This window comes from Dryobates pubescens, chromosome 30 (genome assembly GCF_014839835.1).
Source record: "Dryobates pubescens isolate bDryPub1 chromosome 30, bDryPub1.pri, whole genome shotgun sequence".
NCBI lineage: Eukaryota > Metazoa > Chordata > Aves > Piciformes > Picidae > Dryobates > Dryobates pubescens.
The window spans coordinates 1,890,008-2,034,186 of NC_071641.1; the positions used below are offsets into that span (position 1 = coordinate 1,890,008).

At 41.6% G+C, this 144,179-nt stretch overlaps 2 protein-coding genes across 2 annotated transcripts; both read left to right on the top strand.

Moving 5' to 3' along the window:
- Window positions 1-4,798: 4,798 nt before the first annotated feature.
- REEP3 (receptor accessory protein 3) lies at window positions 4,799-40,081 on the top strand. Its single transcript, XM_054174761.1, has 8 exons — window positions 4,799-4,888; window positions 20,333-20,405; window positions 24,555-24,631; window positions 25,120-25,240; window positions 26,961-27,074; window positions 33,981-34,128; window positions 36,379-36,530; window positions 38,044-40,081. Exons 1-8 carry the CDS (start codon window positions 4,857-4,859, stop codon window positions 38,098-38,100), a joined length of 774 nt encoding a protein of 257 aa, XP_054030736.1. The 5' UTR covers window positions 4,799-4,856; the 3' UTR covers window positions 38,101-40,081.
- A 3,055-nt stretch (window positions 40,082-43,136) lies between these two features.
- On the top strand, window positions 43,137-66,410 carry LOC104306207 (solute carrier family 22 member 15-like). Its single transcript, XM_054174741.1, has 12 exons — window positions 43,137-43,255; window positions 45,743-45,889; window positions 49,163-49,295; window positions 49,959-50,123; window positions 51,729-51,858; window positions 53,541-53,762; window positions 55,509-55,649; window positions 56,472-56,548; window positions 60,304-60,412; window positions 64,756-64,828; window positions 65,310-65,468; window positions 65,636-66,410. Exons 1-12 carry the CDS (start codon window positions 43,166-43,168, stop codon window positions 65,720-65,722), a joined length of 1,533 nt encoding a protein of 510 aa, XP_054030716.1. The 5' UTR covers window positions 43,137-43,165; the 3' UTR covers window positions 65,723-66,410.
- The last annotated feature ends 77,769 nt before the right edge of the window (window positions 66,411-144,179 follow it).

Here is a 144,179-nt window from a genome sequence, read left to right on the forward strand (position 1 = left end):
TACCCTCTTAATATTTGTACTTTAAATCAGATTAATCAATTCTATCTGAACTACCTGGTTCTCAAGCTGTGCCAGGGGAGGTTTAGGCTGGAGGTTAGGAGGAAGTTCTACACAGAGAGAGTGATTGGGAGGAGGTAGTGGGGTCACCATCACTGGAGACTTGATGGGGTGCTTGGTTGCATGGCTTAGTTGATTAGGTGGTGTTGGATGACAGGTTGGACATGATGATCTTGAAGGTCTCTTCCAACCTGGTCTGGTCTATTCTATTCTATTCTATTCTATTCTATTCTATTCTATTCTATTCTATTCTATTCTATTCTATTCTATCATGCCAAAATAGGCTATTGCTAAACTGATGAAAATCCTTCAGCTTTATATTGACAGGGCTCTTCTGGTTTTCCTTCAATGGTCAGTCTTAGCCTTATCTGCTTTCCCTGACCTATAACATATTTCAACATCATTCTTTGTAGTCTTGGGAGAAAAAAATACCAAAATGCTGGCCAGAGCTTACATTTGCTACCTTCTTTGCTTGCAAAGATTTCCCTTTACTATGCAGTTCTGTTACAACTCCATCTAGATCACAGAAACATAGGATCATAGATGCCTTTTTTTAGCTCCAAATTCTGTAATACTTAAAATTTAATATTAACTGAAGTTGTCAGGGCCCCCAAAATAAGGAAACTGACTTCAAGAAACCCTGCCAAACCATGAATTTAACATCATGATCCTGTTTGAGTTTTCAGGTTTTGCATTTGCAGGTAAATCTGCTTATGTCAGGGGAAGAAATTATGCAAAACCTAAGGATTTGACTTACTAACATAGAAGCAAGAGCTTTAAAGGAACACCAGACTACATCTGATAAAACTGTGAGAACAAGAGTGGTAAAAGCTACCAGATTAGAAGCAACAAACAAACACCAAAAAAACCAACCAAAACCTGAAAACCCCAAACCAAACTAACCAACCAAAACCCAGAAATACCCATTTTCCTTTTTTTCATTAATTTTCATGTTTCACCATCCTGATTTGGAATGTTAATAAATTTCATACAAACATATTTCTGAAAAAAATAAACTTAGGGCCTCTTGGTTTGCTGTCTGTACTGAGGGAAAAAATCACTTAGGACACAGCTGCGATAGACACCAACTGGCTTTGTATCACAGCATCACTAAGGTTGGAAGAGACCTCGAGGATCATCGAGTCCAACCTGTCACCACAGACCTCATGACCAGACCATGGCACCAAGTGCCACATCCAATCCCCTCTTGAACATCTCCAGGGATGGTGACTCCACCACCTCCCTGGGCAGCACATCCCAATGATGAATGACTCACTCGGTGAAGAACTTTCTCCTCACCTCGAGTCTAAACCTCCCCTGGTGCAGCTTGAGACTGTGTCCCCTTGTTCTGGTGCTGGTTGCCTGGGAGAAGAGACCAACCCCTTCCTGGCTACAACCTCCTTTCAGGGAGTTGTAGAGGGCAATGAGGTCACCCCTGAGCCTCCTCTTCTCCAGGCTAAACAATCCCAGCTCCCTCAGCCTCTCCTCATAGGGCTTGTGCTCAAGGCCTCTCACCAGCCTTGTTGCCCTTCTGTGGTCATGTTCCCCAGCAAGATACTGCACTGAGAGGCTGCAGCACACCTGTGAGCAAGAAGTGACATGTCAAAAATTTTGTGCAAAAGCTTCAACTGACTTGATTTCACAAATTGTCCACAGTATTGCCTAACAATCACCCTCAGATAAAATTCCATTAAGACAGCAGGGCTATGGGGCTGTTTATCTAGTGACCAGAGCCTACCCTTTGTTGTCACTTCATGCATAGGAGAGAGACTGTCAAAAAACTATCTAGACCCTTCCTATATGTTCCTGAATTGCCATTTTCACAGCTGTGAAGTAGGAAAAATGTTTCTTTACCTGTAAATGAAGTGAAAGACAACTGAAACAGTTCTATGACAGTATATTATACCAAAAAAGTTCAAAGAAAATGGAGGGCAGGTGACCTTCACAAGTGATTACACTCTTGAAACTATTTAAAGTAACTTTCAGGTATATTAAGTGGCTTTTGGGGGTGGCTTAAAAATATCCTATAATGAGACAGCTGCCTCTTCCTTACATAAAAATAGACAGACGTATGAGTAAGACACCCCAGGTTTGAGTAAGTACATGGCATGGATTTAATTGTCACATGTCTCCCTGTTTCTGCTCTGCAGGAGCATGGACTATCATTCTCTCTGAAATGGAATACAGGGAAGTCCATGGGGCATGCTTGGGCCCAGTAAACAACACCCAGTTTCTTGCACTGAATTAAGTCTCCAAATATTCTATGAAATAAAGTATAATCTTCCTAGCAAGATAAAGTACTCTTCTGAGCCATCTGCCTTTACCTTTTTAAAAATGCCTCTTTAAATGTAAATTTAGCTTTCCACCAGAGACAGTATTGTCATGGCAACAAATGCAAGAAAAATTAATGTCTTTATACAAAATAGTGGGGTTTTTCCTTCTCTTAAACATGCTCCATATGAAATAAAACACACAGCTATGGAGTTAATGTATATACTATCTCAGATGGTAAAAAAGAGTATCAGTCTTTTGCTGGAATGGTTCTCTGAGACAGTATTGAACAATTTTTTGCAGTAAAGAAATCTACTGTCTACCTATTTAATATACTATAAACTAGAACTCTCATCTTGCAGTTTGCTCTAGATGGAGTAGAATGCCATAAACTTCATCAGAGTGTTATGCAGGCAGCAGGAGTTTACAGAATGGAGTCTAAAATGTAATCTCTCCCAAGTAATTTATATTTCAAATGCCCTGCTGCACAAGTTTGCTTTGCACTGTCTGTCACTGGAGAAGTTTGTTATGCAAGCTGTATGTAAGTGGTGGTTTGGGTTTCTCCTTTCATTGAATGCAATGAAGAATGCATTCAGGTTAGGCCTGCTTCAAAAATAAGATTGTCAGGTGGTGTACTTTAAATTGCCCACAAATAAATTCCTCTCTACCTCTTTCTGCATGTTACCCCTTTCAGTGTTCAAGGTAAGGAGAGATGCAAGATCACCAAGATCATTATTTTCAAGACACAGATCCCCGTGTGGTAGAAATAGATTTGGTTTTTATGTTGTTGCATAATTTCCCATTTCCAGCTTCAAATTTCATATATATAACTATAGCAACAGTTTTCAAACCCCATAATTCTTAAAATGGTCTCTATCTGTTTATTTATCACTTAGGCATCACTTTTTGCCTTTTTACTGCATGAGTTGTTTAAAGGTTGCAGAAGAGGGAAGATGCCTGTGGCTGGGTATTACTGGTTCAAGGAGGTGAGGAGTTCTGGTTCTTGCCTGTAGAACAGAAACCAGACTGCACTTACCTTGTACCTCTCATCTGAATAAAACAATAGTTACAAAGATAAAGCCATTTCTTCTTCCTGTATGTCAGGCAGGAAGACCATGCATTATCTTCACTAAAAGACATGCTAAATTCCTGCCAAAGACTATGATGTTGACCTTGGTGTGTAATTCACCAGGGGAGTCAGTGGCCCTGTGAGTGTTGAAAACAGTAACCTCTTCATTCTCTACCTTATTTCCTCCGTGGCACATTCAGTAGCATTGGCATCTATTGCTTCAGGTATCTCTCTATTGTGCTTGTTGGTATCAGAAGAGTAACATAGGTTACATATTTCCAGCAATGGCATGGACTGAACTTCTGAGAAAAGACAAAGCAGTGTCTTTTAGCAAAATATTGTCCTTTTATGTGTACAATGGGTTCTGCAAGAAGTGTAAAGCTGGTGGTATGCGGAGATGAATTGCAACAGATTAGCTAAACTATCAGGGAGTAGTCAGCTTCTGCATGTCTCAATCTGTCCAATGAAGAGCTTGCCAAGAGTCTCTCTCTGTACTGTGTTATGCTGTGGACGGTCTTGCTCAGTGGCTTGCCTTGGGCAGTAGCCAGTGAGAAGGTGTCTGTGGAAGGAAAAAAAAATAATAGGGTACACAGTCACTAATCCCATCCCACACACACATCCTGCCTTTCTGGTCACCTGAAGTTTTGGATTAACTGCAGTCTATGTGGCCCATGTAAGGATGTGTCGTTAGACAGCCTTTGCGACCAAGTACTTGCAAACAAGTACGATGAAGAAGCACCCTCCCATTGCGGTTCAGATAGTGCTGGAGCACACGTCCGCTCTAAGGGGCCTTCAGCCTCTGTGAGCTGGGTAAAGCACCGTGCCCTCACCCTTCCCGCAATCACCAACACCTTGGCCTGATCTGTCCCACAGTAAGTCAGCTACCTCTGGGTTTGCAAGGCCAACGTGAGGTAACTTGGTGTGTGAAATGAATGCTTTGACAGGTCCTACAGCAAACAGGATGTAAGCACACAGAGACCATTTGGAAAAGACATAGGTACGGGGCAATGATCCCAACACACCTTCCTTGCTGGAGCTGGTCACCGCCCTTCGAAAGGAGAGGGCAGAAGGCAGAAAGGATTCTTTATTGCCTTCTTAATGATCTCTATTCCTGTTTCTTCCGTGCCGCGCCCCGATGGGTGCTGCGCAGGGGCCTTCTGCTGGTCAGCCTCAAAGTAGATGGCGGCGGACAGAAAGTGCGGTCCGTTCCTTAGGGCGGGGCCCTTGTCGGCGGGGCCCCTGCCCCCGCGGCAAGCCCTGCGGGTACCAGGCCGCGCCGCCCGTACGCACACACAACCTCCCTTCCCCTCCCTCACCGCCGCCCGCCAGCACTCTCGCCCGAGCCCGCGCCGCCAGCCGCACGCATGCGCGCAGCTGCCGAGCCAATGGGGCGGGCAGGGGCGGAGCCGCAGCCATTCGGGCCGGGCTGGCTGCGGCTGGGTGCTGCTCAGCCGCCGCGATGGTCTCCTGGATGATTTCGCGGGCAGTGGTGTGAGTGCCGGGCTGGGAGTGGGCAGCAGTGGCTCTTGGTGGGACGAAAGCGGCCCCGGGGCTTCTCCCGGCGGGGCTGCCCAGGGAAGAGTATGGCGAGGGGGAGGCGTGTCCCTTTTCTTATGTTCTCCTTCTCCTGTGTTCTCCTTCTCCCATGTCTCCTTAGCTGGGTGCCTTACGCGGCCGTTGGGCTGCGGGCGGCAGGGCGGCCGGGCGGCCGGCCTCGCCTCTCCCTGCGCAGGTGAGGCGGGGTGGGCTGCTTCTTCGGGTGTGGCGAGTGCTGTGCCGTGCGGGGCTGGCTGGGCTGCTGGGGTGGAGAGGGGGTGGGTGTTTGGGCCACGGTGCCGCCGTGGTGCATCGACCGACGGCTAAGAAGTGCAGTGTTAAACCAAGCAAATAATCTTTTAGAGCGCTTTGCTTCTCGCTTGAAAGGAGTAGAGGTAGTGGGAGCTATGGCTCTGCCCTAGAGGGACGCTTGTCTGTACCTCCAGAAGCGCCCGCAAAAACAGCGGGCTCCTGGTCTCTCGTAGTCACATCGTGTGTATCCCCCTCTAAGTGCCTATTTCCTAAAGGGCCAAAAAAGCTCGGGCCGCTGGTGCCGATCACGCACGAGTCCTGAGTGTTGCTTGTAAATCAATCCAAATTTAGTTATCAAATCTGCGTGGTAACCATTTTCCTTTTGAAATTGTGTCAGAACTGAAAGGGCTGGGAGAAAGCTTGGCAGCGTGAAATGGGGGGCTCTCTGGTGAGTAGGAGTTATTAGCTGATGAAGAGGCGGACTGGCAGCATTATTGGGTAGTGGTCTTTGTAAACCTGAGGTTTTGGCAGCCTAAGGGCCAAACTTTCTTAGGTAAAAAGTATCATTTTATGCATTATCCAAGTTCTATTTGAGAAAATAAGCTCCAGTGCAACCGTTGTCCACTTTCTTAGGCATTGTGCTCTTCTATTATGAAACTGATGGGTTATTTTGAATATTACATAATAAATGGTGTGTAATGGGCAACTGAGTCTTCGTTGTGCTCTTAGCTTAGTAGCTCTGTGGCTCTGGGGGCCTCAGTGTTTATTGGGTTGCCCAAGCTGAGATTTGCTATGTATGACTTTGCCAGGCAAATGGAGTGACTGCTCGCAAAACAGTCCAGCAAACTTCTGAGCTAGTGCTAAGTATACAGCAGGAGTGTATGACCTTCTTGCAGTAGATTTTCCCATTTTGTTGGTGACAAACATCTCCCTTAAACTGTCTAGTGTAATTTTATCTGAAAACTTTATTTGTTGTGAAGAAATCTTCTCATGCTGCTACATACATTTTCCTGCTGCCATCTAGTCACCTACATAAGTAGCAATCTTCCTGCTTCAGACTTGTCAGATAATTGAAACTTGGAAAGTAGAGCAGAGAGTTCCAGGTCTGGCAAAGGGTAACATTGGCTCAGAAGAGAAAGGCTGTGGGAAGAGTTGCTGTCTGTGCATTTTATCAGTGTGGGCTTCCCATGGGCAATACACAGCCCTAGAGGCAAGAGGCAAATTATTACTTTCTGTGAATCGAATTACTTTGCTGAACCTGTTTCCACTTCCTTGCTTAAAAGCACCGACTAGATTTTTTTTCCCCCAACAACTTAGATTACATTGTTTGTAACAGTACTACCAGCACCTCAATTTGTAATGATTGGGGTCTTGTGAAGTTATTTCCACCCCCCACCCCCCACACCCCCCCCGAAAGGAATTGCTAAGTGTTTGCCTTTTAAGGATTATGTCTGCTGTCGGCCTAACCAACAGCACAGGGGATGAGAATAGCTACTGCTATCCACAGATTTATTGAAAGAGGTACTAAAGGGCTATGTATTGTGTAGTTCTGTGCAGTCTCATCTTCTGGTTGACGTTGGCCACTCATTTGTGTGCCCTAATTATGTTTGCTAAAAAGGGAGTCCTTCATATTATTTATAAATCCTCTCCTTCTTCTGCCCCTGTTTCCTAACAGTGGGATTTTGCTAGCTTGTCAGTGTTCAGCTTCCCAGGAAGGGAGAAGTGTTCAATGAGAACTTGGACAGCTTTGAGACTATTGTTTAGTTTTGCTTCATAGAGAAAAGTTCACATAGAAAAGGAAGGTGGGAAGTAGAACAAAAGTTGATGTGATGTGGCATAAGAGGTCTTCATTTCAATAGTCTTGAGGCTGTCCTCCTTGTGCTCTTGTCCACATCTTCATAACGTATCCATTACACTGTTTTCCTCAATTCGATCTGTTTTCCTTCCTGGTCTCTTTCCAGACATACTTGTTCCAGTGGCTTTTTTTTCTGTCTTGTGTGTCATGAGTTTGGAAGGTGTATACTACCTTTTGCTTAAATGCCATAAGAAAGGTGGAAATACTTTTTAACCACTACTTAGTTGCTAAGACCTGATGTTTGCTGTTACTTAGGTAGTGTTTTAATTTAGGTGTGGTGACTTTGTGTATGTGAGCTATGGCACTGTCCATAGCAAGTCTAAGAAGTCCTGTTGTCGTGTGCCACAATCAGGAATGCTTGTTGTATTGTGTTGATTGGAAGGAGCAGCAGTTTTGGCTTCAGCAGAATTCTCTTGTGGCTGACCTACTATTTTGGAGGGCCAAAAGAGCAGCAAAATGTAAATTTGTAGGTGTGTTGCAGTGTCCTCTGCTGACTTTTGACATGGAGAACTTGTTTTGACACACTTGTCCCAAGCAAAATGACTTCTGATTCAGTTAGAGTTTGCAATTTGAGGTTAATCAATTCTGCTACAATAATTTGGTTAAAGCTTTAAGGAACTAGGCGGTGGAGCTAGTGGGGAATTAGAATTCTTAATTGAATGTGAATTGTCTCAGAGTCATGCACAGGAAACAGGGAGTGGCTCAAATTTGCTGTTCCACATAAGAATCTTCAATAAAACTTAGTTTTAATGAAGCCTTTCCCCTTTGCTCTGTAAGTGTTGTTATAGCTGGACATCTAAACATGAAATACCTTGTACAATTTGTGTGTCTTCTCCTTTCTGTCAAGAAGCAGAAGACTTGAAGCATGTGATTAAAACATCTCTAAAATGAAAAGTCTTGTGTCTGTGGGGTGCTGCTCTAATAGCACACCTAAAACACACCTACTAGTGCAACAAGCTAAAACACACAGTGCAACAATCTTTTTTTTTTCCCCGCTTCCAAAACCAACCAGAAAATAGTAACTTCTTTGAGTCCTAGGAAACCTCTCAAAGTGATACACCTTGTCAGGTTCTTAGTTTTTAATAGTGGGAATGGCTTTTTAATTTTGTAGCTGCCCATCTTGTTAACTTAATATAGAACCTGTGTCTGACTTTCAGTCTGCTTTGATTGCTCATGCATCTCATCTGTAAGGTCTGAGCAATTGTGTACACATCAGTTGCTGAGACAGTATTTAATAGTAAACATGTTGAGTACTTGTCAGTCACAGGCTGGTATGGATGAGATCAGACTCTCCTCTTGTGCCAAGTGAAGATGTGAAGCATCCTCAATACAAAGTAGATGGCCATTTTGTTCTTGCAATCTGTTAAAGCAGACTGTCTGCTGTATTCTGTTAACTTTTTTCCCCCTTCTCACTTAGAAATGGAAGTTCCCCCATCTGTGTTGCTTTGCAACACTCTCTCATCCTGTTTGAGTGCATAGTTTCTTTTTTGGTAAAGTTGGTCAACAGTCATGACTGTTGGAAGAGAGAATAGTTGCAGTCCAGGGGAAGATGTCTCTATCTTGGTTAATAGTATTTAGTTATTGTTCTGTCTGTTTTTACCTGCCTTCTCCACTCTCCTTTTAGAGCCTTGCATGGAGCAAAAGATGTACATATAAAGATTCAGGAAGCATTCGTTTGTTCTGATATTGGATTATAAGTGTAACTATATTAAGCTGGAAAAAGCCTGGGGCATTCAGGAGGTGACCTGAAAGTAGGTAGTAGTATTAGCTTTTCCTCCTTTGTGTTGGTTGTTTTGTGGGTGGTTGGTTGTGTAGGTGGTGGTTTGTTTTGGGGTTCTGGTGGGGTTTTTTTGTTTGTTTGGTGATGTGTTGTTGTTTTTTTAATAATTGGAGTTGTTTCTTTTGTGGTAGTCTCCAAAACATTATCTTACTCTACTTTTAATACTGTAGTAGTTGTTGGACATTTCCAGGTACTTAGCTGCCCCTAGAGTTTTACTACACATCTGAGGAGGACTGATTGAAGCTGTAGCTTCTGTATTGATTGAATTGTAAGGAATATTTCTCTCAGCTTAGTGGTGATGTTTCATGTAACTCTCTCTGTTTTGGTTGCAAGTCTCTTGTTTGTTTTTTGGGTTTGTTTTGTTTTTTCCCTAATCAACATGCTGTCAAACAGGTGGTCTTAAACAACCTTAATTCATCAGATGGAATTAAGTAATGATACCACCACATGCTGTGAAAGGAATAGTTGTATGCAGCCTGATCTTCCAAGTCAGCAGGCCTGTTTGTGGGCAATTTCCTCCAACTGTAGCATGCTCTTCTTGCAGGATGCTTCCAGCTGACTTATGAAGGGTATTCACTGTTGATGGTTGCTAAATGCCTTCCAGTAGTCTTCAGTTTGCAGATTTTTGAACTGGCTGCTGCATCTGTGGGGAAAAAGGAATTTCACAGTGAAGGGCTGAGATGGTGAAATGTGCTGAAATGCCCGTCCCACCACAGATCTGCAGAGTTGATCACTTTGCATCAGTTATCTTCGGCAGTTTGTGCTAGGCTTAAACAGATGTCACCGATTTGTTTGCTGTGAAGGGCCACCCTGCCCTTCATGCTCTACTTGCCACAAGGTCCAAAAGTTGTGATGGCACAGGGTGATTTTGGTTCCTCTGTCAAACCAAATGAAAATTAGCATGCGTGAAAGGTCAATGTTTTAGTTGCAGTGAACTGCACCAGCTCGTGTTGCTGTTGGTTAGTTGCTAGGTAAGTGCTATGTGGAGAATGAAAAGTTGCAGGACTGAACTGGTATTGTTTTTGGCATCAGCATTGTCTGTGTGAAAGTCTAAAATAATTTACGTTATTGAGCAATGAAATCATCAGAGTGCATCTCTGCAATAGTTGAGCTTACTGAGGTAAGGCAATTCTAGTATGTACAGCAAAAAGTACCTGCTCATTACACCCGACTTGTAGTACCTATTCTGTAAGTTAGGACAATGCAAAATGACTCATTAGCTCTGACAGTTTGTTAGAAATAAGTGTCCCTGCTGCCTGCCTGGCACACCTCTACTTAAATCAATGCTTGCTATGCAGTCTGGTTGCTCTTTTCTCTCCTGTGTTTATGGGACTGTGTAGATGGAGAGCATGCGTGGTCAGTGTTCACAGCCTACAGGAGGCGGGTGGACTAAGAGAGCTCAAAAACAGATGGAGCTCAACTAGAGGCACAATGTGGAGTCTGACATTATTACTTAATGATCTTGGCATGGACTCTGTTACAAAACGTGCTGAAATCCACATCTGCGTCCTATGTGCAGTAGATGAAGAAATACCAAGAACTGCGTGGTCTGGCACAGAAGGGTGTTTCTAATTAAAACAAACAACCTCCATTCTTGCATGTTCTACAGACCAATGTCTGCTTCAGCTGAACATATTTTATGTTCTTGAGCATTTAATTAACCTACATGGAACAGCTTGTCTTTCCTGGTTACTTGGTATGTAGAGCCAACTCATTATATGCTCATATAAGGCTGAGGAAGATCTCAAGCCAAATTCTGCTATTTAAAAGACCCCCAGAATGTTGCTTTGGAACAGTACCTATAATCCTTGATAAGAACTTATTTAAAATTATGTATGTCTAAACCCCTGTCCTGGTGCTTCATGGGTAAAGAAGCTTTCTCTAAGCTTTTTTGATCCTTTTTGCATTTTTGAAACCTGTACTATTATGTGGAAGTATTTGCTTTTTAGAGAAGAAAATCATAGAATCAGTAAGGTTGGAAAAGACCTCAGAGATCATCAAGTCCAGCCTATCACCCAACTCCTCATGACTAACTAAACTGTGGCTTCAAGTGCCACTTCCAATCCTGCTTTGAACACCTCCAGGGACGGTGACTCCACCACCTCCCTGGGCAGCCCATTCCAAAATGTTACAGCTGAAAACAATACAATCTATCTGTTCAGAATATTTCAAAATGTAAAGGCCTGCCAAAGTAGATGGTAACATGGTCAAATGAGATGAGGAAAGCAAAAAGGAAAGACTTTTACGCTGACCCACCTGACTTAACCACAACTGACCTCAGTGGCACCAAATAACCACTGTGATGACATGCTTTCAGACATGGGGGGGGAAATAAAACACCCTACAGTGGCTAACTCTGTTTTGAGCTTTTTGTCAGCCATCACTCTTACTTACGCAGTTCAGTTTATCACTGAAAATAATAGGGCATTTCTTCTGGTTCTATCATGTTTTATAGTTAGTCTGCAAGCGTCAACACGGAAGTGGGTTTAAGTAGCCTAGTATTTTCTGTTTATCGTATTTGAAGTATTGCTCACACATCCTGAAGAGAGTTGGGACTTGCATTTGATGTTAAAACCCCATGCAATTTCTTTTGAAAGCCTTTGACACAGCATTTAAATGCAGTGGTTCAGAAAGCAGGATTTTTCCTGAAGTGAGAAGTCTGACGTAATGCTTTGCTTTACATCTGCTAATAAAGCTGTTGGAACTTGCAGTGCTCAGGGGGAAAAAAGTAAAAAACCACTTTGTGCTTGTGTCTCCCTGCCACTGTCCAGTGGTGTTATTTCTTCCCTCCCACCCCATTTTTTGTAACTTACTGATCAAAAGCATGGAAAGGAGAGCGAGGAAAATGGTCACTAGTTTAGAGATATTGAATTAGTTTTGATATGATGATACAGTAACATGACATGAAACTGTAATTAGTTTTAAAGTTAATTCTTTGACTTTGTGCTCTTATTATTCACTTTTATTTGCTGATCTTTTTTTTCCAGATTAGGACCTTGTTCTAGAAGATGTTGCTTCCCTTATGTCTAAAAGCAGGCCTGGTGTTACTCACTTGAAGTGTATTTACTATTAGACTGTTTTGGGAGGCAGAGAATAAGCTGGCTTACTCACATTTTTCAGCAGCAAACAGCTTAAAGTTGACTTGGAAGACAGCATATTCACAGGAGCATAAAATACCTGTTTTAAATGACTACTGTGGCAGTCATAAGTTTGCCACAGATGCATTATAAGCAGGGTTTTACTGTTGTACATATGGAGATTGGAATGGTGATTTTTCTGGAATAAATACAGAACTCAAATCCTAGAGACAAAATGATATTTACTCTTTTATAAAGAGGACCTGTCAGTCAGGTAAATTTGGCAAGTGACATTTCAGGAACGGTGCACTTACTCCCTCTGTCTTATGGGTTCTTAGTTGGTTTGTGTAGCCAGTTGGACATACTTGTGTTAACAGAATTCTTCTCTCAAAAATGAACCTTTGGTTAATTAGCATAGTGTGCATGCCCCCAATCCACTCCGCAAACTACTGTATTGACGCATGAGTTTCTAAAGCAAAGAAACCGTTTGGGTTCAGCAGGGAGAAAATTAAGGCATCTTTTAGCATCATACTTTTGACATCAAGGTTAAGTTACTAATACAACTATGTGGTTAAGTTTGGTAGAGATTCTGCGTGTTGTAAGTTCTTGACTTGGTGTCTCAGAGTTCTCTTAAGTAGCAGTTACAATTAAGGAAGCACGTATACTTCGAAACGATGTGTCCAGATGTTATCTCAATGTTATCTGCCAAATACAAATTTCATCGAAGAAACCTTTTCCTGTGCACAGTTCTTTTTTTGAATGCTCTAGGACGTTTCAGAAATCCTTTACTGGTTATAAGATAACATCACTTCAGATGATCAAAAGCAAGTAAGTCCTAACTGTCTGTGGAAGAGATGAGTCAGGATAATTTTTGCTTCAAGACTTGGTGTTGTGTGGCTGCACTTTGTTCAAATGCTTGTCTTCTGTTAAGTTTTCTTAGAGGCATGACCTTGATGCTGGTTGTAGGATGTGTAATGATTAAATAGGAGCTTTCTGAGCCTTTGGGTTATGAACTTTTCTCTCTAAAAACAGCAAGCCATGTTAATATTCCTCGTATTGTGGCCTGTAGCACTGTTGGATACTTAATTACAAAGAAGAAAAAAAGGCAGCCCATGTAATGACTGTATAGTTACATGCAGTGTGGTTTGTCTTTCACTTAAAAATGGCTCAAGAATAAAATGTGGTTTTCCTTGGAACAAGCAGAAGCAATTTTTAGCTGGGACCACTCCTACTTTAAATGTTAGTTTCCGGTAACCAGTTATTTTGATGCTCTAAAAAAGTTGAGGCAAGATACTCTTAGAGCACCAAGCAATGGCATGATTGTGCATTTTAGCTTGTGAGATTCACCCAGGTCTCTAGGAGACCAGTGTATGGTGAAAAACCAAAACTGACCAAGTGAAAATCCAAGTGGAAATCCTTTTTTTTTTTTTTTTTAAATATGCCATTTTGAAGTATTGGAGAAATAGTCTTCAGGCTGTGATGGCTGAGGCCATCACATGGGGAAACTAACTTTACAGCCACTTTCCAAAGCTGAAGAAAGATTTAGATTCCAAAAATGGCTGAGAATGAGCACGACTTTAGTCTTAATTTGAGAGAATATAAACTGTTTTTCCACTGATAGTGAAGAGAAAAAAAAATACTAGGTTACTGAGATTCTGTACTTCAAGTGTTGTATTTGCTTCCAGTGGTAAACAGTCATAGCAACAGGTGAAATCAGGGACTATTGAAAGCAGATTTGACGGAAGATAACTTGTTTGAGGTTTAAGTATGGGTAAGCAGCTTTGAGAATTAATACTTCTGTGGCAGGGATGAGATTGTACTATTGAGCTTGAGGTAACAACTAAGTAAAAGACTGAAGTTCTCTAATAAGGGTTACTTTGTGTTGGAGGCCTTCAGCATGGCTCTTTGTCACATGGAAGCATTATAGATGCATCTTGTTTCAGTTCCTTTGTGTGGGTGCTTGGAGGCTATGATCTCACCTGCTGACTGTTCTGCACACGTGGTGGAGCTCAGTAAGTGTGTCAACAGGAAATAGTACTGGGACAGTCAGAACGCTGTTGCAGTAAGTGGTCAAACATGTATGTTACAATCAAGTGATGAATGTAGGCACGTGGAGAAGTGACTGAGTTTTATAACAATTCTTAGTCCTAATTAATTTTCTATTTTGCTTTCTAGTACTAGTTTTTTTGCTGTTTCTGTCCTACTGGGTTGTTTGTGCCTTTTGTTTTGCATAGGATTTGTGGGCTGATTTTGTTCATGACATGGTGATGGTCTCTCTGGGTTTATACCCATCTGTTAAAATGTGCTTGGGCTATTGAGCAGCACAAGATAAGTTGGTCAGTCCTGGACACAAGTTGTGGACGCTATTTCAAGACACATGCAGATCTTGTAGTGAGATTGATAAGACATTGTTGCGACTTGTCCATGAGAAATAGCCTTGTTAGAGACGGTAGCCTGGATTTTGCTTTGGGAATTTTTATTTAGCCATAGGCCCCTGGGAAAGGGCTGTTAGGACACACATGCAGTTGATAGGTTGCTGGGAGGATGGGACAGGATAGACTAATGTTTGAGGTATATTGTTGGCTGACTGAAGTGGCCTAATAGGCTGCAGGCTGTGAGTTGGAAATTCAAGGTTAATTCTCATTGAAGGAGGTAGCCTGTGTTCACTTATCCAGTTAATTAAGATAATTCTCGTATCTTTACTGTGTTTAGTGTATTCTAGTAGCAAAAAGAATGAGAAAATGCCATGAAAGCTTCCAGTGCTTTTGACTTGTTGGCTATGTGGAGGAGGCACACTGGAATTCGTAGGAGGATGCAGGTTTAGGTGATTTTTGCTTGGGGTAATGGAAGGAAAGGAAAATCCTTATTTTTGACTCAAAGGTATTTCTCTGCAGAGAAAATGGGTGGAAGTTTCACATGTTTTCTTGGCATCTAAATGGTGTTTTCTCTGAGAGCCTACATAAATAAGGAATCAGTACTTCTGCAGATTCTAACACAGAGCATCCCTTACAGAAGATACTTGTATTTTCATTTATCCGTTTCGGGGTGGGGGCTGTATACTCTTTCTAGACTTCTCTCAATACAGAAACAGTCCTTCCTGAACCTTGAAAGAAGTTGAAGAGTTCTGGCAGCAGATTCTTTATTTTTGAGGTAGGTCAGTGATGTAGTATTCCACGAGTGGGTAGGATATACATAATGGAGCATGGAGTTCTGCATTGGAAGAAAGGCTTAATTGTGTCTTATCAGACGTCTTGAAATGATTATATTTAGGACTTGTTTAATAAATGTTCCTGGCATAGGAAAGTCTCACTTCCCCCTGAAATTGCTAGGGAGGTAACTTCTTCCCTTAAACATTTTCAGGTGGTTTTCAGCTGCTTGAATAATTGCATTATTTTTGGTTATATTGTGCTTTGGAAGAATCTGGCAGTGGATTTGGGGAGTTGCAGTTTCCTAAGCTGGAAGGTTAGTAGCTGCCTTTGTCTGCTCAAGAATGTGCTTTATTTAGATTGGGCAGTGCTTCTGGGTACATTCTTCAACTTTAGAGAGCTTCAGCTTTGCTTTTGTTTTTTATGGCTTTTGAGGATATTCTCTATGTAAGAATGCTATGAAGATTTTAACATACCTGTTTCTGATCACATTCCTGCCGTTTGATAGCTAATCTGCTAAAGTAGTTGCTGAGTTTAAGGTTTGCTACTGTTCCCAGGCCTATGCTTTTAATAGGGTTTGTGTGATTTCTCCTGCCCTTGCCTAAGGCAGGGGGTAAAAGAGAAAGATACCTTTTGGTGTGAGTTTCAGTAGCTTATCCTCATGCTCCCTTGTCCCTCTGACAGACTAGCATTTTGGTCCAAGTGTATTCTTTGTCATTACTCAAGTGTGTAGACTTTTGATGTAGATAATGGCTGGTGTTGTGTAACTGAATGTCGTCTGGTAACAAAACGGAACTAAATTCTGTCGGGGTCTAGAGAGAGGCTTTGAGTGTAGTGCCTTTTGAAAACATTCAGGACAAAAATGCCACGGTGAGCTTTTTTTTGTCTGGACATGGAAAAACCTAGGAGATAGTAAGTTCTAGATGAAGCCAGCTACCCAGTTGCACATCACCCCCCCGAGGGTTACATGAGGGAGTTACTTTTTTGATTTAATCACTGGCTGTTGTGTGTATTCCCGTTCCCTCCCACCCCCCTTGAGTGGGATTCTTATTCCTTATGCCTTATTTTGAGCATGAGTAGCAGCACACAGATACACAGCAGTTAACTTTGTGTATAACTGATGAGCTTTACTGCTTCATAGCAAAAAAAAAAGTATGTATTATCTGTACTGGGAGTGGCTTGTAACTACACAAGCAGCATACAGTGTAAGCAAAAATGTTCATGCTTTTCCAGTGTCTACTGGGTGAAACCTCTGTAGACACATTGTTTAGGAGTATGGCTGTGTGTGCCTTTTTGAAACCAAGAACAGCCACCCAAGGATTCCAGCATTGTTCTTCAGACTAGATTTCATTCTGCTATTTAGTTTCCATTAGCAACCTTCCCTTCAAATGTAAACTTGCTTAAACTGAACTCAGTAACTGTAACATGGAATAGTAATTGTAGTTTATATAAAAGCAATATATTAACAACATCAGACCTAGTTTCTGCATAGGTACTGAAGTACAGTTAAGGCTTTCTTAGTGCACAGGGAGCTGGGAGTCATCTGTGTTACTTCTGGTATTTTCCTGGTCTGACCAGGTCTTAGAGGAACTTGCCTATGTCTGCGACAGGAATTGTTCTTAAAACTTGCAGGTAAAGACTAGTGTTGGGAAGGCAAATTGGCCATGGTCTGAATGGGGTGGATTCTTTTGTCAACCTCCCAAATGCTGCTTCAGGATGTAGGTGCATATTCCCACAGTAGCAAATGTTTGTCTCTGTACCAGTCTGTGATAAGTTTGTCAGTCTTGTCAGTGGGTTGACAAATCTAAATTTGCATCACTGTTAATGGACTGAAGGAAAGGGAGCTTACCAAATGGCATTGTCACCAGAGTAGGTCATCCTGAATGGCTTTCACTGTTTAGGAACACTTGTGGCCGTTGTCTTTCTACATTGCAGAGGAACAAAAGAATCAAGTGCCAAATATTATTCCTTGCTTCAGGCAATTCTTTGGCAACAGGAACGGACTGGAGACTTAAATGCACCTCACTGTTGGTTTAACGGCTTGGGGTTTTGGGAATCTGGGTGCAAGTAGTCTTGAGCAACTTGGTAGATTCCATTTGTGCCTAGGTTTGGGGTGGTCTTGGTGTTTTGGATGTGTGGTTTTTACAAAAACCCAAACCAACACGAAAACCACAACACCAAACATTAGATGTTGTGCAGAGTTGTTTACTCTGAACATACCCAACCTGAACAGTAATGTGTGCAGGTGACTGATTTTCCACTTACTAGTCAAATGCAAACTCATGAATTCTGAAGCTTTTCTTTAGAAGTGAGGTTTTTCTAATAGTTCTGCACTTCAAACCTATTTCAACAGCAAGACTAGATTTGTTGGTAATACAGGCAGTAGTTTGTGTTTAATACAGGTATATGGGTACCCAGATACATAGTTTTATTCAGATATTCATCTGCTAGTATGCTTGAGAAACATTCCTCTTTCAATGAGCAAAATACCTGTAAAGGAAATTCCTGCACCAAAAAAGGTATGCTACATTAGCTGCTGCATACAGCTGAAAGATGGAACCAGCCAGACATACAACTGGCAGTGGAATTTCACTTGTAAGCAGGATTATCCATGTCCTAGAGAAATAAAATAAATGTCATTCTCAGCTGGAAACTCACTTTTTTTTTTTCTGTTGCATTAGTGCAGCATGCTGATGTCTAGTGTGACATATAAACTCCACTTGAAAAACTAACACTTCAGCTTTCAAATTTGAAATGAAAAGCCTTGGAATAACTGGATGCATCCTGGAGTTGTGTGGTGCAGTTATTGTAGAAACACTGGAGGAGAGATTTCCTTATAATGCATAGCAGTAGGTGTTGCTAACAACCTGGAGATTTTGGGGCTCTGGATACAAACAGGAAAGCCACTAGAAAATGCTCAGCTGGTGTAGCTTTCTGTCAGTGACACTAATTGTGCCCAGGCTCTCTGCTGCTCATGTTCTGTGTGTTTCTGCTTCGGTCAGCTGCAGTGATCTCTTTTTTGCCAGTATACTAATCTGTCATGTACAGATTGAAGGTAAAAGGAATTTGCTGAGCTGCAAACACTGATGACAAGTTGGCTTTTCTACAGTTAACTTCCTGGTAAGCTTTAACTAAGATCAGATGACTTTGCCTTTGTGAAGGAGGTAGTGGGAATGTAGATGAGTGATTTATACATTCACCTGTCTGGGTTTCCATGGGCTTTTTAGTGCAAGAAAGATGTTCATTTCTTGGAGAAAGTTCTGTGGAGGCCAGCAAGGTGGTCCCAGCACATGGCTTGTGTCATCTGACCTGAGTCTGAAGGAACTAGGCTTGTTCATCCAGAAAAGGGAAAGCCTTATTAGTAATCTTGCGTAACTTTTGCGAGGCGGCGAGTGTCGGACCCTTTTTCTTGCTATGCCACGCTGTCAGGAGTGACAGGAGTCACAAACTTCTGCCTCTGACTGGATACATAAAACTTTGCACTAGGAGGCTCATTAAGCATTAGAACAGATTGTCCAGAGAAGATGTGAAACCTCTTTGGAATTCTCCAAGACCTGACTGATGGAAGCCTTAAGCAGCCTTGTCCAAATCTGTCAGCCTCGGTTTGAGCAGGGGATTGGACTAGATGTCTTCGCAAGGCTCTTGCAAACATGAAGGGGTCTGCAATTATACTTCCATAACTTTATCCTCCTCACTTGTGGCGTTTATAGCTTACCATTAATACATCTGCCAGTATTTCCCTGCCCCTGCAACAGGCTTTCTTGTATGGGTAACCACGTTTGTCTTGCACTAAAGCTGGAGAAAACCTCTCCCTATGTTACCTGTGATGCTGAAGAAAGTAACCTGCCCTTGGTGTTGGTAATTCCATGGGTTTTTTCCATATAGTATATGTGACATGTTGAAGATGACTGGTACTCTCAACTGTCTACCTGCCTATCGGTGATGCTTGTATCAAACTGATTGAATTAGAATTTACATGCATGTCTTGTATATTAGGAAGGTTCTGTGGTAGTCTTTGCAAATAACATCTTTCAGAAGATGAGGGCTCTTGGAGTAGTTGCTTTCAAAAGTGAATCAGGCTACTAGTTCTTAGAATGGCTTCCTGGGTTATAGCAGTAAAGCTTGGTACTGTTGTGCAGTCTTCTGCAATGGCTCTGTAGATCTGCTTATTTAAAGCTACTCGTCATTAACTATAAGCCCTTACATTTTGGTTGATTATCTGCTGTGGTAAACTTCAGCCACCTGAATAAAAAATCCTACTTACCAGATCTGTCCCCGGTGGGCTTGTATTGGACATGTATGATGCATCTTCCTTCATCTGATTGTGAGAAGTATAATTACTTGAGTTCTGAACTTTCTTTGATCTCTGGATATCAACACCTACATGTATGTCGCTGTAGATTTTTCCCACATAGCCATCCTGAGCAAGCTGTAAGTGCAGAGATGTAGCCAGACTGTCCTGTAATTGCTGCTTTAGGTCAAGTGGAACTAAGGGCAGGCAGTTCCCTGACTTGAAGTGTAACAAGTTGGTGGAAAAAAAAGCAGAGAGCTTTTGCATTTGTCAAGGAGGTGGCAATTACTGCTGTTCAGGTCTCATTAAGAACAATTTCACTCATCTGTGGCCAAGATTATTACTAGAAAACACTGGTGTAAAAAAGTTGTTAGAGCAGATCTTTTTTCTGATCCTGTTCTCAGCATGGATTGCTTGGTACCCGCTCACTCTGCTGTGTACCTTGCTTGTGGTGAGTTTTAGCAGAAACTGGCTGAGCAAAACTGGATTATCTCCCATTTGTCTCATTGCCAGCTGTTGTGGTTGCAGAGTTCTAGCAAAAGGGGATGAAAGGATGTCATGCATTTTGACTGATAACTTGGTTTGAAGAATCTTCAGGTCATCTGCTAGAAGTAGATGATTTTGATTACCTATGGAGACTTGTTAGAGGCTCTTCAAGTGTGCTAGTGCTGACAATGTGGAAACAGTCTTTTGGTATGGACAGACTGCAGGACTGGTTCTACTTGCAGCTGAACCAGAAGAGCTCCTAGTTATGCATGATCTTTTAGAAGCAGTCTTATGAAACAATTCGTTGTCTTCAGCCTTTCATGTTCACGTTACTGCTAAATTCCTCCAAGCAACCTGAAGCACTGTAATTGTGGTTAGTAGTTTTGTTTGTTTCTTTTCAAGCTAAAGAATGGAGTTTTTGATTATTTTTTCTGCTTTGCTCTGATGTATCATCACTGTTTTCTCATACACAGTGTAACAGATTCTGAAAGCTCTTTTTCATTTTCCAATAGGCTGGTATTTGGGATGCTGTATCCTGCATACTACTCATACAAAGCTGTGAAGACAAAAAATGTGAAAGAATATGTAAGTCTCAGTGCTTTTTAATTGCTTAATTAAATGCCCCTGTTAACTGTGGAAAGTTTATTATGCAGTGCAGCAGATTGTATCTACAATGTCTATGTGAATCTAATGGTAATCCTTTAGAGAGCTTAAGTTAAGGCCTTTTCTTGTCGTGGACTTGAAACATGTCCAACACAACTATACAAATATTTTTCAGAGGGTTTAAAACATAAATGTGGAAATAGTGGCTGCATTTCAGTGAAGTGCCTAAGATAATGCACTTCTGGGCAGGGGGTGGGAAAAAGGTTTCTTAATTCTGCCAACATCTGTAGCGTAAGCCACGCTGCAGTGATCTCTTGAACCGTCAGTTGGACTATGGAGCTCTACAGGGCATCCAAAATCCACATGAGAAAAGGGTAGCTCTGGTTAATCTATTGTTCCTCAAAGAGGAGAAAAAGAAAAGTAACCAGGGAAGGAAAAGATTTGGTTAAGGTGATATGCAGGAAAGCAGCAGAACAGACAGAGGAGTGAGATGGAGCAAAACATAATTACTGTAGCTTAGAATTAAGCTGTTATTTCCCTGTCAGTGTGAGCAATGATGATCACTACAAGAATGTTATGCAATTGCAGTCACAAGGAACTTGGGACACTGAGTTACTTCCCTGTTTTAAGAGCCATCCTAACATGGTTTTGGCAACTAACCTATATTGTCTCCTGAAGCTTGACTGCCTGACTCGGGATGGAGTCAGTGCCATCAGTTACTTAATTTGGCAGCTATAGCTGTGACCTAATGCTGCTGTCTGGATGTGTGATGTCTTTACTTTGTACTTGGTTGTGGTAGTAGAATGCATATGTTATTCCTTGCCTTGTGTGTCTTCTATTTAGTCGGAGCACTCCATCCGAGCTCCAAAGTGGACATCGCATTCATACTTCTGGTTTCTGTGCCCAAGCTGATTAGTGCTTATTTGTGCACACAGAGCTAGAGCCTGCCAGGTTCTGGGAGGAAAACAATACCAAAAAGCAAGAGAAGAATTTCCTGTAAATCATGCTTACTTTACTCTGTCAGGGAAATATATAATGCAAAGAATTTATAAGCTGCTTTTCCTCCCTGCTCCCTCAAAAGGGATCTACAGCATAAGTAGATGATAGCAGTTTCAAACTAATGTTAAAAAAAAACCAAAATCACCTTAATTTAAGAGGCTACCATTGCCTGCTGCAATATGTTTTCTAGGAAAACATAAATAATGTTCATAGAGTGCTGGGGTTTTGACTTGTATCTCAGTGGTTCAGTTAGGTGTGTCTTAGCTGTCTGTCTTGGGCATCCTGTTGTAGAGATGCTTATGCAAGAACTTCTGTAAGGCCTGGAATCACATTTTTATTGTTCCAATCATGTATTTAATTTAGTCTGAAAGCACAGCTTTTCAGTCACTTGTGGCCTTTATGTAACTTGCAGTTGCCTACAAAATGTTTGTGGGACTGAAACCCATTACAGTGCCATTTGCATGGGTAGGGAATGACATAGATTTGTCAATGAGTTACTACTCCATTGTGGGTGGGTTTGAGTGTTCATACAGATCTTGGTGATGATCAATGGCTTTTGTCTTCTCAGCTGGGTCATTTTCTTTTATAGAGGGTATAGATTTAACTTCAGCCTTTCAGATGTTACAGCTATGCTGCCAGTCATGGTATGGCCTGAGCACAACTTCCTTTCCAGGGTTAAGTGTGGCTCAGGAGCCATTTGCTTTCATTTGTTAGATTCCACCAGCAAAAACCAAAGGAAGTATGGACATCTTAACTTGCTGTGTAGGTCATGATGCAGCAAATTGTTAAAATATTATTTCTGGGGGTGGGGAGGGGGGGAAGCATTGCTTCTGATTTTGGTAATTTAAAAGGCTTTAGTTTCAGAAATTAGGATCTGTGTCTTTCAGGAGATTTATTTCTTCTTATCCTGCTTTAATGGAGTTGACCAGCATGTTTTCAGGAATGCTTTTTTTACTATTACACCAAAGTGCTTGTAATAGGCATCTGAAATGTAGTTTAGAAGTCTGAACAACCAGTCTTCTCAAATCTTGCTTTCAAAATCCTGCTTCAGCCAAAGCAAACAAAGATGAGCTTAATACTTGGATTGTGAGGAGAAAAAAAAGTTCAGGGATCAAATCTGTAGTCTCCCTCTTAACATAAGAAGCAAAAAATCAAAGCTTCTGTAACTCCATCCTTAAGAGTACAGTCTATGATAGTCTTCTGGGCAATGGCAAATAGGACCTTCTGTTTTCCTGGGGTTGATCTTAATTTTGTTTTGGTTTTCTTCTGATATGCAAACCACTGTAAGTCACTTTTGGTACCTAATGCACTCGTTGTACGAGAGTATGATTTGGCTTGGGTTTGTGAGAATCTCTGCCCAGATCTCAGCAGGACTCCTGGCAGTTCTCATGTGCCTTTCTGCAGAGCATTTCTTACTGTTCCTAGCAGCTCAAGAGAAACTCTTACTTCTACTGTTGCTCCTAATTGGATAAGTAGATATTGATTAAAGAACAAATAGCCTGGGAAAATATATCAGAAAACAATTCAGTCTTGGGTGACTTATTAAAAAATGCACCTTGCTTAGGTTGATGAGGCAAGGGTGGATGTTAATTTTATTTTTGTTCAGGTATTGACTGGTTCATGGCAGGGCCACCAGTTTGAATGTCACATGGCCTGTCAGAAATTACTGCAGCTGTTGTGTAGTTTGTCTTAGTTTATTCAAGTCTGAAATACTCAAATCCTCTGACAGACTAAAGTGAAGAATGTCATCATATGACTGCTTTTCATTACAAATTGAAACGTGGAAAAGTAATTAAGATAAATAGCCTCAAATAGTGACAAGGGAAGTGTTCTTAAAGCATAATGCTCAACTGTGAAATAGGCAGCAGTGTAGCATTAGGTTTTGAGTACTTAGCTAAGTTCACTTCAGAAAGTTTGCTGTAAGAATGAAGATTAAATCTGAGCCAAGTCCCCTTTTAAGAAGGTACCATGAATTTAGGACTCAAACTAGCCTCTTTAAAATGTTGTGTTTAATGCTTTGTAAGTATCCTAGATTTAGTAGCCGGCATGTCATAACTGAAATGAGGTTACTGGATGTGGGCGATGCTTTGCTTTTCTTTTTTCCTTGTTTTAAAACTTTTGGTTGTGTTTTTTTCTAGTGTAGATAGTGTTGAACTTTAAAGAACATGTGGGTGATCAGTTAGCATAAATAACGAGTGGTGGTTTGCACTGACCTAGTTTGGAAATACTATCATCTGGCCACTGATACCTTAGAGAAGACAAATGCCTGGAACTGCTGGTTTTATTCCAGATTGTATAACCAGTTTAAACAAATTTGAATGCTCAAGAAGAATGAGGGATTTAATTAGCTACTAGGAAACAGAACTAAGCCTTGTATTTAAAAAGCATTGTTTGATTTCAGAACAGTGATGCATACTGTAACTCTTAAAACCAAAGCAATACATAGTTGTAAACCCTGAAGCTTTGACGCGCTTATCTGCGAACTCTGTTATTAACAAGAATTCTGTGGGTCTATGTAGTGTTAAATTTCCATGGAAATGGGCTGTTTCCTGCCTTGCCTCAGTGTTAGTATAATGCTAAGCATACATGTAGAACTGGACTGCAGAGTATAGCTTCAAAATATATTTTGTGAAATGAAAGCAACAGCTACCTGACTAATGCCGACTTGTTTGTGCAGTGTATAAACACATGGCTGAGTCTGGAAAGGACTGAGAGATCCTTTAGTGCTGTATTGAGAATTGAACTTCATACTTAGTCTGCTGACCCTTTGTAGGTGTATGTGCTTGCTTGTTTGGTGGCCTTTTGTTGTTTATTTGGTGTGGGGTGTTTTTGTTGTTGTTTGGTTTATTTTTCATATATCACTAAAGCTTTCTAGAGGCAGAAACTCATCTGTGAAGCCAGCTGATATGAGGTGGTGACACAACCATTTAATTTAGCTTGTTATAGCTGTACCAGTTCTGCTTACAAACAGAAAAGCTGTAGGACCATCATACAATTTCAGTAGAAACTTGCCTGATGCAGTATGAGGTACTGTTGAATGTCTTGCTTTGGCTGCTCTGAACTGGTTGTACAGTGTGTAGTGTGTTCTGTGTAAAGGCAGAATTCTTACTAAAGTGATGTTTTAATTTTCAGGTTCGCTGGATGATGTATTGGATTGTGTTTGCTCTTTATACAGTTACTGAAACAATAAGTGACCTAACAGTCTCTTGGTAAGAGCTTGCTTTTATAAACTCTAGATAAAATCAGATTTCTTTCTGATGTTCTTTGATTGGCAATCATTTAATTTTCATAAAGAAGTTGTGCTTGTTGATAGCTTTTGTTTTGTCAGGAAAAGATCTTGGTGAATGTGCAGAAGTAACACCTGTTTCTGCGTGTGCTACTTGAAGTAGGGACCAGAATATTACCATCTTTGTAGAAACTAAACAGGAAAATGCATCTCTTAATAAGATGCACTATAATTTATCTCTGCAGGACTGTATAAGTAAAAGCAAGTATATCAACTATTTCCATTTCTTAAATGACAGTATAGTCAATTAAATATGTAGAGCTTTAACTTCTTACATGTGAAGAATCCTGTATGGTCATATGTAATTGTGGCTCAGTTTTGGATTCTTTTTGAGGTATCTCTTCATGATGATTAATTACTGTGCAGTTTCTTAATGGAGTTGATTTCATGCAACCTTTAACTTGTCTGTAGGTTTCCACTTTACTATGAACTGAAGATAGCTTTTGTTATTTGGCTCCTTTCACCATATACTAGAGGGGCAAGTTTAATCTACAGAAAATTTCTTCACCCACTTCTTTCTTCTAAAGAAAGGGTAAGAACAAACTTCTATCTTCAATGCCTACTATGGAAATACTGTATGCTAAAATACTATTGCTAGATCTATTATGGAAGCAGATCAGTGTGTTACTGGTTTGTCAGGCAGCATGAGCTTGGAAGTGCAGATGGTTGTCATAGAATGGCTTAGGTTGGAAGGCACCATCTACTACAACCTCCTCACCATAGTCGCCCTGGAACCTTCTCTTCTCCAGGCTGAACAGCCTGTCTTCATAGGAGAGGTACTCCAGCCCTCTAATCACCTTTGTGGCCCTGTTCTGCACCTGCTCCAGCAGGTCCATGTCTCTCTTGTGTTGGGGGCCCCAGAGCTGATTGCAGTGCTCAGGTGAGGTCTCACCAGAGCAGAGTTAAGTGTCAGAATCGCCTCTCAACATGCTAGCTATGCTTCCTTTGCAGTCCAGAATGCTATTTGCCTTCTGAGCTGTGAGTGCACATATCCAGTTTCTTTTCCACCAGTACTCCCAAGTCCTTTTTTGTAGGGCTGCTTTCAATCTCATCATCCCTAAGCTTGTATTGATATTGGGGATTGCCCTGAGCTAGGTGCAGGACCTTGCACGTTGCCTTACTGAACCTCATGAATGTTCACGAATCTCAGTTGAGTGGAAGTTCTGCAGTTCAACTGTCAAGGGGAAGAACACGTGCAGAACTCTGTGCAGAAGCACTAATGCAGTTATAGCAACTCTTCTTCAGGTTGCTGTGGTTGTTTCTAGCGTAACCTACTAATAATGCTTCTCAGGATGAATGACATCCATGACTTTTCTGGTGTGCAAACACACGGGATAAAAGGAGAGACTTTCTGCTGAGGTTTAAGTGAAAAATCACTCTGCAGCAGAAAATACCCAAGCAGAAAATAGCTAAAGGATATTTAGCTTAAAGTTTGACAGGGACACAGATCTGCTTAGCTGCCTTTTTTTTTTTGCCCAGTTTATGTGTGGAGAGAGTGATTAGCAAAGAAGCGAAGAATGTCACTGAAAAATCTCCCAGTACAGAAAACAGCCTTCATAACTGTCAAAGCTGGCCTTGGCCTTTATTAGGCAGAGCAGGTAGCTTGTATAATTGCCACTGATATAAATAGTAAGGCCACCTTGACCTTCTGAAGGTTGAACTATAAACCATTTTCAACTTCATGAGCTAAAGGGATTTTTTTTTCCCCATAGTGTGCTAGCTGTAGTGAACTACCTGGAAGCCTTTATCTCCAGCTCCAGGCATTTACCACAGATGGGGATAAATGTCACGATCTTTGAGGTCTCTTCCAACCTTATTGATTCTATGACTGTGTCATCCTTGGTGCTTAATTATGTCAAAGCCATGGCTTCAAAAGTTCGTTGTGAGAGCACTCCACCTTTCTAAGGAGCTCTCTGATTTCATCTTAAGTGTGCTGTTTCTGGAACAACTTTTGTCTGACAAGTTAAGCTTAGTCTGTAAGGAACTTGCTGTGTAGCTGCAATGTTTCTGAGATGGACAAGATGGATCTATTTTATCATCTTGTTTGACCAGATACATGCTCTCTTTTAAAAAAGGACTGTAAGTGAATGAAATACCACTATGCAAAGGCAAAAGTAATTGTCCCATTATTTATTAATGAGAGTAAAGATTTTCTTAGATTTCTTCTGTCTTCCTTTATTGATGAAAAAATAGTACTTTGGGTAATGTGACTTATGCACAGCCCTCTAAAATGTTGTTATGTTTTGCTTTAGGAGATCGACGAGTACATTGTACAAGCCAAAGAAAGAGGCTATGAGACCATGGTGAATTTTGGGAGGCAAGGGTTGAATTTGGCAGCAACTGCTGCAGTGACAGCAGCTGTAAAGGTAACTTTCTGCTTGTATTAATTGCTTTTGTCCTTGATGGAGAAGAATGTAATTGTATTGAAGATTTGCCATTCCTAAGCATGAGATTTATTGTGTGGACACATTAGAAACCTGGAATGTGATTAAGGGTTGCAGGCCTCTAGTTCTCCTCATACTATATATGTTTAAGGTGGCTTGTACTTATTTCTCAGATGACAATGATCAGTTTAATGTAATTCCAAAGATACCATGCAGGCTTTTGGGTGGAGATGACCACTGTTTCTTTTTCTGACTCTGTGCTTTCTTGTTGGTAAACAAACTATTTAAAGGATTTCTGGCTTTTCTGCTGTTTTTCTCCAATCAACTTGAGGTAACTCCACATCTGAAGTAAAGCATGAAAGATTACTACCACAGATAACCTTTATCTTGACACAATTAACTTGTTTGCAAATGTTGATTTAATTATTAAATTAATACACTAAGTATAAGCTTGCATATTGCTATTTATCATAGTCTTGCTTTGTATAATTTCCATTACATCATGAAGTAACCTCTGGTTGCTCCTGAATTACATGCCTACAAACCTCATGACCCTCAGTTGAATTTCAGAGCCTTTTTGGTCTAGGAAAGCAAAATACAGCCTTCTAACAAACTTGTGGCCCACCAAAAGGGGTGTAACTTCTGGCAATATCTATCCTAGTAGTTAAACTAAACCACATGAAGTATGGAAAGATGTGTATGCCCTAGTTAAAGGGATCGTTCTAAGGTGATCAGGATTTATTTCTGCCTGGGAATAAATGAAACTGCCTTATTTATAGTACCAGGACTGAAAACCTGCACACTGCTGTTAAATGACAGAAGGCAATGTAGAGATCTGACTGTCGAAGTGGGTACACCTAGCATTTAATATCAAATTTCTGTGCTGATGTGAACTTCTTGCCTTATAAAACAGTTCTAAAACGTGCATTTTCAAATGCTGTCTCAAAAAGGTCTGTAAAAGCAGCCATGCGTATCTTGTTTGTTCATTATTCCTCTTTCAAGATGTATTGTGGGTGGTAGTGTAAAAACCAAACACTACCTAAAAAAACCCAACCAAAAAAATGCAAACACAACAATCAAACCACAAACCCCCCCAAACCCCCCCAAACAACACAAAATCGAAAAACAAACACAAAAACCCCCACTCCCTGCAAACCAACTTTAAAATATGGCTATAATGGGCCTAAAACACTAAGCATGTGATTACATTTCATCACTGGGTTGGGTGGTTTGGGTTTGTTTTTATCAAATTATTAGTATTGTCTTGAGGCATGAAATAATTTATACTGAAGCAGGGTACACCTCTAAAGGAATAAAAGTATCCAGAGCGAAAATAGGTTTTTGACAAAACCCAAAGAAATGAACCCAACAAATAAAAGCCAAAAAAAACTCTATTGGGAAAGGTTTTAAGAACTATGTTAAATGCTAAAATGCAGATTGATTGCCAGACAGCAAATCATAATTGATTTTAATGTGCATCTGCAATGGCAGTTACATTATGTGTGTGTTTCCTTCTGTCTGGCTAAGGGTATTTTCTTCTTTGTCCTTATGATTTTACAGAGATATTGTAAAATAATACAAATACCTCCTCCCACTTCGTTTTTTCTGAAACAATAACTTTGTCTTAAATGCCTGTCTCTAGATTTCATTGGTCTTCAGCTGTGACTGGCAAGATGCCTGCTTATTTGTTAAAACTTGTTAAACATGCTCATGAATGTTTGTACAGAATTAGTTCAGTGCAGATGAGATACTTGGGCAAAACGACTGCCACAATACCCAAGACCTAAAATAGACGTGTTTTTTCAACACTATGGAAGAGTAGTCTCTGAAAACTTCTATTTTGGCATGTTAAAACTCTTGCAGTTTCATTCCAAAAAGCTGATGGTGACTGCTCGGTGCATCCGGGTGCAGACAATGCGTGTATTCCTGATTTTCTGTTTCCTGCTTTTCAAGAACTGACTGCTGCCTCCAGCATTAACCCTTCAGCATGAGCTGCTGGGGCATGCTACAGGATCTCAGGAATGGAATCCTATTAGTGGGATCAGTTTTGATGGGAAGGAGACACGCTTTCATCACTTTTTTGGGGTTTTTTGGCAAGGAGCAGATATGCTTATTCTGACATATCATATCTCACATTAGGAGTAGAGAGTGTGGGAGGTTAAACACAGGAGGAGGTGCAAAGAAAGCTTCTGTTCACTGAAGTTTCCAAACAAAAGATGCTATGATGTCTGCTTATGCTGGCTTTAAAAAGAGGGTGGTAGAATAGCTTGGAAACTGTGTGGGAAAGAGCAGTTTTCTCCAAGAGCTGTCAAAGGAATAGGGGATTAGTATTAAACAGCCAGCTGGCTGTGCAGGGGAGGCTGGAGCAGCCGGCCAGGCCAATCTACTGAAATCTGACATAGATTTAAACCTGCTCTGCTGTAGTTAAGTTGCAATGTAGCTGGCAGGAGTCACGGCTTACAGCTTACATTCCTATACTGATATTTTTAGCTGGTACTAGTCAGCCACTGCTCATATAAAATTTAGTGTTTCAAAACCTGCTAAATAGCATACATTAGCAAGGGAAAAAAGTTACTTAATATGACTGAGAACAAACCTTTGTAAAATCCTGATTTCAGGAGACTTAAAAATGAAATACAGTTTAGGCTGACTTTGAGAGTTCAACAAAAACTTTCTTCAGGATATAAAAGAATCAGCAACAAGATGTCTTCAATGATAGGAGAGTTAATGGTGCTCTTCTAACTCAGTAGTATATGGATTTGTGGAAACTATTTCCACAACAGAACTCCCCTGATATGTTTTGTGTTTTGATGCATCTGCTTTCCAGATGCTGTGGCATGCTGGTTACCTGTATGTTCCAATGTTTGCCAATGGATGAGTTCTGATTTATCAAGATACTGGTTTGTATATCATGTGTGTGGTGGCTGCTAATTAATCTGTGAAATGGGCTGTCCTTCGAGGCCACACAAATACTGTCTGTTTGCAAATTACTATTTGGTGGTGGTACTGATACTGCTAATGTATTTTGAGGGCTGTTCCTGCCTGCCTCTTAGTCATCCTCAGTCTGCTGCTGCTTTTCTGGTTGAATATTTTTCGAACAGCCTTACTTGGACTTCCCCTTCTTCCTACTGAGGGCATGGCAGAGGAAGGAGGTGTATCACAGCCAGCTGTGGCTTACAGCCAGTATCACTGAGCAGCTCAGCTCAGCAGCAACATTACTTTCATCTCTCTTCCCTGCTGGGGCTGCCTGGCGTGCTGCAGAGGTCATTCACAGGGCAGCAGTCCCTCTCCAGGTTGAGGGGTAACAGAATTCATTCCCCTGTCAGTTTGGATTGAATCAGGGAGAGGACAGCTGGGAATGTGGGTGCTGCACGCTGCAGCTATGTGGCCACAAAGTTCCAAGCAAATCTGGATGTAGAGTTCATTGAGAACTTGTCCAGTGAAGGCCAGCAGCTTTATTTGGTGATTCTGACCACTGAGGGATGCAAGTCCAATTTAAACAACCAAAAAACAGAGTCCCTGAGGCAGACCTACTGTGTGCTGCTTACAGCAAATTCCTTGGGTTAAATATATGGACTGTGAAAATACATGCTCAATAGCAAACCAGAGAAGGGCATTTCATGCATGAGGGTTAGCTGAAAGCATACTAATAGCTTATGAGAGCCTGAGGAGTCCCTTAAGTAAGCTATATTTATCAAGAACTAGTTTTAGAAACTTTGTTCCTTACTGATTGGAACCGTTGAAATAATGGGACACCAGTGCAGGCGTGGTGACTGCTGTCATCGGCTCATGAGCAGTATCTTAGGGCTGTGCGTATGGCTGGGAGAAGTGATGGCTGCTGCCAGATCCATGGCATGAGTATGGAAGCAGGAGGTACCCCTTCAGCTCCACTGGCCATTGTATTGCTCTGCCTTCTGTTTTGGGAGCAAATGTCTTGCTTTCAAGCTGTGGCTAGTGATTCTGAACTTTCAATCAAGATACCAAAGCTCTTAAAGCATTAACGTTGTAAAAGTGAACGTTACTTCCACCTTTCCTGCAGCAGTGAGTATTTAATCTCATATTTCCTGTAGCAGGAGGATATTTAGGGTTTGTTTTTTTTCAGATGGACTTTGAATCAGAGCTGATACTGATCCAGATCCTGATGGAATGCTTCATTGCAGCAGAAAGCAACTGTCTGCTTCTTTTGGGCACGGAAGAATCTTCATAAATCTTAAGTGCTGTATGAGCACAGTGATTTATTTATAATTTTTTATGATTTAAAAAATAATTTAAGCAACTCACAGAGAGAACATCTTGGAATTTGTCCTCTAATTAGGTTATGCAGCACTACGAAGTAGAAATCAGTCTTGATTTGGTTCAGCTGGATCTTCCTAGGGGTCAGATGGAGAGTGCATTCAGGCAGAAGACCTGGGGGGCCTGTATGGAGTTCCTCCATAGGATTAATATCATTAGAGACCATCACTGTGTAGTACAGCAGTGCTTGTGCAACCTCCATTTCGACTGTGATTTTCAGGCATGTGCTCTGCATCTCTTATTTGTGTATGTATCCTTTCAAATTTCTTAATATTTCCTGTGTGTAACGTGAGTAAAACTTTCCTTCTTGGCAAGTAGCTTTGGAATGCAGGGCCCATTGTAGGAATCTCTTACATCCTCCCTGACTGGGTCAGGGCTCCTTAGGAGCTTGGGTCTCATCAAATGTCCGGTTGGTTAAGGGCACAGTGTGGTTTTATGGAACATAGCTGACTTTTTCCCTTTTGAAAAACAAAATCGGGTATCCAAGCTGCCCTGAAACATTAATACTGAACATTCTCAGTTTGGGTCTGGTCCTCTGCCTACAGTGAAATAGGAAATACAGAACTCACATGCCAAGCCTTTTTGGTGTGTCATTGTAATCTTAATTCTGTTATCTTGTACAAGTTCCAATTTTGGTAGTATGTCATGTGATGAACTGACTTGGTGTGCAGCGGTTGTGCACATGTGTCTGTCTTTGCTTTTGCTTCTGGCCAAATCCAGCCTCTGCCACTGTTTAATAGCAGATTCTGTCCACACTTAGTGAGTGGAATTGTGTTAAATATGGTTTCTGCTGATAACCAGCTGAGTCTCTTGTACCTCATCATTAGTGTTGAGTGACTGAGACCTGAGTGTAGTTGCATCTATTCAAGCAGTGGACACAGGCTAATCAAGTCTTATATTTTGCAGCAGATACTGCAAGCTGTTAATTGTCAAAATAAGCAGTCCTGGCTCACAGGCTCTCTGGTGTTCTAGTCGCTGACTGCACATACTCAGCTGGTTCTCGATTTGGTTTATTGTGCAAACGCTTTTCAATGCAAGTAGCAGAGTAGTGGAAGGGCAGGATTCCTGCCTTCAGCTATTCTAGTGAGCAAAATTAACTCCAGGATGTGTAAAGCAGTTTATACACAGGCTGTACAATGTCCACAGAGCCTTTTTAACTCAAAGGCAACTTTCCAACATATGCGGGAGCAGCTGGAAAAGTAAAGGCTTCTCCACCTCTCGTAAGACCCTTGTCTTTGTTTCTGCTGAGTGGCAGTGTGTGAGTGGTGTTTTAAGAACTAGAAGTGAATCTTGGCTGTGTGGCATGCTGTCTGAGTTTCACGTGTTGTACGAAGGACTGATGAGTAGCGAATTAATTTTAGGTTCCAGCCACTTTGTCCCCATGCCTTTTGGTAGCCACGCAAGCTTAAAGTGTTTGACTCTTTTGTCTCTTCATGTGGCTATTTTTAACATGAAATAATTTAGTTTATGGGTCTACCATCTGCAAACAGTTGTCATGAGGGTAGGAACAAATGTCTGTGGCCAGTGGTTCAAGGACTGCCTTATGCTGATGCTGTTGCAGAGAAAGGTGTGTGGAATTTCACTCACTTTTCTGCCACTACTAGCTTGTATAGTGCTCAAATAAGGAGTTTTGAAGTAAAACTTTATTTGAAAGACTGAGATAAAAATCTTGAACTCTTGCTTGAAGTGGGAATCGTGCACAAGCTTGTCAGCCTTCTTCTGAAACAGTTAATTTTTTTTCCCCCTCATATGCCAGACAGTGAAGAATTAAATGTTATTTTAACATGACATTGAGTAATGTGCTTGTTCTTTTAGTTACTTAATAAATTAATCTTCAGTGCTTTAATAATAACATCATCTGATGTAAGATGAAAAGTTGCTTGACAACTCTTCTTTCCAAAGTGGAATTTTCTAGATGTCTCATGTACAAAAGATGTAAAGACAGAGAAGAAATATGTTCAAATACGATCGGCTGTCCTTATGTGGCATCGGATTTGGGGTTGGTATTGTCAGTAAAGCTACATCAGTAGGAGAACTTGCCAGCCTCCTGTCCAAGCAGCACCTCTTTGGTTTGTAGTTTCAAATTTCTGTCAAGTAGAGCTTTTGTAGTCCTGCCACTTTCTCAGTTAATGTTGTGGAGTGTATTTTTAACACTTTCTTCCTTTCTTATGCATATTGAAATAAAATAGTGGCAATCTTTCTTTGTCTTGTACCACCATTTATAAAATGGAAGTTTTAAACTCAGTCATACTACAGTGCCCTGCTACAGGAATCTCATGTTTCATGTGAATTGAACATTTCTCTCAAATATTTGCCCTGGCCCAAAAAGCCATTATTTGCTCAGATTGAGGGAGTGAAATGAGACATTTCAAATGAAACTGCTAGCTTATCTGTAAGTTGTTTTTGTCCAGGAGCAGTACACAGGTCAGCTTTACAGTTAAGTTTGGGTAAAAGCAATACATAAAGCAAATGTAAATCTACTGCATTCAATTAATTTAGTAGTGCAACCAAGGAAGCATGGACTCAAACATCTTAACCCAACTCAAACAGCTAATACCCTGCTTTGGTTTCAAAGGTGCTGTTGTTGTATTTCAGAGTCAAGGTGCAATAACTGAGAAACTGAGAAGTTTCAGTATGCATGATTTGACTACTATACAAGGAGATGAGCCTGTAGGACAGAGACCCTATCAGACATTACCAGAAGCAAAAAAGAAAACCAGAGCCTCTGCAAGTGAATCTTCAGGTGAGTATCTCTCTCTTATTTTTCTAGCTAAAAGAACCAAGTCACCAAAGACAGAAGCGGAAAAGAGAAATATATTTACCCTGTCTAGAAATGGAAAAGGCCTCCAACTTTAATTCCAGTACATTTTAACACAGCTGACTTGAGCAGGATACATTGTGACAGCTGAAATCCTCCTTGAACTATATTCTTACAACCACTAATGTACATAGTCCACTCATTACTCATTGCTAACTGCAAAGATGAGAGAATTCTTTGCCAAAATAAAGCATAATTGGAGGTTAAAAAAAAAGAGTGATTAAGTGGTGTTTCTGTGACTAACATAGTACAGCTAAACATGAAAATTTATGGAAGCTCAATTAAATAGGAAGAGGAAATTAATGGAAATTAATTCACTAGGTCTGTAATTGTTCAAACTGCAGAATTGCTTGTAGTGATAGGAATAACCTATCACCACCATTAAGTTGTCATCAACACTTCAAAGATATTGTGGTGACCAATATGTTTTTGTAGAGTTATTTTATTATTAGTCTTACTATTTTGTTACACATTATCAGTATAATTTTGCTCTTGAGCCTGTGATTTGTGAAGGAAAGTTTCAGTGGAAGGCTGACAATGGAAGGTTGCCAATTGTACCTTTTCAAATGGTGAGGCTGCAATGTAAAGTACTTGGCATTTCCCACAGAAGAAATAGCTCTGGTTTATAGAATCACAAGGGCTGGAGGAGACCTTCAAGTGGAGTCCAACCATAACCCAGCTGTCATGATGACTAAACCCTGCCCTGAAGTACTGCCTCTACGTGCTTCTTGAACATCTCCAGGGATGCTGACTCCACCTCCCTGGGCAGTGTTCCGATGTCTCACCTCACTACTCTTTCATTGCTCCGTTTGAGGAGGGGCGGTGCTTGTGGAGTTCCAGGAATCACGTAGTAGCTCATGGGGTTTTTGAGGTTGTGCAGCATCTGTTCCTCAGCACTAGTTATCTATCTGAAATAGCTTGAAAATACTCCCAATTTTAAAAAAGATTACTGAGGTATGGTGTATACATTGTGAATAAACGCCAATCACAAGATCCAGTCTCGCATGTCAGAATGCCAGTTTAACCAGCTGGGAGTTCCTGTGGAAATCAGTTGAAAAGGCCTGGTTATGAATGATGTCTTGGGGTGACTGAGGTGCCAGTAAGCTTGTTGTGAAACAGGCAAGTGCATTAGAACAGGTATTGTAAGAGAGAGATAAGGAAGTCCTGGTGTCACTGCAAACACTTAGTCAGAAACTGTATTGGTTAGCAGATACAATTCAAGTCTTATCTAGTAAAAAAGATTAAGTAGTGTTGGAGGCAGAGATGTGGCTGCTAGAGTGGCAGAAGAGGCAAGTCTACCTTAAGCAGCTGTAGAGCAGGTGAGTGCGATTCTAGTTCTCAGATAAAAATGAAATTATCAAAGGAAAATCATCAAATGAAGCCTAAAATGAAATACTGTCTTAAGATGAGGTGTACATTGAACAGAAAATGAGGTTGGAGAGGAAGAGGTCTCCCTGAGTGTTACAAATTGTGATTTTGGGGAATGGCCTTATAAAAGCAGAGCTTGGTGACAGGAAAGAACCAGATTACTTTGGGGGGCTTTGTGATAGGTGTGTGATTTGGATTCAGGGCCTTTGGAACCCAAGGTGCTTTTCAGACCTTTTTAAAGTAGTTTGCTCCCTCTAGTGACAATCTCCAGTATGATCTTGGTCCTGTTTTTGCGGGATGCTGACAACCCCTAAAAAGTACTCCGACATTGTGTCGATCTGAGAGGAAGTTTGCATTTAATATGCAGAGAGGTATGAGAGAATGAAGAAAGATCCTATGAATCATAGAATCATTTGTATTGGAAGGGATCTTTAAAGATCATATAGTCTAACCCCTCTCCCACAGCGATTGTGGCCAAAACCATGAAGTGCTTCTCAGGGTGACCACTGAGGTTTTTGCAGTTCAGTGTAAAGCAGAATATCTTATCAGACTGATGGTTTAATTTCTGGCATTTGAGTCACCACTACATTACACACCTATGGAACAAGGTGGCCTCTTACTTAGAAAAGGCAGAATTCTAAGTAACAAGCTCCTGACAGAGTAGATGTTTAGCTGTTTTGAAACAGCTGTCTGACTGAATCTCCTAAAAGAATAAAGGATGTGTGTTAAAAATGGACCTCCTGGCTTGCTTAGAAAATCTAAAAGTTAGTCACTTAATAAACGTTTCTGTGAAACTGTTTTTTAAAGGTTACAAAACTCCGCTGGAAAAAAATCCTGGGGATGATAAAACAGATGAAGAGATGGAGGGGACACATTCAGAGGATGAAATGTTTGCTCAGAGAGGTCTTCGAAGAACTCAGAGCATGAAATCTGTGAAAACTGTTAAAGGCCGTAAAGAGGCAAGTGTTGTCCTGAGGTGTGGAGTTCAACAGCGGCCCGAGGCGTCTCTAAAAATGCAGAATTGTTTTCTTTTCTCCTTGACCCCAGAGGGGTTGTCAGTGATAACTGACTTACAGAATGTGAAGTGGAGAAGGAAGTGTGTGATAACAATATCTGAGCTTGGAGCTCTTGGACTTTGGGGTGTTTAACAAAGGGAATTAAGAGAGGAAAAAGGGAGAGGAGATGAGATGAAATAGTGCTTGTAATGCGAACTCTGGCACCACCAGGCCCAAACTGCAGGAACTGCTCCCCTTGGAAGGGTGCACATAGCTGTATTGGCACTTGCATTTGCACCTTCTGGTTGTACACTTCAACATCTGATGGTTAATCCATTAAAGACGACTGGGATTTTTTTCAGTTCACATAGATACATGGCTTGCTGAGACTTGTAGCCTGGAAAGGGAAGATCCTGTGTGAGAAGTGCTTTGTGCTTGCATGTATAGCAGTTTGAAGATACCTCAGGATAAATCTCTGTCGAATCTCCTACAAGTGTTTTGGTAATTCTGGGAAAACAGTTCAGGCATACCCTTCTTGCCCAGTTCACGCAGAACATGTCTGCTGGAAGAGACTTCCAAGATCACCCAGTCTAACCTTTGACCCAGTACTGAAAGGTGAACACTGAACTGTGTCTCTAAGCACCAGGTCTACATGCTGCTTGAACACCTCCAGGGATGGTGACTCCAGCAGTGCCCTGGGCAGACCATTCCAATGTTTGAGAACCCTGTTGGTGAAGAAATATTTCCTAATATCCAGCCTGAACTTCCCCTGATGCAGCTTGAAACCATTTGCTCTAATGCTGTCACAGAGAAGAGGCTGGCCCTCTCCTTGCTCCAACCTCCCTTCAGGTAGTTGTGTAGAGCAATGAGGTTTCCCCTCAGCCTCTGCTTCGTCAGACTGAACAAGCCCAGCTCCCTCAGATGCTCCTTGTAGGCCATGTGCTCCAGGCCCTTCACCAGCCTTGTTGCCCTTCTGTGGACACGCTCCAGCACCTCAATGTCCTTCCTACAGAAAGGGGCCCAGAACTGAACACAATACTCAAGGTGTAGCCTTACCAGGGCAGAGTACAGGGGGATGATCACCTTGCTGTTCTGCTGGGCACAGTGTTTCTAATACAAGCCAGGATGCCATTGGCTTTCTTGGCCACCTGGGCACACTGCTGACTCATGATCAGCAGAATGTCAACCAACACCCCCGGCTGCCTCTGAATCACAGTTTCTAAGCACACATCCCCAAGTCTGTAGCTTACAGTGGGGTTACTGTCACCCAAGTGCAAGACCTGGCACTTGATCCTTGTAACTTTGTTGAAACTATCTCATTCAGTCATAGGTAGGTTCTCTTACTGAAACTGGACTGTCCCAAGTACATGTAGAGATGCTTACTAGATTGAATTAGTGGGAAGGTAAGCAGTGTATTCTGCCTGAAGTGATGTCATCTCTGAAGTTATAATTTGTGTGGCTTCTTTTTTCTCTGCAGATACGGTATGGATCACTAAAATACAGAGTGAAGAAGAGACCTGCTGTATACTTCTAAGTGTATTGCACAATGCCTGCAAGAAAAACTGCTGTATTGTACTAACTTGAATTCAGTGTGTCAAATGTTAAAGAGCTGTGGATGATTCATATAATGAGTACATATGAATAGGGATGATAGGACTTGGGTTTATGAACCTAAATTGTTTAACTGCTTATTGTTTAGACTTAAATCTGGACAAGTTATGAGTTTCAGCACCCAGTGGAAATTAAGTGAGTAACAGGAAACAGCCGTTTTGCAGAATTACTCAACAGACTGAAATAGTGCCAGGTCCAATTGAATTAGCATAAGTTGTAAAGATTTGGGACTTGTGAAAATGTAACCCTTAGTGTCCCCAAGTTTACATGTAAAGATAGATGTACTTGAAATATTTCTCTGAACTACAGTTCCTGAAAAGGCTTTTGTGTAATTTGAAGGACAGTACATGACGATGGGGAAGGAGAGAAAAGACAATGTAGATATGTTGTATCCTTAAGATCATCTTCTTACAACGTAATGCCAAGCTTCTCAAACTTATAGAATACTAATAGGTGCAAACAGGGGGTACATTTAGCACTTTATGCAAAACTGTGTGGTTTTGCACACTCACTGATTTACAGCTGCACATGTCATTTTAGTTACTTTTTAGGTTAGACTTGTCTTCTGAATGCCAGCAATTCTTACATAGGTCCTTTAAAAAATTATCTCGATTGCTGGAGTACAGTAAGGATGCTGTAGATAATTGCTACTAATGCTTAACAATATTATCAGGTGCCCTTCTATGTATTACAAGGCTGTGTGATTTTTCTGTCTGGGGTGTTTTTGTGTGGCTGTGTATGTTTGTGGTTGGTTGTTTTTCTTTTGTTGGTGTTTTGTTTGTATCTGTCTTCCTCCTTCACCTAGAGAAATATCAGCTTTTGGTTAAAATTGTGGTAACTAAAACTTGTAGCAATTCCAGTGATAGACCTCAGGGATCTGACCAGCCTATCACCTGTGTATTAGAAATCATGCTGACATGAAGCCATGTATGATATTCAGGCCCTGGTTTGGTTTTGCTCTACATTGCTTTGAGAGAGAATGTGTATGTATGTGTGTATATTCCCTATCATAGCTGGATTTTAAAATTGGCTTAGTACTGTCTTATATTGCTGAAGTTATTACTTAAGCATTTACATGCAAATAGCTTTTCTTGGAGATCTAGCTGATTTAGCCATTTTAACCTAGAGTCCCATGGCACAACTCTTTGCACAGAGATTAATTTTGCAATGTCATTCAAAGCACGGACTTGTCAAAAGGACTTTGAGGTCCCCTTTGATTCTATTTTCTGCAGTTCTGAGAACTAGTCTGATTTTAGTTTTTTGTGGGACTCTATTTCTTCTGTGGATTCAGGGAGAAAACACTTTCTATAGATAGTACTTTACTGCTTGTCTTGGGAAGTGTGTTACTTTTCTCATAGAGAAAATAGCATGTGATCCCTCTTATCTTTGGATCTCTGACTCAAATCCTTGGATCTCTGACTCCAATCTTTATACCTTCCCCCAGGAATGACAGTCAGCTGCAAGTCTTTTGCAGTTCTTTGTATTGCAGCTACTCACTGCTGGTGTGTACTTAATGGCCTGTTAATGTATACTGGCATTTGAAGTAGTCTTCTGTAGACTTTGGATCAGAGTTTGAGTTGCATGGGTACAAGTGCAGCTGGTCTGTATTGGAGTTGTGTTACTTACTTGCTGCTGTAGGCATTCATAAGCCAAGCACAAAGCCACAGTCAAATATCCTAATGCTGAACATGCAGTGCTTTCATCCTCCCCAAGCAAGTTAAATGCTGTGGAAAGAAGCTGCAGCAGTGCACGTGTGACTTGTGTAACTTCACTCAAAGATGCAGTTTTGTAGCACAACACAGGAAGGCTCCTCTCTCCTAGTAAGTCTACTGCAGAGATATCATCCTCTAACCAGAACTGCAGCTTGGGATCCAGCTTTCATAAAGGAGCTATTCGTGGGAGAGGCAGCCTTCAGAAAGGCAGCCTTCTTGGGATGGTTCGTCACTTGTGCCCCAGCACTGGTTGTGCTTCTCATCCGTTTCCCTGAATCTACGTTCAGGAAAGGCTGTGTTTTAAGGCATATAAAATGGTAGAGCAAACTGAAGCTTTAGTATCTGGATCTTGTCCCTCTTTGAAAGTTACACTCACGTAGGCCTTGGCTGGAATCTCTGTTACTCTCCAGTTGGATGTCTTCCTTGAGCACTTGCTGTAATGTCTTTCTTTAATATGCTGTTTGTCTGGTTGGCAAGCATGGCAATAAAGTGGTTGTATTTTTAGAAGTCAAAATCTGCAGGAAGGAGCATGATAAGCCCTTTTCTCAGAATTACAGTAAGACAAGTTCATGTTGATCCTGTTCTTGTGGTTGTGTTCTCTTCACATTTCCAGGGCAATACTCAAAGGTGAGTATTTCAGCCTCTACCACACTTGTGGTCAGCAAGTTGCTCTACATGCCCTGATCTGCTGGAGCCTACTTTTGGCAGACTTAAATTGCTACTTAAGTCTTGACAAAGGCTAAATAAAATTGCCTTTTTCTGAACTATGCATGGAACTAGGAAAGCTGGCAGTATTAGTCATATTCAGTACTGCTTGCATATAAATGTACTTATGTTCTCTCAGATGGTGTCTTAAGTGATAAAACTTCCAGTGTTTTCCTAGCTGGTTTTTTTTTCCAGTCCAATATCCTACTGTAAAAATTCTTTTCTTGAGAGCTTTATCTTTTCAAATTCATCCTTCAACTGGTTTATTATGTTGATTTCTTTTTTCCTTGCTGTTCATTGTCAGCTGATGGTTGGCAGGGCACGACGGCATGATTAGCTTTCATCCTGGTGTTTGAGAATGCTTGTTGCATTTAGTTTGGGTTTGAAATCTAACACAATCTTGTAAAGTGTGTACAGGGAATTTTCAAACGTTTTTGCCTTAGCAACTGCAAAAGCAATCTGTCTAGTTCTTGCCAGTAAACTTCTTGGAAAAATGTTCAACAACTCAAAATTCAACTTGCCATTCTTTTGGGGTTTGATATGTAAAATATAGTTCATGGCAAATTGTATCATCTGACAAATGAAGCATTTTCCTGAGAACTGACTGCCACCAGCAGGGCTGCTAATATACCAAAAGAAAAAATTACATGGAGGTCAAAAGTACTTTAAAAGAGAATATGTACTACTTCTTAAATCACAGAAAGATTTCCAGCCTTTCCAAAAGATATCTGAATGGAAGCAGATTCCTTAGCAAGAGCCTACTACGCATGTTGTAAGTGCACAGTTTGAGATCACATTGGCTTCAGTGGCGAATAAGCTTAGGCCAGACTGATCACAAGGTAATTGCCAATTACTTCATGCTAATTGCTTTGCTGTGTGACAGTAAGTGAATATTATCCCAGATAATTTTTGCAAACTATGATGAACTTCTAAATTATCAGAAGGTAATTTGGTGGAACAGAATGGTGGAGTAAATACATTTGACATGGTGTTCACGACAGAAGATGCATTTTATTTTTGGTGTTGCTTTTATTAATGGGAAGTTGGTATTTTAAAATATTTTTCTACAGAAATGTTTGTGCAAAGGCAGTGCTTTAACATTTTTCAAGGGCTTGTATTTTTAAATGCTACAGACCAGAGACTGTCTACATTGAGACTGAAGTTAGTAATTTTTAAAACTTGCAATATCAGCTTTAATTTTTATATTGTAATAATAACTTGCTGTCAATTTGTTTACATATTTGTAGGAGGGAAAGCTTCATTAAGCATTGACTTACCTTGATACTATCTTTAATAAATGCTGCTTTGAGGAGGATGCAGTGGTTATTTTATTACCCGAGTTACTAACAAACCAGTCGCTATGTAAATCTGTATTCTGTTATTTACTCGAAGTATTCCAGCACAGGAACAAGATATCTGAATGTTAGAAACTTTCAAAACTTTGTGGTGTGACTTAAACTGCCATTGAGGTTTCGCCTTGACAGAGCAGGATCACCTAGGGCAGACCACACAGGAAGGCATACAGGTGGGTTTTGAAAGTCTCTAGAAGGAGACTCTGCAACCTCTCTGGGCAGCCTGGGCCAGTATTTCCATCCTTTCTGTAGATCTATTCAGGAATAAATGGTCCTGTCTTACTTGTTTCTCCCTGCCTTTGCCAAGGTTCATCCACAGATTGCGTTGTTTGAATTAAGGTAGCAATCATGAAAGCAGCTGGAGCAGAGACTAAGGATGTCACATAAAACCTAGGATTTCACTTCTGTCTGCTACTTTACAATGAGTAGATGGATGAGGAAGCTTAGAAATGACTGAGTCCCTTTTATCCATGCTGTCACAGTTCCAAGGTAAGCAGCACTTTGGCCTTCACTTAGCTCCTCCTGGGCAGCATACCTCGTGTTGCGTGGCACTCGCAGCTTTCTGAGTGAGCTGTGCCATTTCATTCAGTCTTTCCAATAATTATAGTTCTGGACTGAATGTGAAGGGGAGGTCATTGTGACAGTGCTCAAAGAATTTCTTGCTATGGCAAACGGGGGGGGAGAGAGGCTCAAACCTCAAAAGCAAAACAAAGCCCCTCTATAAAGCTAGTGTAGTGCTAAAACTGCCTTCTGTCAAACCCCTTCCCCTGGTAGTTAATGTTTCTATTTTTAATACTAGAATCGCCAACTTAACTGGTGTTTATCCTGTTGTCCGTGGGATGTGGAGCTTTTTGCTGGCACTCTGCAAACTCGATGAGAGGCCCAGACAGCACAGAGCATCTATCGTGGTTTAGTTTGCTTTACTGAATCCACAAGCAGGAGTGACTTGCTCTGTGGGTGCCCAATTACTGGACGTGGCCAGAGGGAGCACCCCCGGGTTAAGACTGCAGAGGAAAAGTAACCCGTGGTAGCATCCCGCCTGGATTAAATCATGGTCTAAAATCCCGCTCCTCTGCAACGGGACATCACGGGCAAGGCGAGTGTATCCCCCGCCGGCCGCGGCCGAGCGCTGCCGCAGGTGCCCTCAGGGCCGTGGCGGGGCCGGCGGGCGGGGCGGAGCGAAGCGGGAGCGCCAGCTCAGCTCGGCGGCGGGCGGGCCATGGAGGTAGGGCTGGAGGAGGCCTTCGGAGCGGCGGGAGAGTTCGGCAGCGGCCAGCGGCGCCTCACCGCTTTCCTGGTGCTGCTGCAGGTAAGGTGCGGCGGCGGGAGGCGCTGCGGGTGCGGCCGAGCGGGGTCGGGGGCAGCGGAGCCCGACGGGGCAGGGCGCGCCTGCCCGCCGAAGTCCTGTGCGCTAGGCGGCCGTGTGTCGCTCTTCCGTGTCTGCTGTCCGTTCGCTTGGGGCGGGTTCGGGGCGCGGCGCGCTGAGAGCGGAGGAAGGGCTGGTGTCCGCGGGGTACCCCAGCAAGCCCTGTGCTGCCCGGGGTGCCCGTTCGGCAGCGGGACGGACTGCGAGGCAGTGCTCGCCCTTCCTCTTTCCCTTCCTTTTTCTCTTCTTTCGCGACCCACTCCTCGCCGCTTTCCACAGGTGTCTCGGGCATCCCCTATGAGAGCCGACCTGCTACGGGCTCTGGGCCGGAAGGAGCCAGGAGTTTTGCCCCACAACTGCTCCTCCATCTAGTCGCTGTAGTTCCTGTGTCTTGTGCTTGTGTTCTTCTGCCGGTGCTCGGGTACTGACTGCTGTAGAAGGGTGGAAAGTAGTTCCGTCCTTGGCAGCTCTGTGGCAAGCGGCCTGTCGAGCCCCGGCACGGTTTCATAGGTGTTTCAGAAAAGGTTTGGTGGGACTGCTTCTCTTTTGTTCTCTCTCGCCTCGGTGCTCTCTGATGTGCTTAATATGAAGTTCATTATTTGATTTCCCTGTTTCTGTGGATATCCGCTTTTTGAAGGGGGCTGTTTAAGCTTCTGCTGGGTGGAAGGAAACGGAGTCTAACCACGGCAGCGGGTGTGTGTACGTGCTTTGGTTTTGAGTTTTTTTGTTACCTTTCCTTAAACATCTCCTGTGAAAAGTGGCATGCGTAGTGCTCTCTTCAAATAGAGCCCACACCGCTGCAAGCAAACGTTCATCTCTTTCACTGAGTTTCCTCGTAACAGGCTTCTTCCTGTTAGTGCAGTTCTGGGTTTTGAATTAAAGCGCTGCTGTGAGGGAGGGAGACTGCTTGCAGGTTTTAGCTTATGACTTGTTTTTGCGACAACACCTAAGGACAGTGCAGAGTAAGTCGGCACATTAAAACAACGTCCAACCCAAAGACTTGTGGTCCAGTGAAGGAAGCCATTCTAGATTCTAAACTTTTCCGTCAATGGTAACATGCTGAAAGTCACTAATACCTGGATATGTTTAAGGATAGTATTTTAAGTTAGAGAAAATAAAACTGTATGCAAAGCCTGGAAGACATACAAAACATCTGGGAGCCCATATTCATGAATAACTATTGTCTCTTTATGATCATATTTTCTGTTCATGGAATCATAGAATGGTTTGGATTGGAAGGTTCCTTAAAGGCCCTCTCATTCCAACCTTCTGCCATAGGCAGGGACACCTTTCACTAGATCAGGTTTCTGTAAACCCCATCCAGTCTGGCTTTGAATGCTTCCAGGAATGTGGTATACAAAACTTCTTAGGGAAACCTGTTCCAGTGCCTTAGCAGTCTCATAATGAAGAATTTCCTGAACTCTAATTAAATCCATTGTCTTTAAAGCCATTGCTCCTTGTTCTGTGACTGCATGCCCTTCTAAAAGGTCTTTCTCCATCGTTGCTGTACTCTTTAGGTACTGGGAAACTGCTATAAAGTCTCCCAGGATTTTTTTTCTTTTCCAGGCTGAACATCAACTCTCAGCCTGTCCTCATAGGAGGGGAGCTCCAGCCCTCTGGTCATTTTTGTGGCTCACTTCTAGACTCATTAAGAGGTCCATGTTCTCCTTATATTGGGGGCCCCAGAGCTTACTGAGCACAGTACTTCAGCTGCGGTCTCACCACAGCAGAGTAGAAGAGCACAACAACTTTTCTTGTCCTCTTGGCTGCACAGCTTTCTGGACTCCAAGTGCACATTGCCAGGTCATGTTTTGGTTCTCCCTAGGTACTCCTGCAAGGCTGCTTTTAATCCTTTACCTGCCCAGCCTGTATTTGTGCTTGGGAGTGCCTTGACTCAAGAACCTTGCACTTGGAAAGTCCTCCACATTCTGGTTTTCCTAAGGAGCAAGTTAAGGTTTCAGTCTCTGTAATGGCAAGAACTAGTAGAGACTTTTAAACATATGATCTGATTTTTTTTATATGAAGTCTTTTGACTACAGGCTTTATTCTTTGGATATAGTAAGTATTTTTTTAGTAAGAATTCTAATCTTGGTCTAAGTATTAGATCTCAGGCATGAAACTGTGATGAAGTTCTTAATATCTTCTTATCCTGTGCCTGGCTACAAAACTACAAGAACAAAATGAAGAGTTTTGCATCAGGAAGGAGGGCATCAAGATGAAGGTTTCACTCAAAGTGCACCAATATCTCTGCAGTGATACTGCTCCCAACTGTCTCTGGTCACATCTGGGGATTCAAACACAGTGGACTGCATTTTGTTTGTGGTGCTGGGTAAAGGGAAATTGTTAACTGTGAGCTTAATGGAAAGCTTACAATACTCCATTTGGTCTCCTTGGGATTGTTTGGGATAAATGATTGTGTCTTATTTGAAGGTGTATGTGGCTTGTCAGTCGATGCTTATTGTGCTTGTGGGAGCTGTACCCAAGTATCACATAGACCCAGAAGGAATTCCAGTGAGCAGAGCTGAGCTTGCCAAGCACATCCATTTCGTGGACAACTTCACATCGATAGTAACTGAGGCAAGTACTTCCATCATACCTAACCATTTCTTTTCCTCTTGGGATTTGTGCCACTATTGGAAGACCTGGTGCTTGTAAAAGTGAGCAGGGCTTGGGGGGATGTTTTGCTTATGCTACTAAAGATTATTGGAACCCACCCATCTGGAAGTATGTGACTGAATTACTAGTTTAGCTTTCCCAGCAGAAATCTAATACCTAATAATCCATGTTAAACTTCCTGTATGTTATTTATTTTGTTTTAATTTGTCATGTTTTAAAAAGTCATTACTGACAAAGTGCAATCACTTCACTGGAGTTTATAACTCTGGGATTTAGAGTGAGCTCCTCCTAGTGTCTCTTTGCTACCAAGAGAAGGTTCAGTTTGTCACGTCTGCACAATCTGCTGTGCATGTAAGCTTTGCCATGAGTTGCATTAGTTTCTCATGGAAGGTAAATCCTAAAGATTAGTATGAAAACGAAACTTGGGGGGTTTTTAGCATGTGGTGAGAGTGGGAGATAGAACAGGTTGATGTTTGCTGAGTGGGACAGAAGCTTGACCCTTCATCATTATGCTTTGTGAATTCAAGCAAGAAGCTGTGTTTACTTTTTGCTGGTCCCTGGGCTGCAATCACTCAGGCAAGCACGAGTGACCTAAGCATTGCTACCAGTGCCAGAAAAAAGCTGGAGTGGCTTGGCCTGTAGCGTGAGCTGTCAGAGTTCTGCTGTTTGAATTCTTGGAGCAGTTGTCAGTAAGCTCATGTAAGACAGGTTAGCACTTGGTGTAGCCAGTGCCAGAGTTTTGCTTCCTTCCTGTTATCCCAGATGTGACTGTGTAATGTTTATCTTGGAAAAAATGCAGGGACTAGACATAAGGAGGAATGATGCAATATTTGGTCATATCCTTTATCAGAAACAGATTCTCTTGATTTGCCTCTTGCCCATGATCTGAGTGTCAACCAGCAACATGTGAAACAACACAAGTAACAGTTTGCAAAAGCAATCTTTTCTCTAGTTCTGTCCTGAGAGAGGAAGCTGCTTTGTAAAATCTGTTTAATTTTGGTATTTCCAGTTCTGTTCTGGTTTGGCAGGGGCAATGGTCTGTTCTGGAGCTCAGTAAAACTCCAGAGCAGCTCTTCAATTCTTCTTCAAGAACTACTCATTGTAATTAATTTTGGCATAACTAAGATTTTGTTGTTAAAAGCTCAGGCTTGGTTTGTGGAAAACAGATTTGCTGGAATTACCTTTTGGTCTGGCATCAGCTCAGTCCCCTGCTTTCACAAGTAGTGATTCTTAGGAAGGGGAGTTCTTCAGGAACATCTTACATTTAAACTTCAATGAGTTAATTTTCATAACCATATCCGAGACTTTAAAGGTTTTTCTCAGCCTGAAACACTCTCCGGAAGAGAACTGGGTATATGAATGTTTTCTGTGGAGTGCTAGCATAAAGAAGGACTTAAGCCAGCAGTGCTCTGTGCCTTGGACAGCACATCTGTGATATTTTTGTGCTTGAAGTTTCGTGAGGATTCTTGCAACAATTACAACATTTAATTGTTGAAGTCTGCTCAGAGAGTTGAGAAACCCTACGTTTCTGGATTACATCTTTATCCCATATGATAGGGTACAATCTTCTACTTAGTGAGATATAGCAGAAACCAGATGCAGATGCTTCTGCACAAGCATTTGACTTTGCCAGGGTATCCAAAAAGTCCCCCCAAACTCTGAAGTGCTGGTGCACTGGACTAAAGAAGGTGTCCTGTCAATGTGTTACATCTTGTCCTGCTCCTGCAGCCTGCATCTGCAGACTGCTGGATGGGCAGAACACAGGCAACTGGTGGGTTACTGGGTGGGGTGGAGATAAATTTTCTCTGTACTTTGTCACTATTTAAGCTCTGACTGAGTAAAAAATGTGTGTTTCTTGAGATTGCTGTAGTTAAAACTTGCAGTGAATTCCTGTATTTATTCAAGGCAGACACTTCAGGGCAGAGGTCCTAGAATGCTGTGTTGGATTTTAGTTATGGGCCTATTCTCTTTTCTTTTTTTTTTAACCTTCTACTTAAAAAAAGTAGCAAGGTCACCATCCTTGGAGGTGTTCAGGAGGAGACTTGATAGGCTGCTTGGTGCCATGGGTTAGTTGGTTAGGTGGTATTGGATTAGTTGATAGGTTGGACACGATGATCTTGAAGGTCTCCTCCAACCTGGTTTATTCTGAATAATGATTAAGTATTTCTCTGGGTAAAGATTTACATTGAATTAAACTTTTTTCTGGAAAATCACTTAGCATTTTCTGATTGCTGTTCTTTCACAAGTTCATGCTGTCAGCAATGTTTGTAATCCTGCCAGTGTATTTCGATGAGTGTTGATTCTCCTTGTTTGTAGCAAAGGGGCTGCACAAGCTCTGTGCCTTGCTCCATCAGGAAATGGTGTAAGTTTCATTCTGATTTCAACCAACTGTTCTGACAATTTTTGATTATGCTGCCTAAGTTTATCTTTGGGATGAGATAGAAACTATGTTTTTATACAGAAACCCATAATTTGTTTCTGACTTTGGTTACAAATGCATGTGCATAGCCGGATGCACAAATACCGATGAGTACTAAGTGGTTTTTGAAATTTTTATTAAACAAGGACCTCTTTACATAATCCCTTCCTGCTTCTCTTCAACAGTACAGCAAGGCCAGGTTGGTTCAGGCCTTGAACAGCTGGGTTTGGTGGAAGGCGTCCCTGCCAGTTCCAAGTGGGTTAGATCTAGATAATCTTCATGATTAGATCTAGATAACCTTCCAAACCAAATCATTCTATGAATCCATGAACATGTGTGTGATGAGAAAGAGCACTAGGGATTACTCATTCAGGAAGCATAGCTGTATAGCACTAACTCTTTAAGTACTGCACTAGTTAACATTAATTGGTAATTTTTTATTACCTCTTCATTGAAATAGCTAAGCTTGTTCATGTCAAAATGGCTAAGGTATTAGCAATTCAGACTTCCCTTGTTTTCATAACTTGTTGGATGGTCAAAGCTTGGGAACGGGGGTGCAACTAATTGTACTTACCAAGTTGGAAGCTTGTAAGATATATTGAAATTTCTTTGGGGAGAGACAGCAGAGAGATGGGAGAGTTGTTGGGGAGGAAAAAGCTGACCACTGTTTGTTTACTTATCAAACTGAAGAAAACTTTGGCTATAAACAAGAAGTGAGAAATGGCAGGAGGAGAATTTCGATAGTTATTATTTTTTAGGAAGCCAGCAACTTGTTGTTAGTACTTTTAACAACAAGGACATTCTTTTTTTGACAGTGGTACCTCATTGAACAAGATGCCTATAAAGTAAGCCTTGCATCATCCCTATTTTTTGCTGGATTGCTTATTGGAAATATCACATTTGGCCCTTTGTCAGATAAACTGGGCAGGAAACCAGTATATATATCAGGTAAGATGGTTAGAAGGTTTTTCTAAAGCATTCTAGGTGGATAATATAATCTCTCTCTTTTCTGCCCATGGGCCACCCAACCCAGAGGCTGCCTGTGGGTCACCCACTCTGGCAGTGATAGGGAGTCAGTGATACGGAATCACTTCACTGAGACATGAGCAGCACTGGAATTGGTTGTGATGAGCGTGCTGAGCAGCATGGCAGTCGCTGGAGTATCAGTAGAAGATGAGAAACAATGTAGCTTGGCTGTGACTGTCACAACTGGAGCACAGTATTCCACACAGTGCCCAAACATTGTTCCTAATAAAAATTATTTGCTTTTTCTGGAGGGGGACATGGAGACTGATTTACCTAACTGTCTTTAGAGTAGGATACACGTGTCCTGGTGTTTTGGTTTTTGGCTGCATTTGCAGCCACAGAGTCTTTTTGTTTAATGATAACATTGTCTCCAGGAAACAGCATCTTTGCCATTGGAAACCTCAAGTGTGTGACTTAAAAATGATAATAATTTTCATATGGTGTGATTTCAGCAAGCCAAATGTGAGTGATTAGAGAGAAGAGTGTAGTGACTGCTCATTATAGTAACTGATGGTGTTCCTTACCTTTTTTTCTGAGTGCAAGCTGCAACATAAGTGCTAATTACATTTTCTTCTTTCTCTGCAGGTCTATTTTTCGATGTCATTTTTGGGTATGTCACAGCCTTAGCTCCCAATTACAACATGTTTGCGGCTTCACGGTTTGTTGTTGGAATTGTGAATGGTGGAATGGCTCTTGTGTCTTTTGTCCTAACACAAGAATATGTAGGAAAATCATTTTGGTCATTTACAGGTGGGATTTGGGAATATGTAATCATTTTCACTGTGCCACGTGTTGCTCTGACTACCAATACCCTACATTTTCTGTTAGCACCAAGTCAAATCACTTTGTAGCATTAAGTCAAATACATATGATGGGATTCATCCAAGTTCTAATTTCTGTGGGAAAGATGCTTGAGTAAGATGCTTGATAAATAGTAAAAGTGAGGCTTTAGAATGGGTATGTTGTTTGCTAAAATTTCTCAACTGGTGCACTGCATTCCATGACAATAGTATGTTTTGGGAGCTTCTGCCAACTTCTGAGCAATGCTGAACTGTATCTTGGGAAGACATTCTTGAAAGTGTTGCTTGATGCTTCCCTGCACCACAAAACAACTTAGTGCCTGGATAGTGTTTTTTCCACTTCTGAATGTGCTGACCATCCAGTATTTTTTAAATGGCCTTTTTCTTGTGGCACTGCCAAGACTTAAAACACATTTGATGCTTGCATGTCAGACTTATAAAGCTGGAGTAGTTCAGACTCAAATGCCTTTTTGGTTAGGCATTTGGTCTGGTGTTCCTGACAGCATGGGGAACAACTTGGTTCAAATGTTGACTTGCTGTGGCATGTATTTCTCATTTCCTTAATTACCTCATTCTACTATTTTTCTTATTTTTTTCTTTGGACTCCTTAGGATGTACAAGACAGTTGTGGCTTAGTTATAGCTTTCCACTTCAAAGTACTGTATTTTCTTCTCCTAGATCCACTTTGACTCGTGCGTTCTCTCTTCCCTGCCTTTTGTTCCCCATTGCCCTCTTGCCTCTCTCTGCCCTTTCCAGCCTTTTTACCTGCAGGGCCAGCTTCCTGATAGACAGAGACAGTCCTTCTCCTGCCACTTGTTGCTTTAGGTGCTTTGTTCTAATTCTGCTCAGCTGTTCAGAAAGAGGTGCTGAAGAACTTAAGAGGGACTGAATGAAAGGGAGCTACAGGGTGCAGTTGGGCAATGTTGAAGAAGCTTTCTGGGTGCTGGCCGTGAGCTAGATTTTTTTGGATGATAGCTGGGAGTTTCTGGGTTAGTACAAGATCTTCTGTATTAGGCTGCAGAGGGTTTGTTGTTAGGCTTTTGGAGTTCAAGTTAACTGTATGTTTTAAACGTTTTTATTTATGCTTGCTCATCAGAAATTTGCTGTAGTAAACCTCTGTTTTGCAGCTGTTTCTGTACTGAACTCAGTCCTTGTTGTAACATACTTCTGATTTCTGTTCCAGCCTGCCACCTCTATCAAGATTACCTTAACAGGTTTAAATGAATCACTTTCAACACTTCCACTTCCTGTCCTCAGGTTTTCTCTGGTCTATAGGTTCCTGTTCATTTCTTGTTTTCTCCAATAAGCCACCCTTCATTTTTGAAAGGGGAAAAATACCTCCAACCCTTACATACATTATACACAGGTGTTCTTCGTTGGGGTTGCATAATATCCTTTAGGCATCTGGGTTACAAATACTGTAAAGGGACCTCATAAAATTGCTGTTTTATTTAGGTGTATAATAGGCTAGAAATTTCAGGCATCTGCTTAAAAATTATTTTGGTTTCTTTTGCCAGTGGTTTCTGTAGTCACCATCTTGGTCTTGTATTTTCAGGTTCATTAACTAACTTGACATTTGCAGTTGGCATTGCTGTATATGCTTTGCTGGGTTACTGTGTGAGAGAATGGCGCTACCTTGCTTTAGTGTCGAATTCCCCAGGAGTCATCTTCCTCCTCCTTTCTTTGTAAGTGGTTCAGATGTGTTCAAATGATAAGAAAAAATGCATGGCAAATTGATAGTTACTGTTTCTTGTCATCATTCAGGGAAGTGGTATAAATAAAGATGACATTTTTCTGTGTGGTTTTTTGAACTAAGCAAGAGAAAAATCATACTGCAAAGGAAGAAGTGGTTTTAAATGACGTACAATATCAGGGTTACTCAGAAGACAAGCTTGTGTTTCTGCATGCTCTTACAGCTGTGGTAACCAGTGTTGCAGAGAGCAGCTGTGTGCCAGCTGTCCAATAAAAGTCAATTACAAATCTGCTTGGGGAAGGGAAGGCATGCCAGAGGCTCTGAGCTGGAGCATCAACTAAGAACGCTGTTTTCTGCCAAGGAAAGGCTGCAGCACTTGAGAAGTTTTGGAAGTGATCCTAGAGGCGTTCTAGAGTTGTGGGTGGTTTTTGAGAGACACGTGCCTCCAAGGGGAAATAAGTGAGAGCACTTGGAATTGCCTTTTATCATGACAGGTTATGTATCTGCTTGCTTTTCGTGTCCCTTGTGCCTGTCCGAGCAGGATTAAGCTTGGGTGCTCCTATTCAGAATTTCCACAAGGACATTATCATGAAAATTCTTAAGAAATGCAACAGTTTTGAAGGAATTCAAAGCCTGTGTTGTTACCAAATGTTCTCTTAATGTATCAAATAATACACCTTGTATACTTCTGATCCCTAGTTAATGCTGTAGAAGTAAGGACAGGATGTGTAGTATGTTGTCTACACACGAATACAAGAATTGTCTAGTGTACAGCATAAATGGAAAAAAAGCAGAATTGTATATTATTTTTTATTGTAATTATTTTTTAGATTTGCTCTTGACATAAGTTTCATTAAGGAATACACCAGAACCCCTGCCACACCTTTTCGTGTAGCCAAGGACAGCAAAGCAGTTTTGCTCAACATGTTTTCCTTTGTGGGGTTCTGATGTAAATAGAATTACTTCCCCCAGTACTAAAATACTGGAATCCTCTGAAGTAATGAATGTTTAGTTTGGTTGTAGCATGTATGCTTCTGTTAGGAGCACCAGAGGAAATAAAGGTGCAGGTAAAAATACCCTGTTCTTTATGGCTTGTATAAAAGCCACAGTGCACTCTACAACGTGAAAAAATGCACAGGAATTATGAAGCAAAGTTGTGGTAAGCAAGGATTCTCTGATTATACTTGGAGTAAGAGATTGAAGACCTGTGTGAGCAGCCACGAGCCTGGCAAGTAATTAATTCCCTGGTAAGATTTCTTTCCTCATTTCTCTGCTCCAACTTGGAGCCCTTGAAATAGAAGCAGCTTGACATAAACTTTGTGAAAGCAAAATTTTGTCTAGACTGTTCAGATAATTTGGATTTGAGATGCTTCCTGTATAATGCTGGTGTAGTGTTGCCTAAGAAGAATTCAGTTCAGCAGAAGTCGAGATTTAGATTTAACCTTCTCTAACGTGACTGAGTTCTCTGTTGAGCATCTTTGTAAGGTTGACTACTGACCGAGCATGTGGAGTTTCATATAAAGAAGAGTGCAAAGAGAGACAGTTCAGAGAAAAATCACTATTACTGTTTTGTTTTTTTTTCTTAAGCACTGATTTGCAGAATGAGAAGACTGACTGCAGTGTAATTAATAGGAATGAACTTGTCAGTGCTGATACTCTCTTCTTTTCCATTAGCATGCTCCCAGAATCACCACGATGGCTGTATTCCCAAGGGAAAACGGCAGAAGCTGAAGATGTGTTGCAATATATTGCCCTTGGTAATGGAAAAGAAAGATTAAATTTAAAATTAAAACCAAGTGCAGGAACTATGAGAAAGGATGACTCAGCACCTAGTATCCTAAACCTAGTCAAACACCCGGTCCTTCGGTGGCGAACCGTCATATTGATGTACATCTGGTATGTAGTAATGGGACACTGAGATGCTGTGGATGAGTCAAACATGAAGAAATGGAGATTTAATCCTCTTTTTTTTAAATTCTGTCCTCAAATAGTTCACTTTGCCAGTAGACAATCTAAACTGAGGTGGTGTAAAGTCAGTGTTTTGTTATTGTTGCTGTTATGTTTTATTTTCAGTGTTACTTAGAAACGGCTTCAAAACTTGCTAAGAAATAGTCTGCGAGAGTTTAATATTGAGTGAAATGAGAAGCTTAAGCAGAAAATAGAGGACAATGTGTATCTGAGCCACGTTTAGGAAGAAAAGGACTTCTTGGATTGACAGAAGTAGAGAGCTGGTGTAAGAAGCAGTGTTGAGTGCCCAAAAGTAAAGATGTTCAGTGGAGGAAAAACATGGCCAAGATAAAATACAGATTGCATGGATTTAGATTAGAAGCTGTCTTGAAAAGTGGTTCAACTTGGAAAAAAAATACCTCAGGGTACAGGAGAATGTGACATAGTATTTTAGCAATAAATGGCAGAGCAGAGGGAACCCCTGGGATGGGGAGAGTTCTGGGTTGGTTGTTACAGCTGTTGCAAATTGGCTTTAGCTAAAATCTAGTGGAGGAATAGCTCTTTCCCAAAATGCCAAGAACAGGTTTTCCCTTGGAAGCTCAGAGTCATTTAAGACAATTGTCAGGACATAGATGAGTATCAGTCTTTTGTGTGGGGTAAGGAGAGATGTGCAGGATGTGGGAGAAGTGGCAGGATCATCTTGCTGGTAGGTAAATACAAGTAATTATAGTGATGAGAAAATACACAAAGCCATTCTTACCTTCTGGAAGAAGAGCTTAAAGTGGTGGGTTTTTTGTTTGTTTGGTGTGTGTGTGTTTTTATTTCTCCCACCCCAAGCCCTATTAAGATACAGTGCATGGAGCTGTTGGAGTGATGCCACAGCAGTTGTTACTGAGCTGTTGTTCACTCCACTACTCTCAATGCATGATCTCAACACAGATCAAGCATGATCTGCTTATAGTTAAGCTTATTAGATTTGCTAAGTAACCTAGGGAAAAAATCCAAGCAAATGAATTTTGAAAGTTATGCTGTATGTATATCACAGACTCATGGAATGTCTGAGGTTGGAAGGGACCTTAGAGATCATTTACTGCAACCTCTCTGCCATAGGCAGGCACACGTCGCAACTAGATTTGGCTGTTCAAGGCCTCATTGAGCCTGGCCTTGAACACCCCCCAGGGAGGAGGCATCAACAGCTTCCCTGGGTAACTGGTTCCAGAGTTCCACCACCCTTGTACTGAAGTACCTCACCCTAAGATCCAGTGTAACCCTACTCTCTCTCAGCTTCCAATCCCCCTTATCCTATTGCTAGACACTTACAGGAAAACCCCCTCTCCAGCCTTCATGTAGGTTCCTTTCAGCTCTAAGGTCCCCCTAGAGTCTTTTCTAGGCAGAACAAGACCAGCTCCCTCAGCTTATCCTCCTTACAGTAGAGGTGTTGCAGCCCTGGACTGGCTCTAACAGCTGTCTGTCTTACGACAGGACCCCAGAACTGGTTGCAGCATTTGGGGTGGGGACTCGTGCCTGTGAGCACTTGCTTTGTTTCAAGCAGTGTAATTAAATAGCAAGTGTTTTCTTTGCCTTGTTTCTCTTTTGGGGGCAGCTGAGAGTTCTCTCGCTAGCATGTAACTCTATCTAATCCGTAGCTCAGAATCATTTACTTGTTAGTAATAAAACTTCAATGATTGTTTTTAGGTATGTCTGCAGCTTTGTGTACTACGGACTAACTCTAAATGCTGGCGAATTAAGAGGAAATTTGTATTTAAATGTGGCTCTTTCTGGCCTTGTAGAAGTTCCAGCGTTTCCTCTCTGCATGTTTTTTATCGAGAAATCCTGGTAAGAGAAACTTTTTTCCTAGTTTTCTGCATATATTTGTAGATAGCTTAGAGAAGTGTTAAAATTTTTCTTGGTAAGATATTTTGCTGTTTTTCTAAACAATGTTCACTCTTTGGGGATTTACCATGCTGCAGGTGTTTCTGCAGCTAATACAGAAATGGGATTCTGGTTTTCTGCCTCTTCTTTCTTTTAGTTTTGTTCATCTTCTGAGTTACTCAAGAGATGAGCTCTTTAATTATTAATATCATTTAAAAATGTGTTGTTCATGGAGAAATGTGAGTAGCCTGCTTATATGCAAGGTGTCAATACTTTAATGTATCTTAAATATTTCCATCAGAATTACTTGGGTGTGTACTGTGTAACAACAGCCACTGAATGCAGTTTTCAGCATTGTTCATTTTTACTTAAACTTTTCAAAAGGAACTTAAGTGAGAGCTGTTGAGCTTTTGGTAAAGCAGGAATGATCAATGCCTGACAGTTCTTGTAGTTTTCACTGTATTTGGAAGCCATCCGTTGTGTGGGTACTTACTTCCAGAGGCCCAGCAGTCTGGCAATCTAGAGCTGCTCAGGGTTTCATATGAATTCCAGCCTGAGTCAGTGGCAAAAATCCTATTTTCTTCAGTCAGGCAAGGATGGATCTTTTGGTTTTGCTTTTTTGGGGCAGTTAAAAGCTGACCTTCACCTCAGTCCCAAGGAGCCTGAGTCAAGGACATGCGGTTAAGCCACAAACTGTCCAAGTCCTTTTCTACAGTACTTTAGTTAGTGCTTTGTAGACAGATGAGAAAAAGACTGAAGGACTTTGTTTCCATCTTTTCCTTCTAGGTCTGGTAGACGTAAAACCATGACCTGTTTTCTGCTATTTGCAGGATTTTCCTGTGTATTTACCATGGTAAATGCTGGTAAGTATGTACAGCTACTAAAGGAGATGTTTGTTCATTTGAATAAAAGCTGCCAGAACTTTGGAGTATTTTGATTGAGTATATCAAGGACTAAAGCCATATTCATAGAATGGCTTAGGTAAGAAGGGACCTCAGAGATCATCTACTTTAACCTCCTTGCCATGGGCAGGGTCACGTCTCAACTAGACTTAGCTGTTCAAGGCCTCATCCAGTCTGAATGAGGCCTTGATATTCATTTATTCCTCTGTCCTTCTGGGACTGGTCAGGGAGCAGTCAGAATTTGACCCTCTTCATTGACTGAGTTTGACTACAAGCCCTTGGCTCTTTGATGGTCAGACCAAGCTATCTTGTTCTGTCTCAAATACTGATGCTGCTTTCATTTATCACTATTAAGCAGTTTACCTTCAAATACAGAATTTACTAACCAGGTTGCCATGCAGTTAGTTTGAATGGATCTCAACAGTGTGGGATGTCAAGCTGAATTTTACATTTGTTTTGGTGGCATTTGATATTTATAGAAATATGAACTAAGATTTTCCTGAGTTGGAAGCTTAATTCATCCCTAAAAAATCCCAAACCACTAAAAAGCTGGGAAAAAACCCATCCCTGCCTGTGGTAGGGAGGTTGGAGTAGATGTTCTCTAAGATCCTTTCTAGCCTAAGCCGTTCTGTGTTTGTCTGATATGTTTTCCAACACTGTCAGTGATATTCACATATGTTTGATTTTTGTATTTGCACTTTTTTCCATTTTAAGTACTTCTGTACTAATATTTTAGCTACTGAAATACCTGTTTAGATGACACTAAGTACAAGCACTGAGAGGCCACTTCTGTTTTCTTTTTTCATTATCACTTCAATAGAAAAGCTTTAGTGTTTTGGCTGAGGAACACAAGCACTGAGTGATTACAAGGTAGCTTTCTGTTGTGTTTATACTTCAGAGTTATAAATGTTGTCTGCCATTAATTTCAATTTGGTCTTGGGAAAGTCTTAGGTAAAGATGAAATGGAGCTAAAAATATCCCTTCTTTGCTATTATGTTCATTTAAGTCCTCAGACATTTTGTTTCTGCTTTTATTAAGAGTTCCTCCCTGTTTTCCAACAAGCTTGCTCATTGTGCTGCTTTCTTTTGCTTTAAAATATATAAAAAAGCAGCAGTGACTGATAGAATAGGGTGAAAATTCCTCAAGAGGGGCTGGATTTCGGGAAGTCTGTGTTTTCCATTTGACTTGATTTTAACCCCATTAAAACATTTTCACTCTGCACTGTGGTAAGAGAAAAACTCATTCATGGCCCTGACTGATCTGTGCTGCTTAAGTAGAAAGAAATTCAGCCCCAGGCATGATGAAGATGAGTCACTTTAGATGAATTAAGGATTATTGCATCTCTAGTCTGACCGTCCTGTTACAAATGAGAACTCTTCTTGTATTTGTGTAAGTCTGCATTTTTCTGAGTGATTGATGTTTAATTACAAGGGATTGCAGCTCTTAATGAGATACTGGGCACCTGCCTCTCATGTCTGCAACCTTCAGCCAGGTTCTAAATAACAATGTTAACTTGTGAATGAGAAGGTAATCCAAGTCATCTCCCCTGTGGAGGAAGCAGGAACATTTCTGTTCTTACAAATGTGTACTGAATTTGAGATGACAACTCTCTCAATGGTTGAGTAAAACCGCATGTATCCCTCAGCTCCCCCTTTCCTTATCACTTGGAACTCATCAGGTAATTTGCATATCAGATTAGAAGATGGTGAGTGCCAATGGAGGGGGAATGGAGCTGGAATATTCTTTTCTTTCAAAAGCTGCTGTGAAGCAGGACGGTATCTGTATTTTGTCTGCTTTTTGCTGCAGCAAGCAAAGGAGACTTCTAGTCCAGGGCTAACTAGATTTTAACTTTCATTTAGGTTCATCTGCTTGTGCTGAATACCTAAGAACTTTTATGTGACTTGCATTGATACACTTTCCACTGAAGAAGGAAAGAAAATTTGCAGTTACTTAATTTTGTCCTGGCTTTTGTTAACATTGTGCATTTCCTTTTGTGTTGAGAACTACCCTTTCTTGGATCTTTTTTCTGAAGTAAATGTAAAGAATCCTTTAGTTTCAAAAGTGCTGCTTCAGTGAACTGTTACTTTTGAAGAAGACAGTTAAAGGGGAATCCACATAATGACACTGCAAGTAACTCTAATGGCATTGATGGCATCAAAGCTTAGTCTCACAGGAACTCTTCTTCTAGGTGATCTTGAACATCAGCACCATTTATTACCAGTTTTCCCCATTTTACTCTTTAAAGATGATCTCTTACCAATAACTCTCAAATCCATGTATTTAGTAAAAACTAACAACTTTCTTTAATCAGAGTCTGGGCTTACTTACACAAGGAAGCTGATGTGCAGTGAATTTCCAGTGTACTTTTAATCCCACAGTAATTCTCCACATGGCCAACTTTTAGCCTTCCCTGAGGGAGGAAATTGGAGAAGACAGTGCACTTTAAATTCATTCCTGAGCTTTTGAGTGTTCATTTCTGTCTAGACAGACTTTCCTCTGTTTGATATTAAGACCAAAGCTTCCCAAGTGCCCTAATGCTTCAATTCGAGTATGTGGATATGCAGTGTTCAATTTATGTCTCCCTGGGAAAGAAACAGCAACTTGTTTTAAAACATGTTTGAGAATTACAAATCTCCTCTTCATTGTTTTGTTTTTGGTTGATGAAAGAAAATGAATTTCCCAGTTTTCTGATGACATCCAGTAGGGCTTTGAGGACCAGGTTCACACCTTTGTATCTGGCAACTGCATGTAATATTCCATTTTTTACTGAGCACAAGGAGAACTTGAATAAAAATGTTACATCAGTTTTGCATCAATTAAAGAACTGCAAAAGCCTCACACTGGAAGAAATTAAATAAAGTTTCTAGACTTCAGTTTACATACAAATGAGTTTCTGCTTCAGTTGAAATAGAATCTGACTTTATCAGATGGGTGGAAGTGGAAATATTCAAGGGCAAAATTGAAAGCAATTGAGAAGCAATCAGGCTTTCCCATTACTTAATCAACATCATTTGATCCAAACTGAAACATGCTGAACTCAGTACTGAGAAAAAGAACCTGAAATACAGCTTGTCAGAGCATTCATTCTTTTTTCATGCTTAAAAAAAATTACTGAATTATCATCTTAGTGAAAGGAATGGTGCAAGCATAGCCATAGCTGAAACTGAGATGATGAAAGGCAGGTTTGTTTGGGATACTTGGGTTCAGCCAGCTAAATTCTCTTCGTAAACTGGCCTACATTAGTGCTTTTGCTTTTCCAATTGCAAAGCTGTTGCATTTTAAATCCCAACAGGATGTGCTTCGGGAATGAATAAAACTTGATTTACCACAATGCTTTGTGAGTTTGACCTAAGAAATTAATCAAGGAGGCTGTGTTGTCTGCTTGTGCTTGTCAGGAGATGCAGTTACCTGAGCAGGTGTTCTGACTGCTAAACTGGAAGCATTAGCCCTTCCCTTTAGAACTGTGGTAGTTTTGTACTTTCCCCCCTAAAAAGGTCAGATTGTTTTTGTTTCTGAACGTAATTTTGTACATCTCTTCTTATGCTAGGTCTTCAGATAGTTGGGAAGAACTCGGTGCTTTTGTACTTGGAGCTGAAAAATGTACAGGCAGCCTTTGTATAGCAGCCTGTCAAAGAGGACCGGATGTTACCAACATTGTGTTTAAAGCAGTAAGAAAACAGACTTTATGCTTACAGCTTGTTTTGCCTTCCCTATAGGTCTGCTCCTCAGTCCCACTTTGTTAGCTTTGTGTGGAAAGATGCTGGTCAGTGCTGCTTTCAACATCGCCTATATTTATACATCTGAGCTGTACCCAACAGTGCTGAGGTAATTCGACAGAGCTTCTGGGTAAATGAGAGTACTCACTATGCACAGTGAGATTGATTGCTGCTCTGCTTACTTGTAATAATTTTTACCTGAAATACAAATATGAGTTGTCTTCTAATTAAGGCAGCTTGCCAGGGATTGAAAGGGCTTCTCCTGTTAGTCACACGTGTTGCACCAGTGCACTTCTCTAGGCTGTTTGTGGCAACTTCTTCTAGGTCTGAATCCAGAATAAACACGTGAAAACCAACTTCTTGTACTGCAATGGTAGGTGCCCTATTTCTCTATTCTCCTATTGATTTTTGGGACTAAAGTTGCATAGTGGGGAAAAAATCAAAAATAACGGTGTGATGGAAGTGTATGCTACCAATCACACATGCACACTATGCAGTAGGGACTGGTACTGCAAAACTTGAGCCATATTGCACTGGGTGCTTAAGAGCAGAAATTACAAACATACTGCAAAACTTGAGCCCTCTTTAAATAAAGAGAACAGGAAAGGTGACAGGGAGTAGGAAGGCATCCTAGCTGGTAGATGTGTCCTGTATCTCTGCACAGGTAGACAGGCCGGTAATATAAAGCACTTAATTTTGGGACACTGAGGGCTTTGGGGAAAAATAAAACCCCATAGGTGATTGCTTGGACTGGCTGGTGTTTGGTTGTTTGGTGGTGGGTTTTCTTCCTTTCTTTTTTGCTTCACAAATTACCATGTAACAGATGCTCAAAAGCTAAGACTCAGAATGCAGGTTTGGGGATAAAACTTGTGAGGTGGAGGTGGGTTGACACTAAATACTGAGCTTGTGATTCTTTGCACAGGTGTGGGTTTAATATGCAAGTCCCAAGCACGCTGACTGAAATGAGGGGATATTTACGTTCTGCAAATAGCCCTCACTGCATAGTGCATATGGATGCTTGTTAGCACACACTTCCATCACATGGTTGTTGTTTTTTCACCATGTAACTTTACACCCCCCAATCAATGGTAGAAATGAGAATACTGGATGTAGGGGGATTATTTACCTTCTCCCCATCTGAATGTTTGTATTCTTTAAGGCATCTTCCTTTTGTCTTCGTTTTTGGGGTTTTTTTTAAGCGGATGGGGTTTGACTTTTGGTTTTCTTGTCCCTTCTGCTTTTCTGGAGTTGAGAATCAAGACAATTAAATCTGAAAACACTTTAATTTCTCAGGTTTTGCTTGTTTCACTGTGTTTTCATGTTATGCTGTCGTCTTAAGTCCTACGGATGTTTGCTCCAAAGTATGTGGCAGTTCACACCTAGCAGGAATTAAGAATACTGCCTCTGTGTGCTTGAAACTAAGTGTGACTAGGAACCTTTTATTGGACTTTTTTTCCTTTTAATTGAAATTAAAAAAATATTCAAGTGAAGTTCTGCTTTATTTGAGAATCTGCACTAATATTCTGGAAAACAAAAACCCACATCCTACCCCCCCCCCCAAAAAACCCCAAAACACCAAACTGAAACCCCCCACCCCAGTAACTTTGTTCAAAGGCTCAGACCTCCAGTGGAAAAAATGCAAGAATAAAGACAGTTTGAAAACTTGCCAACTTTCCTAGACCACCCGTGTTTAATCATTTGGGAAACTGTTACATTAAGCTATATGAAAATTCCTCACGGGTGAGAATGTGCACATTTAGAAATGGTTGACATCTCTGTGTTTAAAATGAATGTTTGCTCTCTGGTACTTTCATTGCAAGTACAAGCGATGGAAGAAAAGCAGTGATGGGTAAGTGTTTAAGCTAAAACATCAGCACCATCTGGTGGTCTTTGCAAAGCTGTGTGGTTACCCTGGCGTTGTTCTGACAGCAGGGCTGAGGCACGCCATGGGATGAGACATACCATACAAAGGCAGTGGAGCAGGTGAAATAAACTCTTTTTTTCCAGTTGCTTGATTTGCACAAAAAAGGAACTGTTGTTAGTATTACTGCTCCTTGCTCAAGCCTACTGCTTTAAGCATGAGGACTGCTAGGCATATTTTTGCTAGTAGCTAGAGTAATGACACATGCACCTAGAATACATGCTAGAAATCGGGAAGTGCTGCATGCTGGAGAGGTTGGTTGTGCTTTTTGGGCATTTTTCCATTTTCATGTGTCTTTAAAATGCCTGCTGGGGAGCGGGGGGGGGGGAGTTAAAATAGAAAGCATGATTGCTGTGGCATTTTGAAGAAAAAGGAAGGCTGGTTTTGAGAGCAAAGTGTAATCATAACTGTTAATACAGGTGTAAAAAACAACTTACAGTTTTAATGAGAAAATGTTTGCAGGATCAAATCCTTGTACATGATGGATGATATCAGAGTGAGCTCATTGTGCTCAGGTAGCTTTGTAAATCTTATTTGCTTATTTTCATAGTGGGGAAACTTGTATTTTTCACTTAATGTCTGTGGTGGTAGATAAATCTGTACTTAGAGGTCAAAAGGGCAAGTATTTTTATTTCTTTGCGAGGGGCTCTCCATAATCATTTCAGTTGAGCAGCAATCCTCCCTGAGCATACCACAATTGTAGGGCTGCCCGTGCCAGCAGCAGAGAAGCTTTGAGATTTGTGTGCAGCTGCACCCTGCCCTTTAGGCAGGCTGGGCAAGTGATGCAGCTGGATGACTGCCATGTGGTACCTGTGGTTTGCCAGGCAGTCACAGCAGGACTAAGTGACTGGAGCAAAGACCCAGGCTGATGTGATTACCTTGATTGTGGAGCTGTTGTGGCTCGGTGCTGTGATCGATGGAATGGTAGCAGTACACAGAATCAGTTAGGCGTAGTAGGTCTTCTAGTGAGTGAGGTAAAGGTGGGGCAGCAAGGTAGGACAGGCAGGGGGGTGCTCAGTTGTTGACAGTGCAGTAACTCAAGAGTTGTTCTTGGGTGATAATGTATTCTTTCTCTGGGATACCATGCCAGTGTCATGCATATCCCAAACCGCCGAATTCTGAAGTAAATACAGTATAAAGGCTTTTAGCAACTGCTTTCATTGTTCTCTGGAACTGAAATAACACCATTTGCTTTATTGATCACCTTTGGCCCTAATTTCTCTCAGCAGGGAAAAAATAAAAAGGGTAGCCAGCAAACCTCTGGATATGAACAGACTTAGGGGCTGTGGGAAGGATGCTTCTATAGAAATGGTTCACACACAGACCTGTGTCTCATTTGTTCAGAGATTTTGCTGACAGGGCAGATGCTTATGGGGTTTGGGTCAATGTTGCCTCAATGTGAGGAAGTGTGGGTTGCCATTTTCCTTTTCCCAGGGGAACTTGATGAGAGAAAAGTTTCCTTCATCTGTTTATTTTTACACCAAAGTCACTGAGTTCTCATCAGCTTCTCCATCATCTGTTTCCCTTAACCTGTGTAAAGGGCCGTTAGGAAGGGATGTGCAGGTGGGTGGTTTTGGTATACTAGTGACCCATGTTGCCTCTTTGCTTGTCATCTTTAATCCTGTCACTGTCTTCCTGTCTTTGGAGAAGGACAAGGAAATGGGGTGGGCAAGAGCAGCTCGTCTTACGGGTGCGACTGAGGGTGGTGATGATGAATGAGAGGAAGCAATTGAGAGATGCAGGGAGAACAGGCCACCATGAACTGGTTCTTGCAGACTCACTGATGGCTAGTGCCAGTGTCAGTCTCTGAAGGGGCTGTTAAATACTGTGTCTAGGAGTGATCCAGAGATGGGAGATTTTTGCATTTGATCACAAAATGAAAGACTTTAGGGATTGTTGTCACTTTCATTGATGAGGATCTTTGAAGAGGTTCCTGCTGTTCTAACTCATGCTTCGATTATTGTCACAGTCTAGCTGAGATTGTTTTAAACTTGTGTGAAATTTGCAGAGAGTGCAGAATTCGGCCCCTCTAGTGATGTTTTCAACTTCACACTGGCAAAGAGTTATTTTCTGTTTGGAGTTAAGCGCTGACTTCCCATCTGTGCTACCTGAGGTGGCAGAAGAGGGGCTGTTCTGGCTGGCCACATCTGGAGGTAGCATTCAGAATCTTCTTTCTGAAGATCCTGCCAAATTTTGGAATCATTCTCCATCCAATACAGGGATGTACAATTAAATTGCCCTGTGACAGGTTGGGAAACCTCTGTGTGTGTGTGTTTTCAAAGTTTTGCGAAGCATTGCACAACAGCTTGACTTTGTTAAGGTTTAAAAGGATGCCATTTACCTTGCTAGTAGCAGCACCTTGTGGAAAACCTTTGGAGTAACTGCTGGAGGTCTTTAAACCCCCTTGTTTTAATAAAGGTAACTTCAGGCAAAGGCATAAACTGGTTCTGAGGCAGTCACCACATGTAAATGAGTGATTCGGTTGTGTATTCTGAAACTACAGGTCTTTAATCCTTTAATGTTTGAAACAGAAATGCTGGCTTGGGTGTCTGTTCCATGTCCTGCAGATTTGGGGGCATTTTGGCTCCATTTGTGCCATCTATGGTAAGATCTCTTTCTACTTTTTATGTAACTCAGACTTATTAAATTTTCTCAAAAGCATTTTGCTGGTATTGGTTCCACATATGCCTATATTCCTTAAAGAAACAAACAGTAAACAACAAAAGGCCAACTAAATCAATTCAAGAATTGATGAACAAGATGTTTAAAAATAGCTTCTATTTTATTGTTTGTAAATAATCCACTGTTCAGTGTTGTGTGAAAACTTCATGTCAAGGAAATGATTGTCCTGTAATGCATTCAGCACAGCTAAAGCTTCCTCAGTATCTGAATTTTTAGGCATATAAACAAAGTTTTCATATGAAACCATTTCTGTGGATTTCTCTGTTCTACCACTGTATGGCAGCTGTACAAATTGCAGGGGTGAGAAGTGGTGGTCTTTTGCTTTTCTCTGCAGTTCATATAGATTGTATATTTTAAGAGCAGGAAGTAATGCTGGGCTTTTACTATGGATTTTTAATTTCAGAAATCTCTTAGTCCTTCTGTCCCATTTGTGGTGTTTGGAATCAGTGGACTGTCAGCTGGATTCCTGACTCTCCTTCTGCCAGAAACACTAAATAAGCCAGTTGCTGAGAATATTGAAGATCTCCAGAGCCCCAAGTACCAACTGCTTAAAAATGAAGAGGCAGAGTAATTTACTTATTTATTATAGCTTTGCATTATTTCCCCTTCTCTCTTATTCAAGCTGCTTTGGTGCATATTGCTTAGGTTGTGCATGGATGATTGTGTGCATGAGGTTTTTTAAAGTTGTGTAAACTGTTTTTCAGTAACTCATTTTCTTCTGTCTGACAGGCAAACCAGTTAGAAGACAACAAGTTCCAGAAGGCCAGTCTGTGGTGGAAAATGAATCCTCTGTTGAGAAGGTGCTATAACAGTTGAAGGGGGGAGTCTCAGTATGTGTGACAGGAAGCGTCGGAAGACTCATGTATAATGCTGTTTGTAGTATGTATGAACAGTTTTATGTGGAAGCAAATTGAGAAGATGGAAAAAGTTGATCAAAGTTTGTAAGGAAAAAGGTGACAAATCTGTGCATTCATTTAATGACTTAAAAGCATGCTTCAAATGCTTGGGCTTCTCTATGGCTTCTTCAAATGGAGGATTAATTTATTTTACAGAATGTAATGCTTAGCTTCAGATGAAGCTCTAATGTTGTAATTGAAGTGTATAATTTAAAATTTAGATGGCCTTATGTATTCAGGCAAGCAGTGATTGTGAGAAGTATAGGGCATCCTGGATATGCTAATTTTCTCTACAGGTTTTTATTTTGCCTCTAAATTATGGTATACCTCACAGTGTGAAGAGACCAAAGAGATTTTAAGTTGTTTGCCTTAGTATGTCTAGTATAAGAAACCTGAACAGAAAAACTAAAAGGAGACTAAATGGATTTTGCTGTGGGAGTAAATAATGTTTTTAATGCAGTTATATGTGTAAAGATAATATGATATTGGAAAAATCATGTCAGGCCTTTAAAAGCTGCTGAATGGAAGGATGAATAACCTTTTAGACAAGGTTATTCAAGTCATAGGTGTTCACGTGGAGCTAGAAATTATTGAACATGAGTCATATTGTATAATAGATATCTTAATATGTGATCCATTACGTTTCACATGTGAGTTGGAAATTCCTGCAAGGGGATGTGTGTTGGTTTAACGGAGAATACGTTGCAGTAGATGCCTCAAATACTGCGTTTTCTTTCACGGTCAACACAATTTTGTAATAAAAAAGAAATTTGTTTAACATCTGTGGTGAGTGCTGCTCTCTCCAGGATGGTTACCCAGAGTTTTTGAAGAGTACTTGTATCCTTTTGATTCTGGCCCTTTGTTGAATACATTTGATTAGAAAAGGTTACTGAAAGGCCTCTGTATTTTGAGCAAGTTCCATAGTTAGTGGTTGTGCAAATGAACACCTACCCATGAACACCCCCACCATGCGTGCATGCCTGTGCACACACAAAAACACATGCTGCTTTCTCTGGCTGGATGCCTCACTGAAATCTGTGCTGTGTCCACGCCTGCTTTACAAATACCCTGATCGTGTCCCCAAGAGGTGACAATCACCAGGCACTCAGACGGAGCTTTAAGTAATGTTGACATAAAGGTAGACTGCACATGCAGTTACTTTACTTCTGGGGCTGAAGCTTGATGACAAGGAACCCATAGAATATGCTGCAGGGAGGTTGGAGTGGATGATCTCTAAGGTCCCTTCTACCCTCAGCTGTTTTATAACAGCTAATTTTATGAGCATAAGCCGGTGTGGAGGCTGGTTTGGTACTTCATCTCTAAGATCCAAAAGAGAATATTGATGGAAACAGACTTCCATTTTTGATTCTTACATTTTCAATTCAATTTAACACCTTGTTTGACTTTTTTTTTCCCTTCAGATATTTTTGTTGCATGTTGCTATTGCCGGATAGAAGGATGATGTTTGGGGGAAAAGGCATTTAGGGAAAACATCGGCAGCGTCATTAGGAATATTTTCAGTTGGGTTATTGCAATCACTGCACTACATCTCACAAGGTCCTAAAGTTAAGAAACGAGCTGTTCCATGCATTAATGTTTATGTCACAGCAAGTCAGAAAAGGCTGTTATTTTTTTGTCAAGTAACTGCTTCTTTGAAATTTCCCTTTAAAGCTTTTGCCTTGGTAGAATTAGAAAGTCTTCACTTACAGCAACTCTTTCCCCCTTTATTTTTAATGAAGACAAAATGGTTTTGGGGAGGAACACCCTAATAAATTCTGAAGTCAGTGTGGTACTATTAATGCTTTTCATTGCTCTGTGGAAGGAAGGAAGGGAGCTGAGTTACTTTATATGGCTTAATTATACACATTAGGTCACAATCACCATCCTTAAGTATCACTTTTAGCTCTTCCCCTGTGCTTTATTTGTGTGTAGAAATTTGATTATAATGTTGCATCTGCACTGTTCATCTGTTTCTGTGTTAGAACAATGTCTTCAGTGCTTTAGCACTTAGCTGTGAAATTGCCTTTATTTTTCTGTTTTTAAACGTGTTTGAAGTCTTTTTACTTCAGCATTTGAGAAAGTTCTGCTGTTTTCAGGATTTTTTTTTTGTTGTTTCAGCTGCAAATCTCAAGGTTTAAAAGAGGAAAAAAAATGAGGACGTTGGAAGTTGTCTGCTTTTCACTGTCCTGAAATACACCTGTGATACTCAGAGATTCTCCAGAAAAGCAGTGTGAACTTTTTTGCACTCCCTTTCTGTGTTTCTCCTGTTTCTCCTTTAATCCTACTGTGCTTTGCCCTAACAAGCAGTGGGTTTTTTTCCTGTCTTGGATGGTAAGAATGCTGAACAGAGGTGAATCTTGAACATTCGTTTATGCCACCTATGTTTGAAAGCCATTTCCCCATCATTAGGCAATATTTATCTTTTATTGCTTGATAGGTTTTCCTAAGTTCCAGTTTCCCCTTGTCAGAGGAAGAATGTCAATTCTAAATACTGAAAAACATTTTTCCGTTGTTGCTTCAGTTCAATCCACCTTTTGTTTCACATTCCACAGCCCTCCTGTTGATTGACTCGACATGGAGAAGCAACAGGGATTCAGCTGAATCTACATTTTCCTGGCTGGTAAACATCCCTGCTTTTTGTCACGAGGCAGTGATATCCACCCCCACTCTCACATACAATGTGAAAAATCAGGTCAGGTATAACAGCAGGGCTTGAGATAAATTTTCTGGGAAGCAAACTTTGCCCAATATCCATCTAAAGCTCATCTCCGTGATCTTTTTCATCATCCCATTTGATGTTTTATCAAAGCTGTTTCTTCCTTTCTTGCAGCACTGTATGTTATTGCTTGAAGTGAAGGCTATGTATTTGTTTTTAGAGTTTATCCACTTAAATCTGAGCAGAGTGAAATACAAATAATCCTATGCTTTGTTGACTAATACTCTTGCAGCTAAGCAGGGGAGAAAGGAGGAGGTGAACTTTTCACACTACCATCTGTAACCAGCTGGTTCTGCCATTCAAGCTTCAGTTTGCTTGAGGCAAATAACTGTACTGTGTATTGCAGCATGCAGGAGATACATTTTATTTCTGTGTAGTGAGTTATCAGCAGTTCATTGGAAAGGTCATCTTTTGTAGTATCACTTGTTACAGGAGACATAACATTTCCTAGAGATGATTTTTGATAGATGCAATTATTCCATTAGAGCTAAATGTGTTAAAAGAGTGGACAGATGTACAGCTGCAGGCAAACTATATGTAAATCTGGGATGATCTTTTCTTGTACTAGCACAATTTCTTTGTAGCAAGACTTCTGAAACCGAAGAAGCGTGTGGGCTGTGATGTGCAGTAGGAGTACTGTTTGTGATCACCTGAGGAGGGTGGTAGATCACAATAGCTGGAGATGCTTGTGAAGGAAAGGGAATGTAGCAGAACAGTAGCTGAGCAGATTTGGGCATCAGTTTCCAATTCCTGCATTCTTGTGTCAGGATCCTGAATTATGCTAGGCTCCTGTTAAACTGACATGAAATAGTTGCAGTATTTTCTGTCCTAGATAGGTTCTTGCTCCTCTGAATAGCCTCTTGGTTTAGGAAATAGGCTGGTATTGGATGAATAAACCAGAAAGCAAACACGTTACAGTAATTTTGATAGCCTGTCAAAACACAGTATGGCTCTGCCAGGACTGGTTTGACTCTGGATTCCTACAGTGGTCCCACAAGATTCAAAGTTGTGCAGGCTGGTGGCCTTCAACTGCTTAAGTGCCATCTTCCTATATGATAATCAACCCAGTCATGCTAATGACAGATAAGGGTGAGTAGAATGGCTGAATGTAACTTTTTCAACAGCTTCAATCACTGGGGCTAAAAATGGTTTTAACTGGTCTTTTGTCTGCCAGGTAGCAGCACTGCTGACATTCAGCTGGCTGTATTTAAGTGTCTAGAGCCAGCTCAAAACCCGCTTGTAACCAGCAGCTTATCTATTTTAGAATAGTTGGCTGCCTGAGGGAATGATCATTTCTCCCAGCTCCTTACTTGGAGGTAACTTTTTACTTTGACTTGGTAGTCTCTTTTAAAAACAACCAAACCAACAAAAAGAACCAACAAAGTCCATCAAAATAAAACCACAAATAAAGGCCCACAACCCCTCCTTCCCTTCTCTCATTCTCCCCACCTCCCTGTCCCCATTAAAGGATTCCCCCCTTCTCCCTCTAACACCACTCCCACCTTGCCAAAAGAACCACACCAAGCCCACCCCAATACAGGTGAAAACGAGTTTTGGAAATGCCAAAGCATGGAAAAAGCAATGATTTAGGCAGCAGATAGTCATCCCTGCTGAACAATGTGTCTCAGAAAAGTAGAATTGGCAGCAGCAATGCTCCTGCAATCATGATCTTGACAAATTGCTGTGGATCTGATTTGACTTTATTATCTTTTAATCCCAGTGGATTACCAGGAGGGAAGGGAAATAATTAATAATGACAGATTTTAGTTAAAGTTAATTTGTCGTTGGTGGAACTAATTGCGTGTTCCAGGTGTTCATCAGTTTAGGAAGACAATATTTAACTTTCAAATGTTCCAAATACAATGTGGTTAATTAAACATGATTAAACTGGGTTTACAAACGTGCAACTAAGTCTATGTAATTATTTGTGGTATGCATCATGCAAGATGTACATGGTTTAAAAAAAACTTGCTTCTTTAAGAGACTATCTTATGCTTTTATGTTGCTATAAAGGTATTTACAGCTTGCTGTGCTTTTTAAGACAGATCTGTGGAGAATCTGTAGTGAGATACTGAACTAGCAGATCAGTGGTGAGCCATAAAAAAGATGGGCGTGGGACAGCAGAACCTGCTCAGAATTTGCACCCCAGTGGTGTCAGTCTTGTGGGAGCTGGTCAAAGCTGGTGGTTCTTTCCTGCCTGCTCTCAAACCAGAAGGTTTTCATACAGTGAGCTCAGTGTTCATTGGGTGCTCTGGCTTGTTGGGTCATCCTTAACATTTGTTTTAGAGCAGATGTTTGGTGAGAGAACAAGGTATGTACTAGTGGGTTGAAAGCCTTTGAGAAGGGTGTCTGGGCCTCTCCTGGGTGCTCTGGCTCTTGTGGTGGCTTTGCTGCAGATGGAGATGTCTCCTGAAGAGAAGTCGGTGTGAGGCGTGAGGCACCACTGATGGTTATGAGGGAGGCTTTAGAGCCATACTCAAGCGCTGGATTACGTAGCTGCGGTGTGTCGTTTACAGGCCTCGAAACCCCTCGCTCCTCGCTTGCCCCCCGTTTCCGGCCGCGGCCGGAACAGCCTGCGCGGCCCTCAGCCCGCCGCGGCAGGCGAACGTGACGTTGGGCTGCCGCGCCATGCGCCCGGCCACAAGATGGCGCTGGGGTAGTCACGCAGCAGAGGAGGGTCAGCGTGCTCCAGCAGAGGCTCCCAGCGGCTCCCACCCCTCTCTGTGCCTGAAGGTTCTGCTGCTCTCCCAGAGTAGTGTAATCACTTGTTAAATTATGGCATGGGCTCGGTCTGTCTGCTTGGGGTCTGTTTCGATTAGTGTTTTCTTGTCCTGCCCCAGACAATTGCCTTGGCTGTCAAACGCCGCATTGAGGAGCAGGTGGTGAGGTGAGTGTCTAGGCTGGCAAGGCCTTCTGTTGGGGAGAACACAAATCCAGGGGTGTGCTGCAGCTTCTGCTTGGAAATGGAAACCCTTCATCACAGAGTGCTTTTTACAGGAACTGCAGGTGGCAGTAGGAGCTAAGTTTTACAGGGGGGGTGTTAGCATTAAATGTCTTTCCTTCACAGTGGCTTGGCATATGGCAGAAGTTTGCTGCTCTGCAAGAAGCCTTCTGTTCAAGTCAGCACTCTTTGTTTTTAAGGACTTCTCAGGTCCTTTTAGGTGTAATATTTTCAATAACTGTAATGATACAATTGGGATGCCTTGCACTGCTGTTCCCTGGGGTGGATTTCTGGTGGTTGTTTTGCAGCATTGGCAGTGGTCTATAAATGCTCCTTGAATTCTGCTTATATACTGTGTTCTAACTGGGAAAGTAACTCAAGTGGTATATTACTTAGGTTTACCACAATCAAAGTTGCACCTATTCGAATGTAAGAAGCAGGTGGGTTGGTGTACATTGACCATAGGACTCCAAAGTCCTGTGTTATACAGAAGAACCTTGAACAGATTGGAATAAACTTAAATATAGGAGATTTTGTCAGTCTTGCTGATTTTTAGTCACTGAGAAGGCCTTAATTCAAGGACTATCAAAGAAATAATGAACAGACTGTTGTCCTTCATGCTGAGTGTAATTTTGGCTTAGGAGTTACCTGTCACCTAGTGCTTCTGCTTTTAGGATACATAGATGTATTGGCTAGTTCAACCAGAATAAAGAATGTACTTGTGTTTATTGTATGCCACGGGGAACTTGCAAGAGACAATGTGCTGAAAGGTGGACTTGTGTGGTTCAAGCAGCTCACTATATGAACAGAGGCATGCCCAGGTGCTGTATGTACCTGCAGTTTAAGTTACACTGCACTGGATGATGATTAAGCTGGTAAAACTTTCCAAAACACTGAAGACTGCTATTTCTGAGTTCTGAGGTGAGGCTGAGTGCAGAGGAATCAGTTCCTAAAAAGTACTAATTGTTGTTGATGATAAAATTGTACAATGGTAAGTGAAAATTCCAGAGGACTCATTCTGATACTGGCAGGGTTGGTTCAAAATCTACCATAAATGATCTTGGTAGCATGTTTTCCAATTAAAAAGCAATAACAAAATACTTAAATATATTGCTTGGAATTAAACACTTCTCCAGAGCTAATTGCTTTTGTTGTTAGCTTTTCAGATGTGCACTAGAAAGACAACAGATAGTTTGGATTCCAAAGGACTCATCCATGTTTTAAAAGCCTTCTCTGGCATGGAGCACACTGGTGGTGTTTTCCCTCTTGTGTTTTTTCCTTGGCACTAGGTGCTGATAACAAGCCAGATATCTGTGCACTTGCTTCTAGTCAGAGCAGGAGCTTGAATGAATCTCTGTACTCGAGCCAGTGCTGTTACAGAGCACGTCCCAGCCTCCCGATGGGAAATACTAACACAAAGTATGATGTAGAACTGTAGTACCCATTAAAATGCAATTATTTAGGGCACGTAGAAAAGAGAGCATATTATAAATTAAACAAAGAACAAGATGCATTTTAATAACTGCTCCTGAGTAATGGAAAAATCTCAGAGTGCACAAATAGGGTTTTACTGTTGGTGTGCTGCTGTGGAGGAGGATCCTGGGGAGGAAGCTCAGAATGGAGAGAGGTGTTCTGGGCACGTATTCAATCACAGTTTAAAGTGAATTAGCTTGAACTGTACTCGTGGGCCATTCCTATTCCCTTATCACAAACATTTGTCTGACTTTATTTGGCTGAATGTCTGATGAGAGCAAATGTCAGGGTTCTGTTGCCTGCCCTGAGCGCCAGATTTGGCTTGCATGCAGGAGTGCACCTGTATGTGTCCAATCCAGGGAGAACTGGAGTACCCTGTGATTTACCTTAACAATTATAATCAAAGCCACACATCTCAAATTATGAATGTTTGATCTATAGAGCTTATAATCAACTCAAAGAAGAAACACCCTAGAAGCTATTTTATTGAATAAATTTAAATGTGTTAATTTTAGAAAACAGTTGCATGTGAGCAAATGCCTAAGTTAATCAAAGTATTAATTTGTTAAGCTCTTAGGGGTATGTAAAAACTTAAACAATGTATAAATATTGCATTTGGTATGTGCATACTTACATGAAGTGTGAGTTAGATTCAGTGCACACAGCTGAATAAACGTGTTTCAGTGATGCTTAGTGTGGCTATGGGCAATTGCACAGCTCCAGTTTTGGTGCACAGTTTAAGGCCTGTTTGCCTTGTGACCAAGCTCGTGGTGGAGAATCCCAGTTCAACATCACGCCTGGAGACATGCTGGTAAGACACAGCCTTTGGGCGAAAATTCTTGCATAGTAAATTAAATGCACGTTGTGTCTGTATTTATGGAGTACACCAAACTCTGCAACTCAGCTGGAAAAAGAGAAGATGGGAGAGGTGGTGTTGCCATGTGAAATGCCACTACAGCTGGTGCTGCAGGCAATGAGAAGTTGGTGAGGCCAACAGCTGAGGAATGGTTTGCTTCTCGGTGGCCTCTGAGGTCAGCCAATGGCAAACAGGACCTGTGCAGCACATGCAGGCTGGGGTGCAGCTTTCCAGAGGCTCCCTCAGGAGCTGCAGTCTTCTCTTTGAAAGAAGTTATGAACCGAAGTTATGGTGGCTCCATAGTGTGCGTCCATCTGTTGGCGGGCATTGAAGGCTGGTGGCAGACTCTGGTAACCTTCGCTGTGGGTTGGCCATGCCTTACAGCCTGTTGGGCTTTGCATTGTTTCTATGTCTGTTTTGATCAGGGAGAATGGTGGTACCACGCCAAGGCAAATAGTACCACAGGAGGACAGAAAACAAGTATTTAAAGTTAAAGTTAATGTGCCTCTGCTTCTGCTGTGCCTGCTTTGTCTGTGTGATGTATTTGTGGGGAAAGGTACTGTGTTTGTTATTAGATTGACAGGAGATTTTAATTTCTTGCAATGCAGCAGTCTTGATCTGATTTAGCTATTCTGTGCTGGCATGTGGCAGTGGTTCGCTGTATTAACAGCTTCGCAGTAGTCTTCAGTGGGCTCAATAAAATTAATGTGAGCATTAGTCGAGTACTGACTGACAATTTTCTTAGGCTGGCCTCTGACAAGAGTTGTGGTTGGGAAATTACGATTTTCTTTTGTTATTTCATTTCACTTAATATTGATGTGTAGGGTGACATATATGGTGGTTATTTTTTTAAATGGGCTCTTTATCCTGGCTCAGTCGGGGACTGGAGTCTGGTATTTGTATTTAATATTGTATCAAGTGATTTGCAGTAGCTGTGGGGTTCAGTGGGATGAGAGCTATTTGTTTTTACGTAGAAACCTGTGGTTGCTTTTGTTAAGGCTTTGGATTGCTTTTATGCTCCATTCTCACAGGAGAGATGCAAATGCTACTGAAAAATTGTGTTTTGATTGTAGACGTAGATAGTGAGGAAGTGTTGCAGAATGTTAGGTTTGCCTGCCTTTTTCTTTCCTTTTTTAATCTTTCCTTAAGTATGGAAATTATATTCCTCTACCCTCCTGCTGAGAAGATAGGCAGAACCTTGGATGAGGAATGTAACATTGCAGCTGCTCTTGACCCGGGCTTTAGTGGTGCACACAATTACAGGGGAAGGCACCCCAGGGACAGCAGGGCCTTAGGGGCTTTTAAGGGTGATATGAGAAAACCAGACTGGAATAGGCTCAGTGTGGAGAAGCCAACATATGATTTTTGAATCAAACTGTCAGAGATGCTCTGACAGCTCACTCACCAGGAGGGCTGTGCCTGAGCAGGATCAGTAGGGAAGCAGTCAAGGTGCTCACTGAGAGCTGCTTTGCCCACAGGCAGAAGCCAGCAGCGGCTTTTGGTGACAGCAGCCTCCGAACTGGAGCTCCCTGTGGCTTTGCCTTTGTTTTGGTGGTGGCTTTCACTTCCTACTCAGCTCCATGCTGATGTTGGGGAGAACTCCCTGCAGCCTCCTTGTGTTTCCTGCACACATGATCTTCTATTCCTCTTTGTTTTGTTTTGTTTTTTGTTTGTTCGTGGGTTCTTTACTGTGGTTGTTCTTTTCTATTTTAAGGCATTAAAGTAAACTTATGGATTTATTGCTCTTCCCCTCTCGGAGGGGGTAATCCTGTCCTTGAACAAGGCTGTGCTTTGGCAGCATATGACACTGCATGTGATGCTGTTTGCTTCATGAACTTACCTGGCTTTCTTCATCTATGGAAGCTTCTGAAATATGCATCCTTTGGACTTACTGGCAGCAGGAAATCTGATCACCAGAAGGATGGCTGTTGAAATTCAAGTGGGCCCTTGATGCTGATGAACGAGGCATATTGCAGTATAAGCTGACCTGTGGCACCTTAGGTTATTTCCTTCCTTGTGCAGAACAGCTATTTTATTCTGTGCTTCTGCAGCTCCTGATGAAGAACTGAGAGGAGTAATCGGAGCATTTTGTGGAAGAAAAATGGTCTTTTCATCCAGTTGAAAGACACACAAACTCCATTTCATCTTACTTTATTCATCAGCACTAGAAGAGTGCTACAGTTCTGTCGCTGTTAACTAGTACATTAGGAACAGAAAGCAGTGCATTTAATGTTGTATACTTAAGTGTGTTGGCATTTATTTATTCAGCCACATGTACTAATTAGAAACTGGGTTAGGTATGATGCTTCCTGACCTTTAAGAAAGGGACCAACACAAAAAGCAAAACAAGTTTTACAAATGGTAGGCAGAACAAAACCTTCAGCTACTTGCCACGATCTCAGTATGTACTGGTATAAGAAATCTGATGGAGACAAAAGGTGTTCTGCTAAGTGCCAGTAAAAATTTCAGCTCAAGTAACTTAAAAAACCCAGACCAAAACAACCAAAACCCAAAACACAACCACCTCCCCCAGCAGCAACTCAATTTTCCTCTGTAATAGCTAGGGGATAAAAAGGTTGCAATGCTCCAATTATGTTTTTTGAAAAGTATAGAATAATCAATGCCAGCAACAAAAATAGGATTCTCCTGATAGTTTTCAACTGTCTCATCTGTTAAACCCTGATTACCTCAAATGCAAGTTTGTTATTTACATTTAAAAGTAACTTATGGTAGCACAAGATAGAAATTGGAATGGAAAATATTAATATTGGCTATTTATCCACTGGCTGCCTCTCATGAAAGCAGTTAATTCGAGCACCCAGATATTTTTCATGCGTTCCATGGAATGCTTTTATGCAATTTACATAGAGAAATTGCTTATTTCCAAGTAGTCCCTATTACTGAAGAAATTTCCCTGACGTGGCGATGCTGGTATTGCCTGTTGAAGTTGCCCATGGAGAGCTTGCATTCCTGTCCTGCCTGGTAACTGTCCTCGCCCATCCTGGCCTGAGAAGAGATCCTTTTCCTACCACATGGTTTTGTAAAGCATAAGGAAAGCACCTGGGGCCCCTTCAGTCCCGGTTTGGGGCAGCTTGTGCTACAAAGGTGATACACTTTGCCTATGGGTAAGTGTGGTACCTGGGCAGTTCAGGCAGCTGGAAAAACCACTGCTGCTTTTCAGCAGGGCTGAGGCCAGCTGCTGGTGCAGTGAGCTGACATGTCCCTCTGAGGAGGGATATTTGCAGACCTTGGCGGCTTGGTGCGTTGGGTTTGGCTGATCTGGAGTTAGTTCTCCCCATAGCATCTTTTGCAGTGGTAGCTGGAATGGTGTTGATAACTCACCAGTGTTTTGGCTGTTGCTGAGCAGTGCTGACACAGCACCAGGGCTGTGTTTTTCCAATGTTCCCACCACAACTGTAGGCTGAGGGGTGGCCGGGATCTTGGGAAGGGACATGGCCTTGTCAGCTGACCCAAACTGACCAAAGTAGGGTATTCCATGCCGTACAACATCAGCTCAGATATAAAAGCTAAGCAAGAGAAGGAAGTGTGGGGGCATTCATTCATGGTGTCTGTCCTTTGGAGCAACTGTATGCATATTGAAGCCCTGCTTCCTGGGGAGCAGCCAGACATCGTCTGCTGATGGGGAGCAGAGAATGGAGAGTCCATGCCACTTTTGCTCCATTAAATTGCTTCTATCTTTGACTCCTGCACTTCTGTTATTTTTCTCTCTCCCCTGTCCATCTGAGGAAGGGTGTGATAGAGCAGCTTTGGTGGGCATCTGCCCCCAGACAGAGCCAAACCACCACAGTCCTTTTTGGTGCTGAAATCTGGGAATGAACCATTAGATAATACATAGAATAAACCAGGTTGGAAGAGACCTTCAAGATCATTGCGTCCAACCCATCAACCAATCCAACACCACCCAAACAACTAACCCATGGCACCAAGCAGTAGGCAAAACACTGGTGTATTATCAACACCCTTTCTGCTACCACTACAAAACACAGCACTGTCGAAGATGCGATGGAGAAAACGACCTCCAGCTCAGACAAACCCAATACACTTTGGGATGGCTCTTTCAGAACAGAAAAATTTGCCCAGTGACAGCATTGGCATCCATTTTCCTTGTCAGCTGATTTGGTTGTGGAGATTTGCTTGGTTTTGTCTCCCCTGAGCATCCATTATCTATGTGAGAAGGGGATTTTATTAATTCTCCTCCATGAAAAGCAGAGTCCTCTCACCTCACTTGCTTTGTTTCCATATTAATTGCTGTAGTAGCACAATGGCAGAAGCAAAAATTATCATATAAATTTTAACCTTATCAATGCTATCCCCACACCATATGTGGTAGCTGTAATTGCTGTTTCTCTTTTACCAGGGGCACTTGGAATGGCTCTCTCACCAATTTCACTCATGTCATTTCTCTCCCAAAAGGAAAACTAAAGCTGATTCTCCTTTAGATGAGAGCTGGCTTCTGTCACGTCCCTGGTCTTGTTAAGCTATTTATAGGCTCACCCTGGCATTTTCAGACTCTTATCTGAGACCAGTTTTATTTCCGTGGTTCTATCGGTTATCTTCCCAGAACACTGCTGGCTTTGCTTTTCTGGGGGACAAAACAATTGCCCACCCTCTGATGTTCCTCTGGAGTCTTAGTTGAGGAAGGACAGTGAGCTGTGGGGCAGCATGCTGACAGGCAGCAACCCAACATCTGTTACAGGTCTTGGGGTCACTTTTGTCAAGAAGGTTCCTCTAGGTTCTCAAAAATACTTAAGAATAAAAGATAACTTTGGATTGTTTGAGCATCACACTTCCTGAAATAACCATCTGACAAAAAGGTGAGTTCAGTGATGCTCCCTGTGAGTTTGCAATACATTCTGAAAACCAGCTCTGCAATATACCTCTTGCTTGATATTATTATTTTGATGCTTATTCCAGGTAAGCTGCTTTGTCCAAGTAAATGCAGCAGAATACGATGGGCATCGAAGCAGAAATCATATGCCCTTTTCTGTGTCAGCCTGGAGGCTAATACCCATGTCCCTTAGTTTCTTTTCCTTGGTTCCCTGGTGGAAAGGAAAGGGCCCCTGGCCTGTCACCTTGGCTTCATGTTTTAAAGGTGTTACTTGTTTTTGTAAAGATGGGTGGAATATTCCACAGCGGACAGGTACTACGTTTGCAGGACCTCTGTCCCAAGGCAGACACTGAATTAATGTATTTCACATGAATGAAAGGCACATGTAGAGAGGGAGAGCAGATCAATGTTTAATTATGCACATAGTCTTCTAGGCTTTAATATTAAACTGGAATAAACCTGTCATTACAGCTCTACTGGGGACAAGCAGTGAGCGAACATCTGTGCCTGGGTGCCACATCAGTGGAGAGGACACAGAGAGTTTAAGTGCAGGGGGCCAGGGCCCCACTGGTGGCTTCTCACATCACTGGAGAGCTGCACTGGGGGGGCTGAAGTGTACCCAGCTCCCACTCACAAAGGGGGAGAGATTAAGTTTCTGGGTGAAAACTCAGCATAACTGGGTCTGGCTATAGTACAGCTTTGTACAGTGTTATTGAAAGCACTATGCATTAACTCTGCTTGGCTCACCTGATGTAGTTGTATGAAGACACTTGTCTGTAATGCTCTCCTTCCAGTTGTGGCTGCAGTGATTTGTGTGGTGAGGACTGTGAAATCGGAGGCACTCTGGTAGGGCTTTTGTAGTGAGGATACCTCTTAATTTTGCTGGACTTGATGAGCTAGTGTGGGAATCAAAGTATAACATTTTCTCTTGGTGGATGCTTCTCTAGGAGGGTGGGAATTAGCCACCTTGCTGGTGGGGCTTCCCTGTGGTGTCTGTGGAGCCTCAAAGCCTTCTGGAGGGTTCAGATATGGGTGCACAAGTGTAAGTGTTGAGGTGGAAGAAAACCACACCCATTTGCAAAACTTGATTTGTGCCAATGTTTGGATCTGTCCTGCTTCTGTCATTTTAACTGCTGCTCTTGTATACCTTGCTAGATCTTCATGTGGGTGAGCAGAATTGCTTCTCTGTGAGATGCTCCAGGAGGTGTGGTGGGGAGGGCACATTTCTTCTGATGCCCTGCTTGCCTGGTAGTTGTGTTCAGCATGACTCTTACCTGGTGTAGTTACAATAATGGAGGAGGAAGAGGAATAGTGCCTGCTGTTGTGTTAGATTAGGTAATGATTTTCTAGCTCTCACAAGTGGCATAAGGTTTGTTTCTGTGCCCACACAGTGCCTTGATTTGCTATCAAAAGAAAGTCTTGAATTATGCAAAGGCTAAGGTATAAGCGGCCAGAGATACTGCTGAGCATGATTTTACACTGCCTTTGTTGAATATTCATGGCAATCAAAGATCACACAACTTTGTTTTCTAGAGTTAAAATCCTTTTTGATAGCCTGGATAATTCCGACCTGCACAATAGGCATTGATACAAATATCAAAGATACTTTCTCTAAAGCAGTGTTTTATAGGCAGTGGAGAGAGGACTGGGAACAGGAGTCCTGGTGATAATTTGGGTACATCTGACAAAACTCTGCACTTTAAAATGTTATTTTTTATTGTTTGATGGTTCTTAATTCAAAAGTCTTTACACTAATACAGTTGAAAGCCAGATGAGGAGCAAAGGCATTTTCATCCACAGAGTTAACAGTTTCATTGCCATCTACCATGTCTTGAGCTGTTTGTTGTGAGAAGAGCCATCACGAGGTGCATGGTGTGGTGGGGAGGCAGAAAAGAAGACTCTTTGTCACTGCAGGTTTGTAGAACTGTCTCGTGCTTTAACGCTTGTTGGGGGCAGTGGAGGCTCACGGCCTAATGCAGAAATGTATCTGCTTGTGGAGGAGGGTGCTTAGAAGGGAAACGGGGCCGGTATTTGCTTGTTTGCTTTTATGATGCGCTAAGAACCCTGCTTTTCCCCTTAGGGTCTGCTTGGTTCATTAGGAGGGATTTGTGGTAGGGGAGAGAAGGTAAGGGAATACTTTTTGGGCTGCATCAAGGAGCACTTCCCTCTAACAGCAACATATTTGTAGTTTCTCATTCTCTGCATGCGGAGAAGATGGTGACAGGTAGCATGGTGTGTGTGTCTTGTGAAATAGGTGCTGTGCTTCCAAAGGTAGGTAGATCCCTTTAAAAATGCTCTGCTTGGGAAAGGCAATGAGAGAACAGAGCTCTGCAACTTGAACATGGTGATACAGGGAGAGAGACTGAGAGGGAGTGGTTTTGGGGGTGGGCAGGATGTGAGAGCTGGATGCCTGGGCATCCCCTCCTGTTCGGCTTCAGGTGTGGGACAGTCTTGGAGGCTTTTGAGGAAGCACAGGCTGCCAGAGGACTGCCCCTTGAAATCACTGCTCCAAACTCTGACTGGACTGCCAACACTAGGAAGCAGCTGCAAATGGTGGGGCATGAATTGTGTTCTAAACACAGGACAGGAGGGAATTGCCTGTTAATTTAGGGGATTTTAATCTTTCTTGGTGGCTTTGTGCTAAGTAGTAGTGTCCCACCAAAGTATAAAGAGGGCAGCATTGGTGGCTGGTTTCCTTGATGCTGTTGAGGGTGGGTAAGAGCTAAAGGAAGGACAAGGAATTACATTTCCTTCTGATGCTTGGTGGTAGCTGAACACTTAGACTGCAACTCGATTGCATCAGCAGGCAGCCATATGTGAAGGTGTGGAAGAATATAGATGTAGTGGTGCAAGCATATGGGGAAAGCATAGAGGCCAGGGAGGGGGAGGGGATGAACAGATGGGAGGTAGAAAAATAGTGAGTAAGGTGGAAGGGAAGGAAGAGCCTTTTTGCCAGCTGCATCCCCTGTTTCCATGCCCGGGAGAGGCTGTTCCCCAGTGAGGAGCTCAGGTACCTGCAGATGGCAGCTGTGACACAGGAGATGGAGTTTGCCAGGTCTCCAGCAAAAATGTAAACACGAGTATGAATCAAAAGGGAGACATCAGCCATATTTCTCAGTCTGCTGTCTGTGTCTGTGCTGCTAGCTCCCTGTTGCAAAAAGGTTTCCAGAAAGCAAACTTGGAGACTTTATGATGCCCCTCTGTTAGTTTAATAGGGGCCAGGAAGGAATCGCCACTACATCCTCACAATCCACTTAAAACAGCTGAGAAGCAGGGGGAGAGTATCAGGCACTGCTTCCCAGCTAACTAATAGCTTGGAGAAGGAGACCTTGAGAACTACAAACGCTTAAAGGAAAGTCACTGCAGGGGTTTGCTCTTCAAACCTAAGTCCTTCCAGTCTGCCACTGGGTGCAGCATAGCCCTGCTGTTGATAGCTTGGTGCTCAGCCCAGGAAATGAGACATCCATTGCAGCTTGAAAAAGCCAAAGGGAAAATGGTTAAACATTTGAATAAGACAGTGGCAGGAACTGTTAAGTGAAAAATCAGCAAATGGTACAACAATGAATAGAGGATGACCTGGCAAACCCTCTCTCAGCATCTCTCTCCTTCAGTTCCTTTTACTACTCTGCTTTTATGTTCCCTTTGGGATCTTGCAGACAACAGGCAATCAGGAAAGGATTTGCAGGGAAGATTAGGAGTAAGTGTTGTTTGTGGGTGGTGGTGTTGTGAGTTGTTGGTTTGGTTGGTTTGTTTGTGTTTAATTTATTTCTTGGAGCATAATAGAATAATGCCATTCCAAGTTGTTTTTCAGAGGATCACTGAAGATTAAAGTGTGATTGCTGCACTTCATATATGGTGCATTCAAATATGTTTAAATGCATTCTCATGTGGCAAGTTCATGATAAAAAAGCTGGTGCATGCTAAAAGAAGGCTGTTGGGAGAAACATTGTGGATTTTGCAGGCTGTTCACAGGTAAAGCAAGGTGCTTGTTTAGCTTTCAAAAACTGTCAGTCAGTATCAGCCTTGCTAAGGCTGCATTGATATAGGTGTAGTAGCACAGAGGGAAGATAACTTGCTCTGCTTTTCTCACATGCATGTCTGCATTCTACTCTACAGTCTGGCTCATGGTGAAGTGGCTGTTGTGGTTCCCTAATTTCTGTGATCGTCTGGTGTCCGTGCTTAGGTCTAAGCAGTCCACACTTTGTATGGCTGCTCTCCACCATGTTGTGTGATGTGCCTGCTCAGCACTGGCATCCCATCAGGGTTTTGAGTAACAAGAGGTATCTACATCAACCTGTTATTCCAGATTAAGTTTGAAATCATGTGCATGTACTGGGCCATATTAAGGCCTAGATCGAGTATCAGTGAATTCAGTCTGTAACAGATAAGCAGATCCCTGTGCCACCTCTACACCACAGGACCGAGTGCTCGTGAACTCAGTTGCTTACACAACAACCTTGTTTAAAGCAGTGGTATGGGCAAACACTGCTCTCCACTTCTCTTCCATTTCAAGGAGCAGAAACTCAGGCAACTGTTGCCTTTGCTGGTTCTGATGATTAGGGAGTTAAGAGGAAAAGTTGCTCTATTGTTTCCCAGTTTTATTAGGGAAAAGTGAGTTTCGGGAGGTCTGCAGTAAGCTGTTTTACTTGGTCCTGTATGGCTCTTAGTGTGAAAGTCAGAAAGGAGCACAGCTCAGCATTGCTACTTGAAAATCTGAAGTGTGTCACAGTTACCTGAATTTATAGCTATTTGAAAGGATGCAGCAGAGCAGGTTTGGGAACCCCTGCTGGAGGCAGAAATTTGTCTTTAAGTAGTAGGCACAGCTCTTGCTGTGGTTGCTAGCAAGGTGCTCACAGGCTGTTATTCAATGGCTAAAAACATCTTACAGCTGCTTAAACTTACAGCAGTTTGAGAAGAATGCAACAGAGTGGAAAATACTGTTTTTACAGGTTGTATCAGCCCATGTGAACCTGAGCTGTGTGTCCTGGATGAGCAGGTGTCCCCACTGTGGGATTTGTCATCTCTAGGACCACCCACCAGCATCTGGGCTCATCCCAACAACCCTCAGTTGCACAGTTTGGGCTGTGAATAACATGATCATAAAAACAACAGCTTTAAGCAGAGAATGATAGCGTTTGTAAAATGAGGAAGCAGAAACCCAACCAAAAATTATTGTCTCTGGAGAAACGACTAAAATACCAGCCCTGAGGAGCTCTTACCTGGGGCTGAAGATGTAGCTGTCAGGTTAAATGAGTGCAGCTGGGTCTGAGAGATCCTCACTGCAGGTGTGTGTGCAGATCCTTTACAAGTCACAGACCATTGGCCATGACAGGTAACAGCCAAGGACTTACGTAAGTGTGGAGCGGTGCCTGGATGAGCTTAGCTAGGACATCTACAAAGCAAAAGCATTCTCTTAAGAACAGACCTTAACTGAGATTTTGATTTTCTGGAATGACCATAGTGGAAATGGCCTTAAAGGCAGGATGAAGGGATTGATTTTTCTGTTAGGAACACAGTTGTCTGCCAGCAAAATGCAGGATCTTGGCTTTCCCTTCAGTTTTGTATACCGGTCTGCTGCTTCAGAATGAAATTGTGATGCTCTGTATGATACTTGGGCTTAAAACCATTGCAAACATCCAAAAGAAAACCACATAGAATAGTATGTAGCCTTTTCCAATGTACCTTGAGAACTGGCAAGCATGTATTTACAGTGTTTCAAAGCTCTTTATGGATCAGAGGTTCCAGAGGTGCATCTAGTTTTGAACAAGGCTGAGATTGTCTGTCACACAGGAAACCTAGGAAGCCTAGGAAACCTGAATTTGAAGCAAGTACAGGACTGCAGCACCACAGTGAATTTGTGAGACCTGGAAACACCTACAGTTCTCCCACCACTCCCCTGTGCAATACAGCACCTATTATTAAAAGAGAAATGTAAAAGCTTCTGCAGTAACTGCTGTTCATTCTCTGTGTGGATAGGGAGTTCAGGGTGCCAGGAAAAAGTGATTCAAAGCATCTCCACTGCTTATCAGTTCTGCCAACTCTCGTGACTTTACTGACATTGTGACATTTGGTGCTAATGCCACAGCTCCTGGGGAAACCTGAGTGGCCACAGTGTTGTTATCTCTTAGGCTTCTGATCATGTGGTGGAGGGAAAAGCTAAAAATGAGATGCAACTGCATGTTAAAGAAGCAACATTGTGGGTAAGGGGATAAAATTTGCTGAAGCATTATTGATGCTTAGGGACTTTGTTTGAGAACTCTGTTTTGATGACACACTTGCTAGTAAGTCCAAAAAGAGATTTATCTTTGTTTTCATTGAGATCTTGACTTAGGTGCAGTTAGTGATCTGCTGTAACCCTAAATTAATCCTGTCATCTGGCCAATTATTTTCTATCTTGTCTCTACCACCAAGCTTCTGTTCTCAAGTGTGGTATAAAATTTGTATATACCTTCTGAAGAGGGAAAGATTTAACAGTGCTTTGTGAAATGCTGTTCAGTCGATGTGCACATGGCACACAAATTTAGGGGTAAAAGTTTTTAGAGGTGCTGAGAGTTATGGTCTTGCTGAGACATTAGTGAGGAATTCAGCAACACATTTGTCAAGACCCATAAAACTTGCCAAGACTGCAAATATGTGGTGTCTGCGCTTTGGTGTTGACTAAACACAGTGTAAATCAGGTGGGTACAAAAGCTGGAAGTAAGAGCTTATGTATAAAAAGGCAAAACCAAATCAAAACCCAAGATGATGGTAGAGAGAGAAATGTCCTTCCAGAACTACTCCTTTAATTATTCACTGACAGAAAAGACAACTTACAGAAAAGATTGTCTTCCCACTTGCAACTGTGAGAAAAATCTTACGTACAGAAGCAAAATCAGTATGATGAGAATGTATTCAGTACAGAATACACAAGAAGTTGAAGAGTCCTGCTGTATTCCTTTCAGATTATGGATTGCCTCTGTTCCAATGATACAGGATATTTACCTGCTCAGTACTACCAGCATTTAATGTTTTTAAATGAAGTATTTGAATTGGATTATGAAGCTTTTCACTGCCAAGAAAATGCCTAGGTGCTGAAGGATCCAGTTGCTTGCTGGTTCCAGGGTGGAGGTAAAGCTACTTTCAGATTATCAGAGATGACTCAGCCTCTCAGACGTTGCTGATGGGCTTGGCATTGTGCTGAATATCGGTAGCAGGGAACGGGGCTCTTGTCTGGGATGCAAAATTGTAATTTCTGCTCTCTGTCACACATATGCCCTGGAGCAGATTGCTAGATGGGAGCTTTCTCTCTGCAAAGAGAGACTCCCTGGGCATTGCAGGCATAACGTTTTCCACAGCTGCCTTGTCAGCATTAAGCAGGTCTGGCTTCATTTTTCAGGGCAGGCAAGAAGGCTTTTCTGCTGGAAGGGTGTTAGATGTTTTGCTGATGTCCTGTGGTCAGTGAATGTCCCTAGTTATGAGTAAAGGACCTTCATTGGGACTGTGAGCTGGAGGTGTGCAGCTTTTTGCTTTCTGTACAGCCTCTGAAGAAGCCTTTGAGAAAGGGTTTTAAACCTGCTTCAATGCAGTAATGGATTACTGAGCAGCAGCAGTACCAGGGAGTGTGAATGCAATTTTCTCTTGCATCATTTGGCTGAAGATCAGAAATGTGCTTCAGTGGATAGGAACATTGTTGATTAAAATGGCATGACTGTTGATGCCATATTACAGTGGTGTCTTGGAGTGTTCGTAGCTCAGATCTCTCTTTTCTTATACAGTATAAACTCTGAGAAGACTGTAGGAATTAAAAAAATCACACCCTGCAACCTATGCAGACCTTGAGGTGTGAGCCAGACTGACATACAAGCTAAGAAAATGCATATTTGCTTGTCAGTCGTGCTCTTTTATCCAGCTGAAAGCATTCTACACAGCTTTAAATGCTGTTGCGTCTCATTTTTAGCTGAATATAAGATGATGGAAGTGGATTAGGTGTCGGATATCTTGTAAGGGCAACTACCTGGCAGTGGCATATTATTAACAGTAGTTTAAATGATTGCACTTGTTTCAGAACAAAAAGTAGAGTTGTATCTATTTTTCACCCCAGATTGAAATTTGATACCAGGAAGGCCTCAAAATTAAACGCAATTGTTCTTCAGCATGATCGTTAGGGTGGGGTAGTTGTGGCCTCTTTTTAGTTGGTGGTGTCAAACTTGTTGAAAGCTCACCCCTCAGCTAACTGGGATGGGTTTTATTTATTTTTGTTATTTTATTTCTTTGGGGAAAGCTAAAGATCTTCCTATATATACATACACACCTCCTTCCCAGGGTTGATGGTATTGGCATGAATGTTAGGCCACTTTCTCGGCTGTCATTCTTCTGTGAAACTGGTTGGAGGCACCTTAAAAGACCCTTTTACCCAGCACCCAAGAGAGAGCACCACAGCATTTGGGCACCTTGGTTGCTCTAGAGCCTGAAGACTACAGAGCCTGTAATGGTCAGACTACAATGCAGTGAGAATTTTACAGTAATGCTTCTGCTGCAAGAATCCAAAGGTTAGAGAGGACAATTGCAATGCCAACTTCAATTAATAACCGAGGAGGGGAATTACTGTCATCACGTGCCAGACTGTTCCTCCAAGCCCTAGGAGAAGCTGCCACCCTTCTCTGCTGACAGGGCTTGGTTTGTTGGTTTGTTTTCTGTTTCGTTTTACTTTGGTTTGTTGTGGGTTTTCTAGGGTATTTTAGGAGAACTGACTGAAGGAGGCAGAGAAGATCTGGTGATTCCAAGGTCTGGGGTTTTTTTAGCAATTCATCCTGGAAAGTTGTACTTTGTTTATTGTGGGTTTTGTTTGTTTGGTTTGGGTTTTGTTGTTGTTTACTTCCTTCTGCCCTCACTCCACAGCTCTGGGATCTTTTATGTTTTAAGAGGATTAAGGAATGAGATTCTATAGCACTTTCTGCCAGTCAGCCCAGCAAGAGCTGGGTGGGAGAGGGGGCCAAGGAGGGGTGTAAACAGTTGCTGTGAGGAACACAGGGGGAGGGATCAAGGGGTACAGTCTAAAGTATCCACAGAGGAATGGTTTGATTAATGTCCTGTTGTGTATGGGGACCCCTCATACACACACCCTTGCACAATTACCTTTGCACAGTTTTGAACCCCTGCCATGTTTTCAGGGGGACCATGAATAGTAAAATGGTTTTGGCTTGTTTTAACTTCTTTGTGTAGTGGGGATGGACCATGGCAGCGTGATGTCTCTACTGTGTTGCTTGATGGTGAGGTTTGGACTTGTCCTCTACAGGCTGGACATAAGCTGGGCTGCCAAATGACTTTCTGGCTGTAGCAAAGAAATGCAATGTCATGCTAAGGAAAAAAAATGACAGAACTACAGCTGGGTGTTTGCCTTCCAGAAGCTACATCAAAAGCAGAGAATGAGAAAAAAGAGAGGTAATTGCAGTCTGGTTTGCAGTTATGACAGGGAGTTTAAATTGCCTGGTATAAAAGGAGTGATTAGACAATGTTAATGGCTCCCGACAATGGTGTCTTCTAAAGTCAAGAAAGAGATTTGTTTCTTCAAAATTCCTCAGGAAGTTTTTGGTGATGTTGGACTGTCTCACTGATGCAGTGTCCTGATGACAAGACTTTTCCAAGCACTCAATTTTAGAAATAATCTAGGGAAAGTGGTTCATGTGCTGGGCACCAGAGTTAAAAAAAACAACCACCACCAACAAGAAGATTATGGGAAAGTCCTCCTCCTTCCCCAGAGCAATAGCTCATGGCACTTGGAGTTATCCTAGAAAATGCTGAATTTCTTTCACTTGAAAGATGGAAGAAAGGTTTGACAGTAAATGTGGAAGAACACCTGGTTTGTGTTGTGTGCAAGATTCAGATTCTGTAAATGAAGACACAGACAGGAGAGCATTAAGGATTGGAAATGTTTTCTTTACTGGCATGATTTTGGGACCATGTCACCCAGTTCTAGGCTCAACAGAGAGGAATGAAATGTCACTGGAGTCAAGGTGCTACTTACTTCTTTTAACATTTTATTGGGAGAGTGGTCACTTGGATCTGTTTTGTACAGGCATTCATCTGCCCTTTCTGGTGTTTAACATTCACATCCTGGAATGGTAATTTAAATAGGTGAGAGGTACAGAGTATAACCATTAAATCTTGTTCATAACTGCAAACTATTGGACGGCAACAATTTCCTGGCTTTGTAGCATGCCAACATGTTGTCTTGGGACACAGAGCTCACCTTAAGTGACAATAAGCATTTTATGTTTAGATGTTTGTTGCTGAGGAAGGTGGAGAGCTGCAGCAACTCTTTCTTTTTTATTCCTTTTTGTTTTATGTGGAGGCCTTATGCAGGCTGACAGCAGTCCTGGCGAGAGAGCCAGCCTCGCTCGAGTGGGATACACATGCAGCTTTTAATCAGAAAGGACAGCTATAAACCAGCACTATGGGCACTACCTCTGAGACCTGTATGCTTGCTGGTGCTCACACTTGCGTGGAGGAGGAGGTGAGCAGGATAAGTAGCAATAAGATACTGGTAACATTTGAAATGTCTAGAAATGCAGTTTGTTTTTAAAAAGAATGATTTCTGTGTTTGTATTCAATCCTGTCCTTTCTGCTCCTTCTGATAAGCAGTGTTGCTGTGTTGTCAGAAGGATAAGCTGTCAAGTGGGTTAAATAAGTTTTTCCTCTGAAGGGGGGAAAAATGAAAGTAGCTTGGACCTATGTTTTGTCATTAAATGGACTACAGCTGCAAAAACGTGCTGTAGGTAGACAATGAGTAAGACTGGGACATAAGCTGGAGAAGCTGTGGGTGTCTGAGGACATCTGGAGCGTGTTTCATGTTTCTGAGGTGTCTGTTTTTAAAGAATTTCTGGAGTGTTGGAATGTTTCAGGAGTAACAAGTTGTTTTGGAGTCAACAAAAGAAATGCTGCAGGAGGAGCATGTGGGGTTTGCTTTCTCCAGAATAGCTTGTGAACATCCCTGGAGGCACCGAGCTGTGGGGACACCTGCTGAGGTGCAATGCTCTTGGGCAGTGGAGTCAGGGTGCACTCTGATGGATGTACCCAGCCTGTTTGTAATTCTGTGCTTGTGTGGGAGCTGCCTGTGTCTAAGTGAACAGGACCTCAGTCACACCTTCATACTCATATTGTTTTAATGTTACCATATTTTAGTTTGTCTCCTATTGTTAATGGGTTGCCTCTCCTTCAAAACATGTCACACTTTTTTCTAAGTACTGCACTGAAAATGATGACCAAGTCCTATTTGTAATGATCCTTCATACAGGAAAGTCATTGGAATGATTCAGGCACCCACTTTGGGGCTCATCCATTAAGGAAGGACTTGATGCATGCTGTAGTTTGCAAGAGGGGTGAACATTTATTTCTCTGTTTAATTAGAATTTTGTGTGGTGAGATGTATTAATGTTGTCATATCACAAACCTTGCTGGCTTGCCATGGAAATCTTCCTGAAAAGAGTTAACAAGATCCTCCTGACCAGGCACGTCCTGAGCAGAGAGATGACCTGGAAAATAGTTGTAGCCTCAGATGGACCTGCAATTACAATCACAATAACTCAGCTATCATGCTATCAAATTCTCCAGCCCCTGAATTGTTGACCTCACTTCTATGCTTTCTCTAAGTGGAACTCCTGAGTCCTTAATGCAAGAAAACCCTCAGCAGCTTTTAGTTATCTTTATGGCAACTTCCATCAAAATTTCTGATTAAATCTCACAGCTTCCAGCTGCCTACTTGGCACTAGCTTGAAGGAGCTGAGCAGGCAGTAATGCCAGCCCCATGGGGTCATCACCTGCCCTCGGGCTGTGATGGTTGGTGTGATGCTTCTGATGCAGAAAAGGAGCATTCCCAGCAACGCAAAAACAAGGCACAACTCCGCTGGCACGCTCAGCTCGTGCTGCTGTAAGGCCAAGTTCTCTGAGGGCTGGCCCCAGAGCGGCAGCCTTTCCGTTGCCACAGGAACATTAAAGTCAATAATAAAGATTGTAATGTAACAAATGCCTATAGTAAAGATTTCATCTTTGTGAAGCCTCCAAAGAGCAACCCATGTGAGGAGTACCTGCTCTAGCCTGAAGTTACCGAAGAAAAGCAAGAAAATGTGCTAGGTAGCATTGAAAGGGTAACAATTTCCTGGTTTCTATTGATTGCATGATCTAAACCAAAGAAGTACTGAACGCTTCTCTGGGAACAACAGCAGAAAATTGAACTTAAAGGGTATTTGGAGAATGTCTGTTGGAAGAAGAAAGTTCTGGTTTATCCATGCAATTTTCTGAAAAGAAATGCACCTACACTCTGTACTCCTTAAGTTTTTATTTCTGCCTTTTTTTTTTCCTACTAGTTGTGAAAACTGTAAAGCAGAAACTTATTTTATCCTTCTTTAGACAAAAGGACTTCATAGAGGAAAGGGATATTGAGAAATATATGCAAAACCAGCAGGATTTCTTGCAAACTAAGACAGGCTTTATCAGGCATATCGTAAGGCTGGCCATTTCATCCTCCCAGGGTTTAACAGAGGGCTAGGATTTACCTGAACTCTTAAGCTGAATTAGGAGAACTGGATTTGTCCCAAGGCAGGAAACAAGATTTGTAGTTGTCTGAAGAGATGCAGCATGATACGGCGCAGGGGAGTTGGAAACCACATCAATAGTTTGTGTTGTTATGTGGAAGGAAGAGAAAGGCAATCAGAGAGAGAACGCCTATCAGATAATGGAAATATCAAGTCATGATCTTACTGTTTGCAGTAGGGTAAACTGAAGCTACTCAGAACAAACATAAATGTCAGAAACCTAAAGGAGAGATGAGATCACCCAAAGGTTAGGTACAAAGCCAAAGCAGCTTCAGTGTATTGAAATAAGTTGTCCTCATATTGAACGCTGAAACATTTCCATTCTCTCAGTTCAGTGCTGAACTGGAACTGTAAAACCAAATGATAAAGTGAACCAGATAAAGCAGTGGATGTTTGGCTGCTTACTGCTGACAACTGGCCCTGGCAAAGGCTGAAATGGTTTTGTGGGTATCAGCAAGCTGCTGCATTCCTACAGTATTTGCAGTTAATGGAGATTACTGGGTGGTTGTGTGATGTATAAAAAAACCCTAGTATTGTATCTATGATACTGAGATGTCTGGGCAAGTCAGATGTGGAAAGGTAGGATCAGAGTAGAAGTATGGAACTCATATATGGGGGGGTGCATATTTCTGAGATTTTGTCCATTTTGCTCTACTGCTTGCACAAAACAGAGATGATTTATTATGGAGTCCAAAAAAGCCATTAGTATGCTACATTTGAAATGCATGCCCTAATCTTATTTACCATTGTCCTGTGCAAGGAATTTTAATTATTTTCTAAGGTTTAAAGGACAAATGCTGCCTGGGGGGAAAGAAAAAAAAAAAAAGAAAGGAATAATTCTGCAGTAAACTGGCTTTCTCAGAAATAAGCTTTTAGCAGTAACAAAACAGAAAATGTGGCAATGTGTGAGCATCATTCATTTTTTACTACTATACCTTGTGGAAGCAGTATACAAGAGCTATTAATATTTTATTATAGAGATCTGTAACTGTGTTTGCAGTTGACCAATCTGACTCTATGATAAGAATTAAGTTGACAAACAGGCATTTCTCTAGTACAGTCTTGGCTTTTCTGTTTGTTTGCATGACCAGTTGTTAAGCTGTATCAGCCAAACCACTCTATTGTTATGCAGGATTTTCCTCCTTGCATTTTTGTGCAAATGTTTGTGCAAAGTGTGTGGTGAGGTGCTCAAAACAGGGAGAAACCTGCAGCCAGACACAGCTGACCTCCAGTGCTCCTCTGCCAATGTCCCCCTCAGAAGCGGTGGCATATACATGCTGTACTCTTACTGAATACCTAGTGGCTTGGCTGGGGTGGTTGGTTTTGGGTTTTATTATTTTTCCCTCTTGCATGCTTGGCTTTTGCAGTACTACTTTGTAGACTTGATCCAGCTGAAAATCTGCACACACCCCTCCCCCCCTCCCCTCCAAGCCTACTTTTTGTCTTCATTTTATAGAAGGTGAGCAGAAACCAAAGATACCAAGTACTTGGATCCTCCAATTCTTGCTTGAGGCTGGTATGCTGCCATGGAGCACAGCAAGGCTGGGAAGCTGAGCAGGACTGGAGCAGCCAGAGGCAGCATGGGGGCAAAGGTGCTCTGATATGTGGGACATACTTTGGCTCTAATCTGGCTCTGATCCTGCAGGTGGAGGGTGGGTTTCTGTATGCTTCCAAAATTATATGATCTCAGAATAGACAAATAGATAAATTCATGTGAGTAGCCATGTTCAAGTCACTTGAAGCAAATAGAGTTCTTTTGGTAAGACTAGAGCTTATACTTGCTAAGAGGAATTCTAGTGGTGTTATTGTTAGCTGAGTGCACCATATACACGTGCTCATTTTTTATGATGTTAACAACTGTCAATGTTTTAAGCTATCTTTTATGCAGTTGTCTAGTGGTAAAAATTTCTTCCAAAAGTCTTCAGTAATTTTCACTGCTGCCTTCTTAAATTTGTATCTGGGAAGAACCACACTGTTTTTATTTTAATTTACTTCTATTTTATTTTATTTCTTTATCTTATTTCTTTTATTTCTTAATCCCAAGCCATTGGGGTACAGTTAATTTCTCTGACTCTATCTCTGCTTCTCCAAGGAGATAAGTGCTAGATGGCTCATTTGAAAAACATCAGCTGACAACTGCATTTAGTTTCAGGCTTTAAACTTTTATTCCTTATTTACTTGAGTCTGTCAAAGATGCATGTGATATGGGAGGCCTCATTTTGGTAGGATCCTGTTCTTGTGAGGTTTAAACTGTGCTGACACAGAGGCTTTGTCATATAGATGACAAGTTATTCTGATAATAATAGAAGAAAATGATTTTGAAAGAAATGCCACATGCATGTGATTAGAAATGCTTGTATTGAATGCAGTCCCCTTGTTGCAAGTTTGAAATGTCAAAGAAAATACCACAAGCTCAGCCACATGAGATGTGTGCATATTTTCCCTAGGGCTGCATGAGACCATCACAAAAACCCAGGGAAAGTGTTTTGTGTGGGGACTCGTCCCTTTCCATTGTACTGCCTCCTCTCTGTCCGTATCAGGCCACTCTTTCCTCATAGCTGAAATTCACTGAGATGAGAAGGTTGAAAGCAGTCTGCCCATGTATAGCTTCCCCCATCCCCCACATCATCCTTTTTTTTTTCTTCCTAGTATGTGCAATGGTCTCCCAGGTGAATCCTTGTAGTGTAATATTGCTCTGAGCTCAGAGGTGAATTTGAGTCTTAAATTGGATACTCAGGATGTTGACAAAAATACCTATCAGAAGATAAGAAATAACATGTTAAGGCACCTTGATCCTGCACTTAGTAGCCAGAAAAAGTCCTTTTACTCATCCATCTGAGGGCAGAGAGAGCCACTTTCATGTCTGATGGTGTTAGAAAGTCTCTGACTGTCTTAAAAACTTGCTTCCTTGCCTATAGGTTACAGGGGAAAGAACAGGTAAGTTCTGAGAAAAGACAGCAGCAACCCATCATGCCCAGCATGGCCTTGTAAAGCAGTTTAGGCCTAAAATGCAAATACTTTCGATGGTGATTAGGCACAAATAGGTGTATCTGAGCTACAGTAGTCCTGTGCCTCGCTTTTACTTTTTGAAAGTGGGGGGTTCAGTACTTCCTTACCTTCCTACACCCTTCCTTAGGTGTGGACAAGTTGAAAACAGGTTGTGAAGTGTTTGGATGCTAGAAATGTGGCTTCATCTGATGTGAGCCAGCCGAGCGCCGCTGCAGTGCTGGAACAGAAAGAAGGAACTGCTGGTGACACACGCTTCAAGGACACCAAGTGCATCTCGTTGTTGAAATGTAATCCAGTGCTGTGATGCTGCTTTCCTTCAGGCAGTAGTAAATGATGGGGGACAACAGTCTGTGGCTTCTTGCTCTTTCACCATTAGAAAAATGTGATTTGCTTTGATTCCATTTTCACATTTTCCAATTTGTGTTCACTCCAGAAAATTATCAGTATATACCAGAGAGTCTGGGCAGGAGGTAGAGTTTTGTGGGCTTTTGGATCTCTCAAGGAGTAGCTTGGAGCATCCAGGGCAGGCAGGGAGATGGGTTTATATTTTCAGTGTGTGTTTCTGTTCTCTTAAGGAAGACATTCCCTGGGTAGAGTTCTGGTGCTGGGCAGGGAATGGAGGAGCCCAGGATCTGTCCTGGGAGCTGGACTTCCTAGGACCTACCTTGGGTCACTGCCAGCCATGGCTTGGACACTGAACAGATAGAGTGTGAGGAATTGTTTAACCCTGCTACGCGCCCAGCGCTGCGTTGCCTTTATTTTATGATAAACTGGCTGTATTTAAAGTTTGGCAGGGAGCTCACAATTGTGTGCACAAGAGCTAGGCTGTGGGTGTGCATAGCCCCATGTTTTTGTGCTGGCAAAGAAAAATGACACTTCCCTGTGCTGCAGCAGACAAGAGCTGGGCATAGAGGAGTCTGAGGCCTGCTGCTGGCCATCCCACGGGGTTTCAGCGTGCTGCTGGCGGCAGGAGGGGACACCCCGCCTCACTGACTGCATGCTCCAGCTGGCCGAGCACCTCAGCCGGGATGTGTGATACACTTTAAACCCACGGTGTGTGCTGTACTGTGACATTGTTTCTTTTTCTGCACATTGCGGCAGTCTGTTGTGCAAATGAGTTACCCAAATGTCCTGGAGCCCACCCACAACTGCAGCTAAGAATGGATTGTTTTCATCAGTTTTACTTTTTCTTTAGTTTTCTGCCCCATTGAGTCTCCTTTCCCAGAGTTTAGTGGAGGTGGGATGTACCTCCCCTGCATAATGCAGGATGGCTCAGGAATATAGAACCAATTTGTCTGTGTGACAATATGAAAAGTTGATAGAATGATAAAAATAGGTTTGATTTTTTTTTTCCCTATGCAAGTGTGTATTATACTCTTCTCCTCATGTGGCTGAAAACACACAACATGTAAATGACCCTCAACATAAAGTGGAAGTGAGAGTTAGTTCCTTTAGGCATGGAATTATTCAATTTTTAACTCGACATTGGTGCATCAGATTGCACTGTAAATGAAGCAGAGTATTAAGATGCTGTTAACTCCCTTTAAAGAACAATTCTCTGTGAACTTTGTGCTCTTGAATCATGCCAGGAAATTTCTTTGCAAAATAGACACTATATAATACTTGCTTTTAGAAATCAAATGGCATATTGGGAAGCTATAATAACAATTGCAACACACAAAGGCAGAACTTCATATTCTCCTAGTCTAGTGACACCGTTGGGGTTTTTTATTTGGTTGGTTGGTTTGGTTTTTTTCCCCCCTGTGATGCTGCTGAGAAATTTTCACCTGATGGAGGTACTTTAGAACTTCTCCAAATCCAAATACTGTCCAGGCACAGGTTTTGTTCTGTCATACCCCTTTCTCCTTGGCCACCTTCAATCCACATTGTACTTGTGCACGAATTTTATCCACTTTACAAAAATATTGACTGCTACAGAGTAGCCTCAGTTCGTAAACAGACCCACCAGGCCAGAGGGAACTGGGATTTTTTCCCCTTCTTCTCTGTAGTGTTGATAAGTTATTGATTCCAATTCCAGCTGTATGAGGTCATTTTTCTGGGGGTGTTTTTCATGCATCAGTCTGAGCTGAGGTCCTGAGGCTAATAATTTCCTGCTGTGCCATCTGTCAGTGTCAGTAGCCATAAAGATACATTTTTTGGGGCAGCTATTCTCAGAAGCGGTTGTGGCAGATGTGTGAGGGGGGCTGTACTGTGCCCCCCAAGGTGGTTCCTTCCCTCTGCCTGCATGGTTTCAGCTATCTGCAGAGGCTGTTCCTCTCTGCTGCCTACAAATTCCATCTGACCTGCCTGCAAGATGTCTGCAAACAGTTTGGACTTGAGAGTCTTTGTAGGATTAGGGGAGACCTCATAATCATGTACAAATACATAAAGGGCAGCTACCAGGAGTAGGGAGATTCCCTTTTTGCAAAGAGTCACAAGGGCTGTTAGGTACAAGTCACTACAGGGAAGACATGGACTGGGCCAGACATTCCCCCCTCCTGCCCCCTCCAATGTCAACTATTAGACCTTGGAATAAACTCCCAAGGGAGGTGGTGAATTCTTCTACATTAGAAAGTTTCAAGGCCCAGCTTCACAGCGTGCTGGGCCATCTCATTTAAACTATATTCTTACCCTGAAAGGTTGGACTGGATGATCCTTGAGGTTCCTTCCTCAAGGGCCCTCAACTTCTGTGAATCTCTGATCCTTTGGCTTGCCCAGTATGTAATTTTGTTTATGGGCAAGCTACCACATTCCCCTGCCTCTCCTAGTGTGGTGACTTCTCAGGATTTGAGCCAGAGCATGCATATTTATTCTTCTCTCAGCATCTTCTGCTGAAATTTGACAAAGCAGATCTGCTTATCTTCAGAACAGTACAGTGAAGGCTTGCCACAGAAAGCCCTCGTGGTGCAAAGCTAACACAGTTGAGCATCATTTCCTGCCATCTTATGGTGTGCTGTCGCTTCTGGCATTGCAAAGAGAAAATCCACTTTATGCTGCCACATGTATTTAAGACTTCTGACCCATGCTGTGGACAACTCTACAAAGGAATAACCTGGGTGCTGAGCCACTTCCCAAGAGTCAGGTCCTCTCCCAAAAGAGGTTTCCTCAGCCTTCCACTTGCCTGAGTGCCGTGAATAGTACATTTCTTGCCAGGTAGATGCCCTTTTGCAATTCTGCAGTCCATCTGGAAGACCCAAATTCAGGAGGACCCTATGCATGGCAGTAATACCCTATGCATGGGAAGGCAGGACAGACCTTCCTATAGGTTTCTCATGATGCAACAACAAAATATCCTAAGCAGCAGTTGCACTTTTGCATCACCTCTTGGGAAAGCTGTTACCTGCAAAGGTTAACTAATGCACACTGGGGCTGTGAGTTCTTCTATGTGTACAGATAATGCCTGGGATGTATCACTGCAATGAATATCACAGTGCAGCATAGTCCTTGGCCTCTCAGGGAAGCTGCTGAATTGTTTAGTCCTGTAGCTGGCAGCAATAGTAAAAATGGTGGGTTTATGCCATTTGCCGTGGAAATGATTTCTCATACCTTGGATTCAATAAAACCCTGACACTTCCTTCATTGATGTAGTTAATATTCCTTCAGTTGCACATCAGTGTGCGTATGATCAGAATCTGGCTCCTCTGAATGGGAAACCGGACTGTTTCAGCAGCATATTTTGCTAGGCAGCCATCCAATTGACCTAAGCTGTTTCTCACATGGTAATTTAGAGGCAAAAGACACTTCTATATCCTGAATCATCTGTGCTTGTTCTCCTCCTAGCTGCACTATGTCATTTTAGTAGGAGTGCTATAGCTGAAGCATTTACACTTGGCTCTAGAAGCTCTTTGAATATTCTCATAAGAAATGGTTACTTTACAGGAAAATAGAGCACAAATATTACCAGTCTTTAGCTGACATGGAGGTTTGGCAGTCTGGCGGGAGTGCTTCCTCTGAGAAGGTATTTCTATGAATGCCCAGTTGCTGAAGAACAGACAGTCTCTGTTGTCAGTCTCAAACCCTACACTTGTCAGACATGATAAAGGCAAAGGAATGTATCCAGCGTGTGCTGGCTGATTGCACATTGTCTGGAGCTGTAGAATTTCCCTACACTGTTATTGCTTCCAGGTGATTTATTTGTGCAATTTCTTGGGGTTGTTGTCTGCAGGTTTCAAAATGCACAGTGTGATGATTTTAGGGATTTATTCTTACTGTGGAAATGAGGACTGTCAGTGTCATCTGCGAAACTACACTAGGATAGTATGGAAAAATAATCAAGACTGTTTTTAGAACATGGACCTCAGCAGAGTAACTGCAGGTTTATATTAACATGCCTGGTGTATAGTAATATGACTGGAGAGCAGTTGATAGTCATCTAAGAAGTAGTACTACTTTTGGATAAAAATTATTGAACATTAGGGGCAATGAACAGAAGGTGTTAGAGGTGTAGTGTGTAGAATTTCCCATAACTCTTGAAAATAAATGTCTTATTTTCATGCAAGTTCTGTCTTTTTCATCCTCCACAGGAAATACTTCAACTTTCATGGAAATAAGTAGAGAAAATAATTACAGTTTCTTACTCATTTTTGCCCCCAGAGGAATGAGAGCAACTTTTCTTTTAAGACTATCCTTACTGTAATTGAACCAGGGTAATTACTATGCAAACAGCACCTACTTTTCTCACAGCTTCAGGAGATTTGTGATCTCATTATTTGTTTGCTTGTTTGTTTGTTTTCCATTGCCTGCAAATCACTGGCAAGATAAAGTAAAGATTATTCTGGTGAACCCTTCCATAGTTTGGACAGTATGTTCCATATGCAGCGTGGTGAGGTCCTGGCCACAGGAAAGGCTGGGCAATTTAAGGTGCCTGCTTGTTGCTCTCTGATTTTGTTACTCCTTGGCTGTGAGAATTAAGCGCCTTTCAGGCCTGTGTGGTAAAACAGGCCGTGTGGTCCAAGCTTTCTTCTTTAGGCAGGAAGAAACCATAAGGTATTTGCTTTATTAATCTGTTTGTTTCTTTATGCTGAAATTGAGTGCACTGGTATTGAAATTTTTCCTGAAGCATAACTAATAGTGACTTGTATAGCTTATGTATAGCAGTTAAACTCTCGAAAACCAACAGACTTCTCTTCAAGCTGTGGGTGGAAAGCATTTTTAGACATAAAACAACAGTGCTCAGTGTGGGGGGAAAAACCCCACTTGCTAATTGCAGGGCATATGTAAAGACAGTGAGATCACCAGCATAACATGGACATGTTAGAAAAAGGTCATTGTTTCTCTTTCAGTCCATAGCCTACAGATACGGAGCTGTGATAGGAGGAAGCAACTCCTTGTAGTTTTCCCAATAGTGGTTTGAATTTTGTTTCTTTCTCACAAGGCCGTCTGCAAGCAACCCCATGCAGTGGTAGAGGCTGGGGTCAGAGTGGCTGGAGAGCGGCCAGGCAGAGAGGGACCTGGGGGTACTGGTGGATGTTAGGCTGAACATGAGCCTGCAGTGTGCCCAGGCAGCCAAGAGGGCCAATGGCATCCTGGCCTGTATCAGGAACAGTGTGGCCAGCAGGAGCAGGGAGGTCATTCTGCCCCTGTACACTGCATTGGTTAGGCCACACCTTGAATCCTGTGTCCAGTTCTGGGCCCCTCAGTTTAGGAAAGACGTTGAGTTGCTGGAATGTGTCCAGAGAAGGGCAACAAAGCTGGTGAGGGGTTTGGAACACAAGCCCTATGAGGAGAGACTAAGGAAGCTGGGGTTGCTTAGCCTGGAGAAGAGGAGGCTCAGGGGAGACCTTATTGCTCTCTACAGGTACCTTAAGGGAGGTTGTAGACAGGCAGAGGTTGCTCTCTTCTTCCAGGCACCCAGCACCAGAACAAGAGGACACAGTCTCAAGCTGCTCCAGGGGAGGTTTAGGCTGGAGGTTAGGAAGAAGTTCTACACAGAGAGAGTGATTGCCCATTGGAATGGGCTGCCTGGGAAGGTGGTGGAGTCGTTGTTGTTGGAGGTGTTCAGGAGGAGACTTGATAGGGTGCTTGGTTGCATGGTTTAGTTGATTAGGTGGTGCTGGATGAGAGGTTGGACGCAATGATCTTGAAGGTCTCTTCCAACCTGGTTTATTCTATTCTGTTCTGTTCTCTGCCCATGAGCTGCCCACAAGGCTGTTGTGGGGAGGATCTCCTGTGGCTGGTCAGATCCTGGCTGTCTCAGTACTGGCTGCTTTGCAGGAACAAACTCCAGATTAAACATGCTACTGCTGCAGCAGATGACCTTCCTTCACTGCTAGCTTTCTTTTATGGTGGACAACATTGCTGGAGTGCCTTTTTTTTCCCCCCTAGCTGATGCAGCATGTTTTATTTACTGCAGGAAGCAGAGAGCTCTCTATCACTTTTGGTCTGACTACCTCAAATCACATTCCTCCCTTTTTTGTTTTATTGGCTTGTTGGTCATGGAAGTGCAATCTCCTACTGTTTTGTCTTTGTGGCTCTATAAATTACTGAATATTACCACGTTTCATCAGTTCAGAGCCAGGCAGTTGTGGCTGTAGCAAGCGGATGTTCTGACTCTTATATCTTTTACTTTCAACATAGAAGTTGTATTTTCTGCTGATTATGGAAAATTACAGGGACATGTGGAATTCTTTGGATGCTGGATACATGGCTATTTTGACCCAGGTAATGAATTCAAACAGAAAGATTCTATTTATGAAATAATTAAGTGCCAAAGTACCAGCACTGGTTCCCAGCTTGGGGTCACGGAGGAACTTCAGAAACAGAACCCCTAAGAGAGCCCTGTCACTTATGGTCAAGTACCTGAAGCTAAACAAAGTGCCTTCAGGGTTACTTAATATTTCTCTTAATCAGATCTGGCTGTGTTTTTTCTCAGTCCTGCAGGTTTCTGAAATGCTATAGAGAATTTAAGTGAGCAGCAGAAATAGCTTTACTTTATGGAAACTGAAGGTGTGAGTGTCGTGCAGTTCTGCACTACTACATATACAAAATCTTTCTGCTCCTTAGTGTCCCCCCATATCCTTTCTCTGAGGCCCTCTCATGAACCCACTGGGCAAGGATGAGGCCTTAAACTCCTGCTTCATGACCAGGCAACCATAAGTCTTTCAAATAATGGGGAAAATGTGTTGTGTCCTGCATAAATATCTACTAGTGCTGAGAATGTGCTTGTGAATTCAGCTTGGATATGAGGTGTCCTTCAGCTCCATAGCTTTGTGTTCTCTGTCACTTATGCACTTAACACACTGCTCTGCTTCCCTAAGGTCATCAATTGTCTTTCCTTACACATTCCCAAGTGTGCTGGTTCCCAACTCAGCTTGTCTACTGGGTATCAATATTTTTGAGGGCAAAATCAACTGCCATCCTGTCTTATGTATGCTTCAGAGAGAGAGGGAAAGAAGCAGTATCTCCATATCTGTATTACTCTGTTAACTCAAACTGTAGCCTTCTTGACCAGTTCCGGTCTCACCTCAAATGAGGAATGGACAGCTTACAAACTGTATGTGTCAAGCTTACTTACTGATGACTTGGCCTTTCCACAGGGATCTGGTTTAGTTCTTCCTGACAACAGACAGAGTTGCAGAGAACTCAGCATTTCCACTGACTGAGTTGCTGAGTTTGTCTACCTGTACCATCAGAAATGTCTCCCCTCTTTGTTAGCAACTTCAAGCTTTGTGAGTAACCCCCCAACTTTAGCACATTTTGTATGCTTTATAGTCCCTCAGTCTTCTCAGTCAGCAACTCCTCCCCATATGTTATTTTTTTAACCACTATAATTTTGCAGGCTACTCCAAAGAAAATATGATTTCACTGTACCTTAATCTCCTATGCCTTGAAATAAAACAGCCACCTTTCAGTCCCTTTCCCTCTCTCCGTCTCATTTTCTTTCATTCTGAAAGCTTAAGGAACTGCTTTCTGGTGTCTTACTGTAGAGTTTCCAGTTTATCCTTATTTTCAAACAGAAACACCTTCAGCAGTGACAGACCTTTGCTGGTCATCTAACTGCACTTTCCCTTTCTCCTGGGGTGTGCTATCTCTGGAATTTTCATACATGGACTCAGATTCAGGGGTCTATGCACATCTAACAAATGCAAGCTAACAGTGTAGCATTTTGGATAAGTCTTTGTGGAAATTCAGTTAAAATTCATTCTTTTGCCCTTTTCTTGCAAAAGGTAATTTTCTTATTAATTTTTTTCTTCTTTTCTTTCTTTTTTTTTTCCTCCTTCTTCATCCAGTGTCTTTGTCATGGCCCAGCCTGCAATGTGAGTGTTGCTTCAGTGTGTCACTCGTCCTCACATCCTACTTCCAGGGCATCCTTTGCTGTTCTGTTGTGTGCAGCAGCACCTTTTTGTCTGTACAACTCAAAATCTGACTCAGATTTCATTGCCTCGTATTCAGAGTTACCTAGGAGAACACTCTCATTCCATTTATCTTTGCTTAAAATGCTGCTACTGAGATTAATTTCTTGCCTTGTTAGTTTAAGCACTTCATCACTCTTCTTTCATCTTTTCATTGGCTTGCTTTCCTCCCCTCTATATGCTGTCATGTTTCACATTTTAAGATCCTTCCCGGCCTTCCCTGTGAAGCTGTTAACTCTTCTTTCTGCTCTGAAGATGGTTCCAGTCTTTCCCTCCAGTTTCACATTCTTGTTTCTTGCCATGGTGGGCAAAGTTCCTCATTACCCCGGCAGGGCAGCCCTGTTTGATGTCTCCTAGGCTACCATTGAAATTCCCCTTAGAATCAGAGAATGGTCCAGGCTGGAAGGGACCTCCAAAGGTCATCTAGTCTGACCTCCCCACAGTCAGCAGGGACATCCCCAAATAGACCAGGATGCCTAGGGCCTCATCGAGTTTTACCTTGAGTATCTCCAGGGAAGGGGACTCAACCACCTCCCTGGGCAACCTGTTCCAATGTTCCACCACCCTCATAGTGAAGAACTTCTTGCTGATATCCAATTTAAATCTGTCCTTCTCTACTTTGAAGTCATTGCCCCTCATCCTGTCACTGAGGGCCCTTGTAAACAGTGGAGGCCCCCTTCAGGTACCGGAAGGCTGCTATCAGGTCTCCCTGGAGCGCCCTCTTCTCTAGGCTGAACAACGCCAGCTCCCTCAGCCTGTCCTTGTAGCAGAGGTGCTCCAAACCCCTGATCAGGTTCCTGGCCCTCCTGTGGACCCTGCAATCAGGTTCCTGTCCTTCCTATATTGAGGGCTCCAGACCTGTACACAGTACTCCAGGTGAGGTCTCACCAGAGCAGAGTAAAGTTGCAGAATCACCTCTCTGGATCTTTTGGGCACACATCTTTTGATGCAGCCCAGGATATGATTGGCCTTCTGGGTTGCAAGTGCATGCTGCTTGCTCGTGTCCAGCTTCTCCTCCATCAGCACCCGCAAACCCTTTTCCACATGGCTGCTTTCTATCACCTCATCCCCCAGTCTGTATTGATAGTGAGGATTGTTCTGGCCCAGGTGCAGAACCTTGCACTTGCTCTTGTTGAACTTCATGAGTTTCACCCGGGCCTACCTCTGTGGCTTGTCCAGGTCCCTCTGGATGACATCCCCTCCCTCTGGTGTGTCGACAGCACCACTCAGCTTGGTGTCATCTGCAAACTTGCTGATGGTGCACTCAATCCCTCTGTCTGTCATTGGTAAGAATATTAAACCATACAGGTCCCCATACAGACCCCTGAAGGACACCACTTACCACTGTTCTCCATTTGGACTTCAAGCCATTAAGCACCACCCTCTGGATGCAACCATCCAGCCAATTCTTTATCCACTGAACAGTCCACCCATCAAATCCATATCTTTCCAACTTGTCAAGCAGGATGTTGTGGGGGACCACGTCAAAGGCCTTGCAGAAGTCCAGACAGATCACATCTGTAAGGTCATCCCTTGTCTACTGACATAGTAAAGCCTGTGTGACAGCAGACACCCCAAGCACTTGCTCGTGTCTGTGCCCTGTTGTTGCTGTCTTCTAGGAAGTAATGTTTGAAGGGACAGAGCTCACCTTGCTCTTATCTCAAAATGAAGCCCTGTTAGCAATGCCTTGCTATTACATAAACAATGCAGCTTACTCTTTGTGAAGATTTTGGCTTATCTATATGCATAAGATCCTCCTATACAGATTGCTTAGACTGAAAGTATCTACATTTTATAAATGAATTCTATAAACCAAAATGTTTTCACAGCTCATGCTTTCCTTTTATTGCTCTATGTTATTTGAGGGCATATGGTAGCTTTCTGTAAAATACTGCCCTAATTGTCTTCTGGATATACCCTATAAATCCTGGCAAATGCTTTTAAAAGCAAAAACAAAGGCATATTTTTCTTTTATCAGACCTTGCTTGATAAACTGCCTGTACTTCTTCCATGGGGCCTTGCAAAATGGTGTTATGTCGAGAAGAACAATGCTGTTTAATTTATGAACCATTAATATTTATTGCACATGCGATCACTGGCATTTTGTGTGAGGGCTGGGCAGCAGCTAAGAAAGTCTGGAACAGCTTATGTGTGTTCCAGGCTGCCCAGATAATTCACGTGGGATAATTCTTGATGGATTTATTTCTTTTGAGTTTACAAATCTTCTGGTAGTAGCAAATGAGATTGTTTTGTGAGGCTGGGTTGGTTTGTTTGTGTGTGTTGTTTGTGTGTTTGTTGTTGGGTTTTTTTAATTATTATTTTTCTTTATTTGCTAGCTCATAATGAGTTGCTCAATAATTACTCCAAATAATTCAGCTCCTTTATTATTAGGGATTTGCAAGTGTTGAGGAAGACCTGCTACACAATTAAGCAATCAGACCTCAATCTGGATTCTCAGTTGAGACCATCATATTTCTTACAAAGACCATGACCAGTCTTTGCTCATGCTGTGGTTTGTGTAAGTGCATCCAGAGACCCCAGTGCATGATGCTGCTTTCCTAGGCCACACATCAGATTCACCAGTGTGAGGAAGGAGGTTTGCAAAAACTTGTACCATTGCTTAACTTTACAGTGAGTACTGCAAACTCTGTGTAGAATACTGGCTCAAGGGAAGGCTCCAGTGCCACAATATCTTTTGAAAACAATAGGATTAAGTTTGGGGCATAAATAGAATAGAGTTAACCAGGTTGGAAAAGACCTTTGAGATCGAGTCCAACCTATCACCCAACACCATCTAATCAACTAAACCATGGCATCAAGTGCCCCATCCAGTCTCTTCCTAAACACCTCCAGTGACAGTGACTCCACCATTTCCCTGGGCAGCACATTCCGATGGCCAATCACTCTATGAAGAATTTCTTCTTCACCTCCAGCCTAAACCTCCCCTGGTGCAGCTTGAGACTGTGTCCTCTTGTTCTGGTGCTGGTTGCCTGGGAGAAGAGACCACCCCCCACCTGGCTACAACCTCCCTTCAGGTAGTTGTAGATGACAATAAGGTCTCTCTTGAGCCTCCTCTTCTCCAGGGCTAAGCAACCCCAGTTCCCTCAGCCTCTCCTCATAGGGCTTGTGTTCCAAGCTGCTCGCCAACTTTGTTGCCCTTTTCTGGACATGTACCAGCAACTCAACATCTTTCCTAAACTGGGGGGGCCCAGTATATATCTGCAAGTCTTTGTAGAACAGGTTGCCTCAAAGTAACTTGTAACAAGGTTTTAAAATTCAGCTCGATTTCTACTAATAATGTGTCACAGAAACATAGAATGGAGTGGGTTGGAAGGAACCTCTAGAGCTTGTCTAGTCTGAAGTCCCTGCAGTAAGCAGAGACACTCCAGCTAGAGCAGGTTGCTCAGGGCCCCCAGTTCCTGATGGGGAATAATATGATTTGAATCAGGTTCTGGTTGGACCATAAGTTTTATTTCCCTAAATATTATATACAGCTTACTTTAGAATTAGCTGTTTCTGACAAGGTTCCAGCCAATAGATTACTCTGGAGGATGCTCACAGAAGAGTGTGGGTGGCAGCCATCTACATAGGTGGGAAATCTGACCAGTCCTGATTAGTGTTTGGGGCTGGTTTATTTCTGAAATATTGTGATACTTGTATCTGCAACAGAGTGGAGTCTGTGACTGTATCACAGGAGGGACTGATAGAGGAGTGTTATGCCCAGTGCACTGATACAAATACAAACTTGTTTCCCATAGAAATTAGAAACCTGGAAAGCAGCAGTACTGCAGCCATTCAAGAGTCACAGTTAGCAGTGTGCTTATCAAAACTGAAGTGCTGCAGTGATACAGTTCTGGCTGGTATTGATGCAAGAATGCTGAGATAATGGAAGCTTTCGCTACATGCCTGTGTTGTACAGAGGTATTAATTGTGTTTGCCTCTAGGGCATTGTTTTGATTATTTCCAGGAAGATATTCACAGAACAAAAGGAACTTTGACTGGTGAAGCACAACAATCCTATTAGGTGGTTTGGGAAGATCTGATTTAGCTTTGTCTTCTAAAGTCTTTGGAGTCTAGGAGTGGGGGAAATAGCTGCTCAGGCCGTGGTCTAGGTGACAAGGTAGCAAGCAGTCCTGCTAGGAAGAGGGTTGACTACACGCTGATCTCCTATGGGACCAAGCTCTTGCACACTGGAAACTCAGTGTAGATGTCTGAATCTGTGTAAGGAAAACAAGTACAAGCAAGAGCACCAATTTTTAATCACTTTTTGGACTCCAAATATGTGCCCTTGCAAAAATGTCTTCTGAAATGTGTTGGGAGTTTTTTCTGAATAAGAGTATCCAGAAAGAGTCTCTTGCAGTTTTCCTTTCAGCATATCAGGACTGGAAAAGATTCTGGGAAAACCTGCCATTGCTAGCCATAGTAAGCTTCTATTGTACCTGGCAGACCAGCGCCCCTCGCTTGCATTTTGATGCTGCACTGAAATCACAGTAGTTACAAACTCTTGCATAGCGTTCCTATCCATGACACAAGTTGGAGCTTTTAGATGGCAAATGAAGGAAAATGTGTCACCTTTTAACTCCTGGAAGATATCTCTGTTCTTTTGGGGAGCTGGTAGGTGTTTATTAGTTAAGTTTGAATAGGGAAAGCACACGCTGCAATATAGATACTTCTATGTCCATGCTACTGTTTAATGAGCTGATTTTTCTGATGTGGACAAGCAGCAGCATTTTATTTGTTTTCGTAAAGCTGCACCAGAAGCACAATGCTGTGCTTTTGAATTATGAGGAAAGATGAACATTAATAAACAGGCAGGTCAAGAAACCTCACGATACAAAGGATTTTGTTATTCCATCAACATTTTTCACTAGATGCTAGCCCTCCAATAAATCTTGCTTTGAGAAATAGTTTTTAAGTCTTGCTTATATCTGACAGCATTAAAAGTCCCTTGTGAACTCTGAAAAAGCAATCTCAGCCCACTTGGTGGTGTTTAGGGCTACACAAGATGAAAAATGCTGTAAATGACAGAATCTGTCTTCTAATAGATTTGACATACACGGGGGCTGAACCTGTGAACAGTGGGAGCTTTTTTATTGACTTGCTGTAAGCAATGGGTTTTGTATTTTGCACAACTGAAATAAACAGTAAACTGTGCAGTGATGCAAGTTGCTGAGTAATCATATATCCTTCCAGTAAGCAGTAAATACCTTTTTGCTAACTAAATGCTATGTTTTAGAAGAACACAATGTAGAGAAGAGACAATAAACTTCAGAGTAAATCTGCCTCCTGGGTATTTGGCGCCACACTGCTGTTACTGTTTGACTTCAGGTAGACTGCCTAGCTCAGTTTTTTCATCTGAACCAGGCAATTCATAGGATCTTTCAGATCACTGGATGAGGGATAGTTACTCATGTTAAGAGGATTTTTAGGAACTTGCTGATTATTAAAGTCTTGGTAGGTTGATCTTTCCACTTGCTCACTAAAAAATGTTTCGGCTTTTTCCACAAAGTCTCAGTAGAAGGCCGGTGCTTGCCTTCCAGCACTCGTGGTTTCGTTGCAGTAGAGATGTGTGTGTATATTTACTTCTCCAAAAGAAACATTCTTTTAAAAGTCTGTTTTAATAATACTGTTCTTCAGGTAATATGATTTGCCATTATAGTCACTAACAGGTCATCTTCTGGGAGCAACACTCCTTGCTGGGTTTATTGACATGAGACCTGATGAAAACAGGGGAGTTCCAACACTAGCTGAATTTTGTCAGGGACCCCTGATACCAGAGAGGAATATTGCAGGACCGTAGAGCACACAGCAGTTCCCAGGCAAGTTGCATTGTTCAGTGGTGGCTAGGTGAGCATGACCTTGATGGAGGCTGGGATCCTGTGCAACCGCTGAGAGTTCAGAGGCACCAGGTCTACTACATGCTGTGTACAGCAAGCCCTCAAGCTGACCCCTCCAAATGAACTTCAGAAACAGTGGTGTGACAGCCACGCCTCCAGATGAGGAATGTAAAACTTCTTTGGACAAACATTCATCTTTCAAGGGCACACACTCTACTAGTAGCCAAGCAGAGAAATTCTGCTATTTTTAAGCAAAGATGAATCCACTTTGAATAACTAAAACCTGCACTGAACCCTTAACAACTCAGTCCATGTTAATTTTTTAAAAAGCCCATTGTTCCTGCCCATGCCTTTCTAGCTAGAACTGGGGCACTGAAAAGATTAAATCTCATCATTCTGCAAATCTAAATATATTAATTGTGTGAAATACTTTGACATTGGGTTGCTGTAGTGGAAACAGCGCAACAAACACCAACCAAAGTGACTTCTCAGCAGATACCCATGGCTGATTATCAGGCAAAATGATCTAAGTCACTGATGGGCACATTTACCTCTAGCCAAACCCCACACTGCCTCCTGCAACCCCCCTGTGAAGGTCCCAGTGATACACAATATTTATCATGAGTCTTTGTCCTTGGTGCAGTGCAGTTTTTGTTGTTTTTGCTAGAAGCTTGGCTGTAAAATGCTAGCTGTGCAAGTTTGACTCCTGTTCATTTCCCCCACACTCTTTCTCTTAATTCTGCCTGTCTTTTAAAAAAATTACCCTTTATTCTTCCTCCCTGCTGGTTGAGGGTCTTGCAGTAGCAGAGAAGATTTTGTTGTGGTGGTTGTGAAGAGTATTTTCATACAAATATCACTGAACATAATGGCCCTATCTAAGTGGCACTTTATTTTCTGCATGGCCCGAATGTTCTCTGGTTTTGCACCCAGTAGCTGATTTGTGAATGTACAGCAATGAGATGGAGGAGAAAGGGCAGTATGGTAAAATCAGTACAGGAGGAAACTTTGAGGTAAAGTGCTGTAGCTTGGTGTGTTCTGGGGAAATGAAAGTCGTGCCCAAACATTCATCTCTGGCAGTGAATTTTGGTCCCAGCACCACTTCTGCTTGATGAGTGGGGCTGTGCTGGCTGTTTTTCAGTTCCTGGCACCAGGCTAAGCCTTGGAACTAAGGCCGCAACTGTTGTGCAAGCAGCATGCCCTGACTTGGGCTGCAGTCTGTCTTGCATGTTTTATGTCTCGTAAGCCCAAGGGAGAAGGAAAGAATTGCCACTGCTGAGCATGGAAAAGAGGAGTGTGGGAAGTGTGTGTGTAAGTATCTGAATTGTGGTCCTACCTGCAGAAGCCATACCACTCTGTAGCAGTCTTGTGCTCTTTCTTCTCTTTCTCTGCTTGCAACCCATGTAGCCTGGGGATGTACACATGCAAACAAAAAGGCAAGAGAGGGCACAGGATGTGTAGCTTTTATAATGTACCAAGTAAAAAAGTGAAAAAAAGAGATTATTTATTCTGCTAAGTTATATGAGTACATGACCACAGACTTGCAAAAGACATTTGCAAAGTCATACTGTTAGAATACTTGTGCAGCCTTGATGCAGCCCTGTGTGCATGCAGTTAGGAAATGGCCTGGAACTACACAACCACAAATTGGGGAGAAGCATCAGAGAGGGAAGAATGAATAATGGATGTGAGTTGTGAGCTGTTTCTTGGGGCCCATAAGGAAAAAACAACTGAGGAATGAGGGTGCAGTTAAAGGAACAACACAAGCACATGTCGAATGGACCAGGGATCTGGGTTATGTATAGCTGGAGATGGCAGGGCACAAGATGATGCTTTCCCAGTGAAGGCTCCCCTGACTGATGCATGGGGGAGCTGGATTGACTCAGTGCCTTTGTGAGTATTTTCTTATGGAGCGAGTTGTGTGAACAAAGCACTTCCCCTGTGATCTTTTCTGTAATACATTATTACTGATGCTGGGGTCTGATTTGCAGAAATGCTGACTTGTAGCTGCAGATGAAGTCAGTGGTAGATGTGCTTTGAACTGGTAACCCGTGATACTGTGTTGGCTGGTTCAAAATGTCAAGCGTGAGGCATCTCATTTGGGCACACACAATTCCTGTGCAATATTTGCATTATTTTTTCTTTGCCTAGAAGTGTCCAGGGGAGAGGATAACAATATCCTGATAGGTAACAGATTTTATACAGAGCGTGGCAGCTAATTGTTCTGCTTTTATACTTAGGACATAGCCATAGAACATGGGAAGAAATTCAGGTTGGAGGCTAGGTAAATGGGATGTAAAATAGGAATGGATCCCTCAGAAGGGCTCTGATCTCCTCCTCTGGAAGTATGGAGGAGAATGCTGGCCAGATTTTTGTTAGAAATGGGACATGAGTTGTACCCAACCCCTGCATTAGTACACAGGACTGAAGAGTATCTTGAGTACTAATCTGACCCTACTTTTCTTATCCCCTCCCAAAGGAAATTAGTCCTTTTAAAACTTTTTAATGAAATCCCGTAACAGACCAGAACTTCCATCTGGATTAGTTAATGTTTACATGAATGTCTTCCTCTCCAGAACTTTATTCTTGTGGTGCTCTGAGAGCTTTTTCTATATTCTCTCTGAAATCTTGCTCCCTTGAGGTCTTTTATCTGTGGGATAACTACTCCAGCTAGAAAATGAAAATGTACTCTATGAGATAATTTGAACAGTTTGATCCCATAAAATACCTGTTATAATTTTAAACTTACAAGCTAGGCCAAGCCTCAGAAAAGGTGGGAATAGTAGCTGGTGTAATACACAGGCATGGGAGAGAGTTTACAGAGCAAGTGGCAGAAAGGCCCCCGAGACTTCACCCAAAATGAAAGGATGTGCAAGGTTTTAGTTGCGCAGTCCAAAGGAGCTTTTGTTTTCATGTTAGCAAGTTTAAGAGGAAGGGAGGGGTTGTACTGAAACAATGCATGAGAAAAGCAAGGTACATGACAGAGCTTGAGCATGCTGTGGAGCAAAAGCTAGAGGGATGTGTTGTTTGGTTTGTGCCACTGAAGAGAAAGGTTTTGTCTGTTTGTGGGCTGGGCAAGGTTTTGAGCAAGCTCAAGTATTTGATTCTCTGATCACAGAAACAGAATTTCATACATCCTATGTAAGTAACAATGATTGCAACTGAAAATTATTTGCCTCCTTCATGATATGCTCCTAATCAAAACAACTGCCAGGATGCTGGATTTTAGTAAACTGAGTAAAAAAAGAGTAAGTATCACAAAGCTCAGTTTAAAAGAAATACTGCTTACAGAAAGAGAGAGTTAGCTGATAGAATTGTTCCTCCCTCTTGGCCATGACACATACTGCCTCTTTCTTAAATGGCATGCTTCAAACACATAGCAATTATCTTAGCCATGAAAGGCAGAGGAGAGATGAGAATTTTTGCTTGAGGATCTAAATACTTCTATTTCACTTCGACTCCCAACCAACAAAGAAAACTAAAAAGTATTCAGTCTTGCAAAGGACTGGAATGGAGGAGCACAAAGCTAAGACAACAGAAAGTTATTTAAATCTTGGGGGTGCCTTTGAATGCATTTGCTTTCAAGCTGGTTTTGAATTTCTTTCTCTTCTGAAAGAAACATATTCTTGAAAGGGGAGGAACAAAAAGATTTATCTCACTGATCACGGTTCATATTCACTGCCTTTGATATCACAATCTAAAACATATTTTTAGATATGATTAATAAGAGCTCTAGTTCTGCTGCTCAGTCTTTTACAGCTGCTTTCTTGCTGGTAGTCCAGTTTGTAACATGAGCCTGTAGCAACATTGTTGTTCGGTAAGCAATCGATTGTTGGATTTTCTAACTCTGGGTAGTTCTTGTTTTGTACTTTTTGTGGTAGCATCAAAGCTGATACAGTGTTGGGGAGGGTGATTTTAGAATTACTGTTGTGTTTGAAGGACCACAGAGCCATATGAAGACTGTGTTCTATGTAATCTTCTGAGCAGTTTTGAGTGTGGGTTAAAATATTTCTGTGTAGCACAGAAGGGTAAAAGAAATCAAATATATTTTCTATGATAACAACACCTAGATAGAGAACAAATCCTGACATTACTGAAGTGGTTGTTCTGCTCTTTCAGAAATAGCAGAGGGAATAAAAAGAAGAAAAAGCTGACCTTTTGCCAATGATAATGCATTCATCAGTCTGTTTGTACAGCTTATGCAAAACCTTTATGAAGTTCTTTCATTTGAGTGACACGTGTCAGATGAGGCACTTAAGGGATATCCGGCATGGTATTTAGAACAATTACATGTTTGATTGCACAGAATATAGTATCAAACCATGCCAGCAGCTCCTATTAATGTCAAAAGATGAATTCAAGCCCAACTCCCAAGCATACTTTACAGACTTTCTAGAACAGTCATTCTGCTGTATCCTGTCCTTGTCTTTGGTTTCTTTTCCCTCTAACATGAATGTTTCTTCTATCTTCAGTCCTTGAATGGGTGTTTCCAAGATGTACAGTCAATGTGATATTAAATCATAAAGCTCTGTTTATTGGTCCCATATGGTCAGTAAAATCTCAGACTTCTCTATGTAACCTGCAGTGAAATGCAGAGCTGACTTTGGGGTTTCTGTTACAGCTGACAACTATGGGCAACAGGTACCTGGAGCAGCATAAGGGTGTTATTGGTGCCGTAGTGTTTATGCTCTTGTTCTTATCTGTGCCAAAAGCGGCTATCAGCACCTGTGTTTGTGTGACCTGTCATCAACTTCACTCTGATGAAATGTTTTACTTTTCAGCAAAGAGTCCATAAAGTTGCTTAAAAATATTGAAGGGCTATAGTGATTTACTGCTGTGTCACATATGACATTTACTGCTATGTGAGAAATTATCTCAGAATTATGAAAGAACACCCATAGTTTCCAAAATACTGTAGAGACGTACTGCTTCTTGATACTTGGGGGAAAGACATGTGCCTGTGTTTGTGTATCCGTGTATCAGAAGATAAAAAACCCAACCAACTCTGTGGAGCTTTTTTTCTATTTGCTTTTTATTTTCTTTCATTGGCATTTGCTAATTATTTATATGTATTTTGCACAACTTCAGAAGCATTGTGTGCTTCCAGCATGTGTGAAATACAAATTAATCTCCGCCAAGTGAGAAGAAGATAGAGCATTGTGCTGGTTTGAGAAGGTGTGTCAAGCCCTTTGGCTGGAAGAATCTGCAAGATACTCTGTCTTCTAGGTACTTGAAGATGGTAGTAGTAATATGCAGATAGTACATTGGAGAAAACAGATGCAATAGTGTATTTTCTATTACTGATTTTCTACCTCATTATTTGGTATCAGGGTCTAGGTTAGTGATGGTTTCTTTCTTCTTTCCGGTGCTTAGGGAATTTGATGTGCCCTAGCCTTGAAGAAGAGCTTTTGAAATCAACTCAGATGTCCCCCAATGTGTATTCTTGGGATCTCTGTTGCTTTTTCCAACAGTGAAGTTCTTTTTAGTCCTCATTCATGGCAATCGCCCAGCCAACTTGTCTTCTGTCCTTTTTAGTTTTCTGCATCCAGTACTTCATTTAGATTGACATTCATGAGCAGGAGGTGTGCATTTCACCTTCACAATGACCTCCCCAAAATCAGCATGATGTTGTCATATGCATAATTTATCACTTATTCCATGACAGTAAAGCTGCACAAGGATGTCTCTAACATTATCCAGGGTGACAAGGGAATGATTTTTTTTCTGTGTCACTATTCCTATCACATTGCTCATCACTACACAGACACTCTGTCCATGAAAATCACCTGATGTGTTTGATAACCAGTGTCAGAACATTGGCCAAACACCGAATTAAAGGATATTTTGGAGCCTACTCTTCTGCTATCTCTCATCTCAACTTGCTAATAATTTCAGCGTAACAAATGGCAGACAAACATAGAGAAAAAGATGTAGAGATGGCATTGCTCACTGGTAGCATGTTGATTTTAAAAGCTGAGCAGAGTACCTTAGTCTTTGTGCCTATTCATTCATTCATAATGAATTCATTAATTAATTCATTAATTCATTAGTACCTCTACTGTCATTGCTGACATGGTTGAGTGCCTTTTCCATCTTTAGTCTCCACGACCTGATTGTGAGAAGCAGGACATGATCCTATTTTCTCTGAGGTCAGAGGGCAAATGTTTCATTGGCTTTTCTCAGGCTTGTCTTCTCCCAAAAGCAGACATGGGGAGAGCTTGCACACTTCGAATGATTCTTCTGTTCCATGTTGTGAATTTGGTACCTGTTTCTCCTTTCTGCCACATCGTGGAACTTGTGTAGGGCTTCACAATTCAGTTTTTCAAAGAAGGAAAAATAGGTGATGCTTGTTTGGTGAGCAAGGGTAATTTATTTTACCTAACCACATATACCAGTCCTGGAAGAGCTAGGGGTTTAAACAGCAATTGTGTCTTCCATGCTTTCTTAATCTGAGCTCACAGACTAATAGTTGTTTCCCAGGAAACTAGTGATTCATAGAAATGACTTAATTATTTTTAGATAGAGATAGTAGACAGTGAGTGTGAAACTTCTGAGCAGTGCCTCAGTTCTTTCAAAGGACTGTCATGTGAAAAGCAAAAAATCCTCACCAAAACCCAAACCAACAAAGGATGAAGGTTTTCTTTAAAGATTAATAACATGTATCTTTTAAACACAGCTTTTGAATAAGAATTCAATCGGAAACAACTTTGTCTGATTTTCTATTAAAATAAGATTGAACAAAAGAGGTATTTTAATTTTTTTAAATTTCATTTTTTAGCATTTATGAAAAAAATTTTGTAAGTTTATATAAAACAAAAATTGAAATGTATGTTTCTGAAATGATTATTAATACTACTTTTCACCCTACATTTCCTTTTTTCCTCTTCTTTTTTCCTGTGCTGAGAGAAATCACTTGACAAACTCATGTTCTTTTGTGACTGAAATCTGTAATTTTAATTGAAAGAAAGTGTACAGTATTTTTTTTTCTGCATGTTGCTCTTGACCTGATTTGCTACAACTTTATTTTTCAATGGCAGTTGTTAAAATTTAAAAACCTACTTGACAGTGTCTCACATTTGGATACTGTGAGAAACGAGCTCACTGCTAAATTTTAACTGCAACCAGTTTATTATAAAATAAAGGCAAAACAGTCCTGGGTGCACAGCAGGTGTGCTGGAGGCACACCGTAACAACACAAGTTGAACTTATATAGACGTCAAACATACATATTCATCCATTTCCCCAGCACGCTCCCACCCCTCTCCATCAGGGCTGGGGCAAAACCTGCACTTTTGACCTGGCCAGTCTTCAGGCATCTTGGTGCCTTACGCTTCTCTCCCAATACACAAGGATCGAACCCCACACAATGCAAACCCCAATCAAACATTCGAACCCCAGGGTCCCCAGCAATTCCCCTTGCGAAAGCCAAATATTACAGTTTCTCACAATACCTGTTAGATTTCTTTCTTATTTATCACATAGCTGTCTTTCACTGTAAGATAAACATCTTTCACTGTTGGTTTTGTAACTAGCAAAGGTGATAATGTTAAAGTGAATTGAAGTAGAGTCATTCAGAGGTAAGAAATTTTCACTTAACTATGAAGTAATTGATAAAAATGGTGATTCTGTGATTACTGAGAATGCTTTACTCATATTGAGTCTATTATTATTGTTATTAGCCAATTGCCAGAGAGAGGGTTTTGCAAATTGAACTACATTAAATAATTGTAATATGAGTTTGTAAAACAGAGTTGCAGCACCAGTCAGGGTGTAGCTAATTACATTGCTGGTAAAGTAAATATTTATAGTTATGTCTCAGTGGCTGGAAAGTGTCTCTGGGCTCTGACTGAGACACAGGGAGAGGGCCTTGCTGGTGGTGATTGAGTGGTGGCTGGAGGCCCTGGTAAATATGCAGAACTGCCAAAGGTGTGAAAGGGTGGCCTTAGGAGCCAGCCATGCCCCAGAGAGGGCTGAGGGCAGCTGTGACGGTCACATCTCTATGTGAGCAAGTCCCGAGGGTGGCAGATCTCTTGCAAACACACTTGGGTGGAAAGTTTTGTTTGTAATCAGGGGACTAGAACTGCCCTTTAGCTCAAAGCTTAAATGCAAAGGCTAAATCAACACCATGCATGACTTGGCCTGAAGTGGTGGACATCAGATGGAGCTGCTTTTATACCAGTAGCAGAAATTGTATTAATGTTAAATATAATTTTTTTATCTGCTATTAATTATTTAATAAGGACCGATGGAATGAACAAAAAAGATTGAGTGCAGTAAGTACAGAACTTAGAGGTTTCCCTGGAAACACTTTAATATTTGATGTGGAGCTTGTACAAGCAGATGTGTGGTCGCAGGGGGTATAACTACAACGAGTTGTAGAAAGGCATGTAATGCCCTGTGCTCCCCCCAGCCTGTGCAGTGACTTACACCAAGTGCCTGTGGAAACCAGCAGGCAGCTCCCTCTCAGCTTTCACTTGTGAGTTGCATTTCTCCATGGTCACTGCAGAAGGGTTTAACCTCTGGGTGCAGGGTTTACCTCCACAATTTCATAGAATGGCTTATGTTGGAAGATCATCTATTCTGACCTTCCTGCAGTGGGCAGGGACACCTCTCAACTAAACTTCATTGCTCTAGGCCTCATCCAACCTGGCCTTGAACACCCAGGGAGGAGGCAGCCATAGCCTCTTTGAGCAGCCTGTTCCAACGTCTCACCACCCTCATACTGAAGAAGTTCTGCCTAAGATCCATTCTGAACTGACTGTCTGTCAGCTACAAACCATTTATTTCTCTATTTCTTATTTCACATTGCAGACTTCCAGAAACATGGTTCCTGGCCCACAGTTGCCTGCTATGAGCTCCCTGGTGTTGAATGTCTCAGGGCAGCTGGGAGGCAGGGCAGGAAATGCTGTGCCCCTTCAGCTGAGACCCTGATGGGGAGAGCCAGTGCATGGGGAAGCCCTGTCATGCTTTTGCCCTGTGTAAAGCCCAGCCCACAAACCAGTCATGGAGGGGTCATGGTAGTCATGAGGAGGATTGAGCCTGGAGCTGGCCTGGATACAACTGCTCCAGCACAGGACTCCAAACCTGCTTTGGGGCTGTGAAAGGTGTGATATGAAAGCTTGTGTCTTTTGGGCTGACTGATTTCAGTGTGTCCAGCAGCCCTCAGCACTGCAGGACATGTAGGTGAAAGTAGGAGTGTATGCAGCTGCCATTTGCCTGAGGCGGCCATTTTCTAGCAGAGCTGAGTGGCGGACATTTACCTGAAGCAGATACTTTGCCTGAGGCCCCCCTACATGTGGGGGCTGTCGACCCTAGATAGCCATGTGCCTTGAGGCTCCCCATGTGTGATGGCCAGGAAGGGGCTGTTTGCCTGAGGCACCCCATGAGCAGCAGCCATTTCTTTGAGGTGACTGGTGTGCTGATTTGAACCTCTGAGGGGCCAATGTGACTTGGGGAGGGTGTGAGAGGGGAACAGCACTGCTATCACAGTGCTGCTAGCCACAGCAGGAACTGGTGGCAGGCATGAGGTGAGTGGGCCAGCAAGGGGCAGCTTCATGCTGCTCTCTGGCCTGTCCTACACGTGAGCAGAAGTCAGGCCTCAGGGAATGGCTGTCAGGAAGCACTGGCATGGAGTGATCCTGTATCCTCCTGGGAAAAGCATGAAGCTTTGTGAAGCAGGGCTGGGTTGGTGACTGTTCTTGGATCTTGATGCCTCTCTCTGCAAAAAGCCCCATGTTATGTTGTTCCAGTCCAGTTCCACCACAGACAGGAGTCATCCGAGCTACTGAATGCTGCACAGACAAGTAATAACGTTTGCTGAATAGTGGAGTTAGGGATGATACTAGAAAATAATGTATCTCCCCAGGGAGTTATTGGTCAGGCTTTCTTTGCACTGGTAACTGTTTTCTCGATGTAAAAAGACTAGCATGGTTGTGCTCAATTACTGAACAGCAATCCAGTGTCAGGACAGCTGGTAAAGCTTGTATAGCAAAGAGAAATAATACACACAGAAAAATGCTTTTCTGTAAGATGTATTTTTTTTTTTATTTCAAGGCATGATTTAGCTAAGCATCCAAATCATAAAGGAAATCAGAAACTTTGATTTTTTTTTTTCCTTATAAAAGAAAAAATAACTAAAGCAATTTTGTGTTTTTCTCAGAGGCTTGTGGTTAATTTGACAAGTTTACTTGAATCAAGATGATTCTCAGAGTGAGAAAGGAGTGAGGATTAGCTCCTAATCGAGGAAAAGTGACAACATTTTAGAGGAAAAGAGACAACATTTTAAAAGAAAATGAAAAGTAAAGCAATTTAGTATAAGAGACATCAAATTAAACACAACTTAAGAAAAAACACAGAATTGTGCTTTGGAAGTACTGCTTTTTAGAAACAAATCTTGTCTTTCTTTGTTTGTCTTCATCTACTGACATTTTGTTGAATGGGGATGCCGTTACAGTTGTCATTTGCCTGTGGTTTAATCTAAATTTTGGTCACACACAAAAAGTTGTACATAGCTAACTGCATCCTTAATCTTGATATTTTTAAGAACTCTGATCAGGCAATGTGAAAACCCTTTGGATGCATAAGGAAGGAAAAAATCACTGAGGAGAGCAGAGAGAAAGAAGTATGAGGCTTCAGTAAATAAGACAGCAGAGAGAGGAGGAGGAAAGGCATGGATTTGGATGACCTTTGCAAGTCTGGAAAGTGTAGAATAAGATGGAAACAGATGACAACATAAGAGAGACAATGGCCAGACAAGAAATTAGTGACGAAAAATTCAGGCCATGAGTGGTGCTGAGCCATAGCAGTATCAAAGGAGAGTCAAATTCTCTCATGGTGCGTGGGAGAGCTGAATGCTGGTGGAACATGCTTGTGGGTCCTTTAATACTCCCAAAAAGTCAAATGTAGTGTCAGCCACAGTGCCTTTATTTCTTTACTTGGTTTATTGAAGACTTTGTTCTCTAAGATTGTTTCCCCCTGTGACCAGTCCAGTCTGGATTTGTTTGTATGTCTTGAAAACTTTTCCCAAACAGGTCTGAAACATATTGCACACTTGGTTATTCTGCATCATTGGTATTAAGAGTGACAGCTTTCTAGACTGTGTGTTTAAACTATAGTTACTACTATGGAGAACATGAAAGAATAACCAATCTTTTTGGACAATATAACATTCTTAACCTTGTCTGGCAGAAAGTTTGATTTGTAAACATTATTTAAATCTGAGAGCTCTTCACAGTGCAAGGGCAGCCTTGTAGCCATTTTCCAAGGAAGAGAGAGAGCAAGGCTCCACTGTGATGGGGGATGATGGTGCCCCAGTGCTTCCTGGGGTCCTTTAATGCTCTCAGCTGGCAGTGCACTGTCACTTGCTGTAGGTCCTGCCTCCTCCAGCTCCCAGGGTAAAGTCTGAAATGCAGTCATTGCATGTGTAATCCAAATAAATAACGTGAGATGAAAACCAGGCAAGAAATAAACTCATCTTTACTCTAGAACACACATTCTCTTAACTAATACCTGGGCATTTTCATCTGAATTTGGGTGAGATTTTCAGAAAACTCCTAGTCAGCTACTATTTCTGTGTGTCTCAACAAGATAATTTTCCTTACTGGTTTTATCTAACCTTGTGGTTGCCTCCAGGAGGTGAAAGAACTCCTACAATTGAACTTTCTTTTATATATTAGTTGTTGTAAGTGTTATGTTGAAAAGAGATATTTCTTTTACTACAATAAGCTCTCAAGTCAAGTTCAGCTATTCAAGTTCATTACAGTTTTATTGATGTGCATTTGTGTGGAAAAAAATGAGGTAGAACCATGTGCAATGCAGGGTCCTTCTCTCTGTAGGTGTGGATGGCAGTCTTTATCTGTGGGTTAAAAATGCATGCACTGCAGCTTCAGGGGTTTTGTGTAGACTCAGTTTAACAAGCACCTGGGTCCCTTCTGAATGTATACCCTCTCCTCTTCATTGTTCAGCATTCCATTTGCTGCTAGTTGCATTAGCCTCCAGATTCTGAATACTGTATTGTCAATAGGACTGACTTCTGTTGAGTCATGATTACCTCTAACAAATGTTTTTTTTTCTCATTTCTTTCCTTCTTGTTTTCAACACTTATGTCATTTAATCAACTTTTAATCCATTAATTGTATATTTTAAGGCTTTAAAAATCTTACAGGGTTCTGACTCTATTGCATTTCTGTTCTTGTCTTTCATCAGCCAAACTTGTAATCCTCTAAAAGAATGAAGTGCCTTGACTCTGCAGAAGCTGCTCATGGAAAATGAGCTACAAGACATTTGGAACAGCTCTTTTGCTTGAGAATTAAAACGTGGGATAATGTAAGTAAAAAAGACTTTCAACTATTTTAGTCCTTTAGAGTTTTCAAATATGCCAACATTAACCTTCTAAGTGTACTGTACATGTAGTTCATGAAAATTTGCATGCTGTTTTTGCCAGCTTCACAGGTCTGGGTTTATTAATAGTGTGGGGTTTTTTTTGTTTGGTTTGGTTTTGTTGTTGTTTTTAATTCATTCAGACCTTGGGGATAAGAACAACATGTGGCACCAGCTTGACCTATTTTCAGTAAGTTTGTTCTACCTGCAAAATGTGACAAGTGGCAAAACATGCACTGTTTGACAACATTGCTGTTTCATTCCTCATGATGCTGAAAAATTAGAATGTGGAATAAATCTGGTTTTCTTTGCAAATATATTTTTCCTATCAAATAGGCACCTGAAGACACAAACTGACCTGAATTTGCATTTTACTTCTTTGTTTTTATTAATCATTCTCATAAGTCTTTCCTTTACAGTTAGTGAAAAACTTAAGCTGTCTTATAAAATAAGTTAACTTATTGCAGGTTTATTGTAAGTCTGTATGTATGAAAAAACTAACCAAACAAAAAAACCAGCTACTATACAGAATACAGAACACAGAATTAACCAGGTTGGAAAAGACCTTTGGGATCACTGAGTCCCACCCAACACCACCTAATCAACTAAACCATGGCACTAAGTGCCCCATCCAGTCTCTTCCTAAACACCTCCAGTGACAGTGACTCCACCACCTCCCTGGGCAGCACATTCCAATGGCCAATCACTCTTTCTGTGAAGAACGTCTTCCTAACATCCAGCCTAAACCTCCCCTGGTGCACCTTGAGACTCTGTCCTCTTGTTCTGTCACTGGTTGCCTGGGAGAAGAGACCAACCCCCCGCCTGGCTACAACCTCCCTTCAGGTAGTTGTAGACGGCAATAAGGTCTCCCCGAGCCTCTTCTCCAGGCTAAGCAACCCCAGCTCCTTCAGCCTCTCCTCACAGGGCTGTGCTCCAAACCCCTCCTCAGCTTTGTTGCCCTTCTCTGGACACGTTCCAGCAACTCAACATCTTTCCTAAACTGAGTGGCCCAGAATTATTTGACTGTAGCTTTACAATTACACCAATCAGCTCTTGATCAGTTTAGTCACTAACCCTTTAAATATTTCTGCAGGGATAAATGAGACTATTTCTATTTAATCCAAATTTCCCCATCATTTAAGGCAGTAAGGATTCACAATACATCTAAAGATTTGCTTATGCTAGAAATTCAGACACACTAATTGTGTTTAATCAAGACATAAGCAATTATTCCATCAACATACACTTCTTATTTTGATATAGCAAGAAACAATTCAGCCCTTAAACAGCCAAAAAGGCAAACTTTATCATCCTACAAAAATATACTGAATGCAGCCAAAAGACAGCAGTCATGAAACACTGCCTTAGTACAGTTAAAGCCTGGCTACCCTCAGTCCTGTGGGGTTCTCAGGCTTCTGCAAAAGAGCAGCCTTCAACAGACGGTGTCTTCATACTGTCATCCAAACAAAAATTTCATTTAGATTGGCACTGCAAAGAAAACTTGAAAGGAGAGGACTGAAGTGATTCTTGCTTCCAGCTGTCCACTCAGTTCCACTAAATGGACTTTGGTCAAGACATTTGACTACCTTTCAATGCCACGATTTATAGCTGTGGATTCTGATACAGGCTGCAATTTATTAGGGTGCACAGAGGATATTAGGTGTTAATCCACTTCCTCTATACCATCTTGCAGGTGCTGCTATTTCTAAGAAAAGCTAAGGGCAGGGGTGGCGATAAACATTTAGCAATCACAGTTTAATATGGTAGAATACAGAATATTTTGCAACACAAAGGAATTCAAGTGTGGGGTGCTCGGTCATCAGGCCAGTTTATCACTTGTGGCTGTTTGCTTGTGTTTGGCTTATTTTACTCTGTGCAGTGGTAAGTGGATAGAATGCCACCCTTGGTGGTTATGTTGCCTTACTGAATACTTCCTTTCTTCTGAGATGGAGGTGTGCTTCAGATGTGTAGCTATCAAATAACCATGTGATTCCCATCCTTATTGCACAGAGGAAAAACATGGCTGGGTGTGGCTGTCTTCTACAGAAATTAGATTGATTGTGGGCACAGTAAAGCTTCAGCATTAGTATAGTGCAAAACAAAATGGAAGTGGGAAAAGGAATTGGCATGAAAGCTGCTCATCTCTAATGTTTAGAAGTGGAACCAGGTTTACTTGCTCTTCTGATAAAAAATCAAAATCATGTGAAGAATGTGCACTAATTGTGTCTGTGGGAAATTGTTTTCTGCTTATGTTGCTAGAAAGAAGGTCAAGCACTTCTGAGCCCTGTAAAAGCCTCTTTCTCTTTTATCCTGAAGTCTCTAATTGTGATACAAAGGAGCAAATATTTAGTCTTAAATATAGTGATATGCATTTCTCATGTATTGGAAATGAATGAGGGGAAAAATAAGACATTCAAATATACACTGCAATTTACTTTTGCACAATCAGCCACAGAAAATTTAAACACAATCCTTAATTCTGCAGAGTTCAAGCTACTGTTTCTTACCCATCACTGCGCTTAAATGCGTTCTTACCTCTAAGCATTTACATAGTTCTGAGATCTCTGAGGAATATTAATGAACTTAAAACCAGACAACACCACAAATATGTTATTAATTCAATGATAGAATGCTTTTAACTTTGTTTTTTTTTCCATTTTATGCCTTTTTTTTTTCTTTTAGCTATTATAAAGTAGATTTTGGTGATCTCTCTTGAGACTCTGTTTTTGATGATGATTTTTCTTTATAGAGAAAAAGTCATTTTTCCCCATGTCTATTGTTACACTGAGTTTCCAGGCAGAGGGGAGCACCAGGGGAATTGTTAGCGTGCACATTAAAACCTTCTTGCAGCCACTGAATTTTTTAATGCATTTTAGTCTATCCCTGCTGTGCACTTTTTGACAATTCCAGGGTCAGCCCCCCTACACCAGGCAAACCATATTTTCCTGTCAGTGCCGATGGTGCAGCAATTGTAGACGTACTGCACTAGATATGATGGGATTGTTGTTTGTACTAAACACATTGGGCAGCAGGCTGATGCTGAGCCAATGGATATGGCAAAATATAGTATTAGCCAGAAGTACCTTAGCTTTACATGCCATATTAACACAACAGTTCTCCTGGTGGCCAGGCAAGATCACTTGGAGCCCTTTTGACTTGACACTACTGCATAGGTGTACACTAAGATAAAAAGGGACCCCTAAGGAGCCTAATGTGTCAGCCAGGACCCATGTATCACTACCTCAATGAGATATTTATTTCCATAGTGGGGTTTTTTTGCCACCTGTGCAGGGTCGCACTGTGAAGAAGGAAGTGGAAGCAAGAGGGAAGGACTGCTCTCCCCATTTCACATAATGAGGTGTGGAAAAATTAACCCAACACTACAAATAGTGTCTGTTGTAGATCTGCTAATTGAAGACTTGATTCACAAGTTGTCACAGCCTTGACTTGTGTTGGAGGAGAGTGTGTGCCTTTTCTGTCACACAGCTGGAGGGAATTTAACTGAAACCACTTTCATGTACACAGGTCTACATCTTCCTCAGCATTAAGCCACTGCACTTAAATGTGACTTTGTGGACCCTCCTAGGTCAGGCTACAGAAGAGTTGCAGCTGACAAGGATAAGTTGTGTAGAAATGACACATGTAGCATGTGTAGCATGGCACAGGAGACGAATGGATCCACAAAGTAGTTCCCAATTTCTATGCTAAAGTTGGTAAAAGAGTACAACTTACTGTACTGCTTTGGAATGCTAAAAAAATCTGCAAAATACAGCACTTCCCTTTAATCCCTGTGGTTCTTTCCAGAGAGATTCGATTTCTTGACTGCTTTATATAAAGCAGAATCTAAAAATCGGGAACTAGGCAGATGAGAGAATATGCTGTTTTAAACACCTGGTAGCTGTTGAAATATGTGGGGAAAAACATCCCTGACAGAGAAGTAGATTCACTATCTTGACTGTACTGACTATGAAGATGGTCCTGCTGCTTTCTGCAGTGCCTGGTAACAGCTGGGCATGAAGAAAGTGTGGTGACATAACATAAACATCTTGTTAGCAGTGTGGCATTGAGTTTGACAAATACATTTGGGGAGTGAAGCAATAAAAGATTTCAAGGTTTGAGCCAAGAAATTACTTTGGGAGTTGCAGAATGCACTCCACACCAGTGGTCAATGTATGCTCTATCTGTTTGAGAGATCACAATGTCAGTGTTTTATAATGCTGATTCTTATCAGTGTACAAGAGACCCATAAGCACCAGTGATCCTTGTACTGCTTTATGTCAAGGATTTCAGAAGGCTTGTGAAATGGTACAGCCTGAAATTTGACAAAAGTTTAGGGTACAAAACTCAAAGGCTCCTTTTGTCCTCTGTAATAAATATGTTATTTCAGGTTAAATTAATTAAGCTGGAAAAAAAGGAAGCTACCTCACACTGCTGCTTATTAAGTGTAGCTATTTCAGTCAATGCAGGGATATTGGCCAAAGACCACTGAAGCTACCAAAAGGATATGGACTTGGGCTTGTGCTTGCAGTCATGCCTTGTTTACCTAATGGAAGGAATTAGCTCTGCCCTTATACTTTAGACTGACTAACAGCAAGATAGCTGTTCTCAGTGTCAGCATGAAACAGATGCTGCAATGCAATAAACTTGGAACAGAAATGAATGGGCTGACAGCAGTGTGGAATTCTGCTGTGGCTTTTAAAATGTGCACGTAACACTTGAAATAGTTGTAGATTCAGGAGTATACTTTCTTTTAAATTGTGATGTGCCTCCTCCTCCCCAGCATGGCAGCTCTGTTTCTGCAGCCATGTTCCTCTGCTGAGATCTGCACTGGGAGCAGTATTCCTGGCTGAGGATGAGGGACTAATAGAGGGTAGCAGGCCGGTGGAACAAATAGAGGAACACTGGATAGCAGTGATTCAGCAAAGGGACGTAAACTGTTGGCAATGCAGTCCATGTCTGTGAGTGTCATCAAGGTGTTTGTAAGAGGTGAGTTTAAAACTGAGTCATCTCCTTCCATCTGACTCTCTTCTTTGTCTTTAAAAATGTATTCACAGTCTCTGGCACTTGTCACTGTGTGACTAGTCAAAACATAGTCATTAGTCTGAGTAATTTTAACTCGGAGAAAGAACTAGTCATTTTAGAATAATTTGAGAGACAATTTCTGTCATTTAAGAACAGATAAATAAGCTTCTTAAGAGGAGTGGTGAGTTTTAGAATCTAAGCCAAGGAATCATTATGGACCATGGCACATCAACTAGCATCAGCGGTGTAAGCACCTTGAACACCTAGATGCTTATTTGAGCACCCCCCCCCCCCCCAAATAAAAACAAATCCCAGACAAAAAAGATGTACCATTAACAGTCTGGGTGATAGTACAATGTTTGTCTTAGATCCCTGAGATTTCATAGAAGTTTCACCTGTTATACTGCTTTGTAGCTAGCAATGTGATGTGCCTAAGGCATGCTGTCTTGGCATGTTGGATTTTTGTACTTTACACTGGTATTTATTTTTTTTCCTCCTGTGAAATAGCTGTCCTCCCCAGTTTTGCTTAACTAGTGCTTAAGTAGGTATTTAATTCTGTACAAAGATCTAATTGCATGCCTACTGTTTGCAGCAGCAGAGCTTTAATACCTGTTAACCTTCTCACTCAACAGACCCTGCCCACAGTGCTTCATACAGTTACAGGCACCCTATGGTGAGTTAATCCCTTTCTAGCTTGGCTCTTAGCTGCTAGAAGAAAAGGCGAAAGAGATTTCTTTAACTGAGATTAAAAGAGAGAAGGACAGCATAAGAGAGAGAAAAGGGAGAAAAACAAGCCAGGCGTTTCAGGCAGTAGAAACACTGTACGTAGGGTCAGGTCACACTTGCCATCAGAAAAGAGACACCTGCAAAAGATTCATTATTTTGTGGTCCGTTGGAGAAGTAGGAAGGGCAAGATACTGAGGAAGGAAAGAAAGGAACATCCAGCGCTGGAGATAGAGGGGAGAATTATGAAATACTAAATCCACTGACAGTCTGATGTGTGCGAGTCTGATCTCATTTTCTGTCCTTAGAATAAAAGTGATTTTGGTGCTAGTTATTTTGGTATTGTAAAGGAGTAAGCTGAAAGGAGAGAGAGAGAAATAGCTCTCCTTTCTTGCTTTTTCTTCTGAAGTACTCATAAATCAATATGGTTTAAGTAGGCTTTCCAGTTTCCCTTGGGGCCCTTGACTTTATATACTGTAATCTCAGAAATAGTTTACTTGCCGTGCGTGGTATATAGTAAAATATAAGGCTATGTAAACATAGCAATATTCATTGCAATAATCTAACAACATAAAATCATTCAGTGAAAAACAGTGAGAGGGGTTTGGCTTAGAGATATTGCCAAAGAATGCCTAACCATCGTGTTGGTTGTTTCTGCTAAGGAATTTGAAGATGAGGTATACCCTTTCTTTCCCAGTGACAAAGATTTGGGGTTCAACCTCTAAAAGTCAATCTAGATCAGGGGATGTGACCCAAAACCTTGTCAGACTTGCTTGTAATAATAAAAGAATTTCACAACATGTTGTTGAATTTTCCTTACTCTTTGTGTCACAAAAATTGTTCAGCTCAAATCTCTCATGTTCCTGAGCTGAATTAAATGATCTGAGTTCTGGTTTGATGTAGTACTTGCTCTCTGTTTGCTACATGAATACCAACTGTTGTTGTCTTTTATCCTCTGAAGGCAGTTAAAGAGGAAAAATAAGTGAGTGTGCTTTTTAATAATGAGGGAGAGGAAAGTGTACATTGTGTGACAACAGCAAGCAATCACAGGAGAGAGCAATTTTCCCCCACTTCAAAAAAAAGAAACCTCAAAAACCCCCAGGAGGAATATTTTAATTTAAGGGCCAGTCATCTATAATGTTACTTTGTCTGTCATCTTCTACTGCAGCTTTCATCAGTAGCCTTTCTCATCCTCCCTTGTTTTAAAACTGAGAATTAACATATAATAAAAGAATAATGTATTATTGCCTGTTGAAATTAAATGAGGGGTCAGCCACATGGATGGAAACGTTGCTTGGCTTTGAGGAGAATGTTGATCATTTGTTTCTCCTGGAAGATCATCAAGGAGACACTTTTTTACGGTGAGGGTTATGACACTCAGAGAGGTTGTGGAGTCTCCTTTTCTGGAGACTATCAAAAGCCAGCTTGATGCTTTCCTGTGTGGCCTGTCATAGGTGATCCTGCTTTGGCAAGGGATCTTTGGAGGTCCCTTCCCATCCCTGTTATTCTGTGATTCTTTGATCATCGGCTAAGAAGTAATCTGTTGGTAAGTGTGTTCATGATGCCTCTGAAGACAGTGTCACTTCACTAGGGCTGACAAATTGATTGTGACACATTGAAATATGGTTCAAATGCAGCAACATCTGGGACGTGATAAGAAATTTAGGGAACATGATCTATGAAGGAAGGCTGAAAGAGTGACTTTGTTTCTGTCAAACAGGATTGGCAGATGAGGGGGACTGAGGAAGGAGGGGTTACACTTGTTGATATGTAAACAGTTCTTGAAAATAGAAGAATAATAATTGTTGTGTCACTCCTAAGCTAGGGAGCAATGCCTTGAACATGTGATGCTATGGTTGGTTCAGTTACAAAATGTGCAAAAATGACCTAATTTTAACAGTGGATTCAAAATGGTAAAAGGTATCTGGGGAAGTTGTATGAGGCCTTAGGCATTCTTAGAACCATGTCAGATGAGCATCTGGTGATGTCAGCTTATTTGGGTCTACATCTGTGATGGAGTTTCTAGAAGTCATCTTCAGCCCACATGTCTGTGATTCAGATTATATGTATAATACAAAAGATGGAGAAGTATAAACTGTGAAAAAACAATTCTGACACTTGGGATGACTGTGGTTTAATGCCCCTCTTCCTCTCCCTCCATGTAAGACAGTCCATGTCTATCTTTAATGGGAGCCTTTCTATAAATATTATAAATGAAATCTGCTCAAAGTTGCAGCTGAGGATATTGTTTGCCCCTTCCTTTAGCCTTGCATACTCTTAGGCAGGAGAACTCTTTAAATGGAGAGTTTTTGTGTCCCAAGGTGATAAAAGAGCGAAAGATGCCCTTATGCAGGTGCCACACCCCAAAAATTTGCCATACTTCGTCTGACAAGCACTTACCAAAACTGCCTTATACTCTCGTACTTCAGAAATTGTTTGCCCATTGTGGTTCAATGACTAGCTGTGAAGAATCATGAAAATATGTTTTCTGATAGAAAAAAATGAGATGCATTCACCAAGCTGTCTCCTGAAGGCTTGTGGAAAGCTAAAGTCTAAGGGTGCAGCTGAGATTTCCAGATAATTGTGTCAGGACATAAAAAGTTCCCTGATTTTCTGAGAAGTTAGGCTTCTGTAGCCTTAAATATTTATGTCCACCTTTATTCCCATGACTTTGGTCTTAAATTTGTCCTTCTAGCCTTTAGAAGAACATTCTCCCATTTCCCTGAAAGACTGAATTTGTCTTATGAGATTTCGATGCAGAACTTCAAGCAATTTACATAGAAATGTCAAGGTAAAGCTTGTGATTGCTTTACCTTGGGGGCTGACATATGGTAAACAAAATGCAATAGAAGTTGGGTAGTAAAATAGGAGTGTTCATGGGCACAAATAAGGATTCTCTAACTCACTAGTAAAAAGCTTTGCTTAAATTAATAAATTCATTAATTATTACCTTGCATGAGATGGCAGCTGTAGAATGCACTGAGAATTGAAGATAACTTACTTGGCCTATTGTAAAGCAAATGAATATTAACAATCTGCCTATTTTTCCATGTAATCAAGCACTAATGATCAAAGTTCAATGCTTTTCTTGAAGATTAATGATGACTTTGAAAATTAATGTTGTGAGGTGAAAGCATGGACCTTTAAGGACCCCAAATTGTTAAGATTCCAGAAAACATGCTGGGCTGAGTCATTCAATTGGTCTTCTGATTATTCAAACACTGCTTTTTCCTCTATTTGTTAGAAAACAAATTGATGTTCATATGTGCTAAGTAGTGCAAGATTTAATATTTTCATGGTAAACAGCCAAATACAGAGTAGGCTTAGATTCCAGGCAGGGCCAGCTCTGAGAACAAGCATAATGACTCTTTCTGGCACTATTACCTGAATTTTCTACTCACTCTTTTCACTCCATGGATTCCAGAACTCATTGCTGGTACTTAGTTGTGTTGTTCTCATTCATGAAATTAGTCTCCTACTAGGTGGTTAAAGTAAAACTAGCATGTGGTGTTTGAAGTCTTGTACATTGCTGCTTTAGTGCCTGCTAAAGGAAACACTTCAGCACTTTCAGTCTACTTGTGCACAGTAGGAGAGGTGTTTCTGAGATAATTTTTCTTTCCTTAAGAGTTGCCCATTGTTATTAATGTTTTCAGATCAAATAGTGGGCAGCAAAAAAGTTTCAGCAGAAACTGGCCATCTGGGTCTTTGCTCCCAGGGAGCTGCAATAGAATTTACTAGATCTAAAAATTGCGTTCTTCAGGCTCTGAGTTCAATCTGGCACTCACTGCAGTCACCAGCATAACTGCTATGGAGTTCTCTGGTACAAAATCAAGATGAATGCTGTTCCTTTCTCTCTTTTTATCTGTCTTAAAATAGCAGAAATCAGAAGTAATTTAGTTGAAATCAGTGGAATTACATCTCTGAGAGCTGACTCAAATCTTAGCTATTTCCAATTCGTGCCACACGTATTCTGCCACACTTCACTAGGGGGAATACTCCTGATTCAATTAAGACTGCTATGAGAGAAATCTTTTTTTCACTAAGGCTGTTAAAGTTGGAGTAGTTACTGAGATTTTTAAACTGTTTCTGAAATGTTGTACCTAAGTTTTAGCTGTGGGAGGTAGGCAAACAGCCTTTGCTCCATAGTTTGCTGTCTAGGTAGTAACTGTACACCACAGTTGGATAACATTTACACTAACCTCCTTTTTTAGACATTCGTTGCACTAATTGCAAGGGACAGCTTTAATAACTCTGTGAAAACCAGAAAAGAAAAATATCTGCAGCCATCATTGGGAAATACACAAGTATTTCTGTTACTGAGAAGTCACAGTATCACAGTCTGTTAGAGGTTGGAAGGGACCTCGAGATCATTGGCTCCAGCCCCACTGGTTTACCTAAAAATGCTGAACCCTTATATGCCCTGCTTATTTCTCTTGGGCATAAATAGATTTGTTTGAGAAATTAAAGAGAAGCCTGTTTGTCCATTTCTTTATTTGGAACTGTGATTCTCTTTGAAGACCAGAATAAATCAATAAACTCATTCAGAGTGGTTTCCTGCATAACACAATCAAGCATGTTGGAAAGCTAGATGGCTGGATTAGAGAGTGGGAGTTTTCGGTCTGTTTGTTTTTGTTTCTTCTTGAATGAACTCTTCACTGTAGTTTTTGTTTCTTTATGTTTTGGTTGGAGATTGAGGCAACAGAAATAATCTGTACCTTTCTGAAGACCAGCCAGCAAACCTCTCTCTCTTATTCCTGCAAGTGCTATCATGGTCCTGATCTTTAATTCTATTAGTGAAACAGAACACAGGTTTTGGCAGTTCTAGAAGCAGGATTGTACGAAAGTCATGTTTTCCTGCAGCAAATGCATAGTATACAGTGGGATCCTGCAGCCATGTATGCCTATGAGTAGTTGTATGTGAAAGTGATGGAAGCGTTGAAATGACAGCCAGTTTTCTCTTTAATCACAGTGTGGATATCAAGTCTCATTAGTAATCACATAAAATTCTATGATATGTGTCTTTGTTTTGTCAATCCTGACAATGTCTTGGTAGGATTTAATTTGTGTTTCTTGTGGCCAGCATGCAGCAGTTGCTGAGAGGTTTACCAGTGTGTGCCAGAACCATCTGGAATCACAGAGGTAAGCTGTAGTACTCCACTTCAGGTTCATAACCCATTTGTAAAAGCCTGTAGCCTGTCACCCTGCACTTTTTAACAGGAATGAAAGACTGAACCAAATCATAGCATCAAAGAATTGTTAGGGTGGGAAGGGACCTCAAGGATCATCGAGTTCCAACCCCACAAATCAATGTCTGCTTTGTGGTGCTAAGGCAGAAGTGAATAGCTCAGGGAAGTCTGCATGGGTCCTGAGTCAGGTGCCTTATTAGTGTGATCTGCAGTAACCTGGAGAGTGCCTGTCTCCTGGTGCAGTGACACACTGCCTTGTTGAGCATTTAGACATGTCTCAGCACAGTGGAAAAGCAATGTAAGTGCTACTGTGCCCCGAAGACACTAGCCTACAACTCCAGGACAGCGAGACAAGATTAGGTATTGGGCTATCAGAAATGTTGGGGTGTGTGCTGCTCATCTCTGAGAGTGGAGTACTGGTGAATTCTGTAATTAAATACAGTTCAGGTAATGCTTTTTATGTGATGGTCAGACATACTTCTTTTTGAAATTTATAATTTTCACAGAATATATCTGGTTCGAAGAGACCTCCAACATCTTCCAGTCCAACCTTTGACCCATCACTTTCTAGTGCTGTTGTTGATACAGCTGCTCACTGAGACATTCACTGCACTGGGCAGCAGAAGCAAATGTGCTTCATTCCTCATTCATATCTCGCCGTGAAATATAAAGACAAACTTATCCAGCTTCTTCAAACAAAATTTTTCTCTCTTTTCCCATCATTAAGTTTTACTGCAGCAGGCTCCACACCAGAAATTTAGTTTTATTAAGCAATTCTGGGTTTCCTTGCATCTTGAGCGCAATCACTCAGCACTTACAGGATGGCCAAAGGATCAGGCCCAGCCAGCATGGATTTAGGAAGGGCAGGTCCTGCCTGACCAACCTGATCTACTATGATCAGATGACCTGCCTGGTGGATGTGGGGCAGGCTGTGGATGTAGTCTACCTGGACTTCAGCAAGGCCTTTGACACCGTCCCCCACAGCAAACTCCTGGCTAAGCTGTCAGCCCATGGCTTGGACAGCAGCTCTCTGAGCTGGGTTGGGAACTGGCTGGAGGGCCGAGCCCAGAGAGTGGTGGTGAATGGTGCCACAGCCAGCTGGCAGCCAGGCACTAGTGGTGTGCCCCAGGGATCAGTGTTGGGCACGATCCTTATCAATATCTTTATTGATGATCTGGATGAGGAGATTGAGTCCATCATCAGTGAATTTGCAGATGACACTGTTGGGAGCAGGTGTTGATTGGTTAGAGGGGCTCTGCCTTGACAGGCTGGACAGATGGGCAGAGTCCAAGGGCATGAGATTTAACACATCCAAGTGCCGGGTTCTACGCTTTGGCCACAACAACCCCATGCAGTGCTACAGGCTGGGGTCAGAGTGGCTGGAGAGTGGCCAGGCGGAAAGGGACCTAGGGGTACTGGTTGATAGTAGGCTGAACATGAGCCAGCAGTGTGCCCAGGTTTCCAGGAAGGCCAATGGCATCCTGGCCTGCATCAGGAATAGTGTGGCCAGCAGGAGCAGGGAAGACATTGTGCCCCTGTACTCAGCACTAGCTAGGCCACACCTTGAGTACTGTGTCCAGTTCTGGGCCACTCAGTTTAAGAAAGATGAGTTGCTCAAATGTGTCCAGAGAAGGGCAACAAATCTGGTGAGGGGTTTGGAGTACAAACAAGGAGAGGCTGAGGGGCCTGGGGTCGCTTAGCCTGGAGAAGAGGAGGCTCAGAGGAGACCTTATTGCCATCTACAACTACCTGAAGGGAGGTTGTAGCCAGGTGGGGGGTTGGTCTCTTCTCCCAGGCAACCAGTGACAGAACAAGAGGACACAGTCTCAAGCTGCACCTGGAGAGGTTTAGGCTGGATGTTAGGAAGAAATTCTTCACAGAAAGAGTGACTGGCCATTGGAATGTGCTGCCCAGGGAGGTGGTGGAGTCACCATCACTGGAAGTGTTTAAAATAAGAGTGGATGAGGCACTTGGTGCCATGGTTTAATTGATTAGATGGCGTTGGGTGGTAGGTTGGACTCGATGATCTCAAAGGTCCTTTCCAACCTGGTTAATTCTGTAATTCTAATTCTGTAATTCTATTTGATTTTTTTTCCTGAAAAAGAAGTGGCTAATGCTCCTCTCATTACTCACAGTAAGCAAAATGAATGTTAGATGACAGTATTATGACTGGTGTGAGGGTCTAGGCTGCTAGAAAGATTTTCTTCTTTTAACACCTACTAAAGCTGTAGGAACACCTATTAAAACTATAAAGTAGAAATATAGGATCATGAACAGCATATTCACACCAAATGTAGCAGTTGTTCTTCATTTGAGCCATTTACATTTTCTCTGCAGAAACAGAAATTTGCCAAAAAACCAGCTTTCAGGCCATATCTGCAATTACTGCTCATACTAAACTGCTGTGAGTTGTTGGCAAATACCACACTGGGATCAGACTACATGGATTAGATGAGCTAAAAGGACTACTTGGCATTCATTTTTTATTTCCACTGATGATGAGTCTTTTATTTCAATAGAATTGCAATGATGAAATGAAAAGATTCTGCCTTCCAAAACCTGAAGGGAGCCTACATTAAGGCTGGAGAGCGACTTTTAATATGTCTGTCTAGCAATAGGAGAATGGTTGTAAGCTGAGGGAGAACAGGCTGGATCTTAGGAAGAAGTTCTTCAATATAAGGGTGGTGGGACTCTGGAATAGGCTGCCCAGGGAGGTTGTTGATGCCTTCTCCCTGGGGGTGTTCAAAGCCAGGCTGGATAAGGCCTTGAGCAGCTAAGTCTAGTTGAGAGGTGTCCCTGCCTGTGGTGGGGAGGTTGGAGTAAATGATCTTGAAGCTCCCTTCCAGCCTCAGCCATTCTATGAGTCTATGATTCTTTTATTTTTTGAGTGGGGAATGGTAAAGCAGATGTTTAAAAATTCTGCAGATGAACAATACAGAAGCTGGTATTTTTGGTTGAGGTTGAAAATAAGCATGCTATCTTAGGCCATTATGCAAGTTTGAAAAAGTAAGGCTAGGTTGGGTGTTTTTTGGTGGGTTTTTTTGTTTGTTTGTTGGTTTGAATTTTGCCATTTGCCAGATGCTACTGTTGCTATTAAAGCAATGACTACAGCAAAACTAGTTGTTTCTGGTCAAGATCAGCTCCCTGGTTAGGAATGCCAGGCTGCCACACTTTAAGAAAAAAGCCAAATATTAACAAGCTATTTAATTTTTTTCAATTAATTTTATTCTTACAAGTGATTATATTGGGAATCAGTAGTTTTCCTTTACACTTCTGTGGAGAACTGTACACAGTCTACCCATCTTTGAGTAATCTTGGGTATTTCAGAGTTCATCATCTTCCAGAAGCTCACTTGTCAATGTTTGACTCCAGCTTTCCTCTCTGGAATCTGAACAATTTTAAAATAAAAAAAAAATAATTAAAAAAGGAGGTGCTGGAAGTAAATGATGCCATTTGTCAGCATTGATTTCAGATGATTCTGTGCTTGAGAGAGGCTGCTGCTGGTGGCCAATTCAAAGCAGATGGGGATGTGTCTGGGGAGGGAGAGAGTGATGCCCACAGTCCCTGTGCTGGCTGCCTGGCTGGGATGCCATGTGCTGGAATTACTGCAGATCATTCTGGAGTGTAGCTCAGCTTTGCTGCCTTGAATAGCACATTAGCCTTGCTCTGACACGTGACTCTTCCCAGAATTTTAAATCTGACTTCTGAATGTGGCTTTAAATGTTAATTTTTATGATAGAGAGGTGCCTTGACATCCCTCTTGACCCCTTTTTCCCCAGCAGTAAACACAGTATTGCTCACTTGAGTTATTAGTAAGCAGCTTCATCTTTATAAATGGGCTGTATGCTTTAACACTGAATCAGCTGTGTTGTCCATTGCCACAAACTCAAAGTAAAAAGGTCAACCAACATGCTACCCTGCTACCCAGGGAGGAATATCAGACAGATTTATGACTGTACTGAAAGAAAAAACTTGAGGGAAGGCTATAGACAAGACAAAAGAGATTTTTACAAGTGGTTCTGCATGGCAGGAACCCTGCCTCGGGCTGAAATGGCCTCAGCAGAGACTGCTAGAAAGATAGAGCCGGTTCCTTTTCCCCTCCATGTGCAAGATCATCGCTTCCATGTACCAGAAGTACATGGCCTTCTGGGGCATTAAGAGTAGCTGATGTAGCCATTGCTGGTGGCTGTGGAAGTATCTCAGCTTTGCTCTGTCTGAGCAGGATATTCGCTTCTTGTGCCTGCCCTGTGTACACAGCTCCCATGTTGCTCACATGTCTGGAGCAATGTCTGCAGCAGGGGATATCTGTTCAACAGTTTGAATCAGCTGAGAATCTGATATGATATGGAGTTTGAAGGAAATACTGCCCATTTAGACACTTTTCTGGCATAGATTCTTACTACAGAAATTCTGCATTTGCAAAACTTGTGAGGTGCAACCATGGCACAGAGTCTTTTTGTGTGTGTGTGTGGCTGTGAACCTAAACTGATCAGCAGCTGAAATGAGACCCTGAACTCTTCAATTGACTCTATACACTGAACTTTATAATTTCCCCAGTTACTTATTTTTATTTTCATCAGATTCTTTTTTCTTCTTCTTTTTTTTTAATTCTCTTCTTCCTTTCTTCTTGCTTTTTTTTTATTCTCGTGCCTTCTGCATCCACATCTTTCATCACCAGGCTGCAAGCTTAAGGGAGACATTGTGGCAAATACTGATGTGCATCTGGAAGAGCAGGATACAGTCCTGAAACTTTTCACCCTTTTCTTGCTTGGATAACTCTTCAATTAATTTTCTGAAGCTATTTCTCTCAAGGTGTAGTCCTGAAGCATTACAGCATGAAGTCATTAGTCATGAACAGAATCCTGACATCCTTCTCTCATACTGCAGATGATGAAACTTCTTCTTGGTTAGAGAGCTGGAAGCTGCAGTGACACTAGAAAACTGACTGGTGTTTGCGCCACAAACCATTTCTCTATTCCTTGCAGTTTCCCTGAAAACCTTGTAAGACCCTCCTGTGGTCTTTATCTCTGCTTTCTTAGGAGTGAAAATGAAGAGACTCCACAGTTGTTGTTGCTCTGGAGTGCTGCCAAATTGTATTGCAAGTGCTTTTCTGAACAAAACACATGTATGAGTATCTTAATGTTGCCTTCCACGTATGGCTCTTGGAATGATTATATGACATAGGTCTATAAAACTACTTGTTTTTGTTAAGTTCTTCAACTATTTGCTATGGCCCAGCTCCCATGGCTGGCTCTGCAGCCAGTGGCCTCAAGACAGTGAAGTGTCTCTTGAGAACCTTGTTGCAGACCTGAGGCTCATTTTCCCATATAGATAAAATGCTTAATTTTTCTTTTGGGTGGGTGGGTGAATGAGAGTTACACATATAGTACCCATAGGTGTGCTACAGTTATTATTTCATTTCCTGATGAAGTACTGTAATGAAAAATAGAGTTGTAATCATGCATATTTTGAGGAAGTTGGAAAATGGTAGATAAAAATTAATGATGTCTGGCACTGATTCCTTTTCTCCCCACAGCCTTCGTAATGGCCTAATAGCACAGAGTAACTTTAAAGAGGCCAGAGACTACTTGAGGCTGCCAGAGCAGTGTAAAAGAGATGTGAAAAGACTTAAGAACCCCTTTGCCATATGCTTTTTAAATATAATCCCATCTTGACTCCTTTTTCCTTACACCAATTTAGTCCATATCCAAGCCATTGCAGTGTTTCTGAAGTGCAAACTTCCGTTGCTGAATAAGGTAAGAATAACAGAGACTGTAGGCATTCAGGCTGAAGGCACAATATTACTTCTGTGATGTTGCTAATAAAAACATATGAGAGGGGGACTGAAAGACAGGGCTTTGTGCTGAACACTGAGTTTTTACCTGAAACTGATGCTCCTTTGGGTTCAATTGGAGGCTACTTTTTGTTGTTGTTAAATTCAGAAGTTGCTAATAATCCCACAGTTGCTGGTCTTGAATGTTTGCTTTAAAGGCAAGATAAGCAGTTAATACTATAAACCTGATTCTTTTCCCTTAAAACATTTTTGTGCAGTTCCTTTTCCAGTAGCAGCACAATAAATAGAAGAGGCAGGGGTCACGTAGAGGATCTTTCAGGGTGAGAAGGTGTTGAATGCCAGAAATCACACTGCTCATGGCTTTGTCCTTGCTTCAACTCACAGTTTGCAGTTATGAAACAGCCACTTTGAGCTTAATTATGGAATCATTGGTAAATCCACAAAAACTTGTTTTTTAATACCCTAAAGGTGGAAACTAAACACTGAAAGTTGTTTGACATAGCATGGCATTGACTCTCCCCTGTCTTCTGTTAGTTCTGCCTAAAATTGCATGGCTGAGAAGTACACAATCATTTTTCATGTGATACCTTTCCATCTTGGCCTTGAGCTCACAATTCACTGGTGTTTTGTAATTAATTAGTAATACATATATTGATTCTTGCATGTTCCACTGGAATTTAAACATATGCTAAGTACATCACAGGTCATACAAAATTTGGTCATGAGATTTTCAAAATCATGTTAGATGCAATTTCTGTTTGAAGGCAGTTTTGAAAATCCCATTAGCATATACCTGTCTCTTTCACACTTACTCACTGTTCAAAACGTGCCCTATGGGCTGTGATTTATACTTGGAAATTACCTGACCTTACATCTACAGGGTTAGCATTATAGGATGAGAGCACGTGAATAAGGACTGGAAGCATTCAATATTTTAATTACAACTGAAACAGGGATTATCAGAGGTTTTTGAAATCACATGATATTGGAGGACTTAAGTTTTCATTATTTTATTACTTCATTAGTTAAGATTCTGTGGAAGAAAAACAACTCCTGATATAAGATTTGCTATGCTACTACCTATTTTCACCTACTTCTGAACTGTGTCTTTAGAAGCATGACGGCACAGTGGAGCCAGACTTTAATCCTTGCTACAGGGAGCAACTTTATGATTAAGCCCAGTAAGATTATCCTTGGTAACTAATGTATGCTGTTGCAGTCTCTGACATTTATCCACCTGGAAACATCCCAACTCTGATAACAGAAAACTAAGCTTTAATTTCCAATTCTGATCCTTTAAATTATGCTGATATATCATATTCTGGGGATGTTTATAGGGTGTAATTTAATCATGATGTTTCTTTATACTTAGAGATTATACTATAGGTAAATTAAAATTGAAGCATTGAGGTGAAGTTGCCTTTTGCTATAATTAACTGAAATGTTGTGCAGTATTTACAATTACTTTATTTTTTACACACAATGCTGGTGGTATCTGGAGCTTTGTTTATCTATTTCAGTTCTATATTATTCATATGCTGATAGAAATGCATAATTTAATGTTTTCTCTCATGCTCTGTTTTCCAATTTCCTGACTTAATCCCTGTGAAACCCTATTAGTTGTGCTCCCAATGAATATTTATCTCACATTCACTTTATTTTGGCCTTTGTCCTAGTGACAAAAGTTCTTGTAGCAGCATGTGTAAAACCAGAATATGATAAATGGGGTGCCATATCTTTCACTTAGATACCTGGAGTTAGAATACCAACTCCATAGCTGGCATAGCAAGATTAGATCTGCATTCCATAGCAGCACAAAAATACTCCTGAAGTCAAGAGTGATCTGATGTTCCTGCAAAAGGACTGTAGCAATCTCCAGTCAAGAGTCATGTCATTACATTAATGAAAACTGAGCCCGGAATTAACGCTGATCATCAAATCCAGAGTTTCACCACTTGGGAAAAACAAGCCATCTCTTGCCCCTGCTTTCTCTATGTATGGAACCACAGGATCATGGCTTTCAAATATAAAGAGAAATGGAATCACAAACGTTGTGCCAGGGGAGGTCTAAAAGGATGTGACAAAGTGGCATGCTTCCATTTCAATCCTCCCAGCCCTTAATATAGTCCAGTGGTCATTGTTACAGTGTGGTTTCTTTCTTTAATGGCTGTACCATTTACCTTAGGGCAAGGGTTACTTCATAGACTTTGCCATTTTATTTTCTTTTAATTCTGTGGTGCACAGATGTAAAACATAAATATGCAAATTATACAGAACAGTTTCATGAAAGCTTCATCCTGGAACTCACACTCTGTCTTCTAGTCTCTTTCTTTACTCCACCAATATGCACCTGGGCCAGAGTGCTAACCCTGCTCTTTGCAAAGGAGGGTAGGAAAAAGCTGGGCTGAGATGTTACTTAGACCAGTTATGTGTCAGCTGCATGCAGGTTCACCTTCAGAGTTCCCTCTTGACAGTGAGTAGAATGGAGAGGTGCTAGCAGCTCTGGGATTGAAGTGTGAGAGTCCTCTTCTCTAGCTCAGGCTGGAGCTCTGGGGCCTTTCTCTCACCCAGCATGGAGGGAATATTTTTTAAACAAGGTTCTGGGAGCCCATTGACTTTCAGTTGAGATTGAAGGTGATAAATGGCTTCCTTCCTTATTTCAATTTTATAGCACAGAAAAATGTGTTATGCTTGAATTTTCTGGCACCAGTTCCTGTGGCTTTTGAGAAAAGGTAGTAACTCATTCTAGAGCTTATTTAATCGTGATGAAACTGCTGGATTTGAAAGAAATTTCCCATTGTGCATGATTGTCCATTGTAGTGCTGTGTATTGATCTGAAGGACACAGGCTGGTCTTGGCTACAGGTGTTTGAACTGAATTCTTCACTGTCTTGCAGTAATAGTAGGTGAAAAGTTGGAGACCTATTTTGTAATAATAAACTGTGGCTGAGATTTTGGATCTCTTTAAATTAACATGTGACTTTTCACTGACTTCACTGTGAAAATGATTTCTTCATTTTACCTGGATTTATTTGGCATAGTCACATTGTTAAATTGAAAAACAAAGTCTGATGTAATTAAAGTAACTCGGAATGCTGAGATCTGTAGTGATATGGCTGCCCCTCTTATAGAGTGAAACAAAGTAGATCTCTCTAATTTCAAGCTAAGAAAGTACCATTTTAACTAAGTATTCTTTTGGGGCTTGCTCTGAGTTTTCTGTAACTAGTGGTTCTTCTCAGCTTCAAGGCCAACTGCTGTAAAAATTGCTATTATTTTATTGTGTCTATTCAGATCATCTAAGGAAATGGCAGCATTTAACAAAAGATGTGGAATTCTTTTTATGAATAACTTAAATTCTTTAATCAAAGAACCAGTTAGGGGTGTGTGTGTTTGATTTGTTTTAAAGAAGGTAAATTGGCTCCTTAGTGAAGAATGATACCACTTGTGTGCTATGTCATTAAAGTGTTTATCAGTCCTGCCATTTACATCCGGAAAGAAATCCATTCCCTAAAGAAATAAAAAGGGCAGGACTGGTGGCCAAAAAGTCAGAGTGAATTAGTCATCAAAAAAATCTTTTATTCATGGAATAATGAGGGAGAGCTTCAAAAGATGTGCTGCTGGCTTTTGTCACAAAAATGAAATAAAAGGGATTTGCAAAGCTGGCTTCCTGACAAGATGTCACTGCCAGTTTAAACAGTACATGACTTAAAATCAAATGCAGAACCTGCTAATAATTTTTGTTCTTTTTTGAGTTTGTGTCTTCTGTGGATATTTTAAGATCTGAAGGCTTTCTTTATCAAAATATTTGTGGAAAGCCTTGCTCCTTGCAGGAAGTTTGGCCTACAGAATCTTTTTCATATGAAACTGGTCTCATCCCCACCTTCCTTAGCTCACTAGAGCAGCCGCTGTACTGGGTGGGACCCAAATGAATAGGGATTTGGGCAGGAGGGATCCTTAGAGACTCAGACAGCCCTACTTCCCCCTATCCTTTATTCAATACTACTTGTAGTGATTTTATTTGTGCCTTTAGGCTTTAGAAGCTGGACTGTCAGAAGAGAAGCCTGTGTTTCAAAGCAAATCTCAGCCTCAAATGTGACAGTTTACTTTTTGCTTGTTCACTTTTTGTCTTTGCCTAAAAACCCACTCTCTAGATACTGCACATTTCCATCCCTGTGGCCTGATCAAGCTTGTTCTGAGAAGTATTTGAAGGGAGAAAGAACAAAAGGATCTTTTCTTTCTTTATGGAAGCATATATAAAACCCCACTCCTTTTTTATTCTTTTCCCTGTTTAACACCCTCCCCCTCCCCCCAACTTCAATGGTTAAAATCAGTAAGGGTTTTGTTATAGAAGTGCTTTGAAAGCAATTTGCTAAAACAGGAGAGTTCTAGGAGCCTATGAAGTGTCAGTTTTGCACTGGGGAACCGAGAGGCTTGAGCAGTGAGAATGAACACTTGCACTCACAGATAGTATGGAAATAGGTGCATTTTGTTCCCCTGCCACTTGAGGAGAACTCTTTGGGATGATCAGAGGATCTGGTAGCATTCAGTCAAGTGTCCAACTCTGGATTTCATTCGAGACAGAAGTAACTCTCTTACTTAATTCCTGTCATGTAAAGTCGTTTTCAGCAAAAGAAGAATCAGACCTAGAGTCTATAAAACATGAAAGATCTCTGGGTTCAAAGACCTGTTACTGGAAGAAAGCTTCTCAGTAACATTCCTGACCCTCTTTATTTTTCACTATGCTGCAGTACAATTCTTGGATTTTTCTTTTTGTTCCTAGAATACAGAGGAGTAGTTTAGAAATGTCATACTTGGTATGCATAATGATAATTAATGTTCATTCTGTGCTTCCACTGTTACTTGAAAGATTGTAAAGGAGAAAAATTAAATGTTACAATTACATTTTTATCTACTGGATGATGGCACTGCCATAGTGTATGACCTCCTAACTGTGTCACTGAGTCAGCTTCAGTGAAATGTACCAATGTACACTCTGCTCTTAGTTTGGAAATACAGCAGGCAGGGGGTCTGCACTGCTCTCTGCTTGCTTAGCATCTACCCAGGTTCCACCTTGTAATCACAATGGCTTGATTTGCTGCTTGTATCCATTTGACCTGATGTAATTAGGATGCCTTCAAAAGACTGTCTCCTCTTTTACCTGAACAAGACATGATTTAGACCTAAAAATGTAATTTCAGATTGATAGAATCCAAATTAAGTAATGCTGTGTAATTAACATATCTTTGTATTCCTGCAGAAAGGATTAATTCAGATTGAATTTCCATTATGTTACTGCTATCAGAACAGGCAAGGTGAAGTACTGCCTGTGTTATCCATTGCTGTTGTGGAATGGACAAGCTGTGTTTTGTTGTTTTGCTGTCTGGAAAGGTACCAACCTGTTGTAACAAGGCTCCGTCGCTGGTTAAATACCACTGATCTGGGTAGGAACTGGTCATGTTACTGATGTCTCCAAGCTCAGATCACACATCTGGCTGCTTTTCATCTGTGAAAACTTGGGCTATGGATCCCTTGACTGTAGAACCAGCAACTTTGGTTAATTGAGGCTGCAGGAACTCTAAATAACATGTGATGTCAAACACTGGAAGGGTTAGCAAAGGAGGGTTTGACAGTTTTTGGTTCTCCACTCATTTTCCCCTCACAGAGAGGACTCAATGATCCTCGAGGTCTCTTCCAACCTTAGTTATACTGTGATACTGTGATTTGTACACCACTGGAACCTTTGGCCTTCCTTTGCGCTGTCTTCTGCTTTCCTTTTACCAGATTCAAAAAGCTGGTGGTCAGAGGGAGAGTCTCTTGGGGATGAGCTCTGAGTAGGAGGAGTTGTGGACCCTTTTGCCAACTTTTCTTCTGCCTTGCCTGGCTTGATGATAGAAAAGGCATGTGTGCTTCAAAATGTAAGGCTTCTTAGGATGCCATTGAACAGGTGGTAGCATTTGGCTTGTTGTGTTATGAGATTTGGCTTTTGAGCAAAAGGTTCATTACAAAGCACTTCAGGTGTCTTCAGTATTCTCAGGCTTATGTTACTCCCCCAAAAGGCCAAACATTTTCTTAATGCTGTCAAATGTTATTCAACTACTGACCAATCCAATTTGTTCTTACAGGTTAAACCCATGTTTATACTGCAAAGGTGTGTGAAATAAAGGGAGAACATAACTGGCAAGTCTGGGTACTGTGTCTCAGAGAAAATGTTTGTTTGAATTACCAATATTATAAAAAATACAGATTTTTCATATGAAGACATCTGCAACCTCAGCAGCAGTCAAGGAAATGTTCTGGCTGACCCTAAATGATATCTGTTTTGAAAGACACCCTTCTGGTCAGCCTACACTGCTGCTGGTTTTGACAGATCTATGCTTCCGAAGAAGTGAAACACAGCTCACGATTCCTCCCCTGTAAATCACTTCATCCATGTAATAATTAGGGTGAAAAATTAGTTTAATAAAGTGAATGTAATGACTGAGTTTTAGCTCTGTGCTGGCTTGGAAAGTTACTGAGATTCTTTTTCTCTAGACTTGCATATCAGAGTCATTCTCTGATGAATATGTGTCTCTTTCAGACTCCTAAGTCCAAATTTGATTAAACCGGGCTTCATTCCATATTTTTCCTGTTAGTATTTCATACATGAGAACAAACCTGAGAAATATTCCTGCTGAAAT

Excerpts from the sequence above, each read along its gene's own strand:
- REEP3 (XM_054174761.1), top strand. The coding sequence starts at position 4,857 with ATGGTCTCCTGGATGATTTCGCGGGCAGTGGT. Across the intron at positions 25,241-26,960 it reads TTCTTTCTTCTAAAGAAAGG|GAGATCGACGAGTACATTGT; the intron begins GTAAGAACAAAC and ends GTTTTGCTTTAG. Across the intron at positions 27,075-33,980 it reads CAGTGACAGCAGCTGTAAAG|AGTCAAGGTGCAATAACTGA; the intron begins GTAACTTTCTGC and ends GTTGTATTTCAG.
- LOC104306207 (XM_054174741.1), top strand. The coding sequence starts at position 43,166 with ATGGAGGTAGGGCTGGAGGAGGCCTTCGGAGCGGCGGGAGAGTTCGGC. Across the intron at positions 45,890-49,162 it reads TCACATCGATAGTAACTGAG|TGGTACCTCATTGAACAAGA; the intron begins GCAAGTACTTCC and ends TTTTTTTGACAG. Across the intron at positions 65,469-65,635 it reads AACTGCTTAAAAATGAAGAG|GCAAACCAGTTAGAAGACAA; the intron begins GCAGAGTAATTT and ends TCTGTCTGACAG.